At 47.5% G+C, this 102937-nt stretch overlaps 1 protein-coding gene across 3 annotated transcripts; it reads left to right on the top strand.

Annotated features, from left to right (window-relative positions):
• The first annotated feature begins 8974 nt into the window (after positions 1 to 8974).
• On the top strand, positions 8975 to 102068 carry dcc (DCC netrin 1 receptor). 3 transcript variants are annotated; one of them, XM_086134967.1, is made up of 29 exons: positions 8975 to 9634; positions 38262 to 38612; positions 40890 to 41177; positions 43609 to 43759; positions 44213 to 44349; positions 52269 to 52423; positions 52995 to 53115; positions 59023 to 59182; positions 61501 to 61655; positions 61950 to 62098; positions 62390 to 62528; positions 65215 to 65264; positions 73096 to 73237; positions 74275 to 74385; positions 75405 to 75599; positions 77577 to 77672; positions 79423 to 79661; positions 80359 to 80497; positions 82608 to 82715; positions 83637 to 83831; positions 84132 to 84164; positions 84902 to 84967; positions 87113 to 87275; positions 87553 to 87776; positions 87911 to 88027; positions 90609 to 90758; positions 92068 to 92376; positions 95795 to 95943; positions 97135 to 102068. In XM_086134967.1, exons 1-29 carry the CDS (start codon positions 9520 to 9522, stop codon positions 97222 to 97224), a joined length of 4497 nt encoding a protein of 1498 aa, XP_085991093.1. In that variant the 5' UTR covers positions 8975 to 9519; the 3' UTR covers positions 97225 to 102068. The 3 variants fall into 3 exon arrangements, with proteins under 3 accessions (XP_085991093.1, XP_085991092.1, XP_085991094.1); XM_086134966.1 differs by having other exon boundaries at positions 58924 to 59182; XM_086134968.1 differs by lacking the exons at positions 38262 to 38612; positions 40890 to 41177 and having other exon boundaries at positions 58924 to 59182.
• Positions 102069 to 102937: the final 869 nt, after the last annotated feature.

The raw sequence follows: 102937 nt of genomic DNA, 5'->3' as shown, positions 1-102937 counted from the left end.
TAAAAACAACAACGACAAAAGTGCAATTCTTGAAGAGCTCTCGCAGACGGCTGCCAACTACAGCAGCATCTTGATTAATCATGATTGAAACTTGGCAGGGGATAGCAGTCTACCTATTGGTATGTTGACAGATTCCGGGATTATTTGATTGTTAATGTGACACTCAAAAATATGTGGTCGCAAATATGTTGTTGATAGGAGCATTTTGAACCCAGAATTGATTTTCTGCGCGAATGTCAATTTTTCAAAATCATTTTGAGAAATGTTGGGAGAAATATCAAGAGCGGAACCGATGTTCTGGAGTGTTGTTGCGCCCGGGTTCCTAGTTAAGTGAGGGAACTCACTCCCCCTCCCTTCCCAGGAAACTCGGGATCGAAAGAGATTGGTTCGTGTCTTCAGCCCTCCTGCACCTTGCCTCTTTTTTCAGGTTAGTCATGTTTAGAAAAGTACTTCAACCGCACTGTTTAACTAATTAAACACTTTGTAGCGTGAATGGGATCGATTTAGAGTCAGTATATTTTTGCGAATTGAGCTCAATGACGCCTAATTAACTGCTCGTTGCTCACGGCACCTGATTGGAGACCGTTGGTAGCACTGCTGACTGCGCCAGAGGCTCCCAAATATGATTATTTTTCAGAAGTGTGATGTTAATAGATACAAAATGTGTCATAATACCAAGTTGTGAATGTCTTGATTAAGTACTTTGTGAATTATACATGTTTGTTAATTTTTTTGCTGCAGGAATAATTATGGAAAATGAAAAGTTGTAAATGAAGGAAAATTTATTTTTGTTCATGATAAAATAGCACAAGGCATTTTCAGTGATTTATACATGTTTAAATTTAGAGACAAAATTTGGGATCGAAAGAGAGTGGCATTTAGGCACGGTCAAAATCTTTTTGTTTTCCGGGATTCCAAGTGTTTGGGACCTGTAACGTAATTCTGACGACCGTGTAGAATTGATTGATAGATTAAGTCATTCCAGAAATTGAGACCACCCAGCAACCAGCTGTTTGATAGCCATCTACAAAGCCTTACATCAGGGGTGTCCAAAGTCGGTCCTCAAGGGCCGCTGTGCTGTCAGTTTTCCAGCTTTCCCAGGAGCAACACAACTGATTCAAATAATCAGGATTTTTCTAATGCTGCTTCAGAGCTGATCATCTGAATCAGGTGTGTTGCAGCCCAGAGAGATGGAAAACAGGCAGGACAGTGGCCCTCCAGGACCGGAGCTGGACATGCCTGCCTTACACCCATACAGACTTCCACGAGAGACAATCTAATATCTATCTAAACTAAAATCTAATATTGGGACAGGCATCCAAGCTTCATCCGTGAAGGGCGGCGTTGCCCAATACGTCGATCGCGAGGGGCGATCGGTCCAAAGTCGATGGCGAGGGGTGTAGGGGAAAATGAGGGGGGGGGGGGATTTATTTGGTTTATGAAATGACAACCAATCAATCAGTCCAGCCAAAGCAATTACAGCCTATCTGTAGCCAACTGTGAAAGTCAGGAGAAACCTACAGTGGGTAGTGAGAGCAACAGAGTGGGTGATTGGATCGACACCCCCACCTGCTCCCGACATATTTACACAGACAGACTCCTGTGGAATTATGAAGGACCACTCCCGTACCAGACGCTCACTTTCCCTCTGGAAGATGCTACAGGACTATAAAGTCTGGAACCATGACGCTCAAAAACAGCTTTTACCACCAGGCTGTGAAATTCATCTGCCACCCCGCTCACCCCGCCCACCCACAGTGACATCGAAGGACAACCCCATCGCTCCTTCAGCACTTGGAATAGAATCAAGTGCGATACCCAAACATGAATAAACGACGATACGATCGACTAATACTCCACAACTAAACTTGTGGAACAATGTCTCCCTTCGTGTTCAACGCAAATTTCAGATTTTTCACAACGCAAGAGATGGAATACCGTTTCCGTTACCGTAATCGTTGCCCTGATTGAAGAGGCAATGGAGTGACGTTTAGCATATTGTGATATGTCTGCATGAAAAGAGGAGGTCAAAAAGAAGATTTGATTTTCAAAGTAAAAAAGAAGAAATCAATGAACTGAAGGAGGTGATGATGAAAGATAGAGTTGAGCGGGGGGGGTCGGGGTGGCTAAGACAAGGAGGCGGTCGGGTGAAGGAGATGGAAGAGACACGGGCGAGTTGTTAATTTCAGGGCCGGTATCTCTGAAGCAGCAGAATCTTCAGGGTCAGCAGGCCACTTGCAGAACTTTGACACTGTAATGGACAACCTGACCCCAGAATACGTGGCGTGAACCTCGAGTGCGACTGCTTAAGCTGCTCTGTTTGACCATCAAAGTGTCGCTTTTAGCCCACATTCAATTTGGCATTTGCATTTTGTGCTAAGGAGGATTTGACTATCTTGCTTAAAGTCACAAGACAGTGATACACTTATAATTGGAAGGGGGGGGGGTGATACATTAAACTGTAAAAAAAATTTTTTTTTTTTTTTAAATGCCAGAAACTTACCGTACGTTGATTTGAACAGTGCAAAAAATGTATCGAAGGACACACGATGGTTAAGCACATCGTTCGTATAGTTCCGAGGTTCAAGATTTGAATCTGGGCCGCGTCATTCTGGGCGGTCTTTGCATGAGCTCATCGTACTTGTAGCTCAGGCTTCTCCGGCTTCCCCTTGCGTTCCCAAAACATTTTTGAGAAGTTAATTGAAACCTCCTCATTTTGCGTGAATTTCAACGAATGGCGGTTTGTCTGTATCGATAGTCTGTAATGATCTCATTGCAAGTCGATGTCATAGCAGACGTCTTCGCCCACGCTTGACTGTCTTATGGGAAATATTCCGACCGTACCGCCACTGAGGCGTCGATTTACCGGGAACCTGGAGTGTAAATGACTACACTTTGCAGAGTCATTCTATTGTGGAGCTCATCCACAATTCAAGACGCACACACGCGCGCACACACTCAGACAAAACGGATGATCGACCATGTGTGGAAGACAGATGACTCCCAATGACAGCGCCGTTTACACTCCGGGGAGGATTTCAGACTTGCGAGATCAACAACAGTATCACACTATCATTTGTTGCTTTGGAATAGAACATCACTGATCTGAGAATTTAAGCAGGCGTGATTGAAATTCCAAAATTGGACACGTTTTAGGGCCTGATAGCAGGATATGAATTTGCTTTGTTTGCCCCACGATTCCCACCTGTAGTGATGTCTTTCTGTCTGCTTGGTGATCGGCGGTTTAGGTCATTTCTTTTACTCTTATGTGTGAGCGATCAATAACACTTGCAGTCGTTGAAATTCCCGCACTGGCAATGACTCGTCACTTTCCCAATGTCACCTTATTTAACCATCGGCGCATCGATTAACGACGGCGGCATATGTTACCACCTTTCCACACCGATGGTGCCGCAATCGGGCGCACCCGTGTGTTCGGCGGATCGCCTCAAGGAGACTCCGTTTAGAAAAATGACGGGTGTGGCTTGCTAACGGTTGCACCTGCAGATGGTTGATTTAGCCGCCTTTGTAGAAACTCGGCTTTCAATGGTTCTCGCGTAACTCCGAGCTTGGGGTCGGGCTAGCGGCTTCGCTCCTGGCTTGAAAGCGCTTTTGGCTCTTGGTCCAGCCTGGCCCGTCGTGTCACGGGAGGAGAAATTGCGCAGGGTTGATTTGGGGCAAATAAGCAGGCTGCAAGTGGGGCAGCACAGCTCGCTCGGAGAAGACGGCTTTAGAAATAGGCAGATCGCAGAAGATTGACTTGGTTGTTTAATTTAACAGTCGAGCAGGCACTGTGAAGACCCAGCTCTTTGTGTCCAAGCCATTAAAAAGCCAATTTTCCATCATATGTCCCCTTCAAGGCGGCTGCTCTAACTTTGGCCCAGACTGCGACGACGACTAATGTATATATATTTTTCCCTTTTAGATGGCATATATTCAATATATAGTCGTAGTCTGTCAGTTTTGCACCCTTTTTAAAGACCGTTACTGCTCAAAAAAAAAAAAGTGGCGGGCAAGAGATGACAACATGACAATGCCAGCCACATCCTCGCGCATTCTGGGACTTGCCAGTTTCTGGTGTGTGAATGTGCACCCGGGCACATCCGCATTTAATCACGCGCGTGCGCACGCCGCGCAATCCTTAATAGATAGAAAAGATGAACTTGAACGACTCTCCAAGATTTATTAAAAAGCAGGCACTGACAAAAGGGTCCAAAATTGCCTATTGGCCATGACCATAAATCTCGCCTGGATTGAATCGTGGCGAGAGAGGGCAAAAGACCTCTCCCACCTGACGCGTGCTGGAGGATTCACAGCCGAAGACAGATGTACACGTGACGCTGCCGGCATGACAACGTGAGAGACCCTCCATCGCAACGGTTATACATGCCACATGTACTCAAAAGGCAGAGGAGAGCAAGTATGACCTTGATTTCTTTCAGGATCGCCGAGGACGAAGGGTAGACGGTGTTCACTATCGCCACCGATCAAAAGCAGGGAGCGATGTTATCGGGGCTAAAAGTGGATTCCACCGCACAATATTTCATGACTCTACCCGCTACAGAACAACGGCAACAGCCACGTTCCACATTTGGTCATTTCACAAAATACATCAATACCGAATCCGAGACTTGTTAAAAGTTCTGGTATCGATCGCTGGATTAGGCCAAAACCTCCCATGTCAACATTTGGTCCATTTCGTGGCATTTTTTTAGGGTCTCCTGAAAGGTGATTTGGGAGATACGCGATGGGGCCTGACGCCGGCGATACGTCATCATTTGCATGTTGTGCTGATGCTTTTCCCCACACGTGAGGTCATGAAGGGTTTCGCTAATTAAATCGGAGATCATTTTGTTTGTTCCATGCGAGAGGGATGGTGGCGAGAGCTCGGCTATGAGTAAAGAGTCCAGCGTAACGCCAGCGGAGGGAGACTAATTGGATCTGCGCTTCCGACGGCTTCAAAAGCTGCGACTCTCTCTCTCTCTCTCTCGAGAGAGAGTTCCATCACATTAATTTGACATCGCACTCGCAGGTTAGAGCTTTCGCACCAATGATGTCTCGGAACCAGGTCGGCGCAAACCAAGGCTTTCGGTAATTCGGGTGTGAAACAAAGCCTGTTCATTATTTCGTGCCTTTGGTTGAAAGCAAAGCAAATGGAAAAACCATCACGTTGAGAATTGGTCAGACAAATAAGAATGGACTATTTTTTTGCTTCACAAGTCTTGCGACATTTTCGAAGAAACGAAAATACTCGCTGGGCCCTTCATTAGCGTGACCTTTCCAATTGCACATGCCACTGGTGTCAAACTCAAAGCGCGGGGGCCAAATCTGTCCCGCCACATCATTCTGTCCGGCCCGCGCGAGCCAATCAAACGCGTCAACTGCCACGGTGCTTCCTAAAATCTCTCCCAAAATTTCAGATTCTCGCCTGCGATAAATAGCAGAAATGTTGTAAGCAAAACCCCCGCTTGATTTCCTCTTCCTCCGCATCACCATATGTGACGTGCACGGGAAAGAAGGGCGGCGTATCGGATCGGCAGCAGAGGAAAGGGCAAAGCAGTGAGATGGAGGAGAGGATCTTCCATTATAGATTTGACCCGAGGGTCACACGCACTCGCACAAAAGCACACGCGCTGAAGGGAGCTTGTCTATTAGCTTGCTCTCCATCACTCTGCCCGCCTGACTGTCCCCCACTGATTAATGCGCTCCACCTAACAGTCGATCGGTCGCCGCGTCTGCACGGCCGCTATATTGCACTTGATGTGCACGTTGCTGATTATGCTCGATGAGCAATGCCCGATGGAACACCGAAGGCAACCGGGACGAACGGAGATATGTCTCTGACGTTGATGCTCAAGGCATCAAGACAGTCGGGCGCTTCTTCGGCGTGAGTGACATCACGTAATATCACATATAGTGAGGTGATGTTTTAAACTCACGTTGGGGGGGAGGGGGAAAAAAAAACTTTTACCGCACCAACCAGGCAAAGCTTTTTAAAATTATTCCTGGCCTCGTTTTCTGCCCAATGTTGGAATGAATAAAAAAAATATCCATATAGTTGGACTGCAATTTGCGCTGAGCACAAAAACAGGGCCAGCTTATCGCTCAACATGACTGACTATGTTGGTTGCTACAGGTGAGCAATTCCATTCAGCCAAGCGACAGAAAACGCGATGGAAATTCATCAACAAAACAAAACCGTCTCAAGGTTTAGGATAGCAGATCAAGCCAACGTCTTGAAACGGCGGCGATGCGCATCATGTGTACGGTCAAGGGGTTATTTCATGATTGTATTGTAGCAATGTTGCGTTTGGTCAGCAATTTTGGGGTCCAGCCTCCGAGCCGACGCCTCCCTTGATTTCCCTTCACGGCTTCTTCCTTTTCTTGTCCGCGTCTGCGTGTCGTTGTGAGCTCCCCGCTGCTTCTCAGTCCGGCCACGTGCGTCTGGTCCGCAGCAGCCGGCTGTTCGATGAGAACATTCAGCTAAACGTCTGATCGATAGAGGCTGGCAGCGCTCTCTGCCGCTGCCACCGGAATACTGAGGAGGAGGGGCGAGGCGAGGCGAGGCGCCTGTTAACATTGTCGCGTTAATGGCGGCCAGACTGAAAATCGGGAACTCCCGCTGCGCGTTTGATCCGCGGCGCCGCCGATGCCTCTTTATGGATGCTCTTGTTTGATGTTGTATTTGACGCGGTCGGCGCGTCTTCAGATGCGTCTTTCGTGTATTTTTCATTGTTTGCATATTCTCAAATGGGAACATGACGGTTCCGTTCCTCGTGATGGCGCGACGCCATTGTTTTTTCTTCTCTTATTCTTGAGAGGTCTTTGATCCCCTTGTTTGCCCCGCGGCGTCAATTTGCTTCTCTCTCATGAATTATTTTCATAGCGTAGCTAAGCGGCAGAAAACAAAAACCGACCATTTAAAAGAGGCGAAAGGCCACGTGAATATGCATAAAGTCACAGCGCTTGTGTTCACCAGGGTACAATCGTGAGTTGGAACCTTTTTTCCAGTCAATCGTGTTCAAGCTGCATTTTTCAGGTTTTGTAACGGGGATTTTCCTCTGTAACAATGTGCTTTACTCATCCAGCTCATGTAAGCCAATTTGTCTGGCTTTTTTTTTTTTTTTTTTTTTACCCAGAAACCTCTGTAGCTTTGAGCTTCTGAAATTCTGTTGGGGAAATGCTGCTTCTGCCGACGCAAACACCTTAAAGAGCTTTGCTCTCGAGCTACCGCGTCCCGATAAGAGCGAGGCCGGCGGCTCCCCTCCCGCCCGGGCTCTCCCCTCCTTCGCAGTGCGTCAACACAGCCCCAGTGGGCATTTGTGAGGGTCAGCGCTCGAGCAAATAAAACAACGGCCAGATCCACCGGCGCGCTTCAGAAAAGAGGCGCACCAATTTCGCTGCCGTCGTCTGTTTCATGTTGGTAGGGCAGGACCGATATTTCCCCGACAAAACGATGCCGCCGCCGCAGATGCTCGCTCGAATCCAACACAAAGCGCAGACACGCACACGGCGCACCTGTTTAATTTCCCCTCAGACATTAATATCCGTTCCGAGATGAAAACGTGCATGACGTGGATTGAACTGAAGCGTTCTCTGTCATGGCAACGGCGGCATATCTGAGTCAGTCATCTTTATTTTTAACACGCGCGCACAAACATACACAAAACAGTATAGAAAGTAGAGAGGAATTGACGATAAAATGAAATCAAATGGAACGATTGCTTTTTTTTCTACACATTGTCGTGGACTTATTCCCCCAAGCTTTCAGATATTTTTCTTTCTGAAATGGTTTGGATTTCTTTATTTATCCAGGTAAGACAGTTCAGGACCGTTTCTCATTTGGAACGCTGACCGGGCAGTAGACACCAGAGTCAAACAAAGCAAAATGTTGATGCTCATTGTGGTTTACAAGTCCTCGGGGCGGTCTTTCTTCCGTCTGAGGATGAAAATCCTTTGTCCCAAAGGCATTGTCTCCCCCGGATAAAGAAATTCTGCAACACGGGCAACGTTAGATAAAGGGCGAGGCGCAAACATGCTGACATAGTCTCGATATTATGGCCCGAACATCATCCGACACGCTGCTTCGCAATGTTTATTGGTCGAAGGCGGCCATTTTACATGACAAAAAGCTCGTGGCACGCCACCAAACAAAAATGGGGGAGTGATTTGTTGAATTGTGGTCGTACAAAATAAAATCGTCTGGATCCAAACGACAAACTGCGTCTGGATTCGAGAGGTCAACATCCTCTTCCAGTTTTGCTGTCACTTGAACGATTCATCCACCCACACATAACAGACGGACACACACGCACGCACACACGTCGACGCTAGTGGTTATCCTGCCAGTGAAAGGCCAAACTATGCGTGACAGGAGCGACGATTCGCCAAGGTGTTTGTGGCGTCGTGCATCCCTTTGTGCGGGTTGATGGATTTGCTACCTGGGGCGTTCTCGCGCATTTCAAACTGTTCGTGCCAAATGTCAAGGCACCTGTTTTGTGAGGACATGTGAAAGTCTTGTTTTATGTGCTTTGTTGCGGTGTTAAATTTGACACGTAAGAACCACAGTCGACAAAAAAAAAGAAGACATTTTAAAAATATTTACGATTTGGGGGTGTTTGGGAAATGTCTTTTTTTTTTGTCATATGCGCCCTTTTTATGTTGTACTGTCAACGTGGGAACAAAATCGCATTGCAAATCTTCCCATTTGGGGATTTTTCGTCACGTGACTGCGGTCCCATGCGGCTGGCTGAAAAGTGCTTTTAATTCCCGCTGTGACCAGAGAGGGCAGGCGAGTTCAGCTAATCTTTTCCCCGCTCTTGCGCCTTCTCGGCTTGGGCTTCCAGCTGCTTCGCTCCCGCCGGGTTGCCTCTCTGCTTCAACTCCAGGCTTTACCTCCACCCACGGTGGATCAATGGCTGCGTGTCGGTTCTAGGTCTCTCTACACCCCGCCTCCGCCCCCCACCCCCAACGCCCTCCTCTTTGGCAATCAGAGAGAGAGAGCGTGCGAGAGAGAGAGCGGGTGTCGGACACCCTCCCTCCACTTGACGCGTTCTCCATCCGTCCTACCCGGCAGACGGAGCAGACCTCCGGGTAGGCACCGTGGATTTGAACCCCTTTTTTCCACCGCGACTGAAGTGGGAGCCCGCCGCCTCGCGCCGGAAGGAGCCATGGAGACTCGGCCGTCATAGTTTGCCGGAACTTATCGCCTTTCTTTCCATCGAGAGGAAATTCGCGAGCTGCACATCTGCTCGGGATTGCTATTTTGTTTTCGGGGAGCCCAGCCCGACCGGTTGTGGGTTCGTTTCGGAGGAGACGAGGGGTTCTTTTCGTCCTCTCTCTTGCTCTGCCCCCCACCCCCACCCCCACCCGCCCAACTCAACGTCCCGTGCTTCCCTTTGGCACGTTTCTATGTTCGAGTGGCAATTAGATCCCGTGGAGGATTTTCGAGATTGCGAAATTTGAGCTTCGGGTGTCCCTGCTGTTCACCGGGGCTCAGACGGACTGGCTCAGGACACCATGGAACTGGTTTTGTTTGGATGTTACGGAGATGTTTGCGAGATGCTGAGGAAGACGAGGGGACTCAACCTGCTGTTGCTCTGCTGTCTATTAGCCGCTCACAACTCTGCACACGGTGAGTGGTGCTGGCGCTGGTGGGGGGGGGTGGGTGCGGAAGAAATAAAGGATATGCGCGAGACAGTGAATGCTCCAAAGCAAACGAATCTCGGCGCTGGCAATGTTCCAATGATGAGTGGACCCGGCACCCACTTTTTGGGTTCACTCTTTTAGAGCGGGCCAGATTCAGAATGATGTGTTTCACATTCGAGTGGACCTTTACTGATCCAGACCATGAGCCAGGCTTTGATTGGATTCTGCAGAAGGTGCAGCGTCATCCAATTTGAGACTATTTTTAGCCCCTTCATTGGGTTCTAACCACATTCAAGTGCATGTGACCAGAGTTTTATTCAGGATTCATGTTTTGGCTCACTTAGCCTACTCACAGTTTTCGCCAGAATTGTTTTGGGGGAAGCTCTTGATGATTCTTTAAAATTGTCCATGCCAAATGTGTGAACGAAACGTCTGTTTTCAGCAGGTCTTTGCACATCACGCATTTTTCCCTGCGATTCACCCCTCAGCTGCCATGACACCCCCGCCCCAAACGGGCTTCGAGTGCCGAGTTTTGTTGTTCACAGATTGAAAATCAACAGTTATCAACACGATGGGCCTGCTGCAACACACGATGCTCAGGATTTGCCAGAGCTCTTTGGAGCTCTTTTTGCTCACTCGCTGTTGCCGATAGTTCTCCTCTTTGGGATTTTCAATTGAAGTTGCAGCAGAGTTGTGTTTTGGAGAAAGATGGGGCTCGGGTTTGGATTTGAATGAGAATGATGCAAGTTCTGAGTTTTTATCACGAATGGCACTAAAATCCGAGCTACCTGTGCTAGATTCTACCTTTGGGCGCTCTGTGATGTGGGATAGTCGTTAATGAAAGCCATTTTAAACTAAAAAGAAAAACAAATCTGTCGTTAGAAGCAAAAGTTTCTCCTTTTCTCACCACCGATGCCATCAAGCTGGTGAGGGGAATCCAACCCGAGGCCCTTCTTGTCTACTCGGTCCAAGTTGCTGTTGTCAATGTCGTGCCATCTGTTTTCTGGGGCTGAATATGAATACCCCGAGTACACCGTCTCTGCCTTTTCGCCAGCATAACACATCACGGGATTTATAGTTTTAAAGAATGACATTAACATGTAAATGGATTTGTCATCTTATCTACATTCTTGTTGATTCTGCAGACTAAACTCGTCAATCATTCCACGCTTGTTCTTAATCATATCGGGTAGTCGACAAATGGATGAGAGTGTCACGTTGAGAGTCTTCTGCTGTCAATTAATTATGCGCAAGCACTTTAAATAAGTTAATTGGTGGTCGGAGGGTACACACACACGCGCACAGAGCTTATCGCTGCACTTCTCTGCGTGCGTGCGTGCGTACCTGGCGGTGATGATCCTTCTGCGGCTCGACTGTGAAATCCTCTGCTGCATATTCTAGTCTGACTGCACTGATGCGTATGAGCTGGACATCGGTAGACGCCGGTTCTCCCTCATTCACGATATGTCCTTACACATGCCGCCGTGCACCAGAGACATGTTGAAATGCAGTCTGGGCCACGATTTACAGGCTGCAGCATACGTCATGGCGTCACAACGCTTTGTTTATGTTGCTATCCTCTCAATGCATCCGCTCTGCAAATTATCCGAGCGCATTCGGTCATCTGAAACCGAGGGGAAGGAATGATCATGGCAAACCGGCCGGCGTTCACTTGGCACCTTTCTACTTTCAAAATACTCAAATGCCGCCTGGCGATACGGACCGAGATCGGCGGGGTGAACCGGGAGCGTCGCCCATCCTCCAGTCGCTCGATACGGCGCAATGGGCGCGCCTTCCGGCATTCGGGGACCTGTCCAGGTTTCAGTTTTCGGATCCGTTGTGAACCAAGCGGGCGTATGCCTTCACGTATGAGTTCATCTGCTTTTCATTCCTCACTCTCAGAAACGGACCCCCATCAGAGGCGTCAACAAATCGCATCTCGGTCCGTTTCACACTTGATTGCAGCCTTTATTCAGCAATACAGTTGTCCTGGGTACGTCTGTCCCCAAAGTGGGCTTCATTTTGTTGTTGTTGTTGTTCTGGCTCCTACTTGTTGCTTACTTATTGAAATTTGAGTGGCTCCGTCGACTTTTTGGAGGGGATTTAGCTCGTTTGAGCTGCTGATTTCATCCAAACATTTGATCATCACTCCAATACGGAGGATGTTGTGCCGAGTCCGATTTTAGGACCGATGCTTGTTCGGGATGTGACTTTTTCTTGGTTGGCAGCTCTGCGCAGACCAGTTTGCTTTCAGTTTGCTACCGTAGCGGCGCTTCGAGCAGAAACCGAACAATCTGATCATCTCCAATCATCGTCCCTCCTTCTCCCAGTGAGGCTGAGCCTTCCCAATTCATCGTTAAACTTGACGAGGGCACTGCGTACTCGGCGGAGCAAAGAGCCTGTATGTACCATCAGCTTCACGATGTGAACCCTTATGTACAGACGCTTGCGCACTCGGGCCTCCCCTGGACCCGCAGTTGGGTCTTGCACGGTGCTTGAAATGGAAAAAAACAAAAATACATGCCGGTATTCCCCTTGTTGCCAGGTAACTTCGACAGTGATCGACAGCAGATCATTAAGTTCATGAATGAATAAAAACATACCCGATAGACAACAAATAAATAAATAAACAGGCCACACTGTTGCACTCGCGTAGATGACGTTTATTTGTGCAAAGTCCCTCCCGTCCCAACGGTTTGACCAGAAGCCCCCAAAATGACCATTTTCCCTTTTTTCTTCAGGCCTCGACTGGCACGCCGTCATAAAACATTTCGCCGTTCACCCCCCCCCCCCCGCCCCCGCCCCCAGACTTTGAACATGATTGCTTTTTCCATTTCTGAACACGGGAGCGGTCTAATAACTCTTCCTTAGCATACAATAATGCTTCATTAAGGGTGATCGCCGGAGTCAAAAAACTACGAACGCCGCCGCGAAAACATCATCAAACTGTGACGCAGCCAAAGTGCAATCGGATCAGGACTGATCTTCAAGCGAAACGTCCCGCGCCGTCTTCATGTCAACGATGAGCCGTCGGGTACACGGCGGCCTTCGCAAACTTAAGAGATGCCGATGCCTCGCCCCCGCCCAGCTATCCGTCCATGCGCTGAGAGAGGCGGAGAGACTTTGGAGTCTTTCCGCACACCGCGTGAGCTGCCGCCGAGCGGGCCGCTGTAACGAATGACGTGCGGGGCCACCGAGGGCCGGGAGGTTGATTGCTGGGCCAAATGAAAAAGAGCGGCGATGTAATCGGCACCAGACGAGAGGGAGAGAGAGAGATGAATCGTACGCTAAAGCCGAAATGACATGGTAGCTGATGCTCAGCTGAGTTTAATTCAGTCCTTCACTCTGCTGGTGGACACAAAGTCATTTACCACCTTACGATTTTAATTTGAGTGCGATTATGAGCGCTGCACAGCTTCGTCATTAGTCAGTGATCAACTAAATGCAAGAGAACAAAAAAAAAAAAAAAAGCAAAGTGAGACAAATTATATGCTCTGTTTGACATTGCTAAACGGGTTGTTTTGTCCTTTTTAAAAAAAAAAAATCTGTTTCATTTACAGTGAATGTGGTTCTTTGATTATCAACCTGTATATTATTTATATAAATCTATATATTTATGGACAACCCACGTAGTCAGCTCTGCTGTTCATCCCACAAATGCTTACAAACATTTTAAAATGAGGGGAAACAAATAAGAATTATTGCTACAACAAAGAGACAATCTACCAAAAGGACTTTCCTTGTATTTGTATGAATCGGTTTGAGGCAATCGTGAACGTTTTACTCATCGTATGGCCAGTTATTGAAGGAGCCTTTTACCACGAATTGCATTTCATAAGTTATTATGAATCCGTGTTCGTTTATTTACTCCCTGAAACATCAGGGCCAATGCGTGCTCCTCACCACACGTTCCATTTTCTGCCAGCCAAAAGCTGTTCCCTTCCCAATTCCGCCTGAGACGGAGTGCTATCAAGTCAACGGAAATTGGAACACGTCTTCTGTTCCCGCACTCCTTTTCTCTTCTCCTTGCCAAGTTTTCAGAACAAAAAAAAAAAAAAAGAAGATAAAAACGTCGCAGAAAAGCCAAAGAGAGACACAAAACTCAGACACCGAGTTAAATCCTTTGATTCTGGCTGAAATGAGGTCTCCTGACAAACGATGCGGCAGAGATCAACTCGCGGGGTGATGCCATTCAGGTACGAAGGTGCGCTGGCGGGGTGACAGGCCGATGACAATTGTTTCAACTTTGGGGAGCAATGTAGTCGATTTTAAAATAGTCCAACTTTTGCGGCGTTCAACTCATCTGAGAAGCGTTTTCAACTTTTGTGCAACTTAAACGATCACCGCTGATAATGTCGAAGCGTTAGTCTGTCATCAAGAAGGGGGCATCCCGCCCAACGGATCGACAGGAAATGGAAAGATCTCTGTCTGAAGTTACTTCCCTACATTTTGACTCTCCCCTCCACAGACGGCGAGCAGGTAGAAGTGTGTAGAAGGAGTGTTTGGTCCTCTCATCTTTGGTGGCTTTTGCTTTTACATCGAGCGTATTTTCACGAGCGTAAGGCGCACTTCAATTTTCGCCCAAATGGACGGGGGCGCCCAATAATTGGGGTCGCCTTGCGTTTGCGCCCAGTTGCAAAATCTGTAAATGCCGCCTGATTGACGGTTGTCGTGCCGACACGCTGTGCGTTGTGCAAAACAACACCCCGAAAACGACACACTCCCGATGTATGTGTGTGTGTATGGACTGTATATCTTCAAATGAACTTCATCTAGTCTCTTTATTATTCTTATGGCTCAATGAATGGGGGGGGGGGGGAACCCACTTGTGAGTAATTTACATCAAAAACGAATTTTGCGAAGCATTAACGTTTCATTTGCGCTTTGTGCTCTCAGCCGTCTATATTTAACATCAGCGACTTGGCTCTGACACTCATCCATTATTCATGGCGGAAAACCTGCATCGCCTGCCGGAGAAGCGGCACAGCACCTTTAATTCCTTCTCATTAGTAGCTCGACAGGCTTTTATATGAATTATTCCCCCTGGCTGAAGTGATTTTTGTTTTCTGCGCCGAAACAAAGAAAACATGTATTTTGGGTTTCCGCGGAGAGAGTGAGTATGAAGTACAAATCTCGTGCTTGGCTGACATTTTTGCTTTACGAGAACACAAACGAGGACATTTTCCATTTGCTGTTTCATGAGTGTCAACAAACCAATTGCTCACTTCATGCCCCCTACTGTTTCCGGCAAAGTATGTCGGGTCGAGTTCAGTGCAACCGTACAGCACTTGTATCTCAAGCCCGTGCTCTCAAGTCCAAGGAAAAGTCGAAAAAAAAAAATGGTCACGCGGGTCAACTGTATGCCAAGAAAGCGGCGTACGCCGCATCGCTTGAATTCATCGCAGATCTCTTCCGTCGCAGCTACTTGCAAGCGGAGGCCATCCGGGCTTGATCACTCAAACAAAAGTGAGCTGATGACAGCGCGATCCATCTCCGAGGTCGCGGAATGACACCTAGGCCAGCGTAGGTTGGCTGAAATCCAGAAAAGCGTCAAGCCCCTTGAGACCTTTTTACTTCTTGTGCCGCGCTGCTACCCGATGAAATGAATCTCAACAACCGCAAGCGCTTTTGCCTCATAAATATTCATTTTGCAAGCGGTGGCGTCATGCTAGAGAGCAGGGTTTCACCGTCCACCCCCACCCAAGACCCCCCACCCACCGTGAGCGCCCAGCACAGCAGTTTGGATTTATAGCCACTTATAAAGATTAGCGATGCGTCCCGCATGCAGCACACACAGGCTCCTCTTTCTTGGTGTTTCACGCACACATCATCTTACACGCTTATCTCTTGTCGGATGAAAACCTTCCCCGCGATGCGACCCGTGTTCGGATGATTTACTTTTGGGTGATCGAACGTACCCCCACAAACAAAAAAAAGATTTGAACTTGAGAGCAGTGATTAATCTCAATACACATGCGTGTGTTGTTCCCCCCCCCCCTCCCCCCACTGCTCATTGGGAGGCCCCCATTGGGTTGACTTCCTTTTCGGCCATTCTTAATGGCGAACACATGTCGTCGCCGAAGCCGCAAGCGAACCCGACATCTCCCGCATTGCGAGGCCGTCGTGCTAACCGCGGTGCCTGTCATTAACTCATTCACTCCCAAAGACGTTTTTAAACGTCTTTTCAGACTTGGTCCAGAATTGACTGGTACTGAATGAGTTAAAAAAACAAAACAGTATTATCCTCTTAAAGTAAATTAGGTGCATGGTAAAATAACACAGAATTACTGCTAATCACCGCACGAATAGAAATCCGACCAACTAGCGACCTCACGGAAGAAAAAAAAAGTGTTGTTGCCAACTTCTTGAACAAGAACAACAACGAAGCACGTTTGTACGAAGTGCTCGCAAATGGCTCACGGGGCCGTTTTATTGCCGCTTTAAAGGCAATTTTGGAAGCTGTAAACACCAGCAACTCCCCAGCTCCATTAAAAAAAAAAAAAACTGCCATGTGGGACTTGTTGCCCATCCGACAGCGTCGAGTCAATACAGTAAAGTCAGATTTTGCCTTGGCGTTTCTCTTCCGAGAGATCTTTTCAAATCGATCTGATCTCTAATTAAAATGGAATGGCGGGCGAATTTCATTGCACATCTCATCTCTGTCGTGACATCACCGCGTCAATCAGCACGATCCCGTCACTCCTCATCACGATCCGGCGCACGTCACTTGGAGCGCGACCCCTCGGAGAACCGGTCACCGTGTTTAAAAGAGGAACATGGTCAGCGACCCGGAAAACTTTCATGTCTCCATTTGTTTCACGGAAAGCAAACTTCAGAGAAATGTCACAACGGCTTAAGCGGCTGCAATCACGCGGGCGCAGCGGAGGGATGCCGGCAGCCGCATCGCCATGTTTCCTGCATGGAGCGTCCGGTCATGATGTTAATTTGCCGCCCGGAGCGCCGACATCAAACGGCATCGGCGACGGGAGGGGACGCCGCGGTTGCAGGATGACGCGGCGCTGAAATCGCCGCGCTGATTATTTCCGCTGACGGCGGCGCCACTCGGATCGCCATGCGAGTCGTTTGGGAGTTGTCTTCTTTTTGTACAGACGGGATGCGAGAATGTAGATCGGCGGCGGGGGTTCGGGGGGGGGGGGGGTCCCAAACTTTTTCATTCATAGAAATGCAAGGAATGCCGTGGCCACTTTCAAATCCCGCAACTTGAATTCATGAATCGTGCCGAAAATCAGTGATGAACGGACGGGCGTGGTCATTGAAGGCGTTATCTGTTTGTCGGGGCGCGGCGCGGGCAGAAGAGTGCCCCTCTCGGACCTGAACCGCAGATGCTGAGGATTAGTGAACATCACAGACATATGATGTTGGCTACCAAACATTTTAAACAACTTGGCAGCCAACCTCGGACTTGCACAAAACCCCAGCGCGCTTCTTGCTCTTCTTCCGAGCAAGGCTGGAATTTTTGGGGGTTTAATGACTACTGCGAGCTCTTGGGGATGTCTGTGAGACTTGAGGCCGTTAGTCTCTTTCCTTTGATCCGAATCGAGTTTTAAAGGTTGTTTCTCGGCAGTCGCCAACAGCAACCGCCTTCCTCCTCATATCGGCCATGGAAGCCGCGTTGTTGTTGTTGCTTTGGTTTTAATTGGAGCTGCGATTGGCGACTCGGAGGGAACTTTCAGGTGGCCTTGACTGAGAATGTGCTTTTCACCCCCAAATTGGGATTCGCAGACGGGACGAGCCGCAGAAGTGGTTCGGGCGGCGTAGCTCAGGTGGTACACTCGTCTGCGCAAAACTCAAAACTCGAGTCGAAGTATCCTCGCAACACGGCTTTCTGGGCGACAAGATTTTGGTGTCCGAACAACAGTCGTGTGGGCGAGCCGTTGTCATTGCACACGTTTCCAACTCATCTGCATGTGGAACACCTCAACGGAGACGAGGGAAGGAAACGTCTGAATTCCGCCGAACGAAATGTTTATCTTCTGTATAAGGAGCCTTGCGAAGTGTCGAGATCAAATCTGAAGGATAAATGACTCAAGCCGCAGTTTGTGTGCGTGTGTGTTTGCGCGTGCATGCGTGTGTGCGTTAAAAATGCTCGCCCTCATCTCCATGACAATCAACACCCATGATCCCATCTGGCATACACGCGCGCGCACACGCTGACTTCATACAGTGCTGTTAGTCACACGCAGTCAGGGGGTCGTGGCAGATGTTGTGGGACGGAAGAAAAAGCCGAGTAGGAGGTCAGCGCCAGCTTAGCAGATGGGCTTCTTGCCACAAAAGAGGACCACTGCGCTGATTATTCGAGGGACTAAAACACAAGCTTTATTTTCACAAAAGTCATTTGGTAGAGGGAAGAAGACTACTTAGTTTCTCCCCCGCCCCCCCCCTACCCCTATGATCTCCGAATTTGAAATGCTTCCAAACCTCCCCTTCAAATGACACCGTGCGCTCCAGTAATGAGCCGTGTCAATTCACAAATGCCAAACCGCTAACACGCGACACGCGCCGTCTACCCCCCCAAAAAGACTCCGAACTACAATCAATGCTAGCCTGGCCGTGTCTTTGCAGCGAATCAAGTTTTGATGACGGGAGGGCTAATTGCGTTGTGTCATCGCTCTAAAATATTGTCCGTTTCTATTTTACGTCGTCTGTATATTTACATCCAGCCACATGCAGCCAAAATTGTTTGACAGAAACAAAAATTTCAGAAGGCTTTCAATCCCGACTCAGGCTAAGGAGCTTTATTCACTATTGGAACACAAAAGAGGAAACTCTCATTTTCAACGCGTCTTTTCCAAGATTACAGGAACACACACACACACACACACGGTATGCAAATGTGGGAGGTAACTGCACCAGAAACATCTGTTCCGTTTTTTTTTATACACGCTGCCACACCTTCCTTAACACCGCTACCTATTGAGTGTGTGTGCGTGCACGCGCGCGCGTGCCAAGGATTAACTGCTGACTTCACTTTGTTTGCCCGTGCGCGCATGAGGGTGTGCGGATGGTGGGATTAGTTGCCAGCTCGTGTGTGTGTGTCCGCTTGTGTATTACAATAGGGGCGGGATGGCAGCTTTCTAAAAATGCTCTTAAACCTCCGTAACATTTTAATCTCGTGTAAATCATAATTTAATTAGGGAATTTTAATATGAATAAGCGTGCGCACACGTGCGCGTAAGCTTCTGGCCAGCATGTGTGTGCAGAATAAGTTTGTTACTCCGTGCGTGAGATGCGTCCAGTGTCGACGCGTGTTCTTCTGTGTGTGCGTGTGTGTGTGTGTGTTTTCACGGATTTTCAGGAATATGGGATGAAGCAGTGAATTGTACTTTGGGGATTGGAAATGGGGGTGGGGGGGGGGGGGGGTACTCGATTTTAAAAACCCGGCAGGATAGCAGACTCTCATCAGACTGCACAGTCTGACCCTTGATCCCTTTGGAGATTCTCTAACCATCTGCACTTGACATATGTTCCACATTTGCCTTCATGATATCTGACAATCATGTTGTACAGCAGACTATGGCACGCTATATTTTACAGCTATGGCTACTTTGTGTATTTTTCGGTGCAAGAGCGCATTTCTCCGCACGCCAATCGTCGTATGGTGTTTGTTGAGGGTTGGTGGAACTCCAAGGAGAGCAGCGGGGGGGGGGGGGGGGGGGGGTTCGATCCTCACAAAGCCCAGCAGGACAGCAGGTTACTCGGCGCAGTAAGTGTGCCAAGCCCTTAAATCCTCTGGAGGGTCTCGTGGCCATCTGCACCTGCGGTTTGGAAAGGTTGGACGTTGACTGGCGGAAGAAATGAAACTTGAACAAAGAATCCACACATTCCCTTTGTTGTGGACATTGAATTTGAATTTGAATTTTCGCGGCCGATTCATTTGTGTCCAATTTCTTCTCGGGTTTGACCAACGGCTTTACGGCGTGTCTGAAAGGCGGGTTGCATATAGCGAGTAGTAGCGCATTTAGTGCCAGTGTAACAGGTTACAACACACTATTAATTTCACCAAAGCACTTCTATTATTGTTGTGCCCCCCCCCCCCATCCCTCACGGGTGGTCCCCCCCCCCATCCCTCTCCTCCAAGAGCCACGCCAATTGGAAAAATAAAACTTGGCGTTACGGCGAATGGGTCGCGCTGTGGTCGCGAACACTTTGTTGGCTATGCAAATCAAGTTGATCAAATTCACAGTCGCTGCATTAAACAGAGGAGGAGATTCGCTCCTGAAGGACACTTGAGAAGCCGGGGGGGGGGGGGGGGGTGTTATTTGTGCACATGTTAATGGCGATTCCGTTGTCATTGCTGATGCTAATGTGTGACATGAAAGTCAGGACGTCTCTTGATGCGCGCGCACACACACACACACACACACACACACAGGTACACAAAGGGCCAATAGAATTGAACATTTAAAAGTGACTAAAAGCGACAGAGGAGAGGAGAGGGAACATCAAGAAAATCGAGGTCGTTTTGTGATTTATTTCATTTGTAGATTCCAAACACTTTTTGCGATTATTGTTAATTTTTACTCCTGTACTGGCTCGTTAGTGAGTTGTCATTCACGGTCATCCCTCACTAACCGGTGGTTCACTTTTTGCAGGTTCAGTGGATTTTTTTTTTTAAATTGTACTTCTAGCATGGATTATTCACTAGACCGCAGGATTTTTGATGTGATGAATTTTCCATCGGTAATGTTACTGCCGACTGCAATCAGCACAAACCGGGACGAAAGCATGTAAAATAGCAGAGACCGTCCAAAGTTTGGGCTCATTTGACGCTTAATGAAAGTAGCTTAAGTGTAATGTCCCATTTCAAAGTACAGCCGTTAAATAAGTTCAATCATTGCATATGTATGGGCTGGGAAACATTGTTAGCTAATTGGATATAGCCTAGCGCTGCTAGTTAGAACGAATTGTAATCCATAGCAGTTGATTAGGATCAACGGAGGGTGGAAAAAGCTGCAAGTGCTCTTTCATTCGCTTTATTGAACAACGGTAACAAAATACAGTAAACACAAGTACGCTACATTAGCCGACCCGGCGATGGGACACGCAGAGTCAACTGTATGCGCTCATAAACTCATTATCCAAAAGGCCAAGCACGCCTTTTAAGGTGCGTACATATCAAAGGTCGTGGCTACAACACTGTAGAACAGTTGGTGTCCAAACTATGGCCCCGGGGTACTTTACGGCCCACCATCCATTTGTCAGCGGCCCGCGATAAGACCAACAAATAAATGCCTGTCCATGACAAGGTTAAGGAGTCTTATCTTACATATTTGCATCTAGCATATTTACTTTCACTGTTTGTTTACTTCCTAACGGTTGGTAAATAAGTGCAACCCACTGTCGGTAGCTTCAAACTAACAAAACAAAATGAAAGATCAAGACCAGTTGGGATTTCCTCAATCAATGTTCAGTCCCGTGTGTCCTGCGTTTTCATTGAGCACAGTTGAGACACCGTTTCATTAATTTAGATGCTTACTACCGCGACAGCCCCCGTTGCAGTGCGCGTGTTCCTGGATGCATTTCAGCTGCTCGAAAGTCGCGTGGCCGCAGTTGCGTTCTGGCTGCAGGTTTTGCTTCTTATTTGGCACGCTGAGTTGGCAGAGGGAAGGAACCAAAATAAAGCAGTTAAATGGAAAGTACCCGTCAACCGTGATCAGCATTGATATTTTGCACACACACATTAAAAAGACTGGCAAGTTTTGATCTATTTCACTCGCCCTCTCTCACCAGATTATCATCTACTCTGATTGGATCAAGCTATTATAGAATATGTAGTGCGACCTTTCACGCACATATGCAACCTGTCATTCAAAGCTGGTATCTTTCCATCAAAAATGAAAATTGCTCAAGTTATTCCAATCTATAAAAGTGGAGAAAGACATCGGTTTACAAATTATAGACCAATATCACTACTACCACAATTTTCAAAAATATTAGAAAAACTATTTTCTCGCAGACTTGATAGCTTTATACAAAAGCATGCGCTGTTAAGTGAGAATCAATATGGCTTCAGGGAAAAACGGACCACCTCAATGGCAGTTATGGAGTTTGCGGAAGCAATAGCCACTAATATAGACAACAAAGAATTTACTGTTGGGGTTTTCCTAGATCTAAAAAAAGCTTTTGACACAATAGATCACAGTATATTATTGAAAAAACTAGAAAGATATGGCATTAGAGGTGTAGCTTATAAATGGATAAAAAGTTATTTAGAAAACTGATATCAGTACGTGCAACTCAACAATAAAAAAAACGAATCAACTGAAAATCATTCACGAAGTTCCTCAGGGGTCAGTGCTTGGTCCAAAACTATTCATCTTATATATAAATGATATCTGCAAGGTCTCAAAACAATTTAAATGTGTCCTATTTGCTGATGATACAACTTTCTACTGTTCTGGAATAAATCTGAAACAGCTCCTGACAACCGTAGAAAACGAATTAAACAAATTAAAAAACTGGTTCGACAGAAATAAATTGTCACTTAACCTGAAAAAAAATCGAAGTTAATTGTTTTTGGCACAAGGCCAATCAAACACCAAGCTAAAATTATGGTAAACTCAATTGAGATAGAAAGAGCGTATGAAACCAAGTTTCTCGGATTAGTAATAGACTCAAAACTATGTTGGAAGCCACATATCGATAACGTAAAAAGAAAAATAGCCAAAACCGTAGGGATCCTCTACAAAACCAAGGAAGTGCTAAATAAGAGATCTTTGTACACATTATACACTTCATTATTATTACCATATATGACCTACTGTGTGGAAATATGGGGAAATGCCTGCAAAACAAACACACTCCCTATTCTCAACCTACAAAAAAAAAGCAATTCGAATTATTAATAGATCAAAATATACGGAACCCACAAATCCACTATTTATCAAATTAAATACGATGACATTTAATGACCTGGTTGACTTTAAAACCGCCCAATTAATGTACAAAGCACACAATAACCTGCTCTGCCAAAACATTCAGAAGTTTTTCGAAATGCGAGAAAGCAGCTATGATTTAAGAGGTACCAATTTATTCACAAAACTCAAAACAAGAACAAACATCAAGCAAAGAAGTGTATCTATCAAAGGTGTTAATCTGTGGAATAATCTCGAAACGGACCTGAAAATGAGTAAATCGCTTGCTGAGTTCAAAAACAAATTCAAAAAAATAGTACAAACAACCTACATCAATCAGAGTTAAAATGATAAATTCAAAACATGAAATATAATGATAAATCAGAACTAAGTTGATAAATAGAGAAAGGTATATAAATATCCATTATGAATACAAGAGAAAATTGACACAAGAGTGTCAGGGTGTGGAAGTATATAATCCCGATACAAACCAAAAGTTGTAAAAATATCACGGTTAAGGGTAAAGTATGAGCCTTAATGGAGACTTCTTTCTTCTTACTTTTTTCTTTTCTGATTGATATAAAAATGATTTATTAGATACAATCACATAACGGGGTAGGACTAGATAAGTTTTTTACTTCTTCCTACTCCCTTGAACATAACTGTGTTGAATGAAGATTGATTTCTTTCTTTTTACTTTTTTTATCTACCTTATTTTCTGTCAAATTATTACTGTATATATGTTTTATGTTCAATAAACAAACAAACAAGCTATGGCTACACAAATAAACTCTTGATCTGTAATCACACCCGTGCCTCTTGGCTGCTTCACTTAATTATGCGTGTTTATGCAAATGCAGAGTGTTGATGAGATGGTAACAGATATCGCAGATTGACTCTAATGGATTCAGCGAGACAGAGAATGAAAGGGCTCAGAGGTGAAGGAACCCCTAGCAACAGGCCCACCCATGAAACACTTCTTCTCTAGCCCAAAGAGACTCGTGGGTTTTTTTTTTAATGTAGCCTAGCAGACACGTCATCGCGGTTATGTCCTTTAAACTGACGGGTAACTAATATAGCAGGTATAGTCAGTTGTCTCTGACGCAAAACAAACAGAACCATCAATTCAATGTTTTATGACATTCATGATATCACGGTATTTTGTGCGTTAGGAGTGCGAGACAGAAAAAAAACGAGAATGCGGGCAGATTGACGGAGGAATTAGACTCCGTCTGCACACACAGAAGACGGCCTGATTGCAATCAATAATCTATCAACTGCCGCCTGACAAGACGCATTGATCTCAGGGAAAGCGAGTGCCACGTAAATACACAAAGATGAGTGAGCATGGCGCACGAGGAAGCACGCACCTTTAGATTTCGGTGGATATCGCTTCAACGTGATAAGTCAAGTCCGTCGACCTTTTCACCGTGACGTCGCGCGTCCTTCTGAGACGCGGGGAGACTGCGCTTCCTCCGATAGCATCGCTAAGAAACAACCTGTACGGTCTATTATTGGACCACGGCGGTGCAAAAAGACTCGAATGACGATTGTAGACTTCTTTCTACACCCGCAGCTGAAATGTTTGAAGTGTCAGTCATAAAGATGTGAAGTGAAGTCAATTGCTGCCAAGGTAGTGGAGGTGTAGGGTGTAAAAAAGAATTCTTTTGAATTTTTTTTTTTTACTTGAGTGCTCAGTGCAAGGTGCCCAGGTCACTTGAATACGAAACGATGGAGTCGACCACAACATTCAACAGTTGGATAGAATTTCATTTCTAGCTCGTTTTGAACACGTTTATTTGAGGCCTCTCATGCACAAAGTTTCCGAGAACCGCCCATACGCATCTGCTTTACTGTGGCACGTGCACATATGCCTTGATGTGTCAAGGTCGGAGCGTAGCTGTTGTCTCATCTCGGGAGGCTCCGTTCTGTTGGCACCATTTTGTGCGGATCTGACGGAATTACGCAAAGCGCCGCAGCTTCGGCCAAGCGACCGGAGCCCGAAGTGTTTGTTCTGTGTAAGCGAGAAATGTTGACCGAGACGACCGGACGGAAGAACGAAACGGAGCGCACAAAAATGTGGCCGACTTTAAGGCCGCATAAATAGTTTCATCGTGCCTTTTGAAAGTACTTCACGCGCCATCGTCTTCTTAGCTTCTCCATTGAGCACAACACAAGCAAAGTTTATTTTTTTTAAATATTGGGAAATTTCACAGTTGGGACCACCAAACCGTTAATGCGCTTTAATTACGAGTCGCTTCCATCTGGAGTCACTCCAGCTCGTCCTGTGGAGTTTCCGTCCTGATCCAAGATGCCTGGACGGCCCCTCCATATGTTGACAGGATGCTTTGAGCTGGCTTGTTAGCCCATGCTGTCAAAAAAAAACAAAAACAACCCAACTCAAGGTCAGGCAACGGCTCGTTAGAGACCTGAACAGAAAGACGGATCTTTAATGAAGGCGACCATGTTAACGAGACCCGCGAGAGCTCCTTAAACTGTGTTCAGTTGTGGTCGGAGCAACCGAGATGGAACATTCTCCTTCATGAAAAATTTTACCCTTACCGAAGATCCAGGATGATGTATGAAAGCCAGCAACGAGAGTCGTGGGGCTAGGAGGGGAAGTTATTGTTTGGTGGGATAAGCACAAAACAATGCTTTGGAGGAATGCACGGGGTGGTGCTCATTCAACAACAACAAAAATATCACTCAAGTTTCTCATGTGGGTTTCGCACGTCTATTTGGCAATTCAGGGTTGAACCAAGCAAGTTTGAGTCGGTGTGTGTTTCTCAAGACAAATCACGTTGATTTGTGGCATCCTATATCACTCTGTTTAATTAAATACACACACGCACACATCACGCAAATAAAAGGCCACTCTGGAGCCTGACCTTTCCATCCCACTCCAAGTAATGCCCTCTTCTCCTCACTTTGGCTGCTCTTTCATTGGATTGAGGAGTGATCTATTTTGGGAAATTTGCACTAGAATCAGCGTGTCCAGTCATGAAATAGGGCCATTTAAAAAAAAAAAAAAAATGCACCAAGCTGCTGAGCCGTTTTCAACCTCCTCCTTTATTCTTTTCATTTTCTTCTTTGTTCTTTGAAAAATGACACCATAGATCGAGCACCCCCCCCCCCCCCAAGCCCGTATCCGGATGCCTCAATCAAATCCTCATGCTCCTCTTACTTCACCTCCCTTTTCACCGTCCCATCCTGTCTTCCTTCTCATTCGGACAATATCTTTCTCCCCCCATTGACAAATTTTCCACCGTTACTTCTCCTCTTCTACTTCCCCTTTCACCTCTCTTTGCGCCTTTTTTGTTTTGTTTTGTTTTTCTTTTGCTAGCAAGAGACCAAAATCTAGTGCTTCTGTTCGACTATCCCCCTCCCAGCTTTGCTGTGAAATGAAAGATTACAGGCAGACGAGTCATTATTTTCGGTGATGGCAGCCATATATCACTGAATATTGCACCAGAGAGAGGGAGAGAGAGAGATGAGGGTGGGTGGGTCAAGACTAAACCGGAATGAAGAGACTCTCGTATTTTCCTTTTTCAACATCTTTTTTCCCCCCCATTCTGTTTCTGCGAGGGTCTCGTCTCTTCCTTTGAACCAGTCTGTGTGAAATGAACGGTGGCTACCAAGGTTGTTATCAGACTCATTGTGTGTTTGTGGCAAGAGAACACAGAACAAAAGAAAGCGCAAGTGCAAACGTTTGTGCTTTAGCCAGTAACATAAGCGAAGCAACGGAATATAAAAGTAATCGAACTTGTTTACGTTCAATTACTTCCAGGTATTCCTACGCCAAATATACTAGTGATGACAAAATAAACATCGATTAAATATATATATATATTTTCAATACATTCACAATACGGTACCGTTGGAGTATTAGCAAGTTTGCTACGGCTAATTTTAGCTGGTATAAGTGGTCTGTAAGTGTGTCTTGACATAAAAAGTTAAGTGCTTCGATAATGACTGCAATTTCACAGCTGGAAGACATAAATTGCTCGAGTTGAGGCCATGCTAGCAACTAGCGGTGCTGTGAGTTTCATAACTCCCATTTTTTACTCGGTATACTGTAGTTTAATGACATGTTGTTTTCTGTACGTGAAACGGAATATAGTTACACGACGCCGTTTCATGTGTTGAGTCACTCTCCAAGCCCGAGAGATGCACGCAATATCCATCCATCCATCCATCCATTTTGTAATTTGAAAAAAATATCTCAAGAGTAGGTTTCTGTTTTTCTGTTCGAAAATGACGGTGTCACACTATTCTCATGGCTCAAGCTCCCGTGGCTCAAGCTTTTCAACCATTTTATCGATGTATTCAAGTTTTCTAGCATCCATCCATCCATTTTCTAATCCGCTTCTCCTCAAGAGGGTCACGGGTGTGCTGGAGCCTTTCCCAGCTGTCTTCGGGCAGTAGGCGGCAACCTTTTATTTCTTTTAAATTTTAGTGTATCATTTATCACGTTGAGGGTCGCAGGGAGCTGGACATAATCTATCCCAGTTGAGTACAAAGAATGGCAGTTTACATCCTGGACTGGTTGCTAGTAAACCAAAGGTCAAATACAGGGAAAGCCAACCAGTCACACTCACATAAACGCCCTCCAGTGATTTGTAACTGAACCCGCACTAGGCTGCATAGATGCCAGGCAAATGAACCGCTACATGATATGACATGAAGTATAAAAAAAAAATACTTTGAACAACTAAAGTATGTGATGGGCTATGCATTGTTATTACAATACATACTGTATGCCGGTCAGATGGCACCATTCACAAGTATCAATACCTCATAATGGGTGGCAGTTTTGCTTGTGTGTGTGAGAACTGCTGACTCACTGTGAGTTGAGCGCTGACAGGTTGGCGGTGTAACCGTCCCATCTGTTCAGCCCCTGGGCCCTGACGCCGTGCAGGTCACCTCTGTTTTACTTTCACTAATTGGCTTAATGAGCCCATGTCTCGGTGGGCTATCGAACAAGTGCGGCTTCACTTTGCAGGAGCAGAAAACACCGATTTTCTCTCAGCTTCTGACCTAAATACAATGCAAATACACATTCTGGCTCTCACACACACACGCATGCCGCTCATTTCGCTGTCTGGCTCACATTGAGACACGGAACAAATCCAGTCAGCCACTGTCACACGTATGTGGACGATGCAGGATTTAAATGTCAAATTGCGTCAATTTGACAGTCATCATCAGTGTCGTCCCAAAGAATTGAGTCAACTGATACGTTTGATTTAAATGACTTATCAGGTAAAAAAAAAAAAAAAAATGCATCATGCTGTTGACTGTTACGGTCGTACAGAAGAATGGGAATGGATGTCTTCTTGAATCTACTTTCCTTAATGGGCTAAAACACAAGGCGATAAATGACAAAAGCTCATCCCGACATGTTCGAATCGAGCAGGATTACGTAATTCTGGGGTCCCCAACCACTGGTTACGTATGTGTGAACACATATGTATATATATGCGTGTGTATGTATATGTGTATATGTATATATATATATATATATATATATATATAAATTGAGACATTTTCATGACTTATTTATGTATTTATTTAAAAAAATTATTTTTCTCTTGTAGTTCCTTCGGTCATCTAATTCATATTTATCATGTACAGTGTTATCATCAGCCTCTACACTGAGTCACCATCACCATCATCATCATCATCATCATCATCACAGTGGCCCCTTGAGGGTGTGAGCATCCCGGGGACTTGTTGCAGATGTCTAATTGTTGTCTTGCACCACCAAAAAAAACACCCAAATACAGCTGAGCGGTTGGTAAAAAGAGAGCTTGAGTAGAGCTTGAAGCCTTTTCTTGCATAGATCAAACCCAAGAGATTCATATCCAGATTATACCATTGTGTATGCCACTGCATATTTGTGTGTGTGTGTGTGTGTGTGCGTGTGCAGAGCTCTCGCATTGCTTTCAGCTTTTTCTCTGGCTACACTATAATCCCTCTGCAGAGCCATGACCACTGATGGTGTTGACCCTTGAATAAATGCTGCTTTCAAACTCATTTTTATTATTTTAAGAGTCCAATGCACAAACGAAGCAAGGCCCTCTCGGTGTGGAACTGGGCCAAAGAAGACATGGAGGGGCGCCAAGGGGGAGGACAACAATAACAACAACAGAAGCAGCAGCAGCAGGAGCCAGCAAGATAGCCCCCTCCTCCGATGCGCACGGAGAAACGGGAGGTGTATTGTCTGAGCCCTACATAATGACCTCCAACAGGCCACTGAAAGCCCAACGCCGCGCAGCCCGATGTCCATTTGCCGGAGACCACCGACGCTAGCCGAGTCGCCATCGGCGCCGTGTGCCCTTCGTGGATGCGAACAGATTTACACTGAGCGGATGTGAAAGATGCCATTGAGTCTGGCGACGCCGCAGAAAATGTTCTGCGGTGGGTCATCGGTAGCCTGTGGAGAACTCGGAGTGCCGGACGGCCATCTATGTGCTGCTCAGAGGTTCCGTGGGTGCCACCAGGTACCGGATGAGATCCTGAGACCCATTGAAGGACCATCGTGATGCAGCGGGTCCCGTGTTCCTTCTGATGCATGATAAGGCTCGGGCGTCGTGGGACTGGAGTGTGGAGGCAGTTTTGACAGTTTGGTTTCCATCAATCGTAATGATGATGCTCGATTCTCAACGCAATGACCAAAGATTTCCCATCGGAATCGGTCATTCATTGAGATCTGGGATGTGTTGTTTCAGTATTCCCTTCATTTATTTTTTTTTTTGTATCCTCCTGCACAGTCTTCTTTTTTTGGGGGGGGGAGGGGGCACCTTGAGCAAAAGACAACTGAGGTTAAGAACCGTTAGCAATCTGCACGGCGGAGGAAAGATGGAACGAGTGAGAGCAGAACGAGGAGAGGAAAGGGAGAGGGAGGCGGTCTCATCATTCCCAACGGCTGCACCCCTCCTCCATTGCCATGCTTCAGCGATTGTGATTGACAGTGTCCAACCCCCCCACCCCCCCTGACACACACACGCACTCACAAACAGATACAAATGCACTTATCGGTGGTGAAATTTACACCACATAAGAACCACGAAAGCCTCTTGGTACTTGTTGTGGGTGTTTGTTCTTGATTTGTGGTTGTTTTTGTTCGTGTCGTGTTTGAGTCTGCGTGGTCGTTGCGAGAGCACAGTGGCTTGCTGAAAGTTGAATTATTCATTTTCTATACGCTTTGTCTTTATTAGAGTTGCGCATAAACTAGTGACCCCACATGCACGTTTTTGAAAAGGGGCTGGTGCACGGCCTCGGCACAACTTCATTATGATCCATTCAGGAAGCGAAGGCAAAGTCTTACTGTCATCAAATAAAAACGCTGTTTTCAGTGCGAGGGCCTCACCGTTCAACCCAGGTCAACATGCTATTGACCTCTGATCTTCAATTGCACCCCTTTCATTTCCTTCTTTTTACACACACTGACTCTGTTTTGTCTGGTGAGGACCCACTGCTGAATGACACTATTCCCCGTTTGTTTCCTGCCTTAATAAAGAACACACGTACACACACTGTAGGTCTCCTTTGTGTGTGTGTGTGTGTGTGTGTGTGTGTATGTGCAGAGGAGGTTGGTTTGAAGGCAATGACGGATGATAGTGAAGAAAGAGGTTCCTTCTGTCTGTTAACACCCATAAACTACCAATCTGTCAGCCTTACAACGTGCGTGTGTGTGTGTGTACGTGTGCGTGTGTGTGTGTTTGACATATTGGCTGTCCACTGCTTGGTCTCAGGAGACGGCAGTTGGAAAGCCTGTGGCTTCTGTCTTGATTGGTCACGGATGTCAGACGCACATGCGCCTCACACACACACGCACACACACACATATATACTGAGCCATCGACGTATAATGCGTGTGGCGAATGTGTTGCATTGTCCTCAAAGCAGCAGACGTGACCGCGCGTTGATGAGGCTTCGGCATCTGTCAGAAACGACAAAAGCGCTCATTTCGAGTCCAATAAGCGATGCGTTGGATGACTCGTCGACATCAGCAAATGGCAGCGAAACACTTGCAAGCTCACCTTTTAAAGAAGTATACGCCCGTCGCTGAGGAGATGCTAAGACATTGACTAGAATTGACGTGAAGAAATGTGGGTTGCCGTGCTAAACGCAGGTCAAGCATCCGCGTGGTTTGAGAAGATGTCGTTCTCTCTTTCCTCGCGGTGGGTTTGCCCTTCTCTCAAAACACCGCAAGTTGCATCGCTGCTGCGGTTGAAAGGCCTCAGACATGCTGCGAAGCGAGCTGATAATGTCCTGTCCTTGACTACTTCTGGAGTCATTTCTCACTGAAGATAAAAGCCGTGCGTACGCGCGTTAGTTAGTCAGGCCTTTGTGCACTTTTAGGGCTATTAATGTGCCTGCTACACCGTCCCCCCCCCCCTTTTCTCTTAACTCATTCACTCCCAAAGACGTTTTTAAACGTCTTTTCAGACTTGGTCTAGAATTGGCTGGTACTGAATGAGTTAATCAGAAAAGTAGTTCATTATTACATAGTGCAGGGGTCCCCAAACTTTTTCCTGTGAGGGCCACATAACTTTTCCCTTCTCTGATGGGGGGGCCGGTGTCAGTTTGTAACAGAAAAAGTGTGACGATCGTAGGGGAGCTTAAAAAACAACATTTCAAATTTTCTGCAGTTGGGGCCAATCTAGGAAAAGGTCATAAAATTTCAAGTTATAAAAATTATCAGTGACGGGTCATTTTGACCCGAGGACAACAGGAGGGTTAGAGGGCCGGGCCAAATGTGCTGACGGGCCGTATCCGGCCCGCGGGCCGTAGTTTGGGGACCCCTGACATAGTGAAAATGAACAAAGGAAGGAATCAATTCAAGGTTCGGATGGGGTTGTAAAACTTAACCGCTGACATTGTCGTTCATCTATCGGTCTATTCTATAAAGGCAAAAATTATGCGTAGCCTGCCCGGTTATTTTTAAGTTTGTTTTATTTGATTTGATTTTGTAAATCCTTTTTCGGCTTCCGGTCGCCCAGGATCGACGTGTTGGGCACCTCTGATCTGAGTGTGCATTTTGTTTACTTTTTGATATTTTGAAGAACAGCTTAGTGTAGAAAGTGCCAGTATCCCACAAAGAGATTTTCAGAATTTTATACCGTATCCATTGGTCGGGCAGTGTTGTTGCTGTAAAACATTTGTGTGTGTGTCTCACACACACACACAGCTCACTGACCATTCAATACTGTCTGGCAGTCCTTGTCAAGATGTGACAGAAACTATGATAAGGTGTCAGTCGATAAAAATGCTCATCCGTCGGCACTTGCACCCCCCCACCTCCCCCATCCTGCCATAGCCACATACACAAACTGTCTTCCCGTCTCTCGCACTGCCGGGTCTGGTGTGACGATTCCAAAGAGACACAGCTTCAAAGCTGGAGAAGGAACAATGAATTTGTTCCTGACACACTGGTCATCCCAGCTGACTTTTTTTTTTCTTTTTTGGCCAAGTAACCAAAAACATGCACCGGGAGTTTAATGGAAGAGTAGATGTCAAACTGCGGTCCTGGAGGGCCGCCGTCCTGCGTGTTTTCCATCTCTCCTTGTTGCAGCACACCTGATTCAAATGGACTGGGATCGATATCGGGCTTCTGCAGAGCTTGCAGATGAGCCGATCATTTGAATCGGGTGTTTTGCAACAGGCAGAGATGGAAAAACATGCAGAGCCCAAACGGGCCGAGGCCGGTGGTCCGGGGGGGGGGGGGGGGGACCCCTGCTGGAGAGAATGACGTCAGAAGTCATTTGCACAGCAGGCAATTTGTAAAAATAAAGAAATGGAATTGATTAAACGAGCGGCCGGCGCTGAACGTGAAGTCCTTTGTGAGATCTTGTTGATGTTAGTAAACGCGCGGCGGCATTGGGAGCCTTCCCCAGCTTGCGCGGCATCTGCGCTTACATGTTACCACCACGACGAGCGCCGTCCTTACAAGCTCGGAGTCCTCTTCCCACGAGAGTGATTCATTTCCATAAATGATTTATGCACGAGCGACAGACGGCGAGTCGTATTTGCATTTCGCCGCGCGCGCGTACTTGTTTGTACGCGCGTATAAGTCGGGTCAACTCTTCCCGTTTTACATGCGCTTCATTATATGCCAAGAGGTCAACGCATGCAAAATCATCGACGAGCGGAAATCAATACGCACGCAAACACTTAAACGCATGCAAATGAAGACGCACGCGTTGCAAGGTTGGGAAGAAATGTTGAACCCCGGGTTATGATATCGAGCCCGGGTCGCCCTCACGATTCTCAGAACGTCAATGTCTGTCGTTGTTTTGACAGTTCTCACCTTGAACTTTAACATTTTAGGAGCGAGCCTCTAAAATGAAAGGCCAACGGCTCACATTTTCATCCAGGTTCTGACATTGCATTTGTTTGAACCCGAAGGGGTTTTTAGAGTTAGTTGGAAGTGCGGAGCCGTGGAGCTTTTCCTCCCTCGTCAGTTCAGATTCCGGCAATCTCCTTGTAAATCCGTCGCAGGCTGCGGCTTTCTAACTTGCCATCGAAAGCTCTCTGCTTCTCCCGTCGATGCCGTCGGTGAACAAGCCTCTTGCCTGCGCATGCTCGTGGCTTCGAACGACGCGGAGCTGCACATATTTTCACCTTCCGCCTCTGGAAATGCTTTCCAGATCAAGTTGTTTTCAGAGCGGCGGAAGCCATTTGACGTTTTGACCCGTTTTGGGTCCATGCTTGCCGCATCAACTCCATGGCAACCGGCACTGAAAAGTTCTCCCCATGCCGCTGGAGATCACGCTAATAGGAAGAGTTCATAAGATATTCCTTGATCTTAAAAACATGATTCAAACAGAAATGAGAAGATGAAAGAAGAAAATGAGGCGAATAGTGGATTAAAAAAAAAGAGAAAAAAAGAATCGTCTCCTCCCATCTATTTGTATTCTGTTCAACCTTCTATTTCCATCCTTGAAAGGCCTTTCGCTTTTTGTTGTTGCTGCTGGATACTTTTTTTTTTTCCTCTGGATTTTAAGGAAGTCGCCGTGTGATCAAAGACCGGCCCAATCGCTCTGACGCCAGCTTCCATTTGAAAATGCCGATTTGCTCCTTGAGGTGATCCTGCTTGAGAGCTCAGCGTCTCTGTGTGAAGGCTCCTTCTTTTCTGCGCTCACAACCGGGCGTCCTTTCCCGCTCGGGGTCGGCACGAGGCATGGATGAAGTCAATGCGATCAATCGGACATCCAACGAGGTTCTTCTTCTTCTTCTTCTCCTTTGGGCTTGTCCCTTTTCACTGGCATCGAGTCGCAGAAGGCGTAAACAATTCGGGTCATATTCAATCGCTGTCTTGGACGGAGAATGAAAGAATTGATAGGGGGCTTTATTCTGGCAACCTTACTTCTAGTTAGCTGCCGATGTCTGGAAATGTGCAAACGACCTCATGATCGTGTCCAAATGCAAAACGGTATCTTATGGCTGCGGTCCAGTTCAATCCATTTTATTTGCAGAGTGAATGAGAACAACAGAAGTTTGGTAAAGGCACTTTAGATATCGAGTCGGCCTCGAACCGCACTCCTCACACATGGGAACCCCCCCCTCCCCCCCACAACAAAACAAAACAAAACAAAACAGGCCTCTTGTGCCGACTCCGTTATTGCCGTTCGCGGCTTCCCTCCAGTTTGTCGCGCGTCCCTCGCAAGGCGCGCGGTTGACAAGCCCACGTCGTCTCATTAAGCACCTCTAATGGGTAGACGGCGGCCTTGCGGCGCTGCGCAGCCGGCTCCGTGTACTTGGCGGTCGGCCACGCAAAAGCCGCCTCGGTCTGCTTCTCCGCTTGTAGCGTTACCTCAATTATATGCGCCACTCTCGCCTCGGTGGACCGCAGGATTATCGAGAAACGAAATGCTTTCATTGGCTTGATGGGCCTTGGCTTACTTTCCTTTTTAAATCTTAATTCAAACGTGGGGCTCAAAAACAGCAAAGCAGTACTTGCAGTGCGCGAGCCCGAGACAGGAGTGCCCCCTCCCCAAAAACTCTCTCTTGTCTTGCGACTAGTTAAAGAGGGCGGCGTGTATACAATAATTCTTAATTTTTCTGGTCTTTTGACCAAAGCCTGCCACAAATGTTACGCTATGACACACGGTTAATTTATTTCATTTGTGGGGAAAAAAATGCACGTCTCCTGAATGCAGAATAGTTCCTATCTGATGATCAAGTGTCTGATGGTTTGTCTGTCCAAAATGAAAATCAATTAATCATCTGCACACACACTCGAAACTAAAAAAAATAAATAAATTAAGAAGAAGAGAATTAAGACTAGTTGTGTAAATATCAAATGTGCGCGGCAGGGTTTGGGAAGCTCAGATGTGAGATTACAGAAGGGATTATGGGAATTATAGTTCAATGAGACACAGAGGGTGGGTGACAGGTGAGACTTGTTAATGAAGGCTTAATGCGAAAATGCTTAACGCACGCGCACACACATCAGTGCTGTCCAGCTGGTGTGTGAGCTCAGTGCAGATGGGACCCTGGTTGGGAAACTTGTCTGACGGCAGAGTCGTAATTTGGGTTTTCATGAATGAGGGCTTGCGATGGGCGACGGGATAACGGCAAGACAGCGACACGACTCCGTTTTTCGGTAGGCCTTCAAAAAAAATGAGCGCGGCTGGCACCGGCTCCCTCCATTTGAGAAAAAAAAATGAATACACAAGTCATGCAGTGGAGTCGAAACATTCTCATCCATTCATTTTGTCACACGTTTGACAGATTTGAGACATTTCTGCTGAATGATCAATTCACAACATTTTGACCATGATGTGAAATGTCGCAGTGGATTCTTTGCACTTGCAATATCGGCCTTGTAAAAATGCATCTTCCTGTAATTCCAATGAAAAATTGGGAGTCGCAGTGCTGGATACACTACATGCTCGCATACTGTATGTGATCTAAATGGGCTTTTTATCATTTAGCGCTATTAAACTCGCATTTTCTTCAGCTCAAGTTTTCTTTCCATCTTCCGCCTTTGATTTATTTTCTTGAATTTTTCTTCTTTTTTTTTTACCGTGGCATGCTTCAGTTGGCACAGCGTTTAAGCACACACACGCGCACGCGCAAATACTTGGCTGGTCCCCAGAGTCTTAATGCACTCTTCTTCAAGGCTCTAACCCGCCATGTCAGTCACTGGGAGAGTTGCTGTTTGTTTTCAAACGGGGTTGGCTCTCGCCCGCATCGCTGTCCTCCACTGGCATCTCTCCATTCAAACTCCCGGGTGGCTCCGCTTCCTTCAACCTCGCTATCACCGTGATGAAATGGGTTTCAGAGTCCCGCCTTCTTGTAGTGTCAGGCCTATAAAAACCAAACCTATTCATTTAATTTGAGTTATTTTTTTTTTCCTTCTAATTGTGCATTTAATATTAGTCACTGGTGATCACTATGAAATCACTATGATTTAGTTTGCCGCGTTCTACATCAGAAATCATTTTCCTTTCTTTAAAAACTAATATTGAAGAAAGCGAGATACGAAAAACGGACACGGAGAATCTCGCCGGCGAGAAAAGGATCTCATTTCGCCGCCCGGCCATTGCTCTTCATGATTTGTTGATGGAATCCGTGGCGAGAGCTAGCATGAAAACAGAGCATCAAGGACTGAGCAGCAAATACAATCAATGAGAATCTTCAACCAACCTCGTCGCCAATGGCAGCCATATTAGCATGCGCGCGCACTCCCACGCCGACTGCGCGAGTCAATTGTGGACCAGTTAAATCTATCTATATATTTATTTTTTTAAGAAGCTGCGGCGCTGATCGCCGTGTAAATGAAATATGGACACCAAAAAGATTTCCGGGCAGTGAGATGAGAAGAGAGATGGCAAGCAGACGGCGAGTGATAACATCAAACTGCAGGACAACTAGGACAAGGACACGCTGATGAAGTGTGTGTTTGTGTCCCCCCGTGTGTGTGTGTGTGTGTGTGTGTTTGAGAGAGACAGAGAGACCGATGGGAGTGAGTAGAGATAGAGCTGTCGAGATAGTGATTTACCGATTGAGCGGGAGTAGGGGGACTGCTGAAAGAGAATCAATAAGAAGGAAACCATGAAGCAAAAGATAGAGAGAGACATAAATGAGGGGCAGAAAAGAAAGTCGGGGGGGGAGGCGCGGCAGGCAAGGGTTGAGGGACGCGCGACATGCGGCAGTGGATGAAGACGAAAAAGGATGAGACTTGAAATAAATCTGTTGGCTTCATTGCGTTGGCTTTACTATAATACTCGGGAAGTTGAAACGAAATGTTCTTTCGACTTGTTATCTCAATTTGGGATATTTTCTCAGCCAAACTTTTTTTTTTTTGTGGCAGTGGGGGCCAACCTCTTTTTCACAGACCGGTTGAGCCAAGCATATGCTGTTCGCGGAGCGGCAACCACGTTTTTCATTGCCTTTAAATTGCCAGTTTTAAAGCACTGGTAGCGATAACAAAGATAATTACAGGATAGAGTGATTAAACGCTTTAGTCACAGATTTCTTTTTCATTGATTTCAAACAGTGCTGTTCTACTATACAACAAATGCAAAATAAAACGCAGCGAACTACAAAAAATAAAAATAAAAAGGGGCCAATCCGGAATAAGGTAATAATAAGGTCGGCGCTCCACAAAGTGTCACTCTCGAGTTGACTGCGCCTAATTGACCCCTAGAGTCACTTTACCGTGACAGCGAATGAATACCACTTCATTACGATCCGATTTCAAGCTTAGGCTCGGTTAGGCGAGCAACACTTTTTCAGATGTGGCTACTATATTTTTCCTAGCATTTGGTGCGGTGAAGTTTGAGCCTTCAACAAGTCACACACGAATATGGAATGTAACCAGGGACGTTACGCAGAGACGCGTTGTTCCTTTCCACTTCTGTCGTTTGCTCCTTTTTAAATACGAGGCCGTTCCATGATGCGACTTCTTATACGGAACCTGCGAACACTTCCCGGGACCCCCGCGGGCGCCCTTTGACCATGCAAACTGCCTCTCTGATCAGGATGAAAGGCTGTTTTTCGTGGCGCCAACATCAAACGCAAGAAGCGGTGCGGTCGCCGCCGCTCGCTGCCATCTGAGCCTTTAGCAAGATGGCATTAAGCATACCAACATGAAAACAAACGGGCTGATAGTGGCGAGCTGTCATCCTGCACCACATAAGGCTACGTTCACACCGCAGTTCGATTCCGGAATAATTTCCAAGTTAGTGATTGCAGGGACACGCCCTAATGTAAAGACTCAAAGCGAAGCGCAGCGATTTGGGCTCACGTTTGCCCTTCGAAGCACCGGAGAAGACTCCGATTTAGAAGCAATGAAACGGCACTTCCGATTCACCTGCAGGCTTGTATTGCAAAATCTATAAACCATCGCCGCCGCCATAGTTTTTCCTTTGTCTTTTACTACCTTTGTTGTCTAACAATCTCTTTATGTTCCGCTACCGTTCCAATCGTGGCGTGATCGAAAATAAGGCGGCCTCTGGGAGACAAATTGGCTTCCCGGCTGTAAACGACACCCTTTTTTCAGGGTAGTTTAGCGAAACATTAATGCGCTACGGAATGAGCGCCCGGTGCGTTTTGATAAAACGCGTCGACGGGAAGGCCGTTAAGGAGGACGCATCTGTCCTTTCGATAAACAATGCTTGTTTTAGTGACGCACTCCGGATTTCCGCGCGCCTCCGGCGCTTTAGCGCGTTTTCCCATTCGTGACGCCTTACGTGTCGTGCGTTCTTCTCCCTTTGGCCGCAGCATCCGAGGCCTCTTCCTCCTCCTCGATGAGCCCGCGAGGTTTCGCGGACTTCGCGTTCACGAAGGAGCCGCAAGACACGGTGACGGTGCGAGGCGGCGCGCTCCGGCTCGACTGCCAGGCCCGCTCGGACACGGCGTCCGGAACCCCGACCGTCACGTGGAGGAAAGACGGCGTGCTGCTGGGCGCCCTGGTGGATGAACGGCGGCGGGAGCTGGCCAACGGATCCTTACTCGTTCACAATATCGTGCACTCGCGGCACCACCGCCCCGACGAGGGGGAATACCAGTGCCTCTCCACCCTCGAGGGCCTCGGAAGTATCGTCAGCCGGACGGCGAGAGTCACCGTGTCTGGTAAGGTGCCGCACTTTTGGCCGCCGCAGGGGGGAGTTGCGGCATCTCGAAAGAAAATGAGGAAAGGGGGGTGCGCTCAACGGCAGCCGAATTCCATTTCGACCTTCAGAACAAAAGAAGAACTCGTGATCAGATTCACTGAAAACATTTTCGGCGAGCGAATTCCTTCGGTATCCTGTTGAATAAAATGCTTTGAAAAAACGCAGAGCCCCGGGCGGGAATAAAAAATATTTCGGTCAAATTGGAAGAAGACAAAAAGCTGACAGAAGCAAGAGTTGGGGCCTAATAATACATTACAGGGCAAAATGCTAATGAGGAGAGGAGGCTTAGAAAAATTCAATTAGCGTCTCCGTGTATGCAAACGGATACAACCGCAAAGTGGGAATTAATTAGCGAACGCTCGGCAGGTGGGTGTGAACGCTGGAGATTAAAGCGGCCGCTTTTCCATGTTAGGCATTGCGTTTTACTCGCGCAAATGTATTGAAGCTTTTTCGTGGTTACGTGCGACGAATATCCTTTTTCTTTTCGATGACATCAGAAGTGTAAAAGGCAAAAACCTCGTCCGTTGCTTTCATTTTCGCGCGCCGCAGACGACACGCAAACATTTCGACGCTCGCGCCTTCATTTCCACCCCACGGGACACCGCACATTATTTATGAGCGGCCGTACTTATCGAGACCGGCTTAATGAATGGTGCTTCATATAACCTACGCGTTAAAATAAAGGTCGCAAACTTGGGCCAGTTTTATTGTGACACTGTTTTGGCCGCCGCGTACGTTTTCCGATGTTGCTCACCGTGGTCCAAGGAGTGCTCGGGGAGTTGGAAAATTACAGGGAACATTGGATGTGACTCTCCCTCTTTCCATCCATTTCGCAATTAGTAGTCGGTCCTCTCTAGATTTGGACCCAGTGAGGGAGAGGAGCCAAAGTTTGACCGGCAAATGCAGATAATAATTGCTCCCAAGGCAGATATCCAGAGCAACTTTGTCCCAACATCCTTTGCCGTCATTTGCGTGTCATTATCCGTCTGATATATTGAATGTGTTTGTCAGACAAAAATGAAAAGTGTGGGGAGAAAGCAAGCCCGATCAGAGACGGACGGAGGGTTGAATATCGGGGCTGACGTGACGCCACGTTCAGGTTTGGCTTCTGCGTGCTTCTCCTCGATGCTTTTCGCCCCCCCCCCCCCCCCCCCCCCCCCGAGCCCTCTTCTGTAACCTCCTTTGGTGCACCCTCCTCCGTTCCCCTGCCGCTTGATTTGACCTGTTTTTCCTGGCTTTCTCCCGATTCTCTTTTTATTCCGTTTGCTGAAAATCGAGCAACGTGGCCTAAGATCACATCAGTTTAAGAACCAGGCTTCTGATTTATTCACGAGTTAAGCGATGTAAACAAACAACCATATCGTTATTTATACGTTTATGTTTCCCGCATGTTTCGTGTGTGTCATAACTGAGGGTGTCACTTTTTTTCTTTTTTTTTTTTGCACGAGCGGACGCATCGGCTCCGACCAGTTGATAGGCATATCCTCTGCCGCGAAGCGCGCTGCACCCACGCGGCGCGCGGAGCACCAAATTTGCTCGAGGAAGGGGAGAGGCAACGATTGCCGCAATGACAGCACTCGACATCTCTGGCGTCAGAGGGATTCTTTAGATGGCACTTGCGGAGCAAAGAGCGAGTTGTTGACATGTTGTTCCAAAGACACCGTGAGTCAGGAACAAGTAAGACAAAAAAAAAAAAAAGGCAAAATGAGAGCAAGTTGGAGGGTGATGAAATAAAACGTCGTTGCGCTAACCACCAACTCATGAGATAAAAATCCCCCGAATACATTTGATACGACGTTTTTAAATTAAAGTCTACGTTCGATTGGTGACAAGTCCAGTGTGTTCGTCCGCCTTTGATCGTCAATCAGCTGGGATCGGCTCCGTTCGACCCGTGAAAACGGAGGGACGGGAGAACGGCTGCGCGCACGTTCTTTCCAATACGTGCCTTGTTATGTTGCCCTTTGAAAGGTCATCGACGGTCCGGGTGCTGTTGGAGGGGGGTGGTCGGTTTGACTGACGCTCAATTAAAACAAACAAACATGCAAAAAAAAAAAAAAAAAAGATCTTGGTCTGTCTCTGCGCGGCCCAGCACTGGTCCGCGGACCGCTGTTTGAGGACCGCAGCCATAAAGGAATCGATAAATATGCAGATTTATGCTGAGCTAATGGCGCAGAACTACGCACGACTACTTTTTTTGTCGGCATTCTTCGAAGTATCGTGTCTTGCTTGTCTCCAGGTCCGCTAAGAGTAGTCGTCCCCACCGAGTCGGTCTCCTCGCATCTCGGCGACACTGCGCTCCTGCGTTGCGAGGTCTCGGGGGAACCGACGCCCGTCATCCGCTGGCAGAAAAACCGAGACGATCTGCCGATGACGTTTGAGCCCTCGTCTCGCCTGGCGGTGCTGCCGTCCGGTTCGCTGCAGGTCAGCCGCGTCCAGCCGCCGGACTCGGCCACGTATCGCTGTCTGGCCGACAACCCCGGCGGCACGAGGACGGGGACGGATGCCGAGCTGCGGGTGCTCCCAGGTGACTCCCCTTCCGTTGATGCGCGGCAAATACGTTGATTGACACCTCGCCGGAACACGTGTTCACAGGATTAGCCGCATGCTTTTCAAGATGCCGATTAAAAAAAAAACTGGAAATAAACGTGGAATTGCCAAAGTCAAACATAACACACCTCGGATGATTTAATTTTTTTTCTCATTTAAAAAAAAAAAAAAAAAAGGATTTCCATTGAAATGAGGGTATGTATAAATCTGATCCAGGGTTAAAATGTTCAATTTTTAAACCGTTTTTTTTTTTTTTTTTTGTGCAAAGTCAATGTTTGAATTTCTTGTCATCCAAATGTAAAACCCTTCCGAATGATGTCATTCATGAGTGCAATGTGGCGTGACCCTTTCATGTGCAATGTAGACAGAGAGGAGGGAGGGAAGGAATTTTTCCCGTCAAGTATTCACGTGACCGCTTCGGCTGACGGACAGACTAGACTCCATCTGTGAGTTAGCTCTGTTTTCCCAGCGTTTTGTTTGACAGAAATGTGCACAGCCTTGTAACGGGAGCACTCCAAATGACTAATTTCCCTTGATTTTGTACAACGTTGTACCCCGTGACTGCAAAATCTTGAAAATCAATCGAATTTACAAGTCGGGGTCGAAGGATTGCGAGTGCGATCGTCTCCGCTTTTTCAGAGTAGCATCTAATTCATTTACAGCCGGGGCGCCCGATACCTGGATCGCCATTAAGCGGTAGCCCGCGGTGTTTTTAAGACGATATATTTTTGTGTTGGTGCACGCTGCACCCTGAGCGCGACCTGCCTGTTTCACTTTCACCCAAAAAGTATTTGAAAAATGAAATCAAATGAAACCGCCGGTCACCTTTGACCCTACGTTGGCGCAGGACCTGCATCACGGGAAGTCGTTGGCGCTCAGTCGTTGCAATTGCAGCTTGCCATCAGAGCAGTTTTTTTTTTTTTAATTGCCGGTGTTATTGTCATTCAAAGTTGGCTTCATGTACAATTCACCGACGGCACCGGCAAAGAATGGCAATCTGGAGCGCCAGATGTTAGCTGCGTGTGCGTCGGCGCGCAGCGGCGTGCGTCGTATGCACGCGCGCGCGCGCGCGATGACTGGTCCATCGCAGGAGGTCGGTTGCTTGAAAAGTGGATCAGCAAGGTTTGGGCGGTAGGATCGGTCAAAGCAATGAAGCAAGGTGAACAATCGCAAACGTCTCCTGCCAAAGGTTTGATGAATCCAGAGGAAAATCCGAAATGTGGACACACGTACTGTATATCGTGCTCGGTTCTTGCCTGGCGTTCACCTTATTCGGCTTAAGATGTCAGCGGGCACAAAACCCAACGCGGTAAGATAATTCAGCGAGGTAATAAATTGAAAGTGACAAGTAAGCCGCGTGGGAGAGATGCCTGGCGGGCTGGTAGAATTTGCGCTTGTGGAGAAAGACGACGAGTGCACGGGTGAGCTCTTGTTGTCAAACCGAAACAATGCAGAAAGCTCGAAAGCCGAGCGTCCGTGACAATACCGGCGTGCATCTCTCAGCTGTGGATAAGAGATGGGCCAGAGTGGCGGGGGCTGGAGAAGCTGTCAAAAATTGACATGGAAAAAACTACAGGAGACTTTGGACGCACGCCCCCGATGGGGCAAGTTACACTCCATAATGAAAAACGGTTGCGAGATGGAACGTTGAATACAATGTCTTTATGTGATCTTCCGATATTTTTATTCGTTTTCCCTTCGCCGATGCACTGCAACTTGTGATGGGGGGTGGGGGGGGGGGGGGGTTATGTATTTTTTTTATTTTTGACTCATTCACTCCCAAAGACGTTTTTTAACGTCCTTTCAGACTTGGTCCAGAATTGGCTGGTACTGAATGAATTAATGGAATCATTGGTGTTATATTCCTTCATATACAGTAACTGTGTTCATTTTCATGCATTGTCTCTTGCCTTTCACACAATGACAAAGCGTGACTGATTTCACCCCCCCCCCCCCCAAAAAAAAGAGTCAAATCTAATGATTACATTTTGTCCTTTGCCGAGCTTGATCGGCTTTATGGTCATCGGTTCAAAGTTGTTAAATTGGCATGAAATACTGCTGACGCATTTATTTTTACCGACGAGGTTGTGAGTCTCGGTGCTCGGTTTTACTTACTTACGAGCTCTCCCGTTTGCACATTCGATGAAGCCAAGAAGCTCGTTTTTTGGCTTGCGGTTAGAAGCCAGCGAAGCTACCGATTGAAGCTCAAGGACAAAGTGCAAACTCCGCAGAGAGTTGAAGCCGTGCACAAGGGGCATCCTGACATCTAAGCTTCCCTCCCCCCCCGCAGGCATAGGAAGTTGCGCACAAATCGCGTCCGGATGAGAAAAGGGTCCACGTTTGCACTGGAAAAAGCCGCCGTGGCAAACGAGTCCTTTTCAACATCTTTCTCCCTCTCTTTCACTCAGAGCCCGGCGTCAACCGCAACCTGCAGTTTCTCCAGCGGCCTTTGAGAGTGACCGCGCCGCTGGGAACGGACGCCGTGCTGGAATGTTCCGCCTCCGGATACCCCACTCCGAGCATTCAGTGGCGGAGAGGTGAAGAAGTGATCCAGACGTGGTACGTCTGCGTTCGAACTCCACTCGAGCCCGACCGATATGTGGCGGAGGTTTCGAATCCACATCCAGAAAGTCAAAACTCTGCCACGGTTTTAGTCCCGGCCTCCTTCTACTCGAGCGGCGGGTAAATGAGCTCCCCAGGAGCACGCGAAGCACCTGTGGCTAATTTGCCGGGGTTTTTTTACTTTCCGGACCTGGATCTGACACCCCCGTTCTTTGGATGTGCCGGCCCGTGTTTTTGGCAATCCAAGGGACACTGCCCCCCCCCCCCCCCCCACCACCACCACGATGTCCTTGTAATGATGAAGAAGCGATCATGATGAGGAACGATGCATTTTGTACATCAAGACTTTCCGTTTTTCCAGTTCTGTGACCTCGGTCCAAATTGTGTTATCCTTTGATTAAAAAAAGAGTGCGCATGCCAATAATAGAAAACCTCTTGGCCCCCCCGTAGGAATAAGAAGTATTCTCTGTTGGCGGGCAGCAATCTGATCATCAGGAGCGTCACCGATGACGACTCTGGCAGTTTTTCCTGCACCGCTGCCAACAAGAACCACAACATCACCGCCAGCGCAGAACTCAGCGTGCTGGGTGAGAAACGACTTCTTCTTCTTCACGTGTATTGTTGTGCGCTGCCGCATTCGTTTTGGATGCTAAGAATAAGATAAGCGCTGAAAGTATAATACCGAGAAAAGAGAAAAGAATTTGCGCAACAACACAGAGCGATTGGCCGGCAAGCGGTTCAGGGTGTCGACCCCCCCCGCCTGCTGCCCGATGAAAACGTCCGGGATCGGCTCCAGCACGCTCCCGCGAGCCTCCCCGAGGAGAAGCGCATTAGAAAATGGATGCGGCTGCTGTGAAATGCCGCCGGCTACCGTAGATAATGTGCTGCGGCTCTGTAATGTTCAAATAAAAGGAGTTTTATGGAAGAGGAGTATGTTAAGGAATTTTTTTACGAAAGAAAGCCGATTTACGAAAGGACCGTCAACTTCCATCAAATAGCGTGCGAGCATCAGTGTCGTAAACGTCGACTTCCTCTGCCAATGACCGGCTTTTACCTGCCATTTATGGATCCCAAAATTCGTCTCCGTATCCTAGTGGGACAATTTTAACTGTCAACCGGTCCGAGTCGATTTGTGGACAACCGGAGATTGAGTCAAAATGACGACGTTGGGCCGGTCGCAGACGGCAAATACCGGACTGCACTTCGGGAAGTCCGTTTTGAATGTGAAAATGGCTCGGTGTGGCGTCGCCAGCAAACCGATGCACGCACTTGACAATCTCACCAGACGATGCCCGCATCGGATTTGACTTTAAATCCGACGCCCTTGCCATCGAAACGACGATCTTATTTGCTTCCTGTAACACCGTTGAAATCAAACAGATGGAGCCGCTGTTTGTTCTACTCGGGAGAAAATCTGCAAATTAACCTTGGGGTGTTTGCAGTCCCCCCCCCCCCCCCCCCCTCCGAGCTGGGCCCTCTCCACTCTTCTGTCCTTTCATGTCGTCGTCTCGGCATCCCCTCGGAGCGCGTCTGCGTTCGTCTTCTGTTTACAGGCGCCCGTCATCAGTCGCTCTGTGCAAACACAATCGTGTGATTTTCAATTAGAAGCAGCGGCGGCATCAATCTGACGACGAGAGTTAATTGTCAACACGAGCGCCACGCCATTTCAGGTTTGGCATTTTTCCGGATCCAAACATTGCATCCCGCCCGCCACCCCTCGGAAACACGCAATGTTTTCAAAAATGTTCAGCCTTCGGTCATTCTTTTAAAGTTCATCTGTAGGTGAGCATTCTGAATTCAAAATGTACCGGAAGAGAAACACGGTTTCAAAAAAAAGAAAAAAGATATCCTGGGCATACATCAACTCAAGTCCTTTTTATTTATGTAGCGCTGCAGCTGTAAGAAAGCGCTTGACGGAACGCACAACATCAACATTTTTTTTTAGACAATCATGACAAGCTTTCCTTCACAGGCGAATAAAATCCCATTTCATGGCCAGTCCTAAATCCGTCGGACTCATTTCTGAATCTGGACTGATTTCAAGTTTGTTCAGGCCATTACCCCCCCGCACTGCAGATAGCGAAAAGGCGCAACAATTGGGGTCTCCCCACCGGAGACGTGACCGTTGGATGGATTCCTGGCTTAGCGCAAATGTCGCTCTCCTCCAAAAGTGACCCCTGACCGTGGAATCAAAGTTCCGACTAAAATTTGCCAACCTGCGAGCTTGGTCAGTTTTCCCTCATTTGCAAAGTCAACAGCCAGTTTGAAACTACCGCACTTCTGGTCGAGAAAGACTTCGTGTGCAACTTCACGGACTCAAATGTGGAGCGTGAGCAGTCATTTTGGGTCTCTCGGGCGTTCCGTTTTTTTGTGCGAGCGAGTCACCAGCTTCCTTTGACCTTCTGTTGCAGGCGAGTCATCTCACGCGGTGTCAGTTGGAATGAATAAGTGTAAAATTGCCGGCGCGGCGCGCGAACGGCACGCTTCCGTCCGCTTCGCACTTGGTCCGATGTTCTCCGCGTGGTTCTGTGGGATCTCTTATCTCGCGATATAACAAAGCGGTCTCAGGTCGGGCCTGGCTTTCGCTCCTCGAATCGTCAAGCGCACCGAGTGCGTCTCAAAGAAATGTGGACGGTTGTGTCGTATGTTAGCCAACGCTCAAGTAAGCTTTTATTTTTTTTTTCTTTCTTTTCCAAGTGAGGGCTGTTCAAGACCGACGGTTAGCCGTAGCTTGCTGATGCTATTCGATGCTCACTCCACGATAAGATGATAAGGATAATGGACGGGACGTTATGTCCTCGGATAACCAGAGCGAGCCGGCTCGTTAGCTAGTTCCTTTTAGAAACCTAATGAAGCCAGAAAAAGGCAAACGGAACAACGGCAGGTGCTATTACTCACGCCACTGCCCATTTCTCGTCAAAGTATCGCCGTCCTAAAATCCGACACGTCGCATATGTTGCGGTCACCTCCCGATATCTCCTCCCTCACCTTCTAGGCGGTCCTTTGACAAGGATGAGCCACTCACTTCACATATTGTTTACCAATCTGCCCTCGGGAAATGAGTCGACATTTAAATGCGGAACGGTTGCGGGGTTCTTCTGCGGTATCACAACCCCTGTGAATTGAATTACGTTGTGTTAATATGGATATATGAAGATATATGAAGATGCCAAGCTCTCCTGCTGCGGTGCTTGGCGGCCCGCCACCACTACCCAGAAACTGTGGCACAGATGAGAAGACATGAAAGCAAAAAGGGGGGCAGCTTCACAGAGCTCCTGCAGGGAAGGGAAGGGGGGGGGGGCCCTCTTCGGTAAATCAGAAGGGAGGATTTTTGCCTGCCAAAAAAAAAAAAAAAAAAAGTGCCAGGCCAACCAGCAGCGGGAAGAAACGGTCACAAATTCTGCCTTATATTTTAGTTTCTCATCCGTTCTACTGTTGCTGAGAATCAGTCTCGGCAGACCGTAGCAATTTCTTTCGCTGCGTCACAGATGTTGCATTCAGAATAACGTTCGACACGAGGATCGCCCTGTTTTCTTTCTCCTCGGTACCTTAAAATCGGTGCCTTGTTTCAGCCTCTGCAGTAAGCGCCGCATCCGCGCCACCCGTCTCCTTCCCGCTTCCTGCTTGTGAAGCGGTCTGTTTGCTCCTGTTGTTGTTTGTTGTCACTCTGAGTGTGCGTGTGCGTGGATTAATGTCCCTTTTGGTCTTGTGTGTTCAGTCTGTTTAAGCCATCTCGGTCTGTGGAGGCTAGTGCCCCTCCCTGATTCATTCGGCACCACTGCAGGGTTGTTGTTTCTTTCTTCTTCATGTGGCTGATGAATAAAATCAACCTTTGTGTCTTCAACTTTGTCACCCGGGATGTGAACGCAATCACGTTCCAGGGGAAGAACGCAACTTGATTTGACTTTTCAGTGCGACTCGGCCCGCTTTAGATCACTTTGGTTAACGCTACCATCCCGCGCCGTTAGTTGAGAGCCCAAAAAGTGCTCCGAATGGACTCGGCAGACTGAACGTGACCTTGTGGAGAAAAGCATCTTGTCCGAAACCCAGCAAACGCGTGCTCATCACTTCCAGACATCTGTTCATATTTACCATCTGTCTCTCTTGGAGTGGCAGACTTTCCCGATGTTTGGAGGAATGAATCCTTGGATTGTCGTTCCTTTTACTGCCTTCTGTCTTCTTGTCCTCCCATATTTGGTCTAGATGTCGTTTTTTTTTTTTTTTCTGCGCGTAGATGTCGGACAGATTTGAACAGTGCCTTTAGATTTGAGATTGTTGTGGCGTTGTAGCTTCCGCACTCGGAGTGAAAAACATTGTTGCGCCTTAAAAGTGGTATCGTATGTCTCACTCTACTGCAGGAGGTGTTTTGGTGTCGAGGGCCTCATCGTAGTTTTGGTTTCCTTCAGAGGGCCGTTGTGATTGTGAAACCAAATAAAATGTGATGGCTTCGTATTACATGGACACTTTTTTTTTTTTTTTTACATGCGTACCTTGTTGCCGTGAAATTGACTGATGAGCAGTCCGGTGCGAAGTGCCCCTTTTGCTGATAGTCAGGCGGGGTCGGCTCAGGTTCCTTTATCTTCCGTTCGCTCTTGCCGACTATCGAGCACTCGTTGAACTCTCCCGGCCCGGTTTGGTTGCGTGTCTCTTACCGGCGTCCCATTTGTCAGCTTCCTTCCAGTCGTTCGTCCGCGGCGGCTTTGCCGAAGCCGCTGCTCCCGCCGGACAGCTCCGACTGAGACCGACGGTTAAGACTGGCCTCAGGTGTCCCATCCCAGTCGTGTCTCTCGGCGGGAACAAAATTAAACCGGGCCGTCAGACGCCGGGGCTTCCGAGTTTATTGCCGACGGTAAATATTTACCGTCCGATCCCGCTGCGAACAGTCTCGGAAGTCGAATGAAGCGGGAGTGAGTTACGAGAGCAAAGGCATCTATTGTTTTGATATGATTAAAAAGGCAGTGCAAACTCCAATACTGACCACAATCCAATGTGTGACACTTGTTAACTTGGGAAAAGTGACTCGGAGAAGCACTTTTTTCACGGCATGATGCACATTTGATGCATACCTTCTTTCCTTTCATCTCCTTTACGGAGTTCGAGAAGTTTCGAGCGGGCTCGGCGGTCCCGCGGTTTTGCATTTGCTCCGTCCCGACAACTCACTCGTGTCGGTCGGCTCATTGTCGGCGTGACTGCGCTTGCTTTTGTTTTGACAACACCTGCCCAATTTTCCCTCTCCATCTGTTTTCCTCACGAGGGTCGCGGGCGCGCTAGCGCCACGGCACTTGAAAATCATTTTAGCAATCCCATTCTTGCGTGATAGTTGCTTTTGGGGTCATCCGTTATTTCGGACATCACACGCGCTCGGGTGCGCAAATCGCGTTTCGGTGCGGTTTAGTGCGGGATTTAAAGAGGCTGCTAACGAGTTTACCTTCACGGGGAGAGAAGGAAGAGTTCCGCCGAATAGCGCCCCGAGTGTCCTCTGCTCGATTCTCGGCGGATTTTATCATTCCGCGCAAAGATAGACACACGCATGCGGATGCTCATTGAAATAAATGATGGAGCTGATTTCCATTTGAATGCCGAGTGGAAGTTGGCGCAGAAAGAGGCGGCGTCATTGATACTCGGACGTAATGCGTGTGCGCGTGCTCGCGTGCGCGTGAATCACAAGCGCTCCTTTTTGTTCACCGGGAGCAGACGGTATCCAGGTGACGGCCGACGTCTCCATTGTCCGGGCGAGCCGGACTGGATTGTGCGCGCGTGTGTCGCGTGTGTGTGTGTGTCGGAGGTCAGCTGGTTGTTGATGCGTCTCATTAACATGTGAATGGCTCCCCCCCTCAGCCGTTTCCCTCAGGATGCGGAAACATACAGTATTCATGTCTTGCATGTTGCCGTTGGATACGCGAAAAGGGGCCGCTAAGAAAGCCGACGCGGTGACCAGGTGATCGATGTTCAACCTGTAGTATGGCACTTGTTAAAATTCCAAATTGAAAGCAAAGTCTTCACTTCAAGTCAAATATTATTTTTTTTTCCTTTGAGACTTGTAAAGTCATTTATCGATGTAGCCGGAAATCACAAAAGAATCGCGAGCGTCCAAATGTCACTGCCGACGTCGACCCAAGAGCGCCTGCGCTGTTAATAATAATAAGAAAAGAAAACCTTTATTGGTCTCGCAGCGGAGAAATTCCCAATTCGCAGCAGCAAAGTTATGAAAGGAAGAAGTAGAAGAACAAAATATAGGAGCTGCCGGAAAGGCAGCCACTCTCGCGGCGCCATCTTGAAGTCAAAATAACAAAAATAACACAACACAACACATAGGACACAGACAGTCGTGCAATCTTCACCAATTTTCTGCATACACTTTGTTGTCTGAAGCAGTTCTAGATGAAAGAGGAGAGGATGAATAATAATAATAATAATATTAATAATGCGCCGTAAGCCTCTGCTAGGAAACTTGGCATAGCTTCGATTCCGCTTGTACGTCGTATATGAGAGCCGGCGACATGCAATCGGCAAACGCGTCTCTCTTTCCTCCTCATTGTAGATGATCAAAAGGCCGGCCGCGAATTTGAGATGGCGCGCTAGCTGGGCGCATCCGCCATCGCTCTTCTGGCTTAACCAATAATTGGGGCCATCTTAAGCGCCGCTCTCAAGCACCAGAGCGAGAGCCAATTTCGGTGCTGCTGCTCATCTGGGCACCGGGCCGGAACTAGCAACGGCGCAAGCGCGCTGCAAAGAGGACCGCGAGAGTTCGATTGCGGAGCAAACTAAATTGACTAAATTATGACGAAAACTTGAATCAATCGGAGTCCAAAGACGATGGCTAAAACTAAATTCAGTGTACTGTCAAAATGAACACTGGTTGAGTGAATGTTTTTGTAAAATGTACAATTACTGCACACCTCCGCATCTTTTCTGAAGGGACATTTCTCCTCTGATCTGCGACTCTTACTGATTTGAGTTTCGTTGAGGTCGTTTTTTTTTTTTTTTTTTAAGCACGGGGCTGTCCAAATCCGGACCTCGAGGGACGCAATCCCGCATCGGCAAGTTTTGCAGAAGCCCGATAACGATCCCGATCGTTTCAATCGGGTGCGTCGGAGCGGCGAAACCTCTCAAGCGTGCATGAGAGCGGCCCCGGAGGAGCGCATTTGGACAGCGCTGTCATCGAGCTTTCCAAAAAAGACGCCGGCTTCTGTTTTCGTGTGTCTTGGGCTCATTCCAGGACGTGTGCTTCGATGGGAGTTGCTGCGTGCGGGTGTGTCGTCGTCGGTGTCGCCGCGACAGCTCTGTGGTTAAAGGAAATCGTTCTTCCTTAATTAGAGCATCGCGACAGTTCTAAAGTTACCCCCCCCCCCCCCCCAGATAATGACGTATTGATGGCAAACGCACACATCTCGTCTTATTTCTAACTCGAGTTCCACTTGACATTTCTTGATAGTTGTACCCGTGTTCATGACCCGACTGCACCTTTGTTTTTGTTTTTTTAGATTTATTTTTACATCACTGTAATTAAGTCTCAATCGTTCCGACTCCTCTTTCATTCTTCCTGCATTCTTCTGTATGTGTTTTTTTTTTTGAGGGGTGGGTCGGGGGGCAGTTTACTGTCTCAAAGCTTCCACAGCGTGGACTCCTCTAAGTGCGTGCGACAGTGACGTGACATTGCTGAATGTCACTCCCGCGTTTGCGGACAGGTTGTTTGGCGTTTTGGAAAATTCAACAGGGCGCTGGAGCATAAAGGGTCTTTTTAAGGTCATGACACGACAGCACAATGGGGTTTACGTCCGAGGCCGCGCCCAAACTTTCATTTTTATTTTCAAGCCGTTCAGAAATTGAATCGCTCGTGTGTTTTGGATCGCTGCCCTCCTGCAGAACCGGAGTGCACTTCGGCGCAAGGTCGCAAACTGGAGGACAGACAATTTTCCTTTCGGGATTTTCTGCTAAAGAGCAAAATTCACCGTCGGGTGGAATATTTGGACAAAAGTCTTGGGAATCGTTGCGATTTTTTTGCAAAAGTAAGCCGAGCCTTTTGGTTATTTTTGGCATTCGCCTTGGAACGCCGCCACGATTGTCATTTCCGCCCAATCTCTTCCTCACCGCTGAGTCCTGAACGCCGACCTTCGACAGGAGAGCCGTGCAGTTGTTGAGCTGTTGGCTCGGGTTCTTTTGTGACAACTTGTATGAATGGTTGCTGTGCCCCTTTGGGTAATCATTCTCGGCCGGCCGCTCCCGGGAAGGTTGACACATTATTTCATGTTTTCTCTTCCATCATAAAAGCGCCGTCCGGCCCAAGTTGTTTTCTATGTGATTTTTATTTGATTTTTTTTTTTTTTGTTGTTCAGATTAGCTCATGCGTACTCCTGAGGTGAAAAAAAAAAAAAAAAGCAAAGGTGGTCACATGAGACACAGACTGACATGCATACTGGTGATCACATGCTACAAAAGTAAGCAGAAGGCTATTCGGGGGTTTGGATATTCTCCCCGTTTCTTATTTGTTTGTTTCCTTCTGCAGTTCCGCCACAATTCCTCAACTATCCGACCAACACGTACGCCTCGGAATCCACTGACATCGAGCTGGAGTGCGCCGCGACGGGGAACCCGCCGCCGACCATACGCTGGATGAAGAACGGGGAGGAGGTTATCCCCAGTGACTATTTCCAAATCGTGGTGAGCCCAAAGTAGCGCGGAGAAAAACAAAAACAAAAACACATGTACTGCAGAACTTTTCTCTAAGATCCAAATAAACTGTTTACGATTAAAAGAGTAACACCGTTCCCCTTCAAAACACTGGAGCGAATAAAGATTTAGAGGCCAAAATAGTTTGTTCCACTTTGTGCCCCAGAGCTGATTTATGAAGACATCGCGTTAATGATCCTCAAGGAACTGAAAAATGGGCACGTACTCCAGGTTTTTTTTTTCTTTTTTTTTTTTGGTAGCGTTGTAGGAGCGCTGAAGGCAGTAGCAGCTACCTCAAGAAGGAAAGATGCGAGGAAGTAGTCACTTATCATTTAAATGTGGGAAAAAAAATGATATTTACAGTATATACCTGACATTCGACTGTCGTGAGGGGATAAGAGAGTATTCTACCTAATGAATATATTTGAGTTTTACTCATACTTGGTAATTCCACATCACACACATTGACGCCATCGCCCGCTAATTGTTCGCAAGCTCCCTTTGATTTGGGCTCATGACATTGTTGTCTGGTTTTTTTTTTTTTTTTTTTTTTGCGATTTAGGATGGCAGTAACCTGCAGATTCTCGGTTTGGTCAAGTCGGATGAAGGATTTTATCAGTGCGTGGCAGAGAACATTGCCGGCAGCTCACAGGCCATGGCTCAACTGCTGCTCCGAGAGCCAGGTAGGAAGTGTGTGTGTGTGTGCGTGTGGGTGTGTGTGGGGCTAAACATGCTTTCTTTTGTATTCATAAATAAACTATCGGTCATATCAGCCTCGTTTTCAATCGTCCCGTCGGACAGAGCTGTCAAATCCAGCTGCCGAAAGTCTCTTAAAATGAACCTTTACCAATCTGTGACCTAAGTAATATTTCACCTTAGTCATCTATTCGTATATTTGTATCCCGTGTATTCTTTCGTTCTTTCTTCCTTTCTTCATCTCATAACTCTCCAGTGTTTTGCTGCCCCCCCCCCCCGAGCCAGTGACACAGATGGCAATATATAAGCGTACACACACACACACACACACGCGCGCGCACACGCGCGCAGGGAAACATGAGGAGGGTCAGATGGATGTCGTTATCGCTTGGTTCTTATCGCCACGGGAAACGCACATCCCAGCAGTCCGCGCAGTGCCCAATCAAGGTTCCCGTGAGAAATCAGCGTGTTTCTGTGTCTTTGTGTGAATGTCGGCATACCACCTTGTTACCCTTGACAACTGCAGGTCACTTGATCCTTTGAGTGGCTCTCGAGACCGACCGACCTACGAGCGCATGCAAACGCCCGCAGTTTATTGACTTCACATCCTCCGACGTGCCACCGCTGGCGTATTCTCGCTCGGCCGTATGCCATGACTACAAACATAAATGAAATGATTTCAAACGCGGCGTCGGGCCAGCTACGGTAACTTTGTAAAAGTAGCGAGCCGAACTACGACGTTACGAAGTTAAAAGAGGCTTCGCCTCGCCGAAGTCACCGGGGACGGACGGACGGGAAAAGGAGCGAAGGGCGCCAATGCGCAGATCGTTCTGCGCTTGGTGAAACGGGTTTGTCTGACGATCGGGCTGAATGGGATGAATGGCCAACGGTAAAACGGGGGAGCGCATAGAAAATGAACCCCGATCGCTCGACTCAAACGCGTGGCTTTTGGAACGACGGGAGGCGAGGGGATGGACGGAAAGAGCGAGAGAGGGACGGAAGAGTGAAAAGGAGAAATGAATGAGAGACAGAAACGGTGGGGGGGGGGGGGGGTCAAGCCAAGGGCAGCCCGAGTTGGAGCGCAAGATGAGAAAGTGTGTCATCCATGACAGATTTGTATTCCACTGTTAGTGGCTGACCCGAGTAAACCCGCCGCGCGCACACGCACACACACACACACACTTTATCTCTCACACACAGAGAAATGCTTTTACTTTGTCACCCTAAATGCATGGACACACAGTCCATGCACGTACACATTCCAATCTGCAACAGGAGTGTGTGTGTGTGTGTGTGTGTTTGCATGTGTAGTCTGCAGGGGGATGGCGTATATGGGGGGCGTGGGCCCTCTGTCTGTTACCATGGTGACAATAGACCCTCCAGTCTTCATTTTAGTGCGTGTAGGTAGCGATACATATTAAGTGTTTGCCTGACATTGCAAGAATGAAGACTTCTTGACTCCCTGACTTGGCGTGTGTGCGTGTGCGTGTGCGTGCGTGCGCGTGTGTGTGTGTGCGCGCTGTCCAAATAGGACTGAAGTGAAAGTACAACTATTTGCAAAGACTACAAGAAGCCCGCCTTAAAGCGTGGCGCCGCACGGTGCCACATCAACCGGAGTGACACGCTTGACTCCGAAACATCACCGATCCAAATGGTTATTGCGGGCTGAAGACGCGCCCGCCGCCCGCCGAGTGTCTTTTTCAAAGCGGTCACTCGGCGACACCCGCAAAACGGCAAACGTCACGAAATTCCAATTCCGCTGAACAATCGATGACGAAAGATTGTTTGTTTTGTCGTTTGGACGCCCGAGTTTTCAATCCTGCGGTGACTCCTCCTTCCCTCATCAACCGACCTCTCCTTCTATGAACGGAATCGCCCTTTTTGTTTCTCATCCGACGAGGCCGCTTCGCTCGAGCGTTACTTTCCCATCGTTCGCGTACTGCAGGAGACCCCAAATGGGAGTGCGCGGATGAAGGGAAATATTCGCCTTCGCTTCTTCCACGACGCCTGCTTTTATCGATTGTCGAAAATAGAAGGTCATCTGTACGGTGTGTGTGTGTGCGTACTTGAAAATCAATCAGGTAGAGGTTGGGGGGGGTTTGTACCTCACTGCCTCCACCGGCGTGTTGTCACCATGCTGTGTGTGTGTGTGTGTGTGTGTGTGTGCGTGTGTTGTCACTTGCAAAATTGATCTCCTTTGTGATGAAACACCTGCCGTTCATTCCCTTCCATCACTCATCACGGGAAGGAAGACCGCATGTTGAGTGTTTGTGTATGCATGACAAAGTTATTGACTGACTCGTGTCCTTCACGCTGAGCTCCACTCTTAGAAATGTGCTGACAAAAAGCGACGATGTTGTCCTCAACTATTTGCCTCCACACCTTTCACAGAAGGCAACGCCGATGAAATTAACTCGGCAGTACAAACGATACATACCGCTAATTGCTTTCTTGACAGACTTTAGCGTGCGCCAAAAAGTAGACGGATTTCAACGCGGCCCTTCCGTTTTTCCGTCGGTAGCCAACAGCCAAACAAATAAACATATCGGTTACCGTACGGCAACATTTCATGTGGTTCCTTACGCAATTCTTCCCCATGCGCGTTGACCGGCGCACGGCATTTAAGAAGATGTCGTGGCTACTTGACTCGGGCAGCCAGCTCCTAATTGTTCATGATGAGCTAACGCCAGCCGTGTGCGAATATGCGTCTGCGCGGGCGAACGCGCGGCGAGGAGACGTTGTGAATCGCTTTTGATTTATGTGAACGTTAAAGGGAGCAACTCTGCCAGAATTCCACAGCCCATAATAAGCTCACATTGTGTTCTCGGTTGTCATAGCGACATCATGGAACCTGGACATCATCTTTAACGTAACGCAGATGGAGGACATTTCAACGATTGTCGTTTTTTTAGACGAGGAAAGAGTATTTTGCTGGATTGGCACTCGGGGGGGGGGGGGGGGGGGGGGGCGCAGCGCAAACCTTTGCCAAAACGAAACGCTCCTAATTTGGATTGGCACCAAATAGTCTGCCTTCATAAAGAACGACATCCTGCGCAAAGACGAACGGCATTTTGTTGATATGATTCATATGTTATTTGTTGCAATGTTACAGGGAAATGCTGTGCAATTCTAGCGAAATTAGAAAGGGGGGGGGGGGGGGGAATGCTGGATACATGGCCTCCTCCAGACAAGCACAAACTGCATTTTTTCTTTAGTGGAGGTGACATAAGGTGTCATTTGTCCAAAACAATGACAGTTCCATTTCTTTTGTTTGTTTTACTTCATTATTTTGAAGGTTGGGGGCGGGGCTTGAAAAAAATCATTCCAATTGAAAAATGAAAATGTTTTAAATGACTACAGTTACTAAAATCACTCATTCCAAATTAAAAAAGAAGGCAATGCTGAACGTAAATTAGAAAAACAAAACAAAACAGCAGACCAACGACCTCCCGGCTATGGAAACTTTAGTTTGACATCTATTTAACTTTCATCTCCACATACATATCCAACGCGCATGCGCATGCACGTGCACACGCTATTCTGTGATGATATTCAGTCACGCGCAGTGGCGGAGATTTACGGGACTAAAAAAAAAAAAAAAAACGCTTGCGGAATTTAAGCAGAATGTAGGTGCGCGCGTTTGTGTGTCTGAGTGCGTAGTGAGCGCGGTTTTAACGGCAGCTGGCTGAAATGAGCCCTGAAATTGAGTGCAGGGAGAAAAAGAGAAGTATGAATTTTGAAGCGGGGTGAAGTTGGAGAGCCAACAAGCGCGGCAGCCGCTTCTGCATAAACAGAGGTTAGTTACAAAGACGCCGGATGAGGGAGCCATCTATGGATAATATTCAGTGACGTGGATTTCATCTATCTCCGGCGTCCTACGCGAGATTGCTCTTTTGCAGACCATTTTAAAAATGAGATCAATGTGTAAAGTGCAATTGTTTGCCGGCTGAGGAATACAATTTTCATTGTCGCATTTGGTTTTGTATATATTTTTTTTCCGTTCTTTTTAAAGTTGCATCAGTTCGTTGCGTTGATTGTTTGTTTGTTTTTTCTTAAATGACAAATAAACGGAAACAAAGTCACACTTTTTGGCAGTGGAAACAAGAGTTCCCAAAAGAACGCGGGGGCAGCCCAAACGATATAAATGCAGATTAGCTTGTAGAAAAGCAACATATTGATGGGAAAACAAACGTTTATTTGTGCGTGAGCGCGCGTGTGTGAGTGCGCGTGCACGTTGGGTGCATCTGATTTGGATTCAGACAGACTGCAGTGTTGCGTTAACCTTCATCGAGACTTTTCTCCTGCTCTTCTTCTGTTGACTGTTATTTTGCCGACTCGTCCATTCCTGGCCGAGACACGACTCAGAGCCTCCTTTGCTTTCTGGCGAGCAGGGAAAAAAAACACACCGCCATCTCTTCTCATAGTGACGAGGGGAGCTTTGTTCTCACTGGTCACAACGCGCTCTCTCACGTCCTTTTTTTTGTTGTTGTTGTTGTGTCCTGTTATCGTCTTTTTTGACCGACGCCCAATCACCTTCACCACCTTCATTGACTTTCATGACATTTTCTTCCATTTGCTTCTTTTACCGTCTGGGTCTCCTCATCCTTGCGCGTGTGCTTTGAGGTGTCACGGCACCGATGGAATTAAGCAACACGTACTTTGATCCCGGGAGCCAATCGGATTTCAATCGGTTAACGATGCAGAAGAGATTCGCAGTCCGAGGGATGTTTAATGTCAGTTTTATCTTGAAACGCTTCATTTGGTTTGCGCCTGTGTTTTGGTTTGCGCGCCCCCCCCCACGCCCACCCCACACCTCCAAACACTTATCCATCCATTTTCTGTACCGCTTATCCTCATTGAGGTCAAAGGAAAGCTGGAGACTATCCCACTTGGCTTTGAATATGAAACGGAGTCTGGTCTCCGGCGTATCAAAGGGCACATATGGAAAAAAAAACAACATCACCATTTAAAAAGAGAGAGAGAGAGAGAGAGAGAGATTTCTATTGGTAAATTAAAAATGAGTACAAATGTAATTTCTTTGGGTCCGCGTCAAATATCGCAGTCATATTGATATCGCTGTATTCAACAAGCATATCACGTTGTTGTTTTTTTTAAACTAATATCTTGCAGCCGTAATGTATAACCGAAGGGAATTGCAAGCCACGCATCAAAAGATGCTGCTCATTGTTGTCACTTGTGTGTGTGTGTGTGTGTGTGTGTGCGCGTGTGTACTTTGTTGCATTCATTTCGCAGCGTGCGCGCATGCTAAATGTGAGCACGGCATCGTCAGACGTGGGTGATATTGAATGCATTGAAATGGATTTGGGATGTTTAAGATGGGCAATGAAAACCCAGCCTTGATTTTTGTCCTGCCATTTTTGCCTATTTGAGTTTATTGATGTTTGAGGCATTGATAGGAAATGAGCTGCCCCCCCCCCTTAAGTGACAAATCTTCTAGGATGAATTTGTTTTCTGTGTATTTTGACTTGAAAATGTTGAATATCTTCGAATTAGCTCCTGTGTGTGTGTGTGTGTGTATGTGTATGCAAGAATCTCTGCCACTATTTTTTCTTGTCTGGGATCTTCTTTACCATTCTTCTTCTTCCTCCTTTTTCTTCCTTCTTGTCTTTTATGTTCCTGATTTGTTCCTCTCATCCATTATTTTGTCCTTTTGCGTTTGCTTTGCCTCGCTACCTCCTCTCCTCCATTTCCCGCTGTGGTCCTCTCCCTCCTCCCTCTCCGCATCTCGTTCCCCCCCCCCCCCCCCCCCTCAACCCTGGACCAACCGTTGACAGAAGCCACTCAGTCTCGACCCGTCCACACACCTCCTCCTGCTCCGCCCGCTCCTTCCGGCACCCCTTTGACTTACTCCTCCTCCTCTGATCCCCCACCAGTGTCCCCCAGCCCAGGCGTTGCCCTCCCCTCTGCCCCCCGCGACCTGGTCCCTGTCCTAGTGTCCAGCCGATTTGTCCGACTCAGCTGGCGGCCCCCGCAGGACACGGGAGGATCTATACAGACTTACGGTGTTTATTACTCCCAAGATGGCATTGAAAGGTAAACCCGACTTGAGTTGTCTTGATTCCGTTTGTCTGTGGTTCTCCGTCTGTTTCTCCCGGCCAACCCTTTCAGTATGTTCCCCGTAAACGCATCGTCGATTTATACACGGAACAAAAGTATGAAAAGATTTGTCTTTCCTGAACAAAGAGCCAAACCCTTTTCCATGCACCAAAAAGGCCCCTTTTCTCTGAAATATTCACAAATCGGTCTAAATCCGTGTTAGGAGAGCTGGCAGATGATGCCGATTGTCCGTATTACGCGTTACGGAAACCGGCGAATGCCAATTTGGTACGGCTGGAATGCCGGTTGTTCCCAATATTCCAAAAAAAAATTCAGCGGCTAATATTAGCGCTGGCGCCGTCTCGGGTGACGAGAGGCCGGCCAATATACGTTTCATCATTCAATGTGATGAAATTAACACTCGTTTGATTGTTTACATATGAAAAAAAAAACGCGTTCATATTGAGCATTTGCCCAACTTCCCACTGTTTTTATTTGATTTGACTTTTTCTAGCACGCCTGCGACTCGGTGCGCAAAGCAACCGCCATTAAGGCACGACGGGATGAGTTTGGCGCGGAACAACTCGATGGGCCCGCACGTAGCCCGCGACCCCTTGGCCACAGAATGAACAAATTGTGAAGCGGGCCCCATCGTGAGTAACCTCGGACTGACATCAAGCCATTTGGGCGTGCAAATTTTCCATTTTCACTCCCAGTCAACGGAATGAAAAGGACGTCTAATCCCATCCGGTCCGGGCACAGAATTGTCGCTCTCGCACCATTACTTTGCCCGTGATGTAAAGAGCACCACAACATCATGCTTATGTTGCCCTAGATGAAACTAAATCTGTTGTCTTAATTTGCCAAGGGCGCCGCTATCAATACCGCGCTCAGATGATTTCACCCCGGGGCCCATTTCAAGGCCGTCTCTGTTCACAAAGAGCAATAAAGAGAGGCTTGCGCTCGAGCTGCGATCCATGAGGAGAACTTAACGGCTTCAATTAATTGGGCGCTAAGAAAATGCGGACGGCAAATGAAAAGGTAATCAAAGTTTTAGCATCGCCGGTTACACCTTCCCGGTTTCGAGTTGCCGGGCAGTGATTTAAGCACGACTTTGTGTGCGATGCGCCGAGCGATCCGAGGATGGGGTGTTGGCGCCGACACTACTCTTCGCCTTTCATTTTCAAAACCGACACTACCGACATACTAACGGTTTGTCCTGAGACGGTCCTTATATCCCTTCATCGCGGCTCTGCCGCGCGCGGCGCGTTTAGCGAAAACCCTCCTCCGGGTGACATTGGCAAGTCCCCCGCCGATGTTAAATGGTAACCTCTGACGGTTGGAGCTGCGGCTGAATGCTTTCACGTCCAGGCTTTTAAGCTTTGTTACCTGAGGGATCGAGCAGCCCGCAGCATTTTAGGAATCGGAGTGTTAGGGTGGCCTCAAGAGCCTTTGAGTTTCCCCCACGAAACGGCGCAAAATCTGCCAGTCGTTAAAGACTTCCAAAAATAAATAAATAAGCGGACAGGTTTTTGTCAGTCGTCAAAACCCGGCAGAGGATACACATGCTTTTGTCAGTCCTAATAACTTGCATGAATGAAGACGGCAGTGATGGGGAGAGCCTGCGAGAGAGAAGAAAATGCTCCGGTTATTTCAAATGAAATCCAACGCAATGCGTCGTTGGGCGACCCAATTGGCGGCGTCCGCGCAACGACGCGGTGCTGAGCCGCGGCCGTGGGCGAAACGACATGTTTTATGTCTTCTGGTCGATCGGCACGCAGTACGTGCCGAGCCTAGAAGGGGAGCGCGTCACTGAGTCCGTTGCTGCCGGTGCAGTTTTTTTTTTTCACGTTGATCCTTGGAACACTTGGCGCATTGTTGACCACTTTGCCAGCTGTCGGAGCCTCGATTGCGGAACAGCAAAGCGTTTTAAGCTCGCTGCCGAAAGAACGGCGGGCGGAGAAGAATCTGCGATTCAAAGAAGAATGGCGCGGGGAAGAGCCGGTGTGTGAAAGGAGCCACTTTTGCCCAATATCCGGTCCAAAAATGAATTTCACTGGCGCTTGCTCTGAGAAAGTGGGCCCGTGCTTCATGCAAGGGGGGCTATAGGCGTGGCTCCTCACTTGCTTCCATATGAAAGTGTGGACACCCAGTCGGGGGGGCGGGGGGGGGGTTGTGATCTTCAACAGGCTAAAAGGCAGTCCAGGCCGCCTACCTCAGCCCTAAATGCAAAGAATAGGAAACATCTTATTTGACAAAAGAATTAGAATCTCGATACGTCCGACCACCCAAATGATCTTTGTGTTCTGCTACAGGGAGAGGTCGGTCAACGTGTCGGAGCCCGAGTCATTGGAGCTGATGGTTTCCAACCTGAAGCCAGAGGAGAGTTATAGCTTCCGAGTCATGGCTTACAACGAGGTCGGACCAGGAGAAAGCTCCGGCCCCTTGAGGATCACCACCAAACCAGACCGTAAGTTCACCGAACTCTCAATACAATAAATGCTGTCCATATATAATACACAGACTCCCAACATTTTGACTTGTCAATCAGAACTCTAGACGGGCTCTTGGGTAATTGTGTACGGGGGGGTCAAACATGCCTAAGTCGAGATTCCACAGCATTTGAATGGATTCCAAATTCTTCTTGAAGCGTTTTTATGTTTTGCAACAACCTTGTCTGAATGCGGCGCACCCGCGCAAACGTAACGTGCGCTGCATATCAATCAAAGCTGTGTCCCTCTTTCGGTTTGTTTTGTTTCTACAGTCCAGGTACCCAGTAGGATAGACTCGCTACGGGCCCAAACTCTGTCACCAACCTCCATCCAGGTAAATTGGGAGCCCCCCAGTGCTCCAAATGGGCCAATCTTGGGCTACAGAGTTCTCTGGACAGAGAGCCTCTCAAGCAAGGAGCAGGTCAGCACGCTCCTCCCTTCTGAAATCGCTTGCTTTTTTTGCATCCACGAAATCCCCCGTTTGGTTTCCCGACTCGCCTCCGTCGACAGCGCGGCCGTCCGCTCAATCGCGCCCCTCTCCCGTCTGACGCCGGTTGTTCCAATCACCGCGGGAAGTTATCGATTCTGTCGCTTGTCAACTCATTTCTTGTCATTGCCAGCCCAAGAGATTTTTTTTTTTTTCCATCTTTCAAAAACGAGCCCTTTTATGCTCAATCCGCCAAATCTAATTCCTCGTTTGCGTTGTGTTCAGAGCGTCGATGCCAACGGACCGAACTACAAGATGGAGGGACTCAATAAATTCACACAGTACACCGTTTCCGTTTTGGCTATCAACCGCTTTGGAGCTGGCACTCCCTCGGAGAATATCGTCATCACCACCCAATCTGATGGTGAGTCTTTTACCCCTTTTTTATTTTTTAATCTATTCTTGTTGATTGACTGCGTTTCTCATTAAAATCTTTGAACTAAGCAACCCATGTTGAGTTTCAAGTTGGAGAATTTCTGCCATTGAAAGCTCTCAACCCGCGTTGAGCTTTGGCTATCGGTTCGAGGCATCTTCAGATGAAGCCTCATGCTTGACGGGTTATTTGCAGAGTGCGTGTGCATTCGTGTGTGCACGTGCGCCAACTTGAATCTCGCGCTCTTCTGCTGTCAGTCGTTTCACCGGGGACCCGCGATTTTTAATTAATCGCCTCTCGGTGTGACACTCTCATCAAGTTCACACACAAACGCACACGTGCGCGCTTCTCTTCTCCTCTTTATATGCAAATAATATGTCCTTGCATTCTTTTTGCCAACTGGGATTTGAAGTCCGTCATCTTTTGACTATTTCAATAGCGCTAAACCTATCAAATAAACATACGGTACCGTTAGAATAAACTGTTTTACAATGCTTCACAAAAATAATCTGCCATTTAACCCGGCGCGCCTTATGCCAGATTTACAGTATTTCTTTTTTCAATCGCCCGTTCATTGGAATTGGTTCTAATAATACGGTGCGCCTAATTGTCCGTAAAATATCCATCCATCCATTTTCCGATCCGCTTATCCTCGCCAGGGTCGCGGTGGGTGCCGGAGCGTATCCCAGCCGTCTTCGGGCAGTAGGCGGAGGGGGGGGGGGGCACCCTGAACCGCTTGCCAACCAATCGCGGGGCACACACAGACGAACAACCATCAGCGCTCACACCCACACCTCGGGGCAATTTAGAGTATTCCATCAGCCTGCCACGCATGTTTTTGGAATGTGGGAAGAAACCGGAGTACCCGGAGAAAACCCACGCGGGCCCGGGGAGAACATGCAAACTCCACACAGGAAGGCCGCAGCCGGGATCGAACCCACGACCTCTGCACTGTGAGGTCGACGCGCTAACCGCTGGATCACCACCGGGCCGCTTTCCGTAAAATACGTCATCGTTGTTTTTGTCCTTGGTTCGCAATTAACTGAAATAATATCGTATCGTGTAAGGCGCTCACGTTTTGCCGTAAATTCAAGTAAAATGATATTGTGCTTCGGTCTTTTGTAATTGCTCTGAGGAGAATATTTACCCGGACATAAATTTGTAGACCTAAGTGGTGCCCATAAGGTAACGTTGTCGTAAATAACCTCGCATGCGTAGCCGGCGAAAGATAATGGAGTCATCTGTCCAGCTGCAGCGGCACGACACAATGATCTGAGACTAAGTGAGCGCAGATACGCGGCGCTTGTATTGTGCATCTCCCCATCTGCGGCTCTGCGATAACCGCGACTCGTGGCCCGATTACTCTCCCTCACGCTCAAGCACACACTTGTACACGCGCACGCATGCCATGAGCAGCTGAATCAATAGATAAAGCTGCGGACGGTTAATCAGCTAGGTGGTAAGACGGCGTTCATTCAAAGCGTTCATCCGTCTTCGTCTGCTTATGAAGAGGTCGCGGGGGGGGGGGAGGGACTCAGACTTCGGGATCACAAAGCGCTTTCGGAGAGAGACTTGGGACCTAATCTACCTCCCAAGTCGTGGCAGCGAAGGGCCCGTCGCGCGTGACAAACTAAGATTGCCATCTTTTACGAAGATCCCAAATTGCCTGCTCGCTCGCTAACATGTAGCCCGCGCGCCTCGTATCCAGAGAAGACTCACGCAAGTGCGGGGAAGAAACCCTTTCACGTACGCGATCTCATTTTCGAGGAATTTATAAAAATGACCAAAATCAATGACTCAATTCTCATCTCGGTCGCGTCGGCGGTGTCCAGGAAATAAAGTTGGCTCAGCATCGCTCCGCACCCACTCGTCGCCATTCTAGTCACGGCGGCAGTGTTGCCGCGCAGCGCCTCGCCGCAGTGGACTCCTAATTGGACTCCGACTTGCAGCCTCTGACATTAGAGGCCGGCCACATCGCAACGGGGCTGATGGAGCCATTAGTCGAAGTAGCGAGCCGCGATTCCGCTTAAAGGTGTTTCATCTTACTGTGCTAGCTGCTCGACTCGGTTCGAGCCTTCAACCCGACCCGTATGCGGGTCGCGGCGCGGCGCCACGCCGGATTCTTACACGAGGCCCCGACACGAGAGACGTACGCGCTCGCGAGGAGAATACCCGAGAAAGGCGTTTTTCAGCGGCCGGCTGCTACGAGGGACTCTGGAATGGCGATGAATGCGAGAGCTCCTCGCATCGCCGGCCTTTGCATTTTTGAAGAGATTCTATTTGTTCCGTGTTGAATATGCCCCCGGGGCGATACAAACGCATGACGTCACTTGAGAGTTTTGGACCGTCAGCGTTGAGGCTTTTAACGTGGCTCCGAGTGAAATAAATAAACCAATAAAACGGTCGCCGAGTACGATTTGACATTTCGTAAAAGATCTCAGTCATGGTGAAATGGATGTCAGCTTGCACCGCGCGAGTGCGCGCAGTTGTAAAACGTCACTCCTCCGAGGCTTGGGTACGGATCGCCGCCGTGAAGAATGCGCCTTCATAGATGTGGTCTGAACTTTTTTGGACTCCGGTACTGGCTTATTTTTAATGAGGAGGTAACGCTCGTTGTCATGTGTTTTCACGAAACTTTTCACCACATGTATTTTTCTTTTTTTTCTTTCCTATGCAGTTCCCGGTGCTCCTCCCCAGAACATCACCTTAGAGGTTGTGCTTTCCAGGGTAAGATGAACATTTCAATTTTCAAAAAGTGTTGTTTTTAACTCATTCACTCCCAAAGACGTTTTTAAACGTCTTTTCAGACTTGGTCCAGTATTGGCTGGTACTGAATGAGTTAAGTATGTTGCTAGTATGTGTTCTTTCCCATTGTTTCTTCAAGTTCCGCATGCACACGAGCCATAAAATCGACGTTTTTTGTACCTCTGACGTGGGAATTCATAACAAATGGGTCACGGAAACATTTTGTGAGCAAATAATTTTGTGTGCTAAACACGATCATTTGTGCGTTCTTCCACTCGTCACAATCATAATTCTCCCCGTATGTCAGACGCAATTTGGCACGCGCGTTGACAGAGACTTTGAGCCGACATGAACTTTTAATGGAGTTTGATGTAAACAACGCAAACGATTACTCTGATCTCGCCGTCTGTGATTGATTATTTCCATTCTGACGTGTACGCGGGTGACATTGCCATCAGTCAAGTGTTTCCCTCTTGTGAACCGGCTTCATTTTCCACCACGCTCCCCAAATGCAGCAAACGGAGGCTTTCAAATATGAAATCTTTCAAATTTTCTTCTGGAGGAGCAGTACCCCGCAACCCTCAAGAGCCTGACTGTAATTCTTGAGCGTTTGTGCCTTTTTTTTTTTCTTTTTTCTTTTTTTTTTTTTTGACAATGTTATATTTAATCTGTGCACGGCAGCATCGGCGAGTACGAAAAATGATTCCAAATATAATGTGGACGGCTCATAATTCACGTCCATGAAGAGGAGGTTCAGACGGTCTGTGGAGAGCTGACCTCATTTAGTTTCCGTCTGCTTACTTTCCTGCATGTGATTGATATTTCCCTGCTCAAAGCGTTGATGGATGCATGATGTCAGAGCTCCAGTCGGATGTCGAGAAAGAGGGAGCGGGCTTTTCTTTCCCAAAGGCCGAGTACAGATCACCGAAAACGAGACGATTGTTTGGTTTAAGTCCTGATCATTCAAACCGTAGCTTCTTGTCCACTATCGCTGCGTAACATGTTTTCTCGTTTGTTTTGATTGATTTCTTGATGTTATTCATTCTTCTGACATGTAAGAACTTTTTTTTTTTTTTTTTTTTTTCCTGATTGTGTTTCCATAAATCATATTCGGAGCGCCGGCGCTTTCCTGGAATGGTCAGGGCCAGCTCTTCTTTCAGTCGAGAGTGTCCCAGCTGGCCTGGCTGTATTTCTGTATTTGAGTCGCAAGCATCTCTGCTCACGCGTGTGGCCGACGTGGCTTTTGATCAGCTTTTTGAAATGGGAAGCGAAATGAAAAAGGGGATTTGCACACCTGTCCCCGCCTTAATAACGTACATGCGCACGACGTGCACCGAATTGTGTCTGTGTTTGTCCGGAGGCTGAGCAGATGTTGCCATCGTGTTGACAGAACAACGTCGGGCGCATCCAAAGTAATGAAATGCTGAAGTGCTTGCGAGTGCAGAGCCCCTTTTGGAGCAGGTCGTAGTAGATTCGCAGTAGGTTCAGCCGAATCCCCAAGTGGCACTTGAGCTCTGGAGAAATAGATCGAGATGAACGCATTGGATTTTGTATACGTTTTGCCTGCGAGTAAACATCTGGGGGTGAACGCGCTCCCGTTTCGAACCACTGACAGACTAAGTGCGGTCACCGTCACTAACCCAAAACGACCTTTGACAACTCGTGTTTTGCTCCACACGTTGGAACATTGGTACGGAATCGCGAAACTGCCCACGTGGAGTCAAAACTCATTTCATGAAGTCAACATTGTTTATTTGTCATTTTTATGGATTTATTAGTGTGTCTGCAGTGCAGGATTTCCATTCAGCATCGACTGCCATCATGCCACGGGGTATTGGCGCGCGCATGCACGTGCTAAACAAATAAATTACCGGTGGTGATGAACCGTCATTTAGCAATAACGGAGGCGAGCTTCAAATAACAGAGTGACAGAGCGAGCCGGCCTGAAAGGATGATGGACTCATGACGACCGGTGGGCTCGATAGCGTCAAATGAAAGCTAGATATTTGGGTGATATTCATCTTTTAGTTGAAAAGCCTCACGTCTTCAGTATACAACAAAAACAAAGAAGTTGACCTCGCTGTTCCACTACATTGGAAGGGGACCGTATTATGGACCCAATGTAAAGCTTATAACGTTCATTCCTAAAAATAACAACCAGCAACGGTTTTTATGCAGTACGGAGGCTGGGACCGATCTTACCTCAACCTAATGTGCGAGGCTGGCCGGGCTTACATTTTCAAGGAAAAATGACGATCATTTTCTGGAAGTAACAAAAATCTCTTCTACCAGTGAAGCGGCGCGTGACTCACAAACGGAAGCCGCATAAGTAAACAAGTACACAAAAGGCACTAATGGAGCACTTTCTCAAGAGTGCGGGCCGAAAACAGATCACGTCTTTTGGTCTCAGTTTTTGAGAATGAAATAGCAAAGCAAAACAAACATCACCACTGTACTGTAAAATGCAAATGCAGTTTGTGTTGCTTGAAGGAACCTCAGCTACAGCGGGGGGGGCTATTGAGAACCAACACAATGTAAACTCCACACAGCAATGCTCACATGAATTAAAATCGGATTCATCCTGTATGAATGTTTCGCCGCCCATATTGCGTGTCTCAACTAAACAGGGAACATTTGACGGGATTCAAGCCCCAATAAGAGAAAAATGCAGCAAAGATGGTCGGACTCTTGGACTTCTCCGGCTCAGTCAGTTGTTAGCAAACTTTGAATCCCCCCTGCCGTTTAGGAGGTGGCCCAATCAAAGCAGCTTTTCGGAAATCAATTTCAAATCTGGCATTTCCAGAAATTCCCTCTCTGCTTGGCGGAGCGTTGCTGTCGGCGCATGCTTGGGTGAATACGACCCTCGATGGGCCTTTCCTTTGAATTCTGTTGGGAGTTCAGATATTTTTATTTCGCTGGACTTTTGGATTGTCGGGATCAGGAAGGGGGTTGTGAAAACATCCACTACGCCGTGAATGGATCGCTTCAGCTCAACTTTTATGACCCAAGCAAAATAGGAATAATCGGTTCCCCGTTGACTCTCGGAGAGACTCGGACCGATTCAAGTCGTAACTAATGGAACGGCAAATCATTCCGCCGAAATGACTTTTGCGTTCCCTTTTCACGACGGGCCTCTCCTAAACAACAGTTCGCAAATCTCGAGCGATCGTTCTTCTTTGATGAACAGGATTTTTTAAAAAAAAAAATGGAATAACCGGGCCTGCGTGGGTTTTCTCCGGGTGCTCCGGTTTCCTCCCACATTCCAAAAACATGCATGGCAGGCTGATTGGATGCCGGTTCGGAAAATGGATGGATGGATGGATGGAATAACTGGATAATGGCCAATATGAATAAATGTTTTCTCATCTACACGTATTACGTGTTCATGCTTTTACATCTCTAACCGTTCCTACTGTATTCTACTCCGTCGTTGGCGGCCATTTTATTGGAAACGGTTACAACGAACGGCCGTGATAACGTACGGATTCGTTATGTCCCTCGAGGTACGTTGTAATAGATGGCACTGCGCGAGCAGTTATTAATAGGCTGTTATGCGTTGCCGAAGAACGATTAAGCGGTCGTCATGCTCGGTGGAGCGGTTGAATGTCGAACATGCAGGGCGGCGCGCTGGTGAACGCGACTGCCCCACTTTGTGTTTCCCCTGCGCTCGTGCCGCCTTGTGGCCACCGTGGATTCATCCCGCACTTCATCAACATGTACGGGATTATGCCGAATAAAAATGTTGAAAAATTAATTAAATGATGTGAAAAACAATTGTAAATAACACTGCGACCTTATCCATATTTGTATTTATATTGCACTTAATTGAACGGTGTTTGTTTGTTTGTTTTTCTTCTTTCTACCCGCAATCTTGCTGCCGTCGACTGTAAATTTCCCCAGTGCGGGACAAATAAAGGATATCTTATCTTATTGTAGGTGAATAAAAGACGCATTTTTAATGGAGCTGTGATAACGAGTGCGAGGACAGAATGCCTCGCCGCAGAGTGCCGCGACTTGGCCTTGAATGGAAAAAAATGTGATTTTGAGGACTGTTTTGCAGGCCTCGGACTGAAAAAGAGCTTTGGGAGAATGGAAGAAGTAATATTAAATGCCGTGTTCCCGAGGTGCGGGGCCAAAGAGAAATGACATACTGAGGCGCGGTGAAATACACCTCTTTGTGGAATTGAAGCTCACCAAGGAGCATGAACTCTTCAAGATCCTGCCGTGGTGCCATTAGTGTGGGATGCGCCGATTACGGGATGCGAGGCTTTCAATGACAAACGCATGTTGCCGAGGCGCCGGCTACTTTTTGCAAAAGCCGCCTTGTTGCTTCCCGGTAGGCTTCTGTCAGCAATTCCAAATAGGCGCGAGCTTTCTCGGAGGTGTTGCGCGCTGCACCGCGGCGAACGCCAAGAAAATCCGTTGCGGTGTGAAAAGGCCCCAAGGATGACTGGCGGTATGTCGGGTTTCGCCATTGAGTCTCGGAAACGGAGACCGGCCTTCCGATTCTCTCGGAATCATTCGCATTTTAAAAATTGGGCTCCTCGCCCATGCACCTGAAAAAGAAAACACTGCCCCCGTGTTTGAAAAATCTCCCTGCCGCTCCGAGTCGCGGCCTCCAGCGCGGTGACCTTTCAAGTTATAATCGGGTCAGCAAAACAATCAAATAAGTTGGATGTAATGTTAATGACGACGCATGGAAATGGTGGACAACGTAAGCATACGTATTTGTTATTCAAGTTCTCATTCATGTTTTCTTCTGCGCCAAGACGTTGCCTTGGTTTTATGAAAATAATGGCCTTGTTGCATCATCCTCAGCAAAGTAGATCTTTGAAAAAAGGGCACAACTCATAAAACATGCATCTTTACGGCTAACCTCATGAATGCAGAATGGCGCTGCAAAATGTCCACCAAGCATGCGATCACCATCCATTTGCTGTCCGGAGGCGCGCACGCCCACGCAGACACACACACACACACGCACGCACTTGGTGCGATTGCAGCTTTCGCCCGGAGGCCGTGAACAAACAATCACAGATTGAATTCTGAGTGTTTATTCACCTGACAGTGTGTGTGTGTGTGTGTGTGTTTGAAAGTGTGCTCATAAGGCACGCAGTTGGGTGGATGTGTTTTGTATACCATTCTCAGTGGCAGTCTGCATACTGAAACCCAAAGCGAATTAATTCCACCTCCTGTTTAAAGTTTGGTTGTTTTCAGAATCGAGGTATTTCCTTCAAATCATGCACCCATTTTTTTTTTCTGGAGCAGGTTTGCTTGTGTTCAACGTGACTGTCATCGCAAAGAGTACACATAACCGACATGACCCAACGCCGTTTGGCATCTAACGACAAGTGCAAAAAGAGCAGAAAAAAAAAATAATCCGACTTGTACTTCGCAATCATGAGTAAGCGCGCGTGTCTATTTTTGCGTCCTTGTGGGCAGGCGTTTTTATGCACGGGAGGCGCTCTGTAAATCAAGTCTGTCTGAGCGAGGGAGGTCCATTTTGGGCTTTTTGTTTTCCCATTAAAATGTGTCGTTATTTAATCGAGTCCTCTGTCTCGTTTATCAGCGGGAGAGACGAGAAGCAACAAAACAAAGTCGTTAACATATGGTGGGGTTTTCACGTTGACGCTTGCTACTGGGAGTTGCGAGCAACTAAAAGGGGGTTGGGGGGGGCAGTAAATGCTCTTCATTTAAAGTCATCTTTATCTTTAATGGGTGGGGTATAATTGAGACGAAATAGGTCAGATAGCCACGGGGAGATATTAAAGGCCTGGATGGATCATTTATATGCGAATCGGGAGACAAAGTCTGTGCTTTGGGAATGCCGGGCTTTGTTTGTCAATGATGGAATAGTGGATTTTTTTTTTTCCCAGCTCACTGTACAGCTTGAGACTGCAGAGGTGTTGGAAATAGTTTTTCAAAGGTTCCTGTTGTGTTTTGGAGGGAGTTTGCGAGTAAGGTAATAAAACATCTGCATCAAGACTAACTTTGCGATGGGACTTAGCTGGGGTTCCTTTAATGCTAGCGTTTTGTCATCTCGCTGTTGCTTAAAGTCGAAAAGACACCGCAGAAAGAGATTGTGAAAGGGGCGTCTTCGCCTGGACCCCTGATGGGTATATGCTACTTTTTTTAAATTCTTTATTTTATAATATTGCGTTTGTTTGCCGAACCCAATCAGAAGATGGCGCATTGTGGTATGCTCCTGTTTTCTGCGAACCCCTTCTCGCTGGTCTCTAAATAAAGAGGCTCTCCATTCTCCTTCATGGATGGTTTGCCACCGTGTCCCTCTGTCGGATTTGTTCCAACGTGTATTTAACTTCTGTATTGTTTCCATGGAGACCACCCAACCAACTGTGTGCTGTCAAAGTGACTAATTAGTTAATGAAGCACACCAGTGATGGCAGGCCTGAGGGCGGGTGGGGGAAGGGGGGGGGGGCAGGCGAGGAAAAGACCCAATATGGAGATATTTGGCAAACGACATCCTCTCGTCTCAACTGCCCCCCCCCCTCCATAATCATCAGTTCTGCTGTAATCAATTAGCAGGGTGAGGACAAGCACATGGAACAGGTGCGCGCTAAATGTTAATGAATTCCTCGGTGGCCCCCGTCACGAGCACGGCGGCTGAATTTTTCAACTGCTGCTCGGACTGACAGGGAGAAACAGACACCACTCGATGCGGGATTGTTTTTTTTTTTTTTTTGTATTAAATGACACCCGCACTCAAGATGTTGTCCACAGCATCAAAACTGGACTACAATTCGTACTGGACGGAAAACGCGTGTGACGGCAGATGGCGTATTCTCTTGGATTTTAACACGCTGCCGTCATGGCGGCTACATTTTCTTCTCGTCATTTTAATGGAAGTTTGCAAGAGTGATGATGAGAAATGTCGATGGCGGTTCGAATGACCTTGAACTTTTATCGAACCAACCCAGCGAAGGTGCCCGAGGGAGGCGGCGATGTTCTGCCAAGGTCTTGAGCAGACCCATCAACATCCTGGAACCTGTCCGGAACCTCGCTCGGCACACCTTACGGGGCTCACTTGTAACGGTCCAGATGAGAAGCGGAACACTGGCTTGGGGTCTCCGCGTGGCACCGTGACACTTGAATATACAGGAAGTCGATCGAAATTGACCTTCCCGAATAAAGTTTGGAGATTCCCCGCACATTTCCTCCAACGTGTGTTGATGATTGGGGGCTTTACGCACACTTCCACCAAGTAGAAGCCGCCTAGCTCTACTAAAATGGGAAAGGTGACCTTATAAAGAAACTGGAATAAAGGAGAAGCGTGCGTAAACAAGCGCAGAGTAAAGGGGTGAATCATCTTTTTGATTAATACATTTTGTAATCCATTAGTCTTCATTCATTAGTGTGCAGAAGCCAATGAGTGTGCCATGGCTGATAGCAGCTGTCTCACAGCATTGCACACTTGGGCCTTGGCAAACATCTGTTGTGTGTGCGTGCGCGCGCGTGTCTTTGTGTGTATTTGTCCGGGTAGGTCGAGGTGTGTTGTTAACATGCAAATGAAGCAATTGGCATTCGCTCGACCTACGACTAAACAAAGAGAAAATGTCCACAGACTCGAGAGAGAATCACACAAATCGTGGCAAGTGAAACTCTGATGATTACTACTGCCTTAAATTGGATGTATTTAATCGCCATTTATACTGTACCCTCTCCTCTCTTTGCCGCATCAAGGCGGCGAATGGAAAGTTGAAATGGATTTTGCTTTACGGGTGTCTGCGATCCAATCGTTTGGGAACACGGCCGCCCGCGATCATTTCATGGGTTGTTTCTTGCGATTTTTCAGAGCATAAAAGTGTCATGGCAGCCGCCTCCACGCGGCGCTCACAACGGCATCATCAGCGCTTACAAGATCAAATATAGGAAGACCGGTCGCCGTGGGGACCAGGAAGCCATTGAACCCAACAACCTGTGGTATCTTTGCACAGGTGAGACTCCAACCATGTGGTCAGCGTTTGTAAATAAAGGTCCCGCTGGCTTTACATTAGCGAGAGTTTTCTCCGAAAACAATAATTTCATATTTGGCAGGTCTGATGAGCATTTTAAGCTTTCGAGTGGGATTCTAAAACAATGATGAATCCTGAGGAACCGCTTATTACAAAACCGTGATCAGCCTCAGGCTTTTTGAAATCATTTGCATATTTTACACATACAGATGTATACAACGTGTGTGTCTGTGTGTGTTTTTCATACTGCCACCAGCTATTTTTACAATGTAGCTGTGCGTGATTCAAATGAAACGGAGCTTCCTTTTCATTATTTCCTACCGAGATTGTCTTCTTTATCTTGATCATTTCCCAGTGTCAGGTCGGCGGCCTCAGTGCGCGCGCACGCGCGCTTTGTCTTGTGATCATCGCCAGTAATCACACCAAGAACGTTTGATTCAATCTTTATTCACAGACATTTTATTCATCTTCAATCTATGCACAGTTCATTCACATGCAACAAAGGTTCTTCTTGTCTCAGTCAATAACAGGAGAGAATGACAGATACAAATGAAATTGACTTAATGATTTTTCATCGAGGAAAGGTGTTTCCCGCTCCTGACAAAGTCTTCAAATCACGCACTGAAAATGGGGAGTGCAACCAAGGTTGGGAGCCACATCGTGCCTTTTTAGATCTCGAGAAAATCACTGATGGGTTACCCCGAGTGAACTGTGGAACTGCATGAGGAAGTCTGGAGTGGCAGAGAAGTATGTTAGAATAGTACAGGACACGTGCGAGGGCAGCAGAACAGTGGTGAGATGTCCTGTAGTTGTGACAGAGGAGTTTAAGATGGGACCGCATCAGGGATCCGCTCTAAGTCCCCCCTTTTTTTTTCCAATACTGGTGGACCTCTGACAGGAAAAGAAAAAAAACCCACGTGAATAAACAAGGTCTTGCATTATCTGTCGTTCAAATTAAATGCACAGAAAATGAATCTAATGTACGCGGTTCGTATGATTTTATTTTCATCTCCCTCCAGGTCTTGATAAGGGCAGTCAGTACAGTTTCCAGGTCGCAGCCATGACCACCAATGGAACAGGTCCAGCCAGCGAGTGGTATACAGCGGAGACACCCGAGAATGATTTGGACGGTGAGATACCACAGAGCCAATATGTCCGCGTGCATTTCTCGACGTGTGTGTCTTTGTTTTTGTGCGAGTTCAGTGATCTGTGAAACAACATGTAAATACCTGCACTATACTCATAAATATTTAACGCATTCAAAGGGCAGGACACATGAATAGATGGAAGCTTCACTTTTAGAGTGGAGGGGGGTGAATGAAAAGGACAGAAGAAATACAATCCAATTCTACATAATTGATGACTTTTATAAATGATGTACGAAGATCTTTCTTCAAAAAAGGAAAAGCATCAGACACCGCATGTAAACAAAATAGCTTTTGGGTAGAATGCTGCTGTTGCGCTTCTTCTTTATTTAGGCTGAAGCATCCGTTTTGTTTTTATTTCAATTGTGGTAGAGCAGAATCAAAGGAACAAATAAGCTACAAAATGCTGAGGGGGGGGAAAAACCCCCACACGGTTAGCTGTGTTAGCATGGTGTTGGGCGGAACCATTTATCTAGTTTCGATGGATTATTACTCAATGAAGAAAGGGAGCTTTCTTCCCCTAAAAGAAATGCTAACGTGGCATGGCCTGATGGAGACTTTGAACACAAAGTGAGAAGGTTTATTGGGGCTTAATACTCAGCTAACTGTGTTAGCATCTGCTAGCAGTAGCAGCTGGAGGCTGGATTTTAGGACAGCAACGAATCGCACATATTTATTCAACGTCACTTCTGTGGTATACGTAATCAATGCCCGACACACCTGACAATCGACTAACTGCTCAAAAAAAAAACCCTCACTAAATAGGTGAAGGGGAGTTAAATATAATCAGGCTAAAGACACTAATGAGATACACATTCAGCTGGTCATTAATAACGTCAGGAAGGACTTGATTGACTGACAGAATGAGCAGGGCGAGGCTGACAAGAATATGTTGAGCAGGAAAAAAAATAAAGAGCAGACATGGAATGAACACACAGGAACCAAAAACATTTGCCCTTTCTGATGACAATACAGTATGTTCTTGTGTTTTTATTTTTGAACAGAGAGTCAGGTTCCGGACCAGCCCAGCTCTCTGCATGTCAGGCCTCTTCCCAACAGCATCATCATGTCATGGACTCCTCCCCTCAGTCCCAGCATTCTGGTCCGTGGTTACATCATTGGCTACGGCGTAGGAAGTCCCTACGCCGAGACGGTTCGAGTGGACAGCAAGCAGAGATACTACTCCATTGAAAACTTGGGTAAGAAGAGGGAGGAGGGTGACACGCCCCGAAACAAAGATTACACAGCACTATATTAAAAGTTGCTATAAAGTGCCGGTGCCGAAGGCAGAAGGAATGCCCTTAGTTGAGCACCGGGGCTCTGTGCCCAACACCAAGGAGAAAAAAAAACAGGTGTGGTGTGAAAAGGCCTGAACGCATCCTCTCGTCAGGAAAGTCATTCAAGTCACAGGATTGTTTGGTTACCCGTCGGTAAAAAAAAAAACGTACCATCCACCGTGATGTTAAGCAGTCAAAGCGAGAAATGATGACCGCAAGCGTTAATTTTCTTCTTTTTTTTTTCTTCCGAGTCCGATTCTTTCTTGCTCTGCGTCCACTCTCTGAAAACTAGTGCTGTTTCTTTGTGGCCCCCTCCGATTGCTTCAGTTCTCTAAACCCCATCAACTCGCAGTGTCGCGATATCTCCATCTATTATTAGTCGTCTTTATGGCACAGCAACTCTATTTCCTCATGTCCTTTTTTTCATTTTTAGGAATACACAACCTTTCAGCGACCCAGTAGAGAAATGATGTTTATTCCTCTTGCGGGCTTGCTCGCTTTTGTTAGCTAAAAGTTCGCTAAAAGCCTCCGTGACTCAAGAACCGCCACTGATGCCGTGATGAAAAAGATTGAGATGAATAAAATGCGACGTTGAGTGCATTAGTGAAAGGATTTCTAAACGTATACATCATTTTTAAATAAATAAATACATAGGTGGTCGTCGTTTGTTCATACTTGTTCGGTTTTTTGGCAGCATTTGCCTGCCAGGTTCCAGAAGACTTAACCCGTTGAAGCATTTCACTTTGATTAGCGGTACCTTGGATTTATTTTTTTTGCTTCTTCTTTGGGGTCCAAGTGACATCTTGGGTTGCCATTTATCCGTGTGCGTGTAATTACAATTCGTTTATGAGGATGTTGTCGGGGGCTTTTTTACCTTTGCAGTCAAAATCCTTTTCTCCTTTTCTATTGTTGCATAAAGAAACCATCGATTTATTCAATGATTGCGCACATCGGCGACAGCGGCCTACTTATTAACAGCAAATATTGCATCAACAATATGTTTCCGCGTTCCATAAATCAACCCGCGCGTGCCAATATTGACGTAGCGGCCCTGTGAGTTGTAAATGAATTGTGATGATGAAATAGGTATTTAATTCTAATCAATAATTTAGAGGAATTTAATAAGAGAGCTGCTTAAGGTGGAAATAATGTCTTCCTCCGCACGCAGCGAGCAATTTGCATGCCAAAAAGACGTTAACAAATTGTGCGACTGCTTTTACGCAGATGCAAATTCCCATCTCGGGTCTCTAATGGAACAGTAATGAAAGAGTCGTACCGCATGCGCGGGGCGGACGGAGTCTGCATACAGTATGCACATGGCATTTATAATTCATGGTGATCATTCGTGCACGCGCGGGGGGGGGGGGGGGTGTTTGTTGAACTGATGCAAGTGTTGGACGCTTAACGGGGAACATGCAGCATCGTCGCTTCATGAGCGGGGCTCCATAGGAAGGCACCGCGTGGCAATCGCTTCTGCTGGCATCTCTCAGCTGGATTTGAGCAAAGGGAGAAGTCAACGCTGGGCTGCTGTATCGATCCAAAAATGTCACATTTCAAAGTGAATGTGGTTAAGCGTGTGCATGAAGTGCATTAAAAATAAAAAAGATACAGCAATTTCTGAAGCCTGATTGGCTGCCGCGTGGCGAAGCACTTTAAAAAAAAAAAATCACATTTTTGGGCAAATTGATGATATGAGTGGATTTTCGGTGCGCGTGCACGCTTCCCATCGCTGCAAAGACGTCATCCGCCACGGCCCGCGCGCATCCGCGCAAACTGCGTTGTCTCCAGAAATGCTCGCAATGGATTTGGTGTACACGTAGCGTAATATACGTGTTGTCCAACAGTGCATAATGAGCCGATGTCACCTAAGAGCTCTCTGTGGCTGTTTCTGTCTGACAGAGCCGAGCTCACACTATGTGATTTCCCTGAAGGCCTTCAATAACGCTGGAGAAGGAGTTCCTCTGTATGAGAGTGCTGTCACTCGCTCTCTGACAGGTAGGACATTTCGAATCGTTCTTTCTGTGGCGTATGATTCAAATAATTTTCGCTGGTAAAAAAAAAACCCATCTGACTCTAACCTATGAAACTGAAACTAAGCGACGTATTCGTGGTAGTAGAAATTACAAGATCACAGCAACTTCAGTGACATGTTGACAAATACACAGCGCAACCACGGAGGTCAAACACACGTTCTTCATATTAAAGGCATTTTTTTTTCTCTCACATTTTAACATTTCAAGAATCGTGCAAGTGTACAATGTCATTAGTAACTTTTTTCTGACAACAAATGACCACTTACGATGGTGACACGGGCATCGTACCGCTTTTCATGTTCTTCTCTTCGACTTCACAGAACCTGCAGTTTATTTTCTTCTCTTTGTCTTCCCTGTCTCTGAACTAAAAAGCGCAGGGCTGCATGGAACGTAAAATGCTCCGCTGATTTTTATCAATCTCGTACTTCTCTATTCATAAAGCTGCCTGAAACTGAAATCGCTCTCCCAATCACATCAGCATCTCCACCTGAGAGTTACACTTGGCTTGATGGGAGGAGGATGTGGAGAGCAAAAATAAAACATCATTAGAGGCCACCCGCCCCGGCGCCATCGTGCCTAACGTAATATTTTATTATTTACGATGACCTTTACTTACGCTTGTTTTTTTTTCCTTCGGACCGAGTAAGTGACCGGGCATGGGGATTTTGTGTTTCAAATTCACTGAATCACTTGGGTGGTGTCCTCCTTTTGCCAGTCCAATCAGGCATCCCGTCTACTCTTCATTCGCATGCTCTGTCTTGACGTAAACTCTTCGTGCCATCGTCGTTGCCGCATGAGAGCGGCTAGCGGGGGCGCGCGGCTAGCGGGGGCGCGCGGCTAGCGGCGCGCGGCTAGCGGCGCGCCGGCCTCGGCCCCGTTCATTGTGTATGCGACGGGGGCGCTGACCGCAGAATGAACCCTCGTCTTCACCTCGAATGAAAAAATATTCTGTCCTAGTGCGTAACGTCAAAAAGCTTTCACTTCCAAATCCCAGCGCGCTGTTGCACGGACCTTTTCGTTATGAGCGAGCGCGGCGGACGCGAGGCCTCGTCGGAGCTCCGAAGACACGCATCCAAACAGATGGGTGTCATTGGCGCAGATGGGGCTTGACCCAGAATTCCCAGTGTAGCTTGTCAACAATCTCGTGCCCTCCAAACTTTTCGGCGTTCGTGACTAAGATATAATCACCTCGTGGAAAAAGTGTTCGGCTTTCAACTTTCTTTTCAAAAGGCTCCATTTCAAAGTTTGTCAAAGAAAAGAAAAGCCTAATCAGAAGTTTTGCGATGATGTGGCGCCGCCGTTGTTTGCCACCACACAAGCGCTCATGGAGAACATTAGCTTCGATTTTTTGGGGGGGGGGGGATAAAGCAGCACTCCAGTTTCTGATTAGTCCGTTATCTTTAGAAGGTGTCTTGGGAAGGTCTTCGGTTCTTGCTGATGGTGGCAATTATTCTCTCCAACGGGCTTCTTGATGTCTTACTCTCTCCAATATTGTTTTCTCTCCCCTCTCTCCCTCTCATTCATCCACATCTCTCATCCCTTTTTATTCCCCGACACCTTTAACGAACATCCCTACCTACTGCATGTCACGCCCACATAATCGTGCATTTCCTTCCCGTACGTGCTCGACCAACACCACGCCCGTCTTCTCATCGTCCCACATTAATTGCACCGCATACGTCCTCAATGTGCTTCAACCGTCCCCGCATCAGACCCCCTTGACCCATCCGAGGATGACCTTTTCCATCTCTTTGATAAATACCCCACTCCCATGCCAGACACCAGCACACCCATGATCCCCCCCGTTGGGGTCCAAGCCGTGGCTCTTTCCTCGGACTCGGTTCGTGTTTCCTGGGCCGACAATTCCATGACCAAGAACCAGAAGTCCTCCGAGGTCCGCTACTACTCCGTCAAGTGGAAGACCAGCTACTCCACCAGCGGCAAGTACAAGGTAAACGCAGACGCTTAAAATGCGGGAATTCTCCCTGGTAGTATTTTTTTTTTTTTTTTTTTTTTTTTTACAGTCTTGCGTTCTTCGTGATGAAAACAGACGTGTAATGGCACTGAACTTGGCAGAACAGAAAACTCCTCATGTGATGTATGGAACATTCTCCTCCATATTTCCCATTTTTCTGCCAAGGGACTGATCATTGTCGAGCCGAATTGGCGTTCTTCACGCTAGCTGCGGGCTCCCGCGCGCCACAAAGGCAGCTTCGTTGTCCATATGCTTTGTTTATAGTTTGCCCGCATTCTGTAATTGATGAGCAATGGACGGCAAACATTTGTCAGGCGGATCGCGCCTCGCGGGCTCCCTCCGCCAAACGAAGCGTTTGTATTCTCGTCACTTGCTTGCACACCAGCACATGTGCAAGCAGCGTCACGGAACGGGCGGCATCGGTGCTGCTACGCTATGTGGCCCTTCTGTAAATTGTGTTTTGTGTAATGGCAATGCAGCGATCCCTCGCAATAACGCGGTTCATCTGTCACGGCTTCGCCATTTTCTGGATTTCTGGAAGACACTTTTTGACCAGTCCGGATATTTTTGGGAGCGATGAAAACCATTAGACGGGAGCAATTTAGGTGACGTCGCCTTCCTTCCGCTGTGTTGTAAGAATGCCATCGCTAAAGGATGCTTGTTGCCTGTCCAGTCTGCAGACACCACCGCCCTCAGCCATACCGTCACTGGCCTCAAACCAAACACCATGTACGAGTTTGCCGTGATGGTGACCAAAGGTTGGAAATCCAGTACCTGGAGTATGACGGCGCACGCCACCACCTATGAAGCGGGTACGCGACTCACACGCGCGTGCGCGCGCCCACAAACACCAACACGCGGTGCTTGAGAGCTCAATGCGTCCACTTCATGGCGAGGCTAAAATTTGAAACGGGCGAGACCATTGTGGGTGTTGGGAGAAGCACTGAGGTCCTTTTAATACTCACGACTTTGACTTTAATTCGAGCCGTATATTTCTTGCCATTTGGAATGTAGCCACGTTGTGATGAATTGAAGAACGCTCAGTGAATCGGACCTCCATTGTTCCCTATCCAAGAATTTATCTGAAAACTGCGGTACGGGTGCAGCTTCAGCAAGTGCTCCTAAAATTCCCCCCCCCGCCCCCCCCCGAAAAGGGATTAGTTTTAATCATGCTTAGCAGAAAGCACGAGTTTGGTGTTACACGTAGCGCCCGCCCCTGCAGCAACAACACAACGATTGTCGACAACAACCAAAGACAGAACTGACTGCAATCAAAATGTCAAGGTATCCCTTTCAGGGTGTTTACAATCATGTTTGTTGGATTTGTCACCCAATTAAGCGTGAACAGCATTACCCCTGCCATTTCCCTTGGGCTGTGCTGGAATACATTGACATTCACAAGGAGCAGATGGACGCAGCGCACTCGCTCTGCACGTACTCTTGCGAAACGCACAATCACACACTCTGGTCACATCTTTGCAACAAAATGGGAAATACGGCATTTTTTGCATCTCATTTCATCTGTTCATCGTTGTTAATAGTCTGCGATAAAATTGACTGTGGTCCTCCTCTGCCAGGATTATTAAAAGAAAAAAAAAATCATTGCTGCGAATACTTGCCAAAGTTGTGCTGGTGATGACTTTGTTTATACCTTCCTGCAAAGTGAGCGTCTCATTTTCTAAAAGGGCCTCGGTCCCACATTTCATTGACGATGCCATAAAATGGGGCCCCTATTAATCTGTCAGCGCTGTTCACGGCTACCTTGGCCACATATACGGGACAATAAAGAAAGTGACATTCGGCTCATCAAAACGGAGGTCGCCGCAAGCGAGCCGCTCGCATGATATCTTTGCCACTTTTTTTTTTTTTTTTTTTTTTTTACGATGGACCTCCTTATCGCTAGTCTAACATTTAGTCACCAAATTGCGAGAAGCACCGGCGAGTGCAGCAGCGCATGGACCAAAGACTTCAAACTGGAATTGCACCGACATGAAAACGGAGACGCATCGCCGGCCCAAATACGCCAGACTCGACTTTCCCCGGCACCAAAATGAGGTCGTGCCGTTTTGACGCCAAACGCGCGCGCGCCGGTCTACTGAAATAGGCGTGTCGTAGCTTTGCAGTCCATTGCCCCCCAAATTGCGGAAGGTTTGTTCACATGTTTGCTTCGGCAGGACGTGACAAGAACTTTCAACACCGGGGAGGACCAAAGGAAACATTTAGTCTTTTTTTTCTTTGTTTGAGCAGAGGTGTGAGAGCTTGACTATCCATTATTAAGATGAAATTTCATTTGACCCTCATTCCATTTCATAAAATATGAATATGCAAGCGTGAACACACGCCTCGGTCTGCCACCTTCATGCTGCGCAGCTGCTGACACGCGAATGTGACTCGTGTTCAGTGCGGTGCGATCGGGTTATTAACCTCATTTCCGTGCGGTGCCATCTTTGCGAGTCTGCCGGCCAGCATATGCAAAAAGCCTAACGAGCATGTTTTGACCATTTGCACGATTCATTTTTCATGAATTCTGACAACGCGGTATTCTACGATGAAGAGAGACACCATATTATTCCTCGCGCTGCGCACTTTCAGTTGTGAGTGCTGCACATTCCGGTCTCAATTATTTATTGGCATGTCTAAACAAAATACTTGTTGCATATTCAGTTAGGCCGATCGCCCGCTTGCCGCTCGACTTAGGCCGGAGCGATATGCCCTTTGTTTATTTCAAGCCGGGCCCGTTTTCTTTTCACGTAAAATATACAATCGTTGATATGATCGCGCGGATGGCCCTCGATTGTAAAATATCCCGTCAATCGGAGTCGGCGCGTTCGAATGCAATTTCGATTGAAGCGTGGAAATGATGATCGTGAAACATGCTTCATACTTGCTCGATTTCCTAATTGGCTCGCGCTTTGTCGACAGCTCCGAGCTCCGCTCCCAAAGACTTGACAGTGATCGGTCGGGAGGGACGGCCCCGGGCCATTTTAATCAGCTGGCAACCGCCGATGGAGGCCAACGGGCGGATCACGGGTGAGCGTTCAAGATGACATTACAAATAGTTTGCGTGTCGACCGGGAGGGGGTGATTCTGATTTTGGATGGGAAGATATGCCAACCCCATCAAATCAACTCCATTAGAGCGCGCAAAGTGCTCAGTTGGCTCTTTGTGTGTCGTGCGCACACCCGCGCGCGTTTCCTCCGGACAATCGCGTCTGTTTTAACGAGCCCTGCTGCAATTTTCCATTGAAAGAATCCAACGCTGTCCCTGGAAATTGCAGCAGTGTGAGAGAACATTACCGTGACCATTTACACACCGCAGGTAGATTTCCTCGTTTATCCATTTTTTTATGCATTACGCCGCAAATTGTATACCGTGTATGCAATTTAAATCCTTTGAAGAATACTGTGCATCTCACTGCAATATCGATTTTGAGTATCATTTTAAATGATGTATACCAAATGGTTGACAAAATATCACACTCTCACGCGGCGGTGTCCAAACTTTTTCGTTTGAGGGCCACCTACAGAAAAATGGAAGGACAAAGGGGCCGCTTGAAAATTCTTCAACTTTTTGAAACCCCCTAAAGTCAGTCAAGAAAGCAATTCTATGTTGTTTTTGTCGTCTAGTTTTGTTTTTGTTTTTTCCATTCGCTTTCTGTTTACGGTGTTCATGCAAATAATTGAGGAGTTTTCCGGGTTTCGGGTGTGGCCAACAGCCCTCTTTCTCACCAGAATGGATCCAGCTATACTCTAAACAGCAGCGCAATCTCCACATGCAGAACCAAAAAACTGTAGTCAAGTGACCATTTTTCAGTCACTTGAGCATCATTGCGATGTCTTCATAAATCTGCCATCGAAACCATTTTTGCCCCCCCCCCCGGGGGCAGTAGTTTGAACAGCACTGATCTAGCGCTTTGCTAACCGCGTGGTCTTTCTTATTCCCCCATTGCAGGTTATATCCTCTATTACACCTTGGACAAAAACATGCCAATAGACGACTGGGTCATGGAAACGATTAGCGGCGACCGGCTGACTCATCAGGTGGTCGATCTCAACCTCGACACCGTCTATTACTTCCGGATCCAAGCTAAGAACGCCAAAGGAGTCGGTCCGTTGTCCGAACCCGTTCACTTTAGGACAGCCAAAGGTATGTCGGAATAAAAAAAAAAAGGGGGGGTCATATTCAAGAAAGGAAACAAATTACACCGTGGACAACAAAAGCATTGAAAAGATGTGGCACGTGTGCAAGTGCAAACCTTTATCTACAGTTTGAATGCGCTCCTGTCTTTTTATGGAATTGGTTTGGTTTGTTTATTGAACATAAAACATATACAGTAATAATTTGACAGAAAATAAGGTAGATAAAATAGTAAAAAGAAAGAAATCAGTCTTCATTCAACACAGTTATTATGGTCTTTTGTGAAAACACGCTTTGTTTGTTTTTCAGTGGAGCATCCGGACAAGATGGCCAATGATCAAGGTAGGTCGATTTGGAAAATGACTTCCGGAGGATTACGACTCCGGGAAAAATTGTCAAGAAAACTAATAAGGCGCAAAGAGGAGATAAGATAAGTAGACGAGTCCTTTGAGGGAATGAAAGCGACATAAATAGCGTACGCGGAAAGTTGAAGAAGGAACCTGCGCGGAAAAATGCTTTTCTCATCAAACGCGGAGGAATAAAAGGGCGTCGACGGAGAACTTTTTGTCATTATTTATGCCGACGTACGGGAGACGATTGAAGGGAGCTGAAATGAGCTCGATCTTTATAGACGCTCTGCTCTCGGGTTCTCGTCATCAGTCCCGATAAACTCAAAGCAAATCGGCTTAGGCCGCTAATGAGGGAGCTTCTTTCAGATTCCCACTAGAGTCGCTTCACAGACGCAACAGACATCGAACGGCGCGTGTACTCATGCGGACGTGATGTGGAATTAGCGGATTGTACAGATTAAGAAACATTGGATTCATTCTGCCTTTTATGAAATTGGGGAGGATACGTCAGGCTAAACCTGAGCCCTAAAGACACGCTGCAAACTCCGCTCGCCCCGACACCAAAATAAAAATGCCCCCTGTTTGGGCGGCGAGGGCACGTGCGCCGATCTACGAAAAGAAGGCCCCAAATGTCTCACTTTGACCCCGTGCGGATGAGGAAAGAAAAAAAAAATCCCAAATAAGTCGACACATTCGATACATTTGAAATTCTTGTGTTTTGTTTTCCAGGTCGAGGAGGAGACCACGCCTACTGGCCATCTGATAGCAACCTCGTTGACAGGAGCAGCATAAATGGTAAGATATCAACACAAGGAACGTGACTGAACCGGACTCTTTCCGAATCGGACCCGTTACCTTAGCAGACCACGTTATTATGAGCCAGACCAGCAAGAAGGCGGCAATTTACAATCTGTTTGCATAATTTTCTATTTGCTGTGGTAGTCCGGTGGGTTAAAAAAAAAAAAAAAAAAACAATATCACATCTCATTAATCAGCTTGAACTGTGTGCATTTACGTTTGGAATTTTTATGTTCTCGTGGCAAATTTCCTTGGAGGAAATATGCTGAAGTGCAGAAGCAACAATTCATCACCGTAATGAACTCGCAGCATCACGTGCTGTACTATAAATCACAGTATAATATCCAATCTTGTATTTGATCTCTACATGGACCATTTTATGATCGTCCTTTTTAATTATAATTACGACAATAGTTCTTATTTTCCCATTTTCTTGAGACTGCACCTTTTCACACATTATGATGATATCATCCTAAACGGACTGTCAAATTTTTTTGTCTGCCTGACAGCGGCTGTTTTTTTTTTTTTTTTTTTTTTTTACAAATGAATCACCACTCACTGGATTTTAAAAAAAAAAAAAAAGTTCAAACTCACCTGAACTTTATTTTCGATCACTTCAAAAACAAGCACAGCTGCATACAAAGTGCTGCGCAAAAGGTAAAAATCTGACCTCAATACAAAGACATTTAAAGAATACATGAAGAACAAGAACAGAAAATATTTCTTCGCCGCGGCTCCCCCGTTCGATTGTCATGTTTTGATTGTTTCATAAAATCCTCGCTTCGGGTCCTGAAATTAACGGGCAATAAAATCGCCCCTCAGAATTAGAAAGTTGCTCCTCAAATGAAGTCACTGAAGAGCAAAACTGCTTCTCAAAGACAAAAAAAAAAAAAAAAGGGATTTTGAGCCCTGTGTTTTTATGGTCCGGCTTGAAAACAAGCCAGTCGATGGAGGTCAGGGGTCACTGTCTGTAGCTGCTATTATTTTAAGAGGATCCCTGCAGGCTTTTGGAGACAGATCTGCTGTGTGCGTGTGCGTGTGTGTGTGTGCGCGCGCGCGCGCGCGCTGGTGTGTGGAGCCAAATGTTTTGTGTGCATCGTCGGTGGTGTTCCTGCCAGAGGCGATGATAGATCCATCCTCTCCGACCCGAGCCCTCCCACGCCCGCGGGGATGCCACGTCCCCGAGGGCAAAGGCTCATTCCTCAGGTTGTCCATATTTCATCCGCAACACGTCTTTGTCTTCACATTGCTTGGCTTCCTCTGGCTGAGAAACTACCAGCTGGGACGTTTATCTCTGACCGTTTCCGTCGGGTCGCCGCGATGGCACCTGTTGCCTTCTAATATGAGCTTGTCGGAAAGGCCCCCACGGCAGCGGCGAGCGTTTGCCCGCCGAAGGACGGCGCGACCCAAACTGGATCTAATACAAATGTTATATTCCTCAATATGTTTGAGGTTTTCGCATCATTGACAGGAGCGTATCCAATGGGGCCTCTTTTGGGGCGAGTCTAGTCTACCGAGTTTGGGGATTCCGGTCGCCCTGCCGACAATTTGGGAACAGAAAGTAGACCGCGGTCGGCTTTCGTTCTCGCTGGGGAAAAACCTCGTATCTCTTCTCCATATCGGTCTACGACAGTGTGTTGGAACGAAATGAAAAGGTAGAAAGAATTGAAGGTAGAAGGTGATGAAATCTTCTCTTCGGGAGCTGAAAGTTGCCATTTGCTTTGGTTGGACCGTGCGATGAATTGTGCTTTTCATCGAGAGAGAGAGAGACAAGTGACTTTTGAAAGAGCCGTGAAAGAGCGCCAAGTGGCTTTTTTTTTTTCCTCTCTCTATGTCACAATCATTTCTCTCTTTTCTCAGTGAGAAGGGACTCCCGTTTTTCTTGTTTGCTATTTCATCTTTTCACTCCAGTTTCAGTTTTTGACCCCGTTCACGCTTTCTTTCTGCCGACACTTTCTTGATCTCGCTCTCTAAAATGCCTGCGTGCTTTTCATCTCACAGTTATGGGATATAAATGTTGCCGAGAAAGGGCATCTACTTTGTACTCGGGTAGATTTTTGCTTTTGCGATCGTGACAAGAGCGATACGACAACATGAATTGTTCATGGTGTGTTCCGTCAATCTGGGCTTCTTCTTTTTCAGACTCCCCCGTCGGTCAAATGCATCCGCCGCACGGCAGCGCCACCCCGCAAAATCACGGCAACCTTTTGGTCATCATCGTGGTTTCGGCGGGAGCCGTTACCGCGGTGGCGGCGGCGATCGTGGCCCTCATCTGCACGCGACGCTCCTCCGCCCAACAGCGCAAGTAAGACGCGGATCGCATCTCGGAGGCGTCGGCGAGCCGTCCGTCGATGGCAAACGATTCGCCCTCGCTCGCTATTTTCCTCTTTTTCTTCGGCAGACGAAACGGGGTTTTAGTTCAAAACTTAAGTTTCTTTTTTTTTTTTTCATTTCTTTTTACAAATCTTTTCCTTTTATTCTGCTTTTGTTCCTGTTCCAGCTTGTGTGATCCTTTAAGGGAAAATGTCTTTCAAGTGTACAGTTTGATCGGGGGGGGTTTTTTCTTTCTTTTCTTCCCCCAGGAAAAGAGCAAGCCACAGCGCCAGTAAGCGGAAGGGCAGCCAGAAGGATCTACGACCTCCCGACCTCTGGATCCATCACGAGGAGATGGAGATGAAGAACATCGAGAAAGCGGCCGGCGTGTCCCCGTCTGGGCACGATTCTCCCATCCGGTCTTGCCAGGACCTTCCCCAGGTTGCCCACAGCCAATCGGAGAGCCAGATGGGCAGCAAGAGTAGCCACTCAGGTCCATGACGTGATCTTTCGCGCTTCTCCTAATCGATGCTATTAAAAGCCAGAAAGCGACTTCAGCGTTTCTCTTCTGAGTTCAGTCTCCATTTTAGGAAAATGTAGACCCAGTGAGCTTTTTTCACATTACAGGAGCAGACGGTGATGAGGCGTCAAGTTGTATTTCTACTCTGGAAAGATCCTTGGCTGCCAGGAGGGGAACACGAGGCAAAATGATGATTCCGATGGATTCTCAACCAAGCAACACACGTATGGAATCTATTGCAAACTTGGCTTTGAGCTCCTTTTTTTTTTCTTACCAAAGACAAATAACATGTTCAGGCACATCGTTGGATCCGTGAAGATCTAAAGTCCAATCTGACGTAACGCGTGGGCAGAAATGACCGCGAACCGCAAATGGCAAGCCCGTATATGTCAAAGCAGGCTAAGTCATCGTCGCCGTCGTCGTCCGATGCCGCAATTCACATCATGTGATCGGAATTCGCGTCATCGGCGCTTCATTCATACTGAGAAGCCCAAATATGAAGTCGAGCGGCACTTTGAAATTGGTGAATCGCGGCATGAAATGTTTGGCCTTTGCGATGATCGTTCCTGGCCGTCGAAAGCGACTCCGCGCGAGAGATGCCGCAGCCGCAGCCGCAACCGCTCGTGCCAATACCGTCGCCGTGAGCCTCGGGGCCGCTCGGGATGCATATTCTGAACCGCTGCCCGCAGTTGTGCGTCATCAATGCTTTCTTGGCTTATTTGTTGTGACTTGGCGCCCGGCAAGGTAGCTCAGACCATCGGTCTCATCTTCATCCGGAGAACCGACAGAAATCCACATTGGCACTCCGGGAAAGGGCATCTTTGCCACTCGTTTAGGGGGACGAGGAATCCATTTTAGTTTCGTGATTGATTGATTCGCTGAGTCATCGCTGATTTTCTCATTCCGTATTTTCTCGACAAGAGGGACTCTGCGGCTGGAGATGATTGGCAACAAACCTCTGCCGCGGGCTTTCGATGATCTCCTTTTGGTCCATCTCCGGCGAAAGACTAGTTGTGCGTCAACACGCGGGGTTTTTGCGCGCGCGTACCTTCGGAAGCGCGTCGATTGAACCGGCGACGGAAAAACGGGCGCGTCTTCGGTCGGATGCCGCCGCAAGTCTGGTCTTGTTTGGCTCGCTGCAGTTTTCAGAAATGCAATCGGGTTAGATCAGCAATCGGGTCGGAGCCGCGTGCTCTTATTTGCGCAACGCGTGACTCGGCGGGTGACCGGCTTTGTTTTTGCAACGTGACACGCCACGCTGACTCTTCGTATAAGCGCGCCTGTGATATGTGGGTCACCCAGACGCAGGAAAGGCTTCGGGCTTCCCGCACGCAGACCTGCCCTCCGTCCTCTTATTCGTTCTGTCATTCCATCTTTTTCTCAAAACGAAACTTCCGTCTGAAGACTTTGCTCTCTTTCCTCGTTAATTTGATGAGTGGGAGTCATGCGCGTGCGGCTCGGTTTTGGTTTTCGGGCTTGGAAGCAGTTTGTCATTGATTACACACTACGGGTAGTATTGGGACAGATGATTGATCACAAACCTGATCTTCATACTTTAGCGATGGGCATCACAATGGATGACCCCGTGATCAATGTGGGGCTTAACGGAGGCGAAATAACTTGACTCGGCTGGAACCCGCAGAGTCTCCGTTGAGCGGGCTTGCTTGCAGTCGACTTCTCGATGAGGCCGACTTTGGAACACTTTGTTGTTTCCGCTCAGGTTCTTTGGCCTGCGGCACAGCGAGCGATGAGGTTAAAAAAAAAAAAAACGGACTGAAAGTTGCGCCGTTTTCATCGGTGATCGGCCGCCAGCCACTAGTTTGCGGTTCTAAAATTGAACGGTCGGTGAAGGGGCGTGGCAAAGTCACGGGTGTTCACGGCAGATCAAACTTGCCGTTTCATATGGCATGAGCTTTCGCAATCGAATCGATGTCACTCACGAGCGAGATTTAAATGGCCGCCGCCGCCGCCATTGCTCAGCTAACTTAATGAAGCATAATCTCGTGTTCTTAACTCTCGTTATTATTTCAAACTGTATTTCTGCACCTGGGGATGAAGGAGCGAAGCTCGGAGAGTCTCTTGTTACGTTTGAGCGCAGGGATTTTCTTGGATGAGTTCCGTGGGGAGCGGCATGTTTCAAGTGCGGAAGCAATATTTCTTACTTGCCACATTTGAGACGTTGGCGGCGTCGAAGGCGGCTTCTCGCTTGACTCGTCCGGGCTTTGGCATCGCTCGGACCCTCTCCCTGCCTCTCGCTCACACATACAAACGCACAAATCTCCATTAACCCGCACCTGCCCTACTGCCACGAACCGATCAATAATCTCAGTCAATAACATCTGCGGTCATCTCGCTGCTGTAATCAAACTCTGCTTTGCTTCAAGTGATCACGAGCGGACCCACGCAATACTCCAAACGCGCACGCAAAGGCGCCCTAATCTCTTGAAAGCCGCCGATCGCAGCCTCGCCGCTTTCAATTAATCAATCGTTTCCAATCCACGCACGTATTGATCAGAGTTTAGTGGAATCGGACCTGGAGGCCGGCGAACCTCGGCGCGGTTTGTCCTTTACTGTGACCAAAGCAAAAAGCTTTTCGGGCGCGAACCTTTTTGAGACGTCAACATTTCTGTTTTCTCTTGACGTTCCGTTTCTTGGCGAGGCAAAATCGCCTCGTCCGTCTCGTGAGCATCGCACTCGCAGAACCTTCGCGGACTGCATGAAACACGCTGCATGATTTTGACGTCTAGAGTCGTTTGTGATATTCGTACCGACCGCCGTCCTGTTCTTTTTTTTTTTTTTTTCCAGCGGTGGTCAGCGCCATTCCGGTGCCATCTCTGGATTCCTCTCAGTATCCCGGTATACTTCCTTCGCCTTCGTGCAGCTTCAGCCACACCAAATTCAGTTTAAGACCGATGCCTTTCCCCAGCCTGACTGTGGACAGAGGATACACGCAAGGTAAAACCGCAAAAAACACAAACCCGCTGTCGTAAAATACGGCAGAGGAACCTCGGGGGGGCGGGGGGGGGGGGGGGGGTGACGGCCGACCGTCGTTCGGAACGATTCGGGTCACGGCCAAAGTTGCCATTGAAAAAATGAATCGATTCGGGGTACTCTTTTTCCAATTTGCGGTCTTGGCGTGGAACGTTGCGCTTCTTTTCGCAGCGTGTCGCCATCGCGGATCGCAGAGCACAATGCCGCCGCGGGACGGAAGAAATCAAATGAACCCAGCTAACCCTTCCTCCCGTCTTGCTCCTCGTCTTATTTGAGGCCATTTTACTTGCGAGCCAAACGATGCCGTTGGGAGCAGTAATTCAATCATCGCCTAATTTCCGGTCAGCTCGTACCAATGGCGCGCGGTGAGAAACAATAAGAAGCTTCGGAGTCATTCAATTAGCCGACACCCTGGGAGGGGGGGTGCCGATCGCTGGCAACAGAATGCGGTTACAACGAAACCACACTTGAGACTCTTGTCCGTCACACCTCGTGTGACGTTATAAACAGCCCCAGGGCTGTAGGCGCTTGAGTGTTGGACATATCACAAGTCCTTGATAAATTCTCTCAGACCAACTTTATCGGACAAACATCGATGTGGGGGGGGCGATCGACCGCAGTAATGTATACGGAAAGTAGCCGCTCCCAATTAGGTTTGTTAAAAGGCTGGTTCAGCCAGCTCTCATTCACAAGTCACAAATGTTGGGTAACATTTAAAGTGTCAGTGCCTACCCGGCTGTCCAATTTGACAACCTTTAATGAAGTCAAATTGGGGAGATTTTAGCCTGCGGTATGCGGGTGTGTGGTGGACAGACATGATGTGTATGTGGTTCATTTGTTTATTTGAGGTAAGACCAGCCAAAAAGGAGAAAAATAATCAAGCATCTGAAGTCGTCGGCTGAAACACTTTGTTATCCTTCACCATTTTTTTTTTCCATGTAATGATTGTTTTTTTCTGTTGCGCTTTGAGATGGAGCCCGTCCAATTTGTCTTTGGCGAAATGACGGACAAAATCTCCTCGGAGGGCTCGACGAGTCAAAATAGGAAAATGGCACGGCAACACATCAAAGCTGAAATCTGATTGGACAAAAAAAAAAAAAATAATAATAATAATCAAACCACAGAGGACTGGAATGGAAGTCCCGCAGTCAAGACATTCGCAATGACTGAAGGCAAAAGACCGTTGGAAATAAATGATGTGCGCTCATCTAAGTTCAAATCATGTATCCTGTGTTCTTTCCTCTCCGCCATCGGTCTGCGTGGCCTTCGTCAGTCATATCCACCGACGCTTCCAGCAATCCTCTTCTGCAGCAGCAGTCCCCGCCTCCGCAGCCGACTCCCCTCCTACCTGGCTCCTCCGTGAGCGCCGGCGAACACGTTCCAGGTATGGGCCCGGTTCCCGGGGCCCCCGCCGCCACTCCCGCCGTGGCGTCGGAGGAATCGCAGGCGGGCGCGAGTCGGACTATCCCGACCGCGTGTGTGCGACCAAGTCACCCGCTGAGAAGCTTCGCGAATCCGCTCCTGCCGCCCCCGATGAGCGCCATCGACCCCAAGGTGTACACCTCCATGCTGCCGCAGTCCAGTAAGTGCAAATGCTTTCTTTGGACATTTAGTATTGCTTTACTAAACGCCCTCGCCGCGTATGAAGAGTAGCCTTGAATATTTTGTGACGGTTGAGGCTTAACGTTTCTCCAAGTTACACAGATTCAAAGTGTGCATTGTTGTTTCCCTAAAATAATCTCCAAAAATGGAGAGCGTAGCTCAGGTATTTCGGTAGGTAGTCTAATGTGTACGAGACTCTCGTGTTTTGTGCAGATATTTGCAGATTTTTGTCCACTTGGGGCCACCATCCTTACCTTCTAAAGTCTTGTATGTGTGACCACGGTTACCGTCACTTTAAAAGCACCGAGCCTCTGCCGCACGGCGTGGCAGGTAAACATCGGCCATCGCGTGGCTTTTGTTTTCCGAGTGGTGGTGTTTTTTTTTTCATTCCAAAAGAAGCTTGGGAACTTGCTACGCTGTTGGCGGTTGTACGAAAAACGAGAAGAAGCGCAGCCTGTGGATTTGCTGATGAAACGGCGATAAAATAAATGCCGTTTATGAAGCCTAAACTAGTTGTTCAACATGATTCAAATTGATGTCGCCTTCAACAGATGCGCAGCATCTTCTAGCTTTCCTTCTTATGTCTCCTGCCGCCATTCTTTCTTATCACGTGCAGCCCGTGAGCCCAAAATCACCGGACCGCGTGCGTACTTGTGCGAAGGCCCAGCTGCAATACGCTTGCGGATTGCGTCGGTGGCGATGAGCGGCGTGCGTGGGCGCCCGCTTCCATTCTGGTTGTGTTTACGCGCGGCCAGGTGGCCTCAGATTAACATTGATTTTCAGCTCCGAGGAACCTCTTGCACGGAAAAAAAAAGCAAGCCCGCGGCGCTACTCGGCTCATCTAAAGACCCTAAGAACGACCATCAAAGGCCTCCATCAGCCCACAATCCTCCCGGGCGCCCCACAATACCCCCCCCCCCACACACACACACACACACGAGCCCACACAAAGTCTCCTAACAAGGCAGAATAATGCTGCATCAAGCCAGCGCGTTTGTTTTTAGTCTTGTTTATGTTTATCCTGGGGTGAATGACTCCCTCGGTGCAAGCAGATTTCTTTTTTTTCTTTTTTTTTTTTTGGGTGAGGGGGGGGGGGTGTGGGGGGAGGTTGTGTTTGTTTTTTTTCTTTTAATTGGACTCTTGTGGCGAGGTGGCACTATGAGAACCACGGCCATACATTTATTTTTTTAAGGTAAACATAATGCTGAACATTAGGTGGCCTATTCTGACGCACAAAGTAGATCGAAGTGGACGCATGTACTCAAACGTTCTCAGGTGAATTTGAAGTAAAAGCAAAATGACGTCATCGCCTCTGCTTCATTTGGGGCTTTCGATGCAGATGAGCTAAGAAGGGTCTGCGTGTGTAGGGGAGCGTCGAGGGGGGGGCGGGCGGGGAGTCGCGTTTTACGGTGGAACGGTCGTACCGTAGCTTCCGTTTTCAAGACATTTTAAAAACCAAATGGGCAACTTTGAATTTCTTTCGGATTTTCTCTAAATCCGTTCGGCGTCGTCACAACGCTGAACAAATGCTTTACACGACGTTTAAAAAAAAAAAAAAAATTCTCTCTCATTCAAATTGCAAAGATAACATTTTGATGTTTTCAAAAATTCTTTCTAACCACGCGTGATGGAAATCAATCTCGTTTCGCTGCCGGTGACTCCATAAATATGCATCTAAAAATGGCATCTCAAATGATGCTCCCGTTTTCCTGACAGGCAAACGGCTTCCTTTTTAATTTTGTTCTTCGTCCATCTTCCAGGTCATCCGACAAGAGCCGTGGACATGCTTTGCCGCCGTATCTCATTTCCACTTACGTTGTAGTCGCCACAAATTCATAACATTGTCTGACGTGGTAGAACCTGCCGCCGATTGGTTTTGTTTGAACCGTCGCGCAAAGTGATATGACATGAACATGCGCGCTGTTGTCAAACGGCAAAAAAGATTCGCATTTAATGGAAAACGGCCTGTTGGATATGTTGCTGGCAGATTGCTTCACTGACACCAAAAGACGGACGGGCAGGTGTGCTTTAATTCGATTTTGATGAGGAGGGGGGGAAAAAAATGAACCTCTACGTCATCTAAATTGAAAAGAGTTATGCGGAGCTCCTCTGCGAGTGCTGGGCAACGTGTTAGAGGGGCCGTAGGAAACGGACGGATCAAACAGACGCAACAAACGACGCCGAAAACGAGGAAATGCCAAACTCCTCCGTGAGCTGTTGGGAGTTGACTGCGCCTCCAGCGACGCCACTTTTCGTCTTTTACTGTATTTACTTCAAAGCATCCTCGGGATCGATAAGAGCTCCCCCCCCCCCCCCCATCTTCGGCTCGGGGTGCTTTATATCTCTCGATCTTTCACCTCGGCCCAGACAAACAGACAGACGGCACCGATGTGACCCCCTGGCAGTCATTTCACACCTTCACTCTGACGTGTTTGGTAAATATATCCGCCTCTCTTAGCAGACGAGCCGCCAATCTACACCCACCTCCGCCTTTCACTGACAAATCCCCCGGGACTCAGCCAGACACCATAAAACTGTCTTTTATGGGGGTGGGAGAGGCGGGGGGGGGGGGGGGGGGGGGGGGTTCCGCCGCGGATGCGGAACCTAGAGCGGCATAATGCTGCAGTGCATTGTGGGTTACCCGGCAAGTGTTTTATTTTCTAGAGCTCAGGTGAGTGAGTTTGGTCCGCCAACAGGTGCGCAAGTGTCATGCGACTCTTTTTGTTGCACGACATTTTGAGGTATGTGCTAAGCCTTCAAGCGGATTGCTCACAGAATATCGTCGGAAGATAGGAATATGCCATATGGAGTGATGTATTGATTAGTCGTTTTATGAAACCAATTCTGAGCACTGAAGGGTCTGGTTTTCGGTCTGTCTGTTTGTCCTGTTGCCCCCCCCCACAACCCCCCTCTTGTCAAATCCATTTGTGCTCCCGGATGAATTGGTCGATGGTTAGTCGGTCAGACAAATGACTGCGGGGCTCAGACTTCCGTTTCTTGTTTGACGGTCCACTTAGTCGCGTATGAACATCGTCATTTAGAGCAATCGATGTCAGTTGCGTGTCATCACAGAAATCCGTTCGGAGAGCGAATCGTTCCCTTGATACGGCTTGGCGAGATGCCGCTCGGCAACATTTTCCGGCTTGATCATCTGAAAACTCACCTATTGGCTGTTCTGTGCTCAGGCCAAAGCCTCGTCCGCGATCAAAAGACTGCTGTGGCCCCCCCGCCCCCCCCCCCCATCTGCTTGCATCGAGGTGCAATTGTTTTGAACTGAGCGCAGAGCTTTCATTCATTCGCGCGACAACCTCGTCTAATACGATATTATAATAATTCTCTTTTTTGTTGTTTTTGCCTCGGTGGTGTGTTGAAGTCAAAGGTCTTCCCTTTTTCCACAGCTGGTAGCCTTCCAAAGCCTCAGGTGAAGACGGCTTCTCTGGGTCAGGCGGGAAAGGCTCGATCGCCTCTGCTTCCCGTCTCGGTTCCGACGGCGCCCGACATACCGGAGGAAGGAGGAACCAAACCCGCGGAGGATTCAGCTGCCAACGTAAGTCGAGACCAAAGCTGGGCTGCAAATGTTGACGACTGGCCCACAACATGGGAGAGAGAGCTTTTGTAGGGAGGTTGGGGGGGGTGGGGGGGGGGATTTGGGTGGGAAGGAGGGAGAGGAGAGCGGAAAGTGAAGAGAAAATCACGAGATGAAGTGAAGGGGTGCCGGATGTCGAAACGTGTTAAATATTCATGTCTACTCAATGACAATAGAACGGGACAAGTGGTTGCCATGACGACAAAAAAAAAAAAGGAGAGGACAGTCCATGAAAAAGACGGAAAAGTCCAGAAGCAAGGGAAGGAGGAGGCGGATGAGAGGATGAAGGGAAAAAGAAGGGCGGTCGCCATGACAACAGGAGGGGCTCTTGGAGAAGGACAGAGAAGAGTGACGAAGAAGTGAAAGGAAAAGCAGTTGAAACGAGAGGTGTCGAAAAAAGGGAATCAACTTGAGAGTTTGTGGGGGGGGGCAGGGTCAAAGGTCAGCAGTGCTTTTTCTTCACTTTCTGCAACTCCTCCTTCCATAAGGGGAGGACTTGAATGCAGGCTAAAAAAACGTCTTTATTTGCATGCTCCTAAATTGAGTGTCTTGGAATGTGACAAAAGCACCATACCGATTTCCAAATCGCCAGCAATTCTCGACATGGACAACCAATATAAGGACTCGGTGGAATCTTCTGAAGTCTCCCGTCATTTGCCCCCCCCCCGCACCCCGCGCCCCCCTTCGCTCATGAAGATCTTACACAGTATTTAGCGGCTGCCAAATATTTCTTTGGGTTTAGTGTACTGCTGGGTAACAGGCAATGAATCCAGGTCAGCTGGCAATCAGGGACAAAATGAACGCACGTTTGGTCCGGTCGATGACGAGCCCCGGGTCAATACCTCCGATCAAAAAAAGAACTCTGCTCTTAATAGCTGCTTTTTTTCTCTCTCTCTCTCTCTTCATTGGAAGTGGATGAAGAAGACTTGAATAAGTTTTGAAATCATCAAAGGATCGTATTTATTCATCATCGTTTCAACAAAAATTGGCGCAAAATTGTTCTTTCAGCGCCGTGTGTTACGCTTGTCCTCTTCGGTTGACTTGAGTGCCGCGCGATGTCTCCTGGTGACGCTTTGTGTCAGGCCAACAGTCACGCGGCGTTTTTTTTGTTTTGTTTTGTTTTGTGTTGTTTTCTTCTGCTCTGTTTTTCAGGTTTATGAGCAGGACGACCTTTCGGAGCAGATGGCCAGTTTAGAAGGGCTGATGAAGCAGCTCAATGCCATTACCGGCTCGGCCTTCTAAAGCTTCCATTTTAGAAGCCCTCGCACCCGCCCGCCCCCCCCCCCCTCCCCCTCCCACCTCCCTCGTCTCCCCCAGAGCAGGAACGCTCCTTCAAGCTTTGATGTCGCCGACAGTGCGTTGACAAACGGCGGCAGCGTCTCGAGTTTGACGCCGCCGCCGGGGACCGCGGCCTTCCCTTTCAACTGGATTCAACCCCGTCCGACATCATCGAGTGCAGGAACAAGACCGCGATGGAGCGGCTTCCCCGGTGGGACTTTTCAACCTCAAACGAACAAAACTCGGAACCCACCTCCTTGACTCAATGAACCAGAGGGCAGAAAAGGAAGACATTTGGAGCATCTTCCCGCTTTCTCTTCTTAGCGGTATTTATTAGCTCCTCGTTCTTCTCCTCCGCAACTCGGTTACTGTGACTGTACCTCAATTCCTTTTCATGACAGCCCTTGGGAGCGTCCCCCCCCCCTCCATCCCTCCCCCCACTATTTCGACTCCGCCTTCACACAAGCGCATTGAGGCAACGTGAACATGCTTTGCCGCGCGGAACAGTGGGTGTCAAATTCTTCAACCTTTCTGCATTTCTTTTGGCCTTGTCTTTTCCTGCCGCAAGGCCTCTGACATTTTGGGGGCCTTTTTCCATCCGTCAAGGTTTCATCCTTCCAAATGCGGATCCCCCCTTTTTTTTTGTTGTTGTTGTTGTTGTTGTTGTTTCCTTAAATACCGGAGCTCTGGCTGAACAGAAAACTCTTTGGTTCGTTTGTCCCGAGTCATCTGTCGACTCGGCATCGACCGCCGCGCTTGACGAGCGCCTTTGGTCCCGCAAGACCAGACAAACTCTGCAAACGGGCTTGACGGAAAAAGTGTCGTTGCCAAAAAAAAAAAAAAAAAGGGAAGCTCACAACAGCCTTCTTTTCAAATTCAAGGCCGACGTTTTCACTGACAGTTTTGTACTGGCCGTTGGCGAAACACAGTCCGATCATCAGGGCGGAAAGAAAAGGCGCCACACTTGCTGGCGGTCTCGCTTTGGACCACCGCAAGTCTGTCGGTTGAATGTTGCTGCGAAGGTTTATTCCAAACAATGGTGAGAATCTGATGATTGCCTATTTTTTTAACTTATTTTTCACAACCAGTATTCATGTTCAGTGGGGTTGGGGGCGGGGGGGGGGGGGTCTTCTTCATGAGTTCCTATGAACAAACATTTGTTACCGTCTTCAGTCTCGCGTGCCCGCGCGGTCACAACTTCAGTTTGCGTTCACCTCAGTGGGGGCCTGCTTTTTATATCAAATCCGGAAAAAAAAAAAACGAAATATGAACGCAAACATAATTCGCAACGGTATTTTTCACTGTTTCTATTTAGTTTGACAAATTGCCAAGAGCGCGGCGGGCCACCGCTCAGCACGTCCGCTTCGCGGCGGTGAGGTGCGAGCTTCGATTCCGGCCTTCCTGCGCGGAGTTTGCGTGTTCTCCCCGCGCCTACTTGCCCACGTTCCAAAAAACACGCACGGCAGGCCCATTGAGCGCTCGAAATTGTCCGTCGGTGAGAGCGTGAGCGCGGATGCTAGTTGGTCTCTGTGTGCCCTGCGAGTGGCTGGCAACCGGTTCAGGGTGTCCCTCCTGCCAACTGCCCGAAGACAGCCGGGATCGGTTGGTGCCATTTTTTTGGGGGGGTGGGGGGTGCGAGCAGTTGTAACGAACCTTGCTCTTCAAATCTGCAGTATTTTGCGGCCTTTCAACTACTTTGTGTGGACAGCAGAAGGGAAATGTGTCCAATTCAACGGGTCATGAGCACAGCCTGGTTTTTTTTTTGTTCGCTGTTGCCACCGACGAGAAGCATTTGCGAAGTTCCGCGGGGAAAGGCAGCGGCAGCCAGTTTTGGCAGCCACCTCAAAAATTCTGCCGTTTTTCAAAACATCAAATCATCTTTGAGGAGCGCATTTGTTTGGAGCTCGGCCGTGCGATGAAGCGACCCGAAAAAGGGGGGAATGAACGCAATTTTTGTGTGCGGAAAAACAGAAACAAAAGCGCCTTGGCTTGAAAATGACGAGACATTCATTAATCAAGTGAGGTGAAGAAAGCGAGCCATCGGTCGGCTCCGCATTTGACCGCGTAGCCCTGTTCTCCATATTGTAATTGACGGACCTTTATCCGGGCGCGATGAAAAAGGCGAATCCTGCGGGAGGGAGAGCGAGCGCGCTGAGGCGCCCGAGCCGCATTGATATTCAGAGGTGGCTTGCATGTGCGAGCGGCCCGCGGAGGAACCGGGCGGCGAATTCATTAGAAAGACGTTGCAAACATTATGATTCAAGCTCACGCTCACCGAGCCGTAACGGTGGCGGGGGAAGAGTCCCGGGGGGGCGTGGGGGGCTAAGAAAGGTAACATCTCTGCAGAATGGATGCGGGGATGAAAGGTGACAGAGGGCAAGGCGTGCGGCCGGCGTGCGGATCAAACTCATCAACCTGCTCCGGGAAATGAATCCACTCTCAGCTAAGCGCTTACACCCCCCCCCCCCCCCACCCAAGTGTCATCCTCCTCCTCCTCCGTCACTCTGACAGCAGAGCGGGAAAATAGTCAAACATGAAAGAAGATTTAGAAAAGGCGTGTAAGACACAAGGATGTGTTAGGGATTATTTTTTTTCCCCTCCCCTGTTGTGTGAAAATGTCCAATGCTCACACTTAATATTCAAGATACGAAGGCGCCGTCGCTTCCTTTCGTATTCATACGTCAACTGTTTGTTGCGTGCATCGGTGTCCGCCGGGCAACGTGCAGAGGTCGCCTGATTCTGGAGCATTTCAACGAGTTACATCTGTCTTGATTTCAATCAGTGAAATTAGCTTTTTTCTTTTTTTTTTTTCTTTTTTAATAGAAGTTTCAGCTGCAAACTTTATGGCTTTTGTGGCAAATCCAAGAGAATCATCTCTTGGCTTTTAAGCACAGCAAAAAAGGAAAATACTGTAGGCTATATTCTGACATCAGTAGAACCGGCACATTGAATGACTGTAAAGTCTCCGTTGGATGCTGAACGTAAAGAGTCCAAAGGGAAGAGAAACTCTCTCATTACCAAAAGCCCCAGTCAAATTTTTGAAGTTTTAACGGATGAGGAAAACCCTTCAGTCGTGATGGTCGACATAAAACAGAATGGGAACTCGTTGAAAAGAAGAAAAGACAAAGGCCCAGACGACGTCATTCTCAATGTTAAGATTCTGTCGTTATTTTGGGGGGGGAAAGAAAGGAACATTTTTATGTGATGCTGACATTCGCTTCCTGTCTGTTTCATGATATCAAGGCTTCCCTTTATCAGTCATAAATATTAACATTGACTGGTTTTATTTGTGGGGGGGGGGGGGTTGTCTCCCGTTTGTGTGTTTGACTGTAGAGAAACATGTTGCTGCAGCAGAAGTACATTGCAGGCCACTGCTGATTTTTTTCTTCTTTTTTTTTTACTGTGCATACCTCCACTCGAGTAGCAGTAACTTTTTATACTCAGATTTAATATATTATTGTTATTTGTATCATGGACTTAATTATCAGTGATCCTGAAGATGTTTATTTATAACCATGTGACATTTCTGCAAATGTGCGTTTTGTTTAGTAAAGAGGGAGAAAAAGAAAAGAAAAATTGCACTTTGGCGTTTTTGTCGATTTGTGTTGGCTCGCGGCCTTCAAAGGTGTCCTTTCTTCCCAACAGGTAGCTAAAATGGTTTGCCGCCAAAGTGGTCCCTGCCGTGGACACACAGTCACCGCCGTTTCATGTTTGGTTCGGTCTAAACTTTGAGGTTCTCATCTATGCAGTTATCCTTTATCATAATAATCGTCAGCATAATAAAGTATGTATGATAATAATATCCTCTGACCGGTGTGACGACATAAGTGATGTTTTGTTGCTCACATTAAATACCTCATTGAATATTTTGCGTGGAGGGAAAGCTATTTGAAGAATAGCCGGAGAATTTCTTTGTTTATTTGTTTTCTTTATTTGGTATGCTTGTACCCCCCCCCCCAACCCCCCAATGTGAGCATGATGTCCTCTGTTCCTGACTTTCAACGATGCCAACTGCAACAGTAATCCCAGAAACATTTTTAGTTTCATAAGCTTAAATTTCATGACACGCGGAAGGCAACTTTGTTCTTTTTTTGGTTTCCAGCCAGCGCAGAAAAGCACGGCATCTGTCAGTAACGACCTCAAACTTGCCGCGTGGTGACTGTGTCAAACTCAGAAACGCCACGCAGATGTGCTTAGATGAGCATTCGGGAGAAGATGTCGGTTGTTACAAATGAGAGAAGTTACAAAGAAAAAATAAAATAAAATAAACACTGACAGAGTCGAGTCGGCCAGCGGCAGACGATATGAAGGTGGTCTGATTTTGGTCTGCGGCGGCCGAGAAAAAAAGACGGTGCGGGTGCGGTGATGAACAAGAAGAAAGTAATTGTGTCTGAATAGAAAGAGAAAAAGAAAAGGAGAATTGGACTCCACTCGGGCCAAAGGGCCAAATTAAAACTGCGCTTATCTCCGGCACGCACAGACAATGACTTTCTTCCATCCCAAACATCAACAGAGAAGCTGGCAGATGGGCAGCTCGGGGTCAATACTTTGACGCCATCCTTTTCAAAGTTCCATCCTAGAGTCATTCGAACCAAACTAGCTTTGTAGCTGCAACGTTTTTGTGTTTTTCTCCATCTGAACCAGAGACGAGATGGTGATGTGTATCAGATCAAATGGAGGGAGATTTCTATCCACAATCTTGTATAAGACAGCGGGTTTTGTAACGCACTGTAGAACCGACCCATGGTCCTTTTTATAGAAATGTGATTTCAATGTGGCATTTTTGTTCAATAAAAGTTTTGATACGACAGCAATACAGATTTATCCGTCCCATGTAAGTGAATCGTCAAGTCGTGACAGTGCGATGGAAGCGGAGGTGTGAACACCCCAACGCCTGCCGTTGACATGTGCCATGTTCAAGCCGTAAGGCTAAAAACTCAACGTTTGTTGCTCAATGAGAATCAGTGCTGCTTTGGGGGACTTGGGGAAGCAAAAGGATGACATCAGCTATAGAAAAGTGACTGCTCGCTGCCTACAACTCTTCCAAATTCAAACCATGTTCATGAAGGCGTTTTTAGCCCGAAAAAAAACACCATGTCTGCTCAGGCATTTTTGGCCGAAAAAAAAGACCATGTATAGGAAGGCTTTTTTTGCATTACAAAAACGAGCATGTACAGTAAGGCGTTTTTAGACGAAAAAGACGAACGAGCATGTATAGGAAGGGTTTTTTTTGCTCCAAAAAAAAAACGACCACGTATAGGAAGGCGTTTTTAGCTGAAAAAAACGACCATGTATAGTAAGGCATTTTTAGCCGAAAAAAAACGTCCATGTATAGTAAGGCGTTTTTAGCCGAAAAAAACGTTCATGTATAGTAAGCCGTTTTTAGCCGAAAAAAACGACCATATATAGTAAGGCGTTTTTAGCCGAAAAAAACGACCATGTATAGTAAGGCGTTTTTAGCCGAAAAAAACGTCCATGTATAGTAAGGCGTATTTTGCCGAAAAAAACGACCATGTATAGTAAGGCGTTTTTAGCCCGAAAAAAACGACATAGTATAGTAAGGCGTTTTTGCCCCGAAAAAAACGACAGTATAGTAAGGCGTTTTTAGCCCGAAAAAAACTACGTAGTATAGTAAGGCGTTTTTGCCCCGAAAAAAACGACCATGTATAGTAAGGCG

Source organism: Hippocampus guttulatus, chromosome 17, assembly GCF_054856545.1.
Source record: "Hippocampus guttulatus isolate MCC_2025c chromosome 17, RoL_Hgut_1.0, whole genome shotgun sequence".
Taxonomy (NCBI): domain Eukaryota; kingdom Metazoa; phylum Chordata; class Actinopteri; order Syngnathiformes; family Syngnathidae; genus Hippocampus; species Hippocampus guttulatus.
Note: the sequence above shows the minus strand (reverse complement) of the source record. Positions and strands in the feature narration are given on the sequence as shown.

What these genes read in the sequence shown, in the direction of transcription:
- dcc (XM_086134966.1), top strand. Translation starts at nt 9,520, where the DNA reads ATGGAACTGGTTTTGTTTGGATGTTACGGAGATGTTTGCGAGATGCTG. An exon ending in ACTGCTGCTCCGAGAGCCAG is followed by an intron (nt 53,116 to 58,923) that starts GTAGGAAGTGTG and finishes AACCGTTGACAG; the next exon opens with AAGCCACTCAGTCTCGACCC. An exon ending in CGCCACCACCTATGAAGCGG is followed by an intron (nt 80,498 to 82,607) that starts GTACGCGACTCA and finishes CTTTGTCGACAG; the next exon opens with CTCCGAGCTCCGCTCCCAAA.